General features: G+C 35.9%; 4 protein-coding genes and 1 non-coding gene across 7 annotated transcripts; 3 read left to right on the top strand and 2 right to left on the bottom strand.

Annotated features, from left to right (window-relative positions):
* Positions 1-1,714: 1,714 nt before the first annotated feature.
* On the bottom strand, positions 1,715-29,079 carry LOC140141986 (uncharacterized). Of its 3 annotated transcripts, XM_072163884.1 has the most exons (19): positions 28,891-29,079; positions 21,755-21,943; positions 21,230-21,304; positions 18,676-18,787; positions 17,989-18,232; positions 16,734-16,926; positions 15,796-15,869; positions 15,543-15,600; positions 15,134-15,235; positions 14,173-14,195; positions 13,503-13,619; positions 12,634-12,745; positions 12,176-12,202; positions 8,891-9,094; positions 8,097-8,275; positions 7,658-7,789; positions 6,330-6,431; positions 2,837-2,959; positions 1,716-2,043 (listed from the first exon to the last, which is right to left on the bottom strand). In XM_072163884.1, the coding sequence occupies exons 1-19, from the start codon at positions 28,940-28,942 to the stop codon at positions 2,002-2,004; spliced, it is 2,160 nt and encodes a 719-aa protein (XP_072019985.1). In that variant the 5' UTR covers positions 28,943-29,079; the 3' UTR covers positions 1,716-2,001. The 3 variants fall into 3 exon arrangements, with proteins under 3 accessions (XP_072019987.1, XP_072019985.1, XP_072019986.1); XM_072163886.1 differs by lacking the exon at positions 15,134-15,235 and having other exon boundaries at positions 1,715-2,043; XM_072163885.1 differs by lacking the exon at positions 12,176-12,202.
* A 1,730-nt stretch (positions 29,080-30,809) lies between these two features.
* Positions 30,810-37,842, top strand: LOC140141990 (glucose-6-phosphatase 2-like). Its single transcript, XM_072163890.1, has 4 exons — positions 30,810-31,167; positions 32,653-32,762; positions 34,596-34,832; positions 35,804-37,842. The coding sequence occupies exons 1-4, from the start codon at positions 30,950-30,952 to the stop codon at positions 36,292-36,294; spliced, it is 1,056 nt and encodes a 351-aa protein (XP_072019991.1). The 5' UTR covers positions 30,810-30,949; the 3' UTR covers positions 36,295-37,842.
* Positions 37,843-42,688: 4,846 nt separating this feature from the next.
* Positions 42,689-74,868, bottom strand: LOC140141984 (protein LMBR1L-like). The gene is made up of 11 exons (XM_072163882.1): positions 74,658-74,868; positions 61,267-61,360; positions 59,741-59,914; positions 57,358-57,461; positions 55,631-55,757; positions 54,987-55,055; positions 53,986-54,123; positions 53,338-53,639; positions 52,769-52,842; positions 51,560-51,717; positions 42,689-50,301 (listed from the first exon to the last, which is right to left on the bottom strand). Exons 1-11 carry the CDS (start codon positions 74,715-74,717, stop codon positions 50,054-50,056), a joined length of 1,548 nt encoding a protein of 515 aa, XP_072019983.1. The 5' UTR covers positions 74,718-74,868; the 3' UTR covers positions 42,689-50,053.
* A 1,729-nt stretch (positions 74,869-76,597) lies between these two features.
* On the top strand, positions 76,598-76,671 carry Trnai-aau (transfer RNA isoleucine (anticodon AAU)). The gene has a single exon. It is a non-coding gene; the product is annotated as a tRNA-Ile (tRNA).
* A 3,638-nt stretch (positions 76,672-80,309) lies between these two features.
* On the top strand, positions 80,310-94,489 carry LOC140141983 (uncharacterized). Its single transcript, XM_072163881.1, has 4 exons — positions 80,310-80,460; positions 90,667-90,890; positions 93,002-93,148; positions 93,776-94,489. Exons 1-4 carry the CDS (start codon positions 80,442-80,444, stop codon positions 93,953-93,955), a joined length of 570 nt encoding a protein of 189 aa, XP_072019982.1. The 5' UTR covers positions 80,310-80,441; the 3' UTR covers positions 93,956-94,489.
* Positions 94,490-105,109: the final 10,620 nt, after the last annotated feature.

Here is a 105,109-nt window from a genome sequence, read left to right as displayed (position 1 = left end):
TTTCTGTCAATATAAGTCCCACAAATAATTATGTTGCCTGAAATCCTGTTTTTAAATATTAAGCTGAAATCAGTAAAAATTGAAAAGAAATTTATTGTTGGTTTTTAAGGATGTGAAAATATTTTTCTTTCATGACACTTTAAAGAACAGAATTAAACCTTCAACAGTTCAGTCCTTTCCGAGACTCTCCTACACAAACTAAGAAATTCTATGATGTACAAGGAAAACATTATCGTCACGATTTAAACCAATTCTGAAGTACGGAAGTAAATATTTGCATAGCTTTATTAACTTTGTTCAAGTTCCAAGATGTACCAGGAATAACATTATCATTATGATTTATACCAACTATGGACGGAAGTAACAAATTACATAGCTTTATTAACTTTGTGAGCATAAAAAATATTTTACTTTTGTTCACATAATTGTCAATCCTATATGTGTTCAGGCATTAAAATATTGAAGACATAAACTTTCTGACAGGCCAGTTGTTTTTAGGGACACCCTGTACACTAAGAAATTCCAAGATGTACCAGAAATAACATTTAAATCAATTCTGAAGGACGGAAGTAAAAATTTGCATTGCTTTATTAACTTTGTAAGCATAAAATGTGTAACTTTTGTTCACATAACTGTTAGTCCTATTTGGTCCAGATATTAAAAATTGAAGAATTAATTTTTCCGACAGGTCAGTTGTTTTAGGGACACCCTGTACAAGGAATAAAATTATCATCAAGATTTAAACCAATTCTGAAGGACGAAAGTAAAAAAATTTGCATAGCTTTATCAACTTCATAAGTATAAAAACAAGTCACTTTTGTTCACATAATTGTCAATCCTATATGTGGTTCAGACATTAAAATATTGAATTAAACTTTCCGACAGGCCAGTAGTTTTAGGGACACCCTGTACACTAAAAAATTCCAAGATATATCAGCAATAACACCATCATCAAGATTTAAACCAATTCTGAAGGACGGAAGTAAAAAAATTGCATAGGTTTATTAACTTTGTAAGCATAAAAGCATGTCACTCTTGTTCACACAATTGTCAGTTCTGTTCTATCTGATTCAAACATTCAGTTGTTCTAGGGACACCCTGTAAACTTAAAGAAGATACAATTGAGTACTCCTATCTACAACCCATACAAATCAATAACCAACTCATTTAATACATCAAGCATTTTTTACTTATTATCGTAAGTAGATTAATTTTCCATTTGACATATTTGGTAAGAAGACTTCAACAAAACCTTGTATAAATTTGGCATCACTTTGGTTGGCCATACTTACTGTGCTTTTCATTTTAATGACAAAAAGTTCAAGAAACCTTGCATATTGGGGAAAAGGTCTACAGCAGCTATATAAAAGTCATTTCTGCAATGGAATTTACCTTATAATGGTAAATGGTAAGTAAAATATTAAAATTATCTTTTTACCCTGTTTTATCAGTACATATTACTGAAACACAAATATTAACATAATGGCAAGGTTAGCTTCATATACAGGTTTAAGTAAAGTACAATGATATTACCCACTGCAGGGCATTGTAATTTAGGCCTATGATTAGGCCAAAAAAAAAAGGTTTGTCTCAAAGCTCACAAGTGGTTTGAAAACATGCAAAATGCGATTTTTTTTTGTTGTTGTTGTATTTTTATGGTGTTTTGAGAAAAAAATCTGATTTTCGCCGAATTTTTCTGGAAATTTTTTTTTTTAAATGTTTGAAATAAAAAAATTCTGCATTTCTTTTTTGTTCAAATCGCACAATTTTACAAATGCATGCGCGAGCTTTGAGACAAACCCTTTTTTTTTTACCTTAACAAATAACATTGTGTTTGACTTGAAAACTTTGCATAGGCATGGATTTGAGCTCAACAGTCAATGACAAGTGTGTGGCCTATTATGTCTTTACAATGTAATGCTAAGTTCTAACATGATACGGCAAGTATTATATTGCATGTTTACAGCAGCTGCTGATGATTATCTCAGAAGCGATTCTCTCTTAATTTGTGACAGCCCATGGTGCACGAGGTCTGTATTCTTGCTGTAAGGTAACAAAAGAAACAAAGAAAACTATTAGATCATCAAATTTATTTTTAAACATGACTCATTTGATTTTCAAAGTAGAATGCTGTCTATTACAATACATCAAGAGATGCTGGGAAATGAATGAGGCATTACTGGAGCTGGAATAGATAATAGATTATTATACATTCCAGCTATGGTGACACCTTGTGATGTCACACTGGACAAATTCCATTCACTGTCAGAGGAGGTTTGTGTGTGTGAATGCAATGGATCAGTACAGCCTTGATTTGCTAGGAATTGAACAGGGCACCTGCACCTATCTCATCAAATGTGACATGATCAAGGGGAATGAGTCACATGTCGACCCTGGTCAAAAATGAGTTTTACACATGTTTTTAAAGAGGACATTTAAAGGTGAAACTGAAAACCCCATGTTGATACGACTTTTCTTTGCAAAGTTACGTCAATTTACCAATCGCTGAAAACAATATAAAACAAAAGAATTTTAACACTTTCTTTGCCAATATCTCAAAATCAATGTTAGCGACATCCGACTCATTTCCCTTGATCGTGTCACAAATACTCTAATACCTCTTTAAAGTGACAGGTGTCATCCAAGCTGGAACAGATAAAAGTAATGTTTCAAATTGTTGACTTGGTAGGAATTCCAAAATCTTCTAAACCAATGTGTGGTTTCAAATCATTATATATTTTGTGGGACCAGAATGAACTACAAAATAACACATTAGAAGAAGGGATGGGTAGGTTTTGTGGTCATGCCACACATATTTGGTCCATATTTCTCCTACCTTGGTTTGCCCTGGTTCTTGAAAACGATGATCAAGTGCTTTTGTTCTGTTCCACTGCGCTTTTTGAGGAACAGCAGATCCCGCATGAGGTTGTTTCCATGGTGGCTGGTCAAATCTATCAGTCTATTGGTTGTCATGGTGATGAGTGATGCATGATGGGAAGGATGAGTTGCATGCAAAGAGGAAGAGAAATGAGACACAATGAACATAGGTTGAGAATGTATGATTATGAATGATCTTGGGTCAATTTCACAATGAATTACACTGCATCATAAGTCCTTAACCAACCGTAAGTCCTAAACCTACTGTACCTCTTAATTTACTATAGGAATTATATATTCGAGTAATGATGGGTTTGTACCTACAGTGTGTTAAAGGATGCATGCTGCATCAATAAAGTCTGTGAAATCAACCCTGACTTAGATGAAGACTAAAGGAATTACTGACAACTAGATGGATTTTAAGGCGTTTATGCAAAAGGCGATGAAAAACAACAACATGTTCTTACGGACGGACTTGCAAACTGAGATTAGTATTACTAGTCACAGCTTGCAAAGAATGGTGAGGATGATAAATGACCCTAAAAATCACAGAAAACTTGACAAATCTGATTTCTTTTCTGCAAATATATTTTAAAAATTGAAAACATTTTCTTCAAAACATATTCAGCCAAAATCAAGCCCCTTTTTGGCCAAAATAAGCTGTTTTAATTGCATATAGCTAAAACACACCCCCCCCAAATGCCAAATCTGGGTCAGTCAGGCCATAGAACACAATTGTTTTGGTCGTCTAAAGCCTAAATACAAGTGTCTTTAATGATCATGTCCAATAGAATAATGTATAAGCGAATATTTTTGCGCAGATATTTCAATGGTTATACACAAAAATAAACCACTGTGAAATTTCAGCTTATACAGTACTGTATAAGTGGTAATTTTCGCGTACAGTTATTTTCGCGATTTGGAGTGAGAGACACATTTTTGCGAATGTTATTTTCGCGATTGGCCAGTTCTTCCATATACTTGCAATACCGTAAACGTTCGCCTAATGGCGCTTTTGGATTCTTAGAAATGTGAGAGCGCCATCCTTGTAAAATCTCAACAGCATTAAGGATACGTGTATGTTAAATTGAGCAACCTGGACATTATGCCTCAGAAAAAAAAATCGTGACATGACCCAATACTTTAAGTCACTAGGTTAGTTGCTAGAGCAGCAGATGTTTTGGGGTTTCTTCAGGTATTCTTTCTCAAAGTGCCATTTGACTTAATTTGTAAATCGATTCATATGCGTTATACCTAACTCATTTTGGTAAATCTTTTTATAACATTGTAATTTCTTCATATTTTTTAATATTCTTCAGTTGAAAATTACACCCTGCTATTGTCTGACCCGTTAGCTCAGTCGGTAGAGGGTGCGCCTTGAATGGTGAATGGTGCTTGTTCGAATCTTGATTTCTGCTCCCACTTTTATGTGAAGAAGGGTCAAGAAATGTTTTTGGATTTTGTCCCCATTTCACGAATGAATATTGTGAATTTTTTTTAATTTAATTTTAATTTTCTTATTTTTTTTAGATAAATAGGCACTGCGAACAAACGGCAACAAAAAACCGCTGACAAAATTTGCTCCACCTGCTACCTATCAATGCGTGATATATTCCACTACATTTAACAGTTAAATGACCTTTGAAAAATAGAACGGCCTCAATGTTTCAAATTGTGTAACTACATTACTTTATTCATTTATGCATTATAAATGATCAGCTATTTTTCTTTTATTAAAAGGATCGAACCCAAGTAGATCAGACAATTGATCATATAACTATCAGACCACGACACGAAGTAGTTACGTAACTCCGTGATGGTATCGGAACCAAGCACTGTTTGTATGGCGATCATTACGATCACGCTATTTTGGTATGCCTTTTTTGTGTACTGATTGTTTCGATCGTGGTTCATTACTTAAGCGGGTGATCCCGTTGACATAGTAACATTACGTAACTTCGATACCGGGCTTCGATACTGAATAGTTGTTGAGTGCACATAATATGGAAAGCCATTGGGGTATTGTGTGCCTTCCAAAGCGCCTTATAACATGTTCTCATTGTGTTGTGGAATCCTAGCCAATATTCAATGATAGCTATAGAGGCCTTGCGTTTATCGATTGGCTCCAAACAAAGGATTTGAACCGGTTTCTTCCCCGTAATCATGGCGCAGAGCAGTCCATTCAATCAAATGTTGTCATCAACCTATTTGATCGTAGTGCATTTTGTTATGTGTGTGAGACAAACTGTCGCGGTAGATGCAATCATGCTTTTGTTGAATGCATTTGAGTAGTCCGCCATATTTACGGGATGATACGTCATATGCACAGCCTCTATTCAGTTGGTCGTTGTATGATTTTGTTCGTTCACTCATTTAAAATTTTATTTATATCATTTGAAGACTGAGCCTATTATGATACATCCTCCGTGGAACAGTTTCAAACAAATATAGCTAGGGATTATTGGGGCAGAGGTTATCTCTTGAATCCTCTTAGAGGGCTATCATTTTTTTTTAGGAAGGGGGTCCCAAATTTACAAAAGTCTGCGTCAATAAAATTGCGCACCCCTATTTCGGCAACAAAAATTTTATGATCCCAAACCCCAAAATTGTATTGAAATCAGTCTTTTTGAATAAAATAACACACTTTCTGTGGTCATCGTGTGACTCCCTACATTTTAGTCATAAAACATTTTATGACCCTATTATTCTTTCCAAGACTTTATGACCCCCGTATATTTGGGACCCCCCCCCCCCTTCGAATAAAATGATACACCTCTTATGACCACTGATGCATAGGCAAGGACACTCATGCAATTGAAAGACTTGTCGCACCACGACAGTTCGTCTCACACACATAACAAATGATTATACAATCAAATAGGTTCATTACAACATTTGATTAAAATGAAACGATAAAAACAAAACATGAAAAAAGACACATACAAGATAAAATAATAAAATTATATAAACAATGTTAAAGATAAAATAGAGAATAAAATTTCCTCAAATCAGAAAAAAAAACATTGACAGGCATCATAATCTGTCAGAAATTACTGCATGAGATTCGAACCATCAAACTTCTCCACAAGTTCTCTTTATCCTCGCACTATAGTCTAATGCTCTGCTCACTGGGCCACAACGTATCAGGTGAATGATTACCGCATTATCATGAACAAGTTTGTTAGATCTTGTTCATAATTGTAAGTGTCGATAGGTTTCACCCTTTAACTACACGCACCCTTAATGATCAGTGATAATAGTCGGCTTTTACAGGGATGGCGCTCTCTCATTTCCATGCACTCCATAGCGCCATTAGGCGAACGTTTACGGTACATTATTCACATATTCGCGAGGTGTTATTTTCGTGGTAGGAGCTCTAATCGCAAAATTCGCGAAAATAAAACCGTTGCGAAAATTACCACTTATATAGTATGAGGTAAGTAGCAACTAACCTGTGCATGTTTTTCCATATCTAAGTCATGTCTTCTAACATTGGATTGATTAGGTGCACCATTGCCTGGTTTATTCCACAATGTGTCAAACTTTTGATAATGCTGAAAAAGATAACATAACAACAAACATGGGTTTCATAATATTGACATTATGTTTGAACGACTTAAGTCCACAAGATCACCAGGGGCATAGCCAGCTTTTTTTGGTCTGGGCAAAATTAACATTTTTTGGGCAAAGACGAAGATAATTTGCCAGTTGCATCATTTTGACCCTGTATTATCGGTGGGATATAATACATATACCATGTTTTTTTAGAAAGACTGTACATGTAAAGTCTTTGCGGTTCCAAAGCAGGGCTTTATTGGGATAATGTGCACACATAGCACACTCAAATTTGGGATTTACACTATTTTGGCCAATGATCGGGGTGAATTTTGGTGTGCAACAGTCTCCTTGCCCCTTACCTTTCCTTGGCCTTCCAAATTTTGTCTTTCAGTTTTGTCCAAAGGGGCACTTTTCTCTTTTATTTTTTGTCAGGGGCACTACTTCCCCCTGCTAGATATGCTAGTAGTTTGAACAGGTGTTCATGTATAGTATCATAAACAGAGAAAAAATTGTCCAGCAAGAGCCCTTTCAATTTTAGATCAATATTCATGCTCATTGCAGACATGCCAAGAACCTATTACATTTTTGCCCAGTACACGAATGATAACTAGGCACTAAGATCGCGCCCGAGCACCGATACATCAAGGGTTCATACCACTAAATCCATCTGTGATGCAGTTTCTGGCAAAAGTTTATCACGCCTATAGTCCCAACTTTGCATAAACATTGTGCAAAATTGGCACAATATTAACAATTTTAGTGTGATCTCTGCAAATTTGAAAAGAAAACGTGAAAATTTGAGTGATGTTTACAATTATATGCGTATGAACACACTAGGTCAGAACGAGTTAGCAGTCGGATATAAACACATTCAAGTAAATCTGGTCTTTCTATATAGCACTAATTTTTTCAAAAGGTAGATGGAAAATGTGGAGTCATTTCCAGATATGTTATGCAGAATCCTGTTCTGATTAAGATGATATCAAATATATATTTCAAAGTTCAGGGTAACTCGCCTTATGATCTAAAACATGACCCCTATTTTGCACTTAAAGTCTATGGAAAGCTATTTTATGGTCTGTAGTTTCAACACCAAAGTTAGACATAAAATATACAAAATATATAGACAGGCTACTCTCAGGCAGGACAGGTAACTTTTTGGAGTAGCCTGTCCTGGAGACAAGTTACTTTTTTGTTGAATTTTACACACTGAAATAATTACCTGTTGTGCTAAGTCTCTTGAATGGGATTTATCTAGCTGAAGTTTTTCATGTCTCTCATGTGCTTGCCTCGATAGATCTGTGTGATATTCAGCTGGGTCTAGAAACTCTGTAGGTCTGCGGATATCCATGCGCTATACAATAACATAAAAACATAATCATGAAATGAATGTTAATGTTCTTCAATTGTAGGCACAATGTAATTACGGAAATACTGATTTTACACATTTTCATGGAAAAACAAATTCTACAACTACATGGTTTGTAAAAATATAGGCTTTTGCCAACTTTGCAGATAATTTTATGGATGGATTTTGCACCCTGAAATTCACTCTGCCCCTCCCCGGTACTGCTTGTACTTTCAGGAACAGGGCAGTAAAAATTTTTTTTTTAAACCATTTGTCAGCCTGTTGTGTAAAGAAACCGATTATTAGTGCTCACCTGTTGTGTGACATCAGATGTATGTTTATGATGTACAGGGAGTACAGCACCACTATTAGGATCACGTTTAGGATAGCCAATCTCCTTCTCCCTAATCCAAGATGCAACCTCCACACCTGGGGTTTTGTACTCATTCTCTGCATGATGCCTCAGATTTTTTTGATCATCGATTTCTTTCTCTATAAAAGGAAATGATATGATAGTGATAAATTGATAAATGGAGAGGTTTTTGTGATAAACTAAGCTTTTTCCATTCTTGATGAATAAATCTTTAGATATTAAGCATATTGTTACTGGTACTGATAAAGATAACGAAAATGTTCAGCTATTATATATAATCAGCGAAATATTGTTCAGACCATTTGGAAAGTGAAACATTCAAGAACTATTATGTGTGTGACTTTGCTGTAAACTATACTATACATTGGTTCGCTTCAAGTTCAGTAGTGACATCAATGCTTTTTTGCGGTTTGCGCCACAAGTGGACCAATAAACCGCCCTTGTACGCATGCGTATATGCTCAGAGCAATTAACTTCACATGCGCGATTCAAAACTGACCAATGAAATACGCACGTATGTCACTACCAAACTTATTAACCAAAGAATAGTGCATATTCTGATGTGTCTAATGGATCTTTGCACTGCATTGTGACAGGAACCTACGGTGAGTGTTCTCAAATATGTTTCAAATCTCACAGACAGCAGATTAAACATTTTTACAAGTTTAGGAGCAAACTATTTCAAAACCACCTGCCTCCCACTTAATAAAAAATCATTTAGTACTACAACTTACTTAATGTTGTTAGATACTGCTTCCTTGCATGCTGTTCCTCTGGTTTTAAACTATTAATACCAAGTTTGTCGTAGTAAGCTTTGCCAGTCTTCACCGTGACTTGTTTACCATCTGGATTCATAATGGGGGCTCCTGCACCAGGTCTACCCCACGGATCTGCTGGATCCCTGGGGCCATCACGAGGGCTGTCATACACTGCATGCTCTGTGAGGTTGAAAAAGGAATAACTTTGAAAAATGTCCTTGCAACTGAAACTGAAAGTGTCTTAGTTACCAGTCCAACTATCAGTGTGCACCTGGGTCTTGCAAACTGACCAACCAAATTGGCCAATGCTAAATTATTTTAAAATAAAGTTGTTGCAACAGTTTATTTGATTTGGAAGGGGGTCAAGTTTCTTAATGGAGGCATAATTAGCAACGAGTGAGTGAGTTGGATTCACTTCCATTTTATACGCATTACGCACACATGGACATTCATCACACAGTGTACCGTGGATAATCATCATAGTGCTGGCAACTATGTTCATTCAAATGAAATTTTTACTATAGCTAACAGTGTTGTAGCGACAATAAAAGAAAATGGGGTGACAGAAGGACGTAATGATTGTACTGTGCATCAACTGTGCATGTGATGATTTTAAGAAAATATAGTGACAATGAAACAAAAAGAGTTCAACCCACACCACAAGCTATGATGATAGTGTTTTCATTGTGCAGTCTAAAAATGTAACAGATTTATCACACTTTGATGTACATATAGAACTAAACCACCTTTAAAATAAATTTCTGTAATAAGGCAATGTTATCATGTTTTGCTAAAACATTTTTACTTGTAGTTCTCTCGTAGTATACGTACAACATCGGGCGTGTGTGTGCATTGGACTATGTGCAAAATAATATGTGCTGGATAGTTTATAGTACACTTAATTTGTAAAATGGATTTGCCAAAACAGTTTATGAGAATGCATTTTATTTAAATCAAAGAGATTATACTCAAAAGAATACCAACTCAAAATTGCCCCATGCATGTATAACACTATATGGTAAAACCACCATATTGGTTTGTTACTCATGGAGGGCAAATAGGGTACATCTGGCATTTTTTGGCAAGAGTCCGAAATCGAACTATCATTTATGTCTGCTTGTGCATTATAAAGGTTTTTCCCATTCAGTGCTTAGTGTGTGCATTTTTGGAACTACACATTACACACAGAATACAAAAAAGAACAGACTATGAATCAAGATTTGGCATGCGCAAAGCAAACACTATTTTGCCCTCCTTGAGCGACACACAAACATGGCGGAGTCGGTACTCTTTGATATTAACAGTCATTACATGCAGAATTACATTAGAATTTGATTTAGCTAGGCTACTTTCACACTGTGGTTGTGCTTTCAAACAAAGAAAATAAACAAACAGTCTTGGTATTAAAGAGGAAGCCCCGTCAGAGCAGTTCTTCTGGGGTGAACCAGACCTTCAGGGAATGAAATGTCCTTGATCATGTTAAGAAAATGTTGCCAAACAAATGACCCTGGCGTGGTATAAACAAAGGCATTAGCTAAGTCACTTGCCAATTGTCACTGATTAATTTGATAACCATGCAGGTTTGGTTCACCACAAAGAAATGCTCTGGCGGGGCTTCCTCTTTAAGATGATTATGATGGTGTTAAAATGGTTCACATTGATGTGACACATTTCATGTGCACTGTAAGTTGTAGAAAGTTGACTTTGGCTTACAATGATGTGACATGCCAGTGCATGATCAAAATATCACTTTTATAACACATGTACATTGATGTAAAAAATAAAAAAATTTGTCCACATAAGAGTATGCAGCAAAGAAGTTAGACTGAAAAAGACTGGCTACCAATTATTGGATTGTCCAGCATCTTTGTCAATGGGTCGCAACCAATTGATACTTGGCATCTTTCAGCATGAGCATTAGTTACAAAGAGTGTTTACCCTCTCTTGATATTTGGTGTGCCAAATGAAGCATTTCCCCAGATTGGCCAAATTTTGTCTCAAAAATTCTGCAAATTGACTAATTGTAATACAGAATTGCTAATTCTTGTGCGCTAAATCATGACATATGGCCCAGGTAAACAGTGGCACCTAGCATACACATCTGCACAACAAATTATACACTAGTACAAAATTAGCTGTGCATGTCAAAACACTGAGGAGTATATTTCTTTCCCCACCACAAGTGCCATGCAAACCCAGGCCCAGGCAATACGACATATAAACATGGCGGAGTTTGGGCTTTCTTTGTCTAACTTCTTTGGTATGCACACATTTATGTGATTGAAATGGAAGAAATTGACAGGAGCTATAAACAGTGGACTTCGGTTGTATATATAAATGCGCATATATAAATGCGCACGTGACCAGATGGCCAGTGCCATGTTCGTGTTACCTCACTGTCAATCACTGAAATTGCGACCACAGTTCCAGGTGGTGGCCGCATTGCATTCTCTAAATTCAGTAAATTTTCATCGTCAACCGTGTAATTGAATGGGATTATTTTGAAATTTTAAAACGCTTTGAAATATCACAAACAAATAGGCCTATGTTGATAAATAATACAAGCTAAAACCGTTGGGGTTCGATAATGAACCCCACAAAATTAACCGACTATATTGGAAAATGCCATACGGCCGGGCGGTTTCACAAGTTGCCGGCTCGATCATGTCATCCGCCGCCTGCACAGTTCTGACCTTAAAGCCAATCATGTCCCCTTTCATACTTTCATGCCGTTGCGACAAGAGGCATGACTTATCAGCCATTCACAAGTCTTGATTGTGTCTGTTTGTCTACAATGCGCGTGTGTCACGCCGCTCGCGACAAGCAGCATGATAGTATGAAACCAGCACTACGTCATAGATATGGCCAATTGGCACGCCCATTTAGCACGGAAATTATGAAATATAAGTTTGTAAATCAGCTATATCTAGCTTTTCCGTAGTTAATTTTTTTTTCCATGATGGAAAACGTTAATAAAGAGTTTATCTTTCGGGTCAAGTTATTTTACCCTTGGCAATCAATGCCACTATTTTGCAAAAGCAATTTTCCTTACGACCTGTCATTTTCCCTATACTTTTGCACGGGAGTTTATGTACATCCGGTACCTTATATCGTTTAATACGGTATGGCGACTTGTAGATGTCACGTGCGCATTTATATATGCGCATTTATATATACAACCGAAGTCCACTGATAAACTATAAACTATATAAAAAACAGAAAAACTATCATCACAGCAAGCAACACACCACCCTAGCATACCTGTATGTCTGGTAGCTCTACGAATACCTTTGTACAAGCAAAGCAAGAATTAAAGCAACTTAGGTTAGCTACTAACACTGATATAACACACAATATACTCTTCACAAAATCTGGAACAAATAACAAATACTTAAGCTTGAGGGGCTCCTTTCAATCAAATCAAATGTTATCATAAATTTCCCCCACAAATAAATGCAACTTTAACATTAATGTTCTAACCAAAACTTGCAGACTTATTTTCTGCATAAATCTGGTACAGACATATAAGGTTTTATTAAAGGATAGCCTACAATTAGGTACAATATAGGTTTTGCAACAAAACTTTTAAAACTCATCAGAAACATAAATCAACAAAGCTAGAATACATACATTTGTCAATATGGAAATGGAATTGTAAGCGCAATGATAGAAAAGAATCACTTTTTCAAAAGAGGGCAGAAAAATAGCATTTCACCTACCTCCAGCATTGGCATCGTGTACTAGTGTGGTCTTATACCTCGTTACTTTTTCACCTCTTTCATCCGCTTTATGACCTCCGCCCCCTGTGGGCTTGGTTTGTAATGTAGCACCCTGTATAGAATTAAACAATGGAAACAATTTTAGTTTTAATATAAAGCTAGAATATGTGAGCATTTATCCTTTTTCACTCAAATGATGGACTGATAGTGTGACTGATGTATTACATCATATTGTTCACAGATCATCAAATTGTGATGGTACTCATGGGATTCCCTCCAACACAATAAAGAGTGGTATGCTCTGAAGCCTTTGTGGCATTCCTGGTCCTTATTGAGATTGCTCTGTTCAGTCCTGATGTGAATCCCTTGTGAAATATAAGTACTGGTGAGTTTGCAAGTTTACATTCCATATTTGGTACAAAAACTAGGTAGCAATATCCGATTTAACTGTAAAATCCCAATGTTTTTAATGATTCTACTACCATTACAGACCGGACACCCTTGATATTGAGTTTTTTCATTAGGTTTCACTGCCTGAACAGATTTGATCATGTCTCACCTCCTTTTTCAACCAAATTGATGGTAATAACTCTATAGTGAAGTATCAACATTTAACCACGAATTGCCTCAAGCAAAACTCACTTGCTGGGAACTAAATACCACACAGGGTCAATTTTATGTAACTTATTGACCCATGTATGTTATATACTGCCTCTAGCTATAATGACATCCCCGGATGACATCCTTGTGATCTGGTCAAGTCATTGACAGATATTAACCTCAGGAGGGAATACAATTTTTTATTCTCTTCAGGTTGTGAAACGTAATGTAGAGAGGGCGATATTAATTAAGAGTGACATGATTCATACCTCAATAGTAGGATCAACAAATTCTGGCACATGGTTCCCATCTGTCCAATTGTAGCGTCTTACATTGCCAGCAGGATCACGCTCTGGTACACCTTGACCTTTGCCCCATGGATTGTACTGAAAAAGAAACAGGATTTATCTATTAAGTTTTTTTTAATGAATACAGTTTTCATCATCATCTTCATTATAATCACTATCATCATCTATCATCATCATCATTGTATCACCATAATCATCATTAATTTTGAACTAATGATGCAATTTGGTCTGCATCCCATCAAGTTCTCCAAAGAGGTACTGAATATGACACTGCAAGAACAAAGTGCATTGTTTTGCATGTGATATTGGGATATCCTTTAATTCATTACCCAACAGGTATATAAATGAACTAGGAATTTGAGTTAACAGATAGGACAGGTTTAGTGCAAGATGTGAAATGTCACTTATTTACATTTGTTGGTAGGATTCTATTTATAAACACTATGTGGTGTCACCAGAATTTGTCTGGGGAGGGTGCCCGACTTTTTGCCTAAACTTTTGACAATTTTGGCTTAAAACGTGGACCCCCTCATTTATTATGTTTACTGAAAGAAGGGAGCATTTGTCCCTGTCCTCTTGTGCTACCACGGACAGTGACTGGGTCAAATTGAAATTCAAATTGAATACTTACTACTTCTCCGGTCTGTGTCTCAGCTGTAATTTTAAAAATGGAAAGCAAATAATTGAATTACTTACAGAATTGCACTAGTGTTGGGTTTTTTTCCTACACACTAAAATATTATTTATATAAAATCTTCAGAATATTAAATTCGCAAGTTACAAAAAACAAGTAGTCGAAGAGCAGAGCATGAGCAAGAATAAGATATGCAAGTACATTGGTAGAGTTTGGCACAGGTCTAGAATCACTTTGGTGGATGGGTGTGGGAGCATGGCAGCAGAAGATTCACAAGAATCATGGGTGTGCCTTATGCTCAGATGTACTACCACAAGAACTCGTAGAGCACTTTTAAAACATGCAAACATGAAGAGCCCCATCCACAAAAGTGTAAAAGGTTTTGAGCAAATCGTTGGTAAAACGCTGGACTTTGGTACAATTTCATGTTTTCAAAAGCGCTCAATAATAAGCACAAATGCTAACTATCGAGTTTTTACAGTATGAACAGTTTATCAGGTGGGTTAGAGATGTCAAAGCAAACATCAAAATGAAGAATACTTAATGACCATAGTGTTTGCTGGAATTGAATCTACAGCCATTGACAATGGTTTGTTTTCTGATGGAGGAATCAAGATAATGAGGTAGAAAATGTTCAGGGTGGAAATAATAATGAAGATAAAATTGCAAAGATGTACATGTAACAAATTTGGGCTATTCCAGTTGAACTCCATACACCCGATTATGGAATACATGATATTAATCTTCCACATAGGGAGGGTAAATTTTAAAAGGTGTTACCTGACTGGGTGACTCCATTTGAAATCTACACCCCCTGCATGAGAGATTAAAGTCATGTCTTCCATATGGGGTGTTTGGATTTCAACTGGAATAGCCTAATTAATGTCACCTAACAGAGGAGTAAAATTCAAGTTGAGAAAGATCCTTAATGGATATGATGAGAGAGGTTTAGACCTACCAAGACTGGTCCGTCGAGACCTGACTAAATCCTTCTGTTCAACTTCCCGCATTTCTACATGGTGTTTCACCAGAGTACGATTTCTTCCTGTTTTCAAATTGCCTGTTTTATTAATGAGATGAAAATGAGTGGAATTAGGATTGACGATATGATGATGGACTGATAACTTAGGGATGCAAATGTTAGACAGTGTGAAATTTAAAAGGAACAGCTCAGATTTGGCTAGAATAAACTACATGTATGATTTGGAAAGATGTATTATAATATAAAACCTATACTCCAAGCCCCATGCAGTCCTATATATCCATGGATAAGCATGATTGTGAGAAATTGTGCAAAATAGGGGGTGATTCCTGATGTAGTGACACCATTCATGAAACACACAAAAAAGGGCAAATAATAAATTTACCTGAGTCTGTTTTTAATGGAGCTCCTGCGCCTTGTTTGCCAAATGGATCATGCCGCATCTAAAATTTAAAAAGTGTCAAAATATAAAATCACAAGTTATTTAAACGTGTATGCATATACAATGATACAGACACACACACACCCACATTAAAATAAACCCCTTTTTGTATACAGACTATGTGCTTATGTGCATACAATGAATACTGTTTTCAGATCTTAAAGAAATACAACGGCATGTATGAATGATGACTTACTGCATATAACTCCTGTTCCAAGTCTACAGCCTTTTCTTGTTCTTTCTGATGTTGTTTTTCTTTAGCCATGTGACCTGTACAGATTAGGATCAGCAATATTACAATGACTAAAAAAGTAAACACAGACTTTTTGTGTGAATAAGAGGCAGTTGAATGAAATTACATGGTTCATAATCAAAGTGGTCCCCACAACAAAGGTTTGTAAATAACAAAGACTTGTAAATACAAAGAATATGCAAATTAATTCAATGTGCAAATAACATGGCACAAACTATTATACAGTACCAGAGGTGATCATACTCTATCACCCTGGATTAATAGCATTTCTGAGGCAAAATATGCAAATGACCTCATTAATATTGACAATTATGCAAATCACATGACACACAATTATTATAATAATACAGCAAATGAGGTCACCATTATCACCCTACCAAAGGTGAAGTTGATCAATTATTGTGTTTAAGCCAAATTTTAAATTGAATGTACCAATTCCATGGTCATATCCACTGTGATACTATGACTAACCGCAAAAGGATCAAAAGAAATAGTGCTGTTCCATTTCTAACATCCAAATAATATGTATATTCTTCATTTTGACAGCAACTGAGCACACAGTAAAGAAATGAGCTTTCTGTAAAACCTATAGATGAGGTGAATTCTGACGTCAATGCCTGGCAGTATGCGCACGCATCATCCCAATTTCCATTGTTTTTTGCATGGCAGTATGCGTGCACATCATATTATGCTCATGGCTTGTGTTTTTAAAACTCCTGCCACATCACAATAAGGCTATTGAACAGTGTAGTGGTTACATGGGGTTCACTCAATCATATCGCGATATACCAGTCCCTTGCCTTTGTTGATAAACATTGAGGTCACCTCATCTATATGGTAAGGTTTTCAAGCCATTTTGATTAATGTGCCTTGATTATTACCTAATTCATTGATATATTTCTCTCCTTCCACTCTAGGTTTTGCATATCTCATTGACATTGATGCATGCTCTTTCATTCCCTTCGTTGTTAAGAATCGAATATCGTGATTGGCTCGGACATTGGTGATGAGGTTACCAGAACTGGTGCGTAGAGGAGCGCCATTACCAGGCTTACCAAATCCTGGGTAATAGGACTGAAAAAAAAAATTCAAAAGTGATTAAATCCTTGAATTAGCATTATATAATATCTTTGACAGGACCTGTGTTCTGGGACAATGCCTGCTCTGTGGCACAGGTTACACCTGTATCAACATCATAGGTTAGCACTATGACTGGGGGTGCACAGTCAGGTGTTCATATACCTTCTGAAATTCTGAGAACTTTGAAGTATTTATATGTAATCTTAAAACTAACTATTCAACATGTACTTAATCAAGTTTATGTAATTCTATCATTTTTCTTTGCTACGTTTTGTTTTTCTTCTTTGAAAGCGCTTTAAAACTTTGGTCAAAATGTGCTGTATAAACTATTGTTGTTGTTGCTGATGTGGTTCACTGTAAGATGGCATCCTCAATGTTACATATGCCCTGCAGCCTAATATGAGAGTGGAATTGTAAAACTCTGTAAAACTCCACAGCCTCATCCCCTACTTTTGAAATTTTTATACCACTGGAAACCTCTGGCTACATAATAATTATGTGCAAAAACTTTCTTGCAGATTAATTCGTTTTGCAAAAATATCGTCTAATCTGATTTAATACATGGGTGTTCTGGGAGCAATACATCTGAAATTTTGGGAACAAGCTTTTTTCATGGACATCTACTGAAAAATGGTATCAAAGAGGATGCTAGAATCACAAAATACTTCTTTAAAAATTGGTAAATTTGTGACTATTTTTGCATTTTTCTCAAAAACTAATAACACACTGGTAAAAGTTATGTATATTATTGGGGCAAGGAATCCAATTACTACATAGAAATGTCAGTGACTCAAGACAAGCGGTTCAGTATATATGATAAGAAATAAGGTACCGCTAGGATGTACCTCATTTCCTATCATATATACTGAACCGCTTGTCTTGAGTCACTGAAATTTCAGTGTAGTACATGGATTCCTTGCCCCAATAATATACATAACTTTTGATTTCAGTGTGTTATTATTTTTAAGAAAAATGCAAAAATAGTCACAAATTTACTACAGGGTGTAGTACCCCTTAAGAGGAACTACCAACAAGTTAACAATCAAATAAACTTACAGTGTACTCTCCTTCACCCAGTTTTTCAGGCTGCATAGACTTTGTCCTTTTATTATGTTGCAAATCTTTAGGTGGTGCACCACCCCCAGCTTTTCCCCAGGGTTTGTAATTCTTTAACATTTCTAAATCTTTTCTTTTCTCTTCTTTTGATTTGTGATCTAAGTGTTGTTTGTCTTGTTTGGCCCTTGCTAGGTCCCACTCAGCATCTCTTGTCTGACGTTGTCTCTTTACTTTTTCAGCCGACCTGGAAAGTATAAATGTTGAATAGAAATTTATTTTTTTATTAACATCACATATAAGTAGGGTTTTATACTATGTGAATTTGACAGTGCACAGGTTTTCCACTTCTTCAGTTTTTATCAATATGATAACAAACAATAAATATGAAACAATCAAAGTCAGGCTCAGACATAACTGGGTTGGTTAGGCCATTGAATTTTAACAGAATGAACTACATGAGAAATTGTATGACAGAAAGCACAAGATATTGTATTTTGATAAAATTTAAATATCCTGCCTATTTTTAAAACAACCATGGAGAAGTCTTTGCAGAACAAGCTATAATGCATGATTTCCATAAAATTTTAATTTTGTAATTCTGTACTCATAATGCTGAAATAATATTAATAATAACTGACAGGAAATATTTCTGTCCATTTTAAGATGAAAATCACAAAAACATCTTACGTTCTATCCTCCATAAAGAACAATGTTTTCTTTGGTGTTGCTATGGTCCTGGGTGGTGGCAGCCCATCAGATCCATATTGGATTCCATCTCTATGCATCTCTACTGGCCGACCTACAGGTAATAACAAAAATATGACACACAAATTTAACATTGGTGTTAAAACAAGAATCATTTAGGCCAAACTTCCTCTTATTTTTCTGATCCTGGATCCTATTTACAGTTTTAGCTCAATAAATATACATTCAGTGCTTTAAATAAGACAGGCCCTCAGACCAAATGACTCTGGAAATAACTGCGGCCTGCCAATTCGCTACCCAGCAGGCCAACAAAGATCATCAAAATTAATGTTGTCACCAAAGTCAGCAGATGGACTCAATGCTGACTGAGTTATGAATTGGAAGTCTTATAACCTCAAAGTGTCTGCAAAATGTGGACCACAGTAACATAGAATTTGAGTTTGGGTCCATAAAAGTTGATGAGGGCACATAGATTTCAAACCCAAGATTTTATGATATTTCAAGCACTGAATGCAATTTATTTGTTATTTTGTTTCTTTGTCAATTTGTTTTTCTTGTTGTTGTTGTCCTAGTCGAAGCATTATATCATAGTCAAACAGTGAAGAATATTCATAGATTTTAATGAAATAAGTGCATGCATTCCCAATGTCATGCATCATCAGCATCAATGTCATGCATCATCAGCATCAATGTTAAGCAACATACATAAATTGTGATGCGATCAAGCAAAATCAGTCGGAACTCGAAATACTGATTTTAAGATATAGCCAAACAAAGGAAATATTTCCTTTTATTGCCTGTTGTTTTGAAAACTCTTTAATTGCTCATATCTTTGGAACTGGTTGTTCAATTTCAATGGGATTTTCTGCATAAAAATCCAGCTTTGTAAATGCTTTTTATTATCCTATATGAAACTGAAAAATTAATATTTCAGAGTTCCGACTGATTTTGCTTGATTGCATCACATATATGTGAAGTGATAAAGGTAAATTGATTATAAGCACTGACACAGGATGTAGAGAGAAGTAACACATAACATGATAACAGACAAGACAGAGTTGATAGGAATTGGAGAAAATTATTAGAGTGTAAGTTACAATGTTGGAATACATGCTGATGCCCACACCAGGATTTCCACAATTTTGACATTTTTACCAAAAGCAAGATGTCTTTTACTCCTTCAAATGGACTTAATAACATATTCAAAACAAAAAAGAAAACCAAATGAAATTTCTTTTACTAGTTTTTAGTGTATTTTATGGACCAATCAATATACATTTATAATGGGAGTTGAATAGGGAATTTAGGAAAATATTCTTTTTTAATTCAAACAATTTTGGGAAAAAAGAGGAACACAAATTCCTTGAGCGAACATGGCTGGGAACAGATTGCAAATAACTTGGATATACAAACATGGACATTTGCCCAAGATCTCTTCAATTTCACCTGGGAAGGGAAGAAAAAAATTTTTTCCCCCTTCCTGAAATTCACTTTGCCCCCCTGGTGCTGCCACTGGAAGCTGGAAGAGTGTATCTCACCTCAGCTAGGGGCCTTCACATAATGTATGATCACATGAAGATAGCAACCAATGCAACACATGACTATACTACAATCTTGGAAAAAAGTACTTGGAACAATTTGTCGAAATTGCGTGCAGAATTTGCGTGCAGAATATGATCATGGAAATAACATATATTGTGTTTGGTAACAAACATGGCATTTACAACAATGATTTATCCTTCTCTTCTCCCCATCAATCGATGTTGGAACACATTGAGAAACATTGGCATTTCTCAACATTGCACGGGAGAGGTGTAACAGTTTTTATACAAAAGTGTTCCAAGACTTTTTTCCAAGATTGTAGCAGAAATAAGATGAAAATACACAACAGAGGTTACGCGTAGACTAAAGAGAATAGTTAATGGACCCTTTTTAGTCCATTTTGGTATGAAAATGGGTAATTGCTCACATTTTTTGGAAACAAAACACCCCAATTTCGTAACTGGAGCTCAAATTTCGAATTTCTGTAAAAATTTCACAACATCATGTTAAATTTGGCCAAAAATCTGCCTCAAGTATAACAATGGGTCAAATTTTTCTTGGAAATTGGTATAAATAGAGATCCATTTTCAGATTCCCAGAGGCACATTCATGCCCAAACCAAACTTGAGTCCTCCTATTGGGATCATAACTCTCTCCACGCATGTGTCAACTGCAGACAACAAATTTCAAATAAAAAAAAAAAGAAGAAATTTCAGAATTGTAAATTTTCATGACCATATTTGGAATCAGCATGAAAAATGCATTAAAATGAGTACAAACAAGCCTAGTAATTGGTTCAGTGGAAAATAGTGCTCAATATCTCAAAATTTTATGTTGCAGCCTATGGCTATAGCATGCAGAGTATAAATCAAGGCAATTTGAATGATAAAAGTGCATGAAAAACTAAAATGAACAAAGAGACAACCAGATTAGTGATGAAATGAAATGTGATGGTGAGTGAAAGAATCAAATATTGATATTTTTATTGACATACTATCATTTTGTTGATCATAAAATTGGTCATCTCTTGCAGCAGCCACAACTGGCCGCTTCTTTCCAGGGGGTACACCTAATACAGGGAATATAAACAAAAACATCGATATGGTGGTATACATGGTATATCTTACGCAAATATATGTTATCCATGGTATTGGCTTCCCAGATGATGTGAATAAAATCAGAACAAATCATAAAATTAGTATTGATATAAATGTTGCATATATATCACATTCTTATTTCTACTTTTCGGGAAACTGTTAACTACCCCCCCCTTTTTTTTTTTTTTTTTTAGGCTACATGAAAAAGATCCTCAAAAGTACAAACATAAAATCATATAATTTCACATGGCAATGCACAAAAGCATCAAAAGAAACCACTTCCAATGATAACTAGGCACTTTCAATGATCCAGAAGCGAATTGGATATCAACACAGTTTAATCATGGCAAAGTTTAGGTGATCTTTTAAATTCAATTGAAGAGAAAAATACAAAATGAAAATAATTGCATTCTCTTTTTTACCTTTAACAAAGTGTTGTGCTCTCTTGAAACTCTTATCAGGTCCATCCCATTCCACTAGTCCTAAGATTGGTCTGCGACTCTCAGAAAAACCATGATCTGGGAATCCTTGGAATCGATGGCTATCATCGGCATTTTTTCGTGAGCTGAGGTCCATTTCTACTTGTATTCTAGCTGGGTCAATTGGTGTAACTGTACATGTAGAACAGGAAAAAATGGTGGAATACAACATTGTAAGATCATTTCATATTAGATATACCCTATAAATACATATGGCTCAAAAGAAGCAGTTAACACCTACAAGCAGCAATCAAATCAATGGACAGAGGCTTCTTTTCTGAAGAAAATGTATAAAATAGCCCCATAAAAATATCAATGCTATATATATTCTATTCTTCACCCAGCCACAAGTGTATTTATGTATTACTTCTAATAAAAAGAGTGTAATCTGGTTCAAACATTGAGGTTACAACATTTCAAACTTATTCATTTTAAACCTTCGCTCTATCTTAACCTCCTTTTTCACAATCAAACCTTCCTCAAATATACTGGGGTTTTTTTTTTTTTTTTTTTCATCTCTTTCCCTATCTTTATTCCACTTTAATTTTTCTGTTTGTTTCTTTTTCATAAACCTTTCTTATCTTCAAGCTCTTCCACTTTTTTCTCATAAACTTCCTTTCTTAAAGTCCTTTCTTTCTTTCTTCTTCCTTAAAACTTTCATTCTTTCCCGTATTTTTTTTTTGCTCTGGCATTTACTACAATGTCATTTTTTCTTTTCAAATTCTATGATTACACTAATCTGAATACAAAAACAGCTTTGTCCACTTTCCCAAAGTAAAATCCTATACTTAAAGCAATTAAACAAAATAATCAGTCCATACAAATTACATGACTTTTCATTTTCAAACCATGAAAGCAATTAAAATTGGCAATATCAATTTCTGACTAGACTACACCATAAGACATTACCAATATATACTTTTGGAAACAACAGCTAGGCTGGGCAGCTAGGGAACACATCGTTGTTACTATGCTAGCCCAACAGATAAAAACTAAGACTATTCTTAGTAAGATATTGATTAGATTGGAGTTATCACCCTCAAGCGAAAGCGGAACATAATATCATATCTATTTTCTTTTATCCCAGACAAGGTAAAGAAAATCAACAGCATATTTTAATGAACAAATCAATCTCAGTATTGATTCTTTGTCTTCATAAGACAAGCTCTATTATGTAGTTGAAAATAAATTGTATAATTTACTAAGTGGATATTATACTACAGACAGTGTAAAAAGGTACAAAGATTTGATAGTTTTATAGGACCGAATATTGTAAAAGTATTAAATTTAATATTCTTAATTTGTGTAGACATTCTGGGTGGACATTATTCTGGCTGGTATCATTATGGATTTCTTATGTAGCATTGAAATCATGAAATGATAACTAACACCCAGGGGGGCACTCCCACTTTGGAGGTGATAAGACCCTCTTTTTCAGCATCACTGTCACCCAAAGACCCCATTCTGTTATGAGCACATGCTCTATCACCCAAAGACCCCTTATTTTTCCTTTCGATCTGTTACCTAAACAAAGACCCTTATATTTTTCCATTTTAACAGGGTCAAATATCACTGATTTTGTAACTTCTTTTGAATTAACAAAGAACTAGAAATTCAATTTTCAAGGCTTATTTTGGCTTTCACCCAAAGACCAAACTTTTAAAAAAAGGTCATTTCGCCCAGTGCCCCTAGTTTAGATCCAAACAGTCCGTCTCTCATCCAATATTTTGTACATATTACTCTCGCGAAATGCCAAAAATCATGCTCTCACCAAATGACACCATATTTTTATATTTTGTTCTAACCGAATGCCCCTTAGTGCCCTTACTGTGAAAGTACCAGCCCTACACCTATCCATTTCATATTAAAGTGTCCCCCTGGGCCCTAACACCAGTAAACACCACAAAATACAACAAGGATAACCACTGGACATTCATGAATCCCACCTGATGCCATATGCCATGACACAATCCCCCCACCCCACGGAATCACCCCAAGTGCTATATGTGACATGATCAAGGGGAATGAGTCACATGTCGGCAATTTTCAATTATAAGTTTTTACACCATTTTCTGGCAGTTTATGAATTATGCTACATTTTGATGCAAACCCCATCAAAATCAGACATCTGGTTACCGAGTTATGAGCAATTTTTCAATGGCTCAAAACAATACAAAACAAAAGAATTTGAACACTGTTTTTGCCAATATCTCAAAAACAATATTAGCGACATCCGACTCATTCCCCTTGATCATGTCACATATGCCCACAGAATTGCTGGCTGGGCCCCCAAAACTAATGTATAGCTACTGGTTAGTAATTGTGTGGGGTCTGAGGTTCGAATCCCTGGGTACCAAGTGACTTCTTTGTTCATCCTCTTTCCTTTTATTGTTTCGTTTTTAACTTCTGATAGCAAAAAGCAATATTCAGTATAGGGTTTAAAAGGCAATCTTCAGGAATTCAACCTTCAATTTATAAATACATTGTACATTTAAGCCGCACAATCATGTGTACAGTATATATACACAACCATTACACCCCAAATGAAGTCTGCAAAATAAAATTAGTGCATAGAGGTACAGAACCAACTATGAAAATTACTATTGTGAAAAATAAAACCATACTTGCACACCACCTGAACTTACGGAAATGAAAGCAATTATCTCCATAACTGGATTCTACTCAAGGTGTTCTGACATCTTTGAAGTCAATGATTGAATGTAGCAGGAAATTTTGCAGTTTCCTTTCTTCATAATAGAGTGAATATCTAGAGTCATTTGTTGCCATATAAACATTATTTATACCCATAGCTGGATCCCAAAACCCATGGGCCACTCAAAATGTACACATCAGAGAAAAATGCAAATTGCACGACTCCTGTTTAGGGGTCAAAATGCCTGTTTTCAAGAAAAAGGATTATATTTTACTTCTAGTTGGTGCGTTTAGGGGTCATTTTTTCTGCTATTTCACAAAGCGTGTTTCTGTGGCAGGCCAAAACCTTGTACATGTACACAAACCAGGTACTGACAAATCAAAGACTTGAGGTGTGCATCACCCAAACATAAATATTAGAAAATTATAAACAAAAACATGTACTTGGGTTTATTTTATCAAAAACCTGTTAATAGGGTGGTACCTTTAAGATAAAATCTTGCTAAGGGGTATCTTTGAGGAACAATCCTGTTTAGGGGGTAAAATTTGTTGCAAAACCGCACTAAATTCCTGTTTATAAGGGGTGTATTTTGCCCAAAAGGGCAAAATTCTGTTTTGGATACGTTTTGAAAATCTCTGTGGTTACGAATGTGTACACTGTGAAACTTGAGAGGCCCCCTGGGTCCCAAAATAAGATCAAGGCCTTCTCGATCATGATCTTTAAATAAGAAATGAATCAATGATTGAACCTGGATATTTTGCATCTGGCATTTCCTCTCTTCAGAATAGAGTATTGATTACACCAATGCTACATAATAATCAAAAGTGATGGACAACCTCATTAGAGTAATTTGTTGCCATAACATTAATACAGATTTGGTAAATGAGATAACAAGCTAGAAGAGTCTGTTGCATGGAGATAACAAACTAAACTAACATACCCTGCAAAAATGAAGAATATAGAGTTGTAGTTTTGTCAAAATCCAAGATTTTTTAATCAAAGGCCTGAACAAGATGTATAAGTCGAATGCATGCGCGATGTTCATAACACAGTACATGATATGTACAAGTCATGTTCAATGGAATGGCTAGCATTGACAATTAACATATGCGCTGGTAGTTGCTGGTATTAAACAGCAATTTTTATCATTCAGAAAAAATAATCAATTTCACCAAATTTTACCAAAAACAGGATTTTAGTAAATGTTGAATGTCATTTGTAGGAAAAACAAAACATTTTTTAATTTAAAAAAATGAAAAAATGTCACATAAAAACCCAAACTTCCAGAAACCATTTGAAACAATAAAATATGAGAATTTTTGTTTTGTTATCTACTATTGTGTCATACAGGTTAAAACTGAACATGTTCAATAACCTGCCTATCTGCTTTTCAGTCTTGGAAGTTTTTTTTTAGTATAAATATAATAAAACTTTTTCAAAGTTATGTAGCTTCTTTATGTCTCATGCTAGTTTGTCATATGTTTCCGTCTCTAGTTATGCAGTGTATTACAACATTTTTGTCAAAGAAGAACGGCAGTTGTTTACATTTTGAGAGTGTGCTGAGCGTAAACACGGAAGTGGTGTTCTGATTGGCTGAATATTGCAATCGTCTGACAATCATAGTAACAGACCGATAATCTGATTGGCCAAAACATTGCTCGGCGCAGATCAGTGCCCTCAAAGGGAACACAAAGCTCTGTATAAGTCGCTCATTAATGGGGCGGGTGCGTCAATGTGAGCAAGGGACTGCCGTTCTTCTCTGAAACCCAGTGTAATCGTTGTCTTGCCATACCCTAAAATAATGGGGTCGCAACTGTTACAGTACCGAACTAAAATAATACAAACAACAGAGAAGTGTCCCCAAGATGTACGTTGCAGGACTTAGACTGGCAAACCCTTATCACCATGAGAAAAAACATCAGATCATGGGTTCGTACCACTAAATCCGCCTGTGAAGCAGTTTCCGGCAAAAGTTTATCACGCCTATAGTCCCAACTTTTCATAAAAATTGTGCAAAATCGGTACAATATTAACAATTTTAATGTTGAAAATCGTGTTTTGCTAGAACTTGTGAATGTGATCTCTACTAAATTTGAACAGAAAACGTGAAAATTTGAGTGATGTTTACGATGATGAGCTCATGAACACACAAGGTCAAAACGCGGTCAGCAGTTGGATGCAAACACAGGAAAATCTGGCCTTTTTTATAACGCTATTTTTCTCAAAAAGTAGACCTAAAATGTTGCGTCATTTTCAGATATGTTATGCATAATTTTGTTCTGATTAAGATGATATCAAATATATATTTCAAAGTAAGACGTAACTCGACTTATGGCCTATGCACGTAAAGTCTATGGAAAGCTATTTTGTGTTATGTAGGCCTACCCTCATCTGTGTTCCAGAAAGCCTGCCTGGGTCACCTCACCGGTACATACATCAAATGTATGGAGCCGGTATATAAGGCCGTCCCAATGTCAACAGCAGAAACTCACACATTCAATGGATGTACCTCGCCATCCTGGTCGAAAGCCTACTGCCCCTGTAACTCTTCCTACCAGACAGTCTCACAGCAGATCAGTTACTATAAATAGCACACACACACATTCCGGTTCTTTCCCCACCAGGATTGCTCAGTGATTTGAATGGTATTATCCACATCAAATCCTGCCACTAGCTGACTACCTTATGACATCGTGTCCTGAGATCAATGTGACGACTGAAGGAGTAGCCAAGCTTCTACAGGGCTTAAAGGAGAACAAGGCTTCAGGCCCAGACAATCTTCCAGGTAAAATCCTGAAATTGGCTGCAAGTGAACTTGCCCCTGCGCTGACTCTTATTTTTAACCAATCCATTATCACCGGATGCTTACCTGACGACTGGCTGACTGCGAACATTACTCCCATTTATAAAAAAGGCGACAGGACCACCCCAACCACCTACAGATGACATTCAATACAGACAAATGCTACACCTTGAAAATATCCCGTGCAAGACAACGTAAACAACATAAATACACACTGGGCAATGCAACATTTCAAGAAACATCTTCACATAATTACTTGGGTATTGACAATTGAGATCTCTAGTGACCTCAGGTTGTCGAATCACATCAACAAGATCACTGCTAGAGCTACATGTAGTAGGGTCCTTGGATTTGTGAGGAGAAATCTCCATTCTTGCCCACGTGACCTTAGAGCCACAGCTTTCAAGACCCTGGTACGCCCACACGTGGAGTACTGCTCCACGGTGTGGGATCCCTAAACTAAGAATCTGGTAGACCAAATTGAATCCATCCAACGAAGAGGGGCACGCTTTGTTTTCAAAGATTTACAGGTGGACAAGCAATGGGTACCACTCAAGGAGAGACAGGAAACATCTAGACTCACCATGCTACATAAAATCAACAGCAATCAGGTGGCCATTCCAGCGCGAACATTCTTGCAGTCGGTCCAGACGCGCAGCTCATCCCGACTCAACCATAATAAATCATTAAAGAAACTAAGTGGTAGAACCAACTTAATTTTCATTCTTCCCAAAACACCATAAACAATTGGAACAGTCTACCAGAGCACATAGTAAACATAATGTCATAAAGGATACAAATATATTCAAGGAAACCCTGCATGGCTAGCTACATCAGCCAGCGAAAAGACGTGGACTAATTATATTCCTGCGCACACCAACCATATCTTCTCGGTTGGCTTCGAATGAGAAGCGTTGAGAATATTCTTCAGATTCAGACATTGTATATTATCCATTAACCACTGGCCTTTTGACCTATCTGCCGAAGACTTAGAAATATAGGGTTGGTGGTTCTCGGGAACAGTCAGAGAGGCATCAACACCATTTAAATTAATTAACTTCAGGGCATTCACCACACTGTTTATTCCTAGTGATCACCACTCTCATTTGAAGATTTGAAGATCTCATGACGTTTTTGCAACTTGAAGCTGTTTCCTCTTAGACTTACTGTTCTTATCTTTGAGCTGGTCATCTTGCATGCTTGAAAAGAGCTTCCACGTTCTCCACTCCAACAGATGTTTCATCTGGGATGAGTTTGTTTTACTTCTGAATTTCCATTGCTTTTACTGATTGCGACACAATTTGAGATGGCTATTTTAAAATGGGTAAAAGAGTTTTTTTTTTCTTAAATGTAAACTTCCAAAAGTGCCCATTACATTTTTTCCCATATGGCAAAAAGTAGGGGATAATTATCAAGTAATTCAAGTTTATAGTCCCCTAAAGAAACTATCACGTGGTCGTGGTCTTTTTTGATGTCTAAACTTTTAACATAAACATGTTTATAATGTAAGCATTAATAACAAATACCGAGTTTACAAGTTCTTTAGCCATGTTAGCACCACCAGTAAAAGGCAAAGCAATAAGCTTACAAGTTTACAAGCTTAAAAATAAAAAGTAAACTCACCATCGTGTTCTAGTTTTAGTGGCCCTCCTTCAATGCTTCCTCTCCCTGCCATGCTTCTGAATGTAATTTCTCCTTTCCGTGGACCGTCTGTGTATATTTTATTTAGCCATGCTGAGTTTACATATTAATCAATCAAGATAAAAGAAGTTTATTGTTATTGTGGGGCATGTAACCATCAACCCGGAAGCGTTGCTATGCACAGAGTGACAGTGTTTACCATGCGCCACTTTCCAGGGCACTCATGTGTTATAGCGCCATCATCTGTTGACTTTGGTTAAAATATAGGGTGTATCCGATTTTATATAAAAAATTTAAACCTTCCAAGTTTCTAAATACAGTACTCGACAAAAAGTCAAGTAAAATGAAAATGTTGTCTATGTAAAGCAGGGTCCTAGCTTGAAATTGAGGTTTGCCCGTCATTTAAATGAAAATGCCTGTCTTAATTTGACCTTTAAAACATTTTACCTCTACAGCCCATTCATTGGGGTTCAAAGAGTTCAAATATGTCTTGCTTATGGCCTTGTTTTGCAAAGCTAGTCTACTAAAAAGGTCAACAGCCTTTGTCTAATAGGCCTACCTACAATTATAATGCAGCATCTGTCAAAGGCATAATTTTGCCCGTCCCCACTTCCCGTCTAAAATGATGGCCAGATGGGTGGCTAGCTAAAGACACTGATGTTAAAAGGAAAATTATTTTGAGAAACGACCAAAACAATTACGTGTTCAATTTCTACCACAATATCCCAGATCAACTTTTCAAAAGGCCCAAGGAGAGGGCACTTTAATAATGGATAGGATCTTGAAGTGTGTATAACCTATAATTAAATAAGGGCTGTGCAATAATTATGAGCCCCCTGGATGGGGCACACCGACATCGCCTGGCTAATAATTACTTTGTCAGCAGAGATACTAAAATAAATACCCAGGATCGATACACATGAATTTGCTATGCACAAGTTTGACATGAGAAGAAAACCTTTGGATACCGGGGTAGAAAATGATGAATATCTCCCGTAAATGATTTCGTATAAAGAAACCAGATGTGGTTCCTTGCACTTGAATATATATTTTGAACAGATATGATAGTCGTTAGCTTGCGTCTTGAGAGAGTATAGCTTGCGTCTTGAGTCAAAAACTGACTATAATTCTGATTCATATGTGCCGAATTATATAGCGCAGTGTATAGGCCAATCGTGAAGGTAGTCTAAAGGCATATGACCTATGGCGTCAATGCTCGACTCACACACTAGCCCCGACACTAGCAAGGTCAGTCACCGAGCTAATCGGGGCTTTTGTCAGTAGCCTTAGTCAGATGTCCTTCGGCCCATTATGCGACTCAAAACTATTAAACAGGTCGATACAAAATGGCCATGCATGGCGGTGGATTCAACCTACCATGGCGATTTCTGCCATGAAGATATCGCGGGGGCGATGACACTGTGTGGGGTGGTAAAATTTCCAAACAGCTCGCCAAAATTTGCTTGCCCCCCCCCCTTTCTCGGCCCACCAAAAATCGCCCCCCCCCCCCTCTTGGCCTGCCAAAAATTCTTTGCCCACCCCCCTTGTGCATGCGCATGCCAATTTTTTGGGATCCCAATTTACATATAGGCCTACATGTTGCAAGCGCAGCGAGCCAGCGAGCAGGAAAATTTGCATATTTAAGCGTTTCCGTACTATTTTCCTAAGCATTTTAGAGCTTTTATTTAAAAGTATGTACAATTTTAAGTAAAAAAAGAGACAATTCTTTATTATTATTTTTTTATTAAAGTTTTGATGAATAAAATAATGTATGTTTCTTATTATAGTGAAAGTTCAGATCACCCTGTATAAAAGTTCTTCCCACAAGCTTTCTCTAGCTGGTCTTGTACACAGTCTTTGTTTTTTCGTGTGATTTCTTTAGTCTTCAAAAGAGACTAACACAAGAAGACAGCTGCCGATAGTCAAGTACACGTCCGCTTAATTTTGATTCTGTGAAAAAATTAGGTTGATAAATTCCTCTAAATTACTCAAATTCGCCAATCAATTGTATCCAAATTATCCTAAGTTATTAGTTGGAAGTATGGATGCTTTTCAGGCGGCAGAGCTTGGTGTGTTGCAGCATTTACAAGTGTCATTTTATCACTGGGATAAAGTGATGTTGTTCCTGTCTCGTGCCAGCGATCCACGCAATTCTTTTCTGTGGTATTTCCCCGTAGCTTTCTGTTTAAGTCGCGCTGTGGGATTGAAAGTGATATGGGTAGCCATTGCAGCAGAATGGTGTAATGCAATAATGAAATGGTAGGTCATAGAAAATAGAATACCTGGGTTGGGCCGCTTGTTGAAATCCTTTTTTACTGTGTCTGTGAAACTAGTTTTTAGTAGTTTTACAGAGGGGACTTGTATTATGTAGGTATGAAAGGCAGGCAGGCATTCCTTTACTTTAGGGTTTTTTATTTTTACATGTAATAGCTGCCTTCTGCACTGGTTAGGGTTCGGGTTAGGGTTATAACACTGTACTTCCACAAGGCAGCTAAATAACATGTAAGAATAAAAAACCCTAAAAAAGTAAAGAAACACTGAAAGGTAGTACAAGGAACTTATACGATGTCCTCATTCACAAACTGATACTATCTGTCCATCGTATAAGCCTCTTACCGTACGATAATGTGGTGAAGGAATATTACACAGTCAAGAATAGGCTCCATCATCTTTTGGTTCTGATCCTCCCAGTCTCCCAAAACATCAAAACATCAAAATCATTGTACATTTACTTACTTAAGACTGTCCTTTTTCATATAAGCGCCAGACAAAGTAGGGCCAAGCTAAATGGAAATGGTCAAATTTTGGCAAAATATCTCTGTGTAATCCTATGTAAGTCCCATATCACATCGTTATCGGCGATCGAGGTTTTTTTTTTTTCTGAAGTTTGGTTGGTACCCACCAGCGTCATGCATGTGACGTGACACAGCGAAAATAAGCGACCGGGAATCAGGGATCGTAGAAAGCAGTAAACTTATTGGCGAGCGGTCCGAATTTTGAGCCATAAGTTTACGTGGTGAACTAACTGAAAGGCAAACCTTTAATAGTTAACACAATTTGCTAGTCAGTCATATTGGCCTAAACACAATACATTTTTTACATAGAAAATCAAAAGAAAAGATTTTTCAAGGAAACCTACATAAATATGTTGTCTATACTTCACTTGACCCAAATATATGATTTATTTTTGTGATAAGATAATCGCACATGGAATTTTAGAGGGATTTTGACCTGTATTTTGATAGCAGTTCCTCATAGAAAAGCTGCTCTGTCATGAGACTGCTGTTTTGTTTTTTTATTTGATGCATTAAATGTTGGCTGAATAATGTTTTTGATGAAAGTCAACCTTTAATAAGATGTAACTTTGCTACAGAAAGTGCTATGACAAAACGGTTTTTAGTTTTGGCCTTTACTCAAGGGCTTTAATTTGATATATAAAATGATGCGGTTTGATGGTAAATTTGAATTCACCTTTCATACCTATATTATGAGGTGATACCCACTAACTTTGTTACTTTCATATTCGGCGGTTCTGTTTACAAACCAAACAGAGAGGTAGACAAAAGACCTGTCAAAACAGTTTCATTTCCAATGAAAAACTACATTTTACATAACTGGCTCCATTCTTTTTCTACAGTATATTTTGAAAACTGCTATCTCAAAAGGCCAAGATTGGACATTCATTTATGCCGTAAACTTAACATTTTTGAAATTCCATAATTTGCCTCTTGATATTTTGTACAGGTTGCTTCATGGTGATCGTCCATACTGGTGGGTTCATGAGACAAAGTTCTATACAGCTGAAGATAGACCTGAGGTTGACCAATTTGAACTCACATGTGAAACAGGACCAGGTAAATTGAAGGCACTGGTGACTCCCAGGGCTATGAGATACTTTTTACTTTGCACTCAATTTCATTATTTTTGTGCCTCAAATAAATTTACATCCACATGAATTACAGTGGTGACCAATTCAGAGCCAATTTGATGGATCAGTGCAAAAATGTTGAACTAATATTTTGTTTAAAGGGGTTTAATTTGCCAGGGGTGTAGTATACCCTTAAATTGAGTTATTAATGAAAAATACAGGTTAAAGCACACATTTTGAGCTATTTCACCAATCTGAAAAGCAATTTAAAGGCCCTTTCAGTGATTTCACAGGAACATTAAAAAAAAATGGAAATTTGTCAGAGTTGCTTAGAAATAAAGAATAAGTCTACAGAATTTCATTAAACCACTTTTCCCCTGAATACATCGACAAATTAGTCAAAAACAGAAGTTTTAGAAAGGTTTTCTACTTCAACTCAGATCGACTTCGAGAAAATCGAGATTTTTTTAGTACAGTCTTTCCAATCGACTGGAAAAACTTCCTAGTCCAGTGTTTCTAACACGGGGAAGTAGAGTCTAAATTGATTTAAAACAGACGCTTAATTTTGTAGTAGAAAACAAAATAAGCAATTAAAGGTCACCGAGGCAAACTAACGGTCAATTCAAATATGAAAAACAGTTAAAATTGTGTATTTTGTTTAAAATAGTAGCTACTGATGTAATAAGTAGTAGAAACAATACATAGCAGCGTGTTAGTGCGTGGAGAGTGAGCTTCTTTCGATCTCGAGTCGGACTTTTTGTACTGTCAGTATCAAAAGTCCAGAATCATGCAAATGCTTTACTTTGTCTAAAATACACGACTTTCGACAGAACCACTAGCAGGCTATGTTAGCACATCTATGCCAATTACAAAGGTACCAAAATCTGAATTTTGATGATTTTTTATGATCGTCCGGATGAGCAAATCACTGAATGGGCGAATGGGCCTTTAAGTCCCATTCAGTGAAAATGACAAAAATGCAATGTTCTTGCACTAACCTCACAATTAAAATTCGCTTTAAATTTGTATCAATAAAAGTATGGTCTTGTACAAAAATTGAGTTTTACATTTTTGGATTTGATCCATATTATTATGGCAAGGATTATTTAATTAAAGAGTCCAAAATGGAAGAACTTGTTCATGGTCAGACATCACTGTAATGGGTTTATTCTTTGTTTTAAGAGGAACAGAATTTGTTGTGAACTTTATCCTGTGATCTTTTATTTAAATTGTCTTAAACTAAGGTAGGATACACTGACCTCACATGCTTCCCTCCGACTCACCTTAAATATGTACAAATGTTGCTACTATCTATACTGCGCCAAAAGAGTATCCTTACACCTGAAAGAAAAATCCTAGTTTTAAAACTAAACCATATTACATTTATTTGATAGATGCACTATCTTATCCAGCACATTATGACACCCCATTGAATCCAATGTGATTTCAAGAGGTAAAGTTACAAGCATTTGATCGGACGAAGGTCCAGTTTTAAAACTGACAACATGCAAAGTGAATGCCTGCAGCAGGTGTTGTTACTTTTGTATTTTGCAAGTGATTCAAGTAAACATCATTATATAGCTAGTGAATATTTTCTCAAACTCACAAGTTGATAGACTAAAGACCAAGACCGTAGCAATATTCTTATTTGCATGTCTTGTAAGGTCAAATTTAGGACAAACAATTTTATACAAATAATTGCAAATCAATCTCTATCTAAGCCACCCACTCTAATTCAGAGTGATTCATAATGCATTTTCAAATGTTTGAATCAATCATCGGCAAATACTATTAAACTTTGTGTAATTTTCAATTACAGGTAGTCCGTCTGGACATGCCATGGTCACTACTGCCGTCTTCTTTGTTATGATGTCAGAGTTGGCTAGTCATATCCAGTTACGTAACCACAGTCAAGCCAATGATATTCGGGACAGAGAGAGGTTCATTGGACGGTTACCATGGTTACTCCTTGTTTTCATGACAACAGGAGTATGTATTTCTAGAGTATATATTGCTACTCATTTCCCTCATCAGGTCGTTCTTGGAGCTGCCACAGGTGAGTATACTTTGAAACAATTATTTAACACACTTGTGTACAAAATATAATGACCACCATTTTAAAGGGACTTTGAGAGATCCATTAATGGTCAACAACAAAAATGCCAACAAATTTAAAGGCATATGGTGCGGGAGGTTGCAGGTTCAAACTCATATGATGTGGTCATATCATAAACATAGCAAGTGACAGTACAATAGGTTTTTGAAGTGTGCTGGATTGGTAATGTTCAGTTATGCACATATTTAAATCTTCACCATTTTCTCCGCTTGTGTATTTTGACGTACTGCCCACTCAAAAATTTGTGAAGCAAAAATGTTGAATTTATTCAGAGGATTTTTACACAAGAGTGGCACAGAGGATTTTAAGAGTGGCACTTAATGAGGGGAGGGCGAGTTAGCGCAGCAGTAATTCCCTCGCTTTGCACCACTGAGGTCCCGGGTTCAAGCCCCGGTGCGGCCCAAGGACTCATGTGCACTTGGTTTATCCCGATTCCATGCTCGCTCTCGCAGGTTTTCTCCTGGATCTCCGGTTTCCTCCTGTATTGCAAAAATCGGTGATTAGTTGTTTGGTTATCAAAAACTTCCTTCACCCAATGGAATTTGGGGAGCTGCACAGATAATTGGTGGATGTTACAATCTAAATGCGGATAGGTGTGCGCTGCTCGGCAGCAACCTAGTTGATGCGATCTGATTGTGATGATTCACCATTGCAGCGAAATTACAGCGCTTTGAGTCCTCTAAGAACTGGAGAAAGGCGCTTTATAAATCCAAAATTTATTTATTATTATTTATAATGATTCTAAATTTAAGACTGATGCAGTGTTGCCAGTCTTCAGGAAATCATGATCCTGTACAAATGTATAGGAAAAGTACATTGTTCAGGAAATGTTTTGACATATATGCAACACTGACTGGCATCTCTGCTAATGAGACTCACTCACTACTTATTTTTACTCTTATATCTTACAGGTATAGTCTTGGGTGAAATCTTTGTCCGTCTCCGTCTGGAATCGCTCTCGTTTGGAAGATACATTTTCTTCTCCGCTTTCTTCTTTCTGAGCATCTACGGTCAGTACGCATTCCTATGTGGATTGAACTTTGATCCCATGTGGTCATTAAAGTTAGCCATGCAATGGTGTGCTGAAAAAACATGGCTGAATCTGGACACGATGTTGTTCTACGCTGTAGCTCGGGACGTGGGGGCACTAGCTTTCATAGGTTTGGCAGAGGCTCTACCTTTGACTGTTCAAGACCGAGTTGGACAATACCCACTAAAGCTTGCTACTGCTGTTCTGTGTTTGGTGTATGCACAGGGCATTGAAAGCATTGCTTTGCCACGCGACAACCTCTATGTATTTTATGTTCTAGGAGCATGCAAGTATGGCCTTGTGTCTCTTGGAGTTGTTATAATCAAGTTTGTGTTGTTCAAGATTTTTTCACCAAAAGTTAAGAATGGGTAAAACTCACAGATCACAATAGATGATACAAGGCTCTTGGGTAAAACTTCTTTATTAAGGGAACAAAACATACAATCAATGAAACCCTATAAACTTGACTAGTTCTGTTTCAAGGCTGATCCTTCCTTCCCAGGAAGTTGGCCAAAATAATATTTATATTTTTTTAGAGCGTTGCAGACAAATATTGAAATTTTAACCCCCCTTCCTTTCGTTCATAGGGCTTCATTGGTCTTTGGTGCATTCCCTATTACATCAGGGTTTCATAACTTGATGCAACATTCCAAGGTTCATAGACTATTGGTGGAAATTGTTTTATATATTTTTTATGAATTGTGTATATTCTTGGGCTAGCACTTCATAGCCAGTGGCAGTGCCAGGCATTTTTTTAGGGGGGGGATGGGGGCCAAAGTGAATTTCAGGACCATGACCCACCTATCCTGAAAATCTGAAGTCAATCCGCCCATCCATGCCCAAGATACAGCATCCGGACGTAAGCTCGGAAGCTCAGATATTGCAAAAACAGTGTGCCTCGTGGTGGAGGCATAAATACAAAAACATAAAAGCATTATAATTATGCTGAAATATTTTATTGTATAGAGCAAAAAGGTTAATATTGACAAACTTTATAATCATTTATTCTAAGTTTATCATATTTATAAATATTTTGACATTGCACAATGCTGATATCAATCAACATGTATTTAATGTTTACTTTTGAATTTAAAAAAAAATTAATTGCAATTGTTTCACATGCAAAGTGAAACTTTAAAGCCACAGGGTTCCAGTGAAAATAATGGCTATTTCTGTGGTTTTATTACTTTCCTATTTTGCTATATTATTATTGTTTTCATAATTTAAAGGAAGTGTATGGCAATCACAACATTATGTCTTATATGTTAGAAAAATAATTATCAAGCACGAATCAGATAAAAACAAATAAAAACAGCCATCTCTCAACATGCGATATTCAAAACTCCCTCGCCGAAATTGTATAGAGCAATGACATCCCAATAATTCAATGAAGCCTGACTGCCTGATGACAAATGACCACAAATAACCATGATGTCAATGCTGTAGAATATTTCGGTGGTGGAATTTTGAATATCGCTTGTTGAGAGATGGCTGTTTTTATTGGTTAATATGAGTTTGTTTTAAATAAAACCATGTGATTCGAGCTTGATAATTATTTTTCTAACATATAAGACATAATGTTCTGATTGTCGCACACTTCCTTTAAGCTTGATTTATCATATTTCTGATATAGAGCCGACTGACTGCAGACAGATTTGGCATGTTTTGCACACTGTTCTTGATCATGTTGTGTGTCCTCCTTCAGTCAGCTGGATTGCCTGTATATTGCTTTGAGATATGCTTTGTAAAGCGCTTTATAAAGTGTTATTATTATTATTATTATTTCTGGATAAGGAAAAAGTATAAATTGTATAAATTGGGTAAAATGTGTAGTTGAGGTAGAGAGGAAACAAAACACAACCACTGATAAAATCAGGGGTTGGTTATCAAAACGTTTAAGGAAAGAAAGTCTTTCATATGAATTTAGGCCAAAAGAAATAATTGTTTGGTTGTACTCAACCACCTTGTGGAAGATAGGGTCAGTTTGTTGGAATTCTCTTCAACTAACCCTTAGACCTCAGATATCGACATTAGACGTCACGCCGATGTGCTCATCATTTAGTGAATATCTGTACTGCACATTTCAAAGCCACGAAGTGTGCAGTAACGATGTCACAAATCTACCCGCAAAGGCTTATGGGATTTACCGAAAAGGTCAATTTTGATTGAATTGTTTTATTTCTCATCATGAAATCAATAGGAATTACTCAAAAATTAATATATATGATCTGCACAATATCTTTCCATCTGTCTGATTGATGAAGAAAAATGTGTCAGGGTTACTTAGCCATTATAAAGTATGTCACAAGAACATTTTGGTATATGCCCTAAAATGTTGTGTTCAATTTATTTAGCAAGGTAAAAGTAAAAAAAAATTAAAAAATTGGGGTCAGCTGGAGAACTAGGGATGAAGCACAATCAAACAATTTATTATTACTTGGGTCTTATGTTGCTGGTAGATGTGTTCAGTGTGTGATACATTCCCTCCTTTACTGTGACCATCTGAGATGGACCAATATTTAAAGTTCTTGTGTATTTTTGAAACCAGCATTTGTATCAAAATAATATGTGGTGCATAAAGAAATAAAATACCTCATATACAGAAATAGCCTATAGGTGTTATTTGTTTATACTTTGATCAGCTCGTAATTGGTGGGCCATATAACATTGCAGATTAATATCAATATATTTTATTTTGAGAATTGTCTTGTGACATCTTGCCAGAAGCATCACAAATTATTAATTCAAGTCCTATAATTTGTCTACTTTCTTTAACTCTCAAAATATAGAGCAGACAGGTCAACTATAGCACTCCTGATGTGGGTCTACTTTTCGGCGTATTGGTAAAAAGTCTGATCACAGTATAGTTTGCAATTTAGTATAAATTACCTTTCTTTGGCTACAAGGGGTGATTGATTGTGACCCAAGATAGATTACACATTGAATAGGTTAAACTTGGCTGCACAGAATATCCGTCACAACTGTATAGCTCATTTTCTACCTTAGGCCGCTAACATATCAATCACCCTTCGTACAGCGTCATCATATGCATATTTCGTACAGTATTCTGTGCAGCGCAGACAATTGAAGTATGAGGAAGCTAAAGCCTGGGAAACCGGTTCAGAATTGGACTACTACATTGATTAAAAATTCACCCATGCCCTGTGGAGGATTTCAATTCCAGTTGCACCTTATGAACAATCCAGCTGGAAATTTTTAGCTAGTTTTATGTTCAAGGTAAATATTGATAATATCCAGTTGAATTTGACCTAGACAATTTTATGGATAAATTTAAACTTCTGAATTTGGCTGGAATTCCAAAATATTCCTCAACTTGGCAACTTGTGTGAGCATATTGAAACATTCAGAGGTAACAAACACTGTATTTTCGGTTTATCCTAATAGGATTAGAGTTAGGGTTAGGGTTAAGATTAGGGTTAGGAATTAGGGTAAGGGTTAGGCTTAGAGTTGGGATTTCTTTGGTATTCTCTTGCACAAATGATACACCGTATTTTCCATTCTTGTGGTGCAAGTTTCTGCTCAAATGATTAGCTTTGATGACAGGTTTTTATGTTCCAGATATTCTTGCTACAGCAAGTGTTACCGCAATTATGTCAGATTATGTTTTACCACAATTATGCCAGATGATGTCAGATTTGCTGTTGCATTTCTCATAACAGAAAACTGCACACAAAAATATCTAACTATACACTGGCCAGTGTCGACAACTGCGGTCATCAACATCATCTCCTCAGAACCCGTAGTATGTCATTCACAGACAGATCTTTTTCATGCTTTGGACCAAAAGAGTGGAACAAACTCCCCATCCATATTAAGAATGCTCAGACTGTTGGCATTTTCAAAAAGCTGCTAAAATGCCATCTGTTCCAACAAGCCTATCAGACTTGATTTCTTGTGTCTGCCTTTCAGCGCCTTTGAACAATTGACTTTTTGTATATTGGCGCTTTATAAATTTTTGTTGTTGTTGTCTAGTTAGACAACATAGAAGGGTAAAAATGGCAAGAAATTAGTAACATACTTTTTCGTATTCTCTATACCAAGTCTTTGAACCAGTCCGCTGTCAGATAAGTTTATCAACTTTGTCCCAAAGCAACCTGTTGAAATCCTCAATATGTAAACAATAAATCACACCATAACTCTTCTTTAGTGAACATGTTATGCATAAGTTTTATTATATTATATAGGAACAATATATTCATAGCTTACAAATGATTAAAGGGAAAACTTGAGATTATAAAAACACTATGATATATTAATGAGCACACATATACAAACAGAAACAAGTTTTTGGTTTCAGAGGTTCAAAGGATCAAAAAAATAGGTGGACAAAAATCAAACATTTCATAATACATTGTATTCCCTTTTAAAGGGAAGAATACACAATATGAGCTGTATGCAGCTGTCAAACTTCTAGGTTATGCATACGAATCAAATTTATTAAAGGTTGTGACACTAGTCCTTTATAACCTATACGCTGGCGAAGGTACGTAATAAATCGGATTAACTACTATAGCAATAGGTGAAAACAATTTTGAACATATCGCACTGCACTACAAGCAGGTTGAACTAATCACCTGTGTATATCTGCAACATAGATTGAATACAATTCGCTACTTGCACGGTTCCGCCATTATGCACTATGTGCGGGGAGAGCCTCGAACTGGCAGCATACATGAAAGGAAGAATTATATAACCTTACACAGAACGTTATGACTAGTTCAATTCCCATTCATGTATGCTGCCAGTTCGAGGCTCTCCCCGCACATAGTGCATAATGGCGGAACCGTGCAAGTAGCGAATACTGGTCTTTTCAAAGATACTAATCTTACAGGTGCAAGTGATCAGCATGATATGGTTCAATGCAGAGGTACCGTGTCAGTGCAGTGCGGTGTACTCAAAAATTGTTTTCACCTATTGCTATGGTACTTCGCCAGCGTATTTTAATTCTTAAAACATCTAATTTTTAAGGTGTGTTATGATAGGTTTAGGACTTGTTGGGCTATTCCAGTTGAAATCCTTACACCCTTATGGAAGACATGACCTTATTCTCCCACACAGGGGGTGTAGATTTCAAATGGATTCACCCACTCAGGTAACCCCATTTGAAATCTACACCCCCTGTGTAGGAGATTAAGGTCATATCTTCCATAGGGTATGGAATTCACATGGAATAGCCGACTCTTTGTGAAATCAATCCATGGGGTTCAATTCATGAAGCTTTAAACCTATATCTAAAGACCCATGCAAGTACTTTTCTTTGACAACTATACCAAGAAGTATAAAAATATGGAATAGTGAGCGCCAAATCATAACCTATATGAAGGAATCTAGCTATGATACAGAACTGTCAGAGAATTCCTTGACTTGTTATAAATGGATTTTTTTTAAGTAGATAGATGTAGTGTGTAAGCAACATGCTTGGAACACCTGCTTCAAATTTTACATTTGGATTACATTGTAAACCCAATCATCTTGAGCATGGCCAAGATGTTATAATAGATTCAGAGAATGTATACAGGAAGACTTAGTAAACCTACAAAGTAGTTCAATGGGATAGCTTGTCACACATAAGACCCAAAATGGTGTGCATGTCACATTTTTGGTAAAGGTAAATAAACGAGATATGGTATTTTACTATTTAGGTATATTTATGAAAATCATTTTACCCAGATTGAAAGAACTTTTTTTTTCTGCTCAAAGGTCTAAAATTGGGGAGTATGAAATGGACTATGCCAGTTGCAATCTATAGACCCCTATGGAAGGCATAATCTTGATCTCCCACACAGGGAGTGTGAATTTTCAATGGGCTTACCTAAATAGGTGACTCCATTTGAAACTTACACCCCCTGTGTGGGAGATTAAGGTCATGCCTTCCAAAGGGGTGGAAGCCATCTGGAATAGCCCAATAGTGAAGATTCAAACTGGCCAGTAGCGGCATTAATTGTCAACTTAATGCTCTAGAATCTAAACCAATTTTTTCCGCACTTGAGGAAAACTCCGACAAGCTCAAGCATAATGAATACAAAACAATATAACAAACAACACAAAAAAAGTCTTTAAAAAATTAAGAAGCAATACTGTTTGAAAATTAGTTGTCTCAAGTAACACTTGGCAATTGATTATTTACAGAGCCAACTGATACTTGCAACAACAACAAAAACATTATAAATGCTGTACCTTAAAACAATTAAATGGTAATTTGCCATAAATTATGTCAGCTAACAAAATCAAACAAGAAATGTGACCTGACCTGATACATGCAGTTTATTGTTGCAATTTTTGAAACATTATAAAATAAGGCGACTCAAATTTTCAAAATATCATGAGGAATATTATCACAAAGTTATGATACACTTTCGGATGTTTCAAGGGTTTTTACTACTTTTACTACCTTATTTTAAAAATAATATAATACACTGGAAACTGACCCCAGACAGTGCTTTACAGACTATAATTTTGTCTTTTATCTCGACACTTCATGGGGGGGGGGGTTGCATTGACCAACTGAATCAGATCAGGTCACAATTATATCACTGAAATAAGTGTTTGAGCTTCTGTCATACCACTTTTCCATTTCTTATTTTCACATACATAAACATAATGCTGTCTGACTTATAGTTGATAGCAAAAAAGAACTAGTTTGTTTTCAATAGGCCGCAAGCATTTCAAAATTGGGAACAATTTTACCCCATTTCTTATTTTTATATGAGACAAAAACATAAATGACCAAATTTTTCAGCAGAATTTTTCCTATAATTTCTTGTAACTTATCACTTTCATATCTAACCTAACCTTGTGATCAAACAAAATCAGTCTGAAGTCGGACATATTCAATTTTCAGTTTCTTATAGGATTGTAAACAGCATTTGCAAAGCTACATTTTGCAGAAAACACCATTGAATTTGGACAACCAGTTCAGAAGCAGTTAGAGAGTTTCCAAAACATTAGGAAACAAATGGAAATACTTTCTTTGTTTGGCTATATCTCAAAATTAATATTTCTGACTTCCAACTGATTTTGATTGATCACATCACATTTGTGATATCAGGCATATGTTACCATACATCTTGGCTCAAAAAAAAATTAAATCAAAAACAAAAAACATTTTGTATTTTGGTTTTCAGGACACTTATGGTAAACAAACTACAGTATATGTTCCAGCTACGCTGACACCTTGTGATGTTACGCTTGACAAATTCCATTCACTGTCACAGGAGGTTTGTATGTTTGAATGCAATGGAGCAAATCAATCTGCAATCTAAGAATTGAACAGGACACCTGTCTCATCAAATCACTACCACCTCTTCAAAAGTGACACAGAGATGTCATCAAAACTGGAACAGACAATAGCATTTGACTCTCATATAAAGTTCTATTTAACTTAGTACGTCATTGGTAAATGGGTATGCTATTGAACAAATTAAGACTGTAATGTAACCAAAACCATTATGATATTCAAATGGTTACCATGGTAAGTAAATGTGTAAGCAACAAGGAATGTGACCGTTAATATGTACACAATCATCATTTTGATTATATGCCCCATTATGGTCACATTTTTATGAATTACTATTTTTTTATCTGCAATGGTGATGGAACATTTTTGACAAAGGAATGCCTGTTGATAAATTTCTCAACTGCCAACAGTCAACACTCTACATGAATACAATACAAATCATTTGAAACATTACACATATTACCATACAAGTTTGCATTTTAAACATCCACATTATTGCATTACATACATAAGCTCATCATATACCCACTCCTATAACCTCCTCTTTCCCCACTCCTTTGAGGGCTGGTAATTTACAATCTAATTCACACCATAAGTTACATCATACTGGTGATAATCTGCACCATACACTTTATTCATCTAAATAAGCATCTTTCTTTCTAATGGCACACACTTGTAATTAAATATCAGCCAAAAGTCGTAAAAAGGAGATAAGATAGGGTTAATTGGCAACAGGTTTAACTAATAGTGGCACTTGTACAGAATTTACAGGTTATACATAAATAGGAGATAAAATATGGGAAACTTATAACAGCTTTAAGTGGCTCTTTTACAGAATTTACAGGTCACTGAGGTCAGGGTTGCCAAACCTGCAATTTTGATAGCCAAATTCTGCAACTTTGAACTTTTGCCTTGAAACTTTCATAGCTTGCACAAAAACATTACTTTTGGCACTTTTTGGTTATAACTTTTTGAAGGCAATTGCTTCACATACAATTTCAGACCAACTTTGGCATTAGATTGATTTCTGACAAGATACGTTTTGGGTGGATTTTGATTGATTTGTGCAACATTTTTAAGTGTTAGCAACCCTGGTCATACTGGTTTCATAAGCATCGAAGTACAAGACATTTACTTTTGCGAAAGTATACGCCACTATCAGGGCTCTTATTTTCAATTATACTATGGCTTCTCAGAAACTGGTGCACATTTCGAAAGTTGCAGCATCCGAAAAGTGAATATTTATTCATCAATCTGCCAAAAATACATGACTCAGTCATTAGGTTGGAACCCCAATTTGTACTGACAGCACAAAGTTAAGAGTTGTAGTTTTTATTTCAAACTTTCTATCATGTTCAGTACTAAGTCAGCATCTTCAAGGGCTATTTTGGCTGTTAAATTGCAATCTAAGGGCCCTTATTAATTTTCAAGGCCCTGAACTCAAAATTTGTGACATTTTGGACAACTTCAGCCTTGCAGAGATTTTCATCAGCTTTTAGACCGAGTGCCTGCCTTGTTTCCTGTAGGTTACACTAAGTTACTAACAACTTAGAAATGTACACAGTAAGAGCCATGATGATATCATATTTCTACAAAAACTAAAGAATACATAATGAATTATTAGAACAAGTATACCACTGAATAAAGGTGTTTTTTTTGTGTGGCTTATCATAGACCACTACATTTAGGCTCCCTAATTATACACCAGCTATATTTACCACTAAACTTACTATTTAGTACTCTTAGATGCTCTCAAACTCTAACGATATCAAGAAAGTTGAGGCATATAGAAATACACATGCACATTTTACATTGGTTAAGATTAACTATAGAATTACATGTTGTGGGGGGTTAGGGCGTACCCCTTAGGGGCATAAATGAGGGTATGAATTGGGCTATTCCAAATGTGACTCTATTTTATATATAGGATTGTAAGTTATTGGCTTATTAGAGTTGCGAGGGTAGGGGAGAATCAATTCGAATGGAATAGCCTGTTACTTCATATACTTTTCTTCAATCAAATATTCTTTTCATCAGACATTAACAACTCACATGGCAAGTACATCCTCACATTCATGCAAACACAAACATATAGGCTACACACAAACATTTGTAAACATATGATGTGAAATTTCAGTTAAACTTTGGTATCGGAACATAAAATATATAATACAGTATACAAGTTTGTTTGAACAAATTCAGTTACTTTGAATAGGTCATTATATACATATATTGTAAATCAACATTATTTTTACTCTATAACTTGGTATTCACTATTCTGGACCACCTTTAACAAGTTTCAAAATGTTAAGTCCTTTTGGCCCTAGCTAACATATCAGATACATGTGTGAATTGACCATTTTTGTTTGATCATTAAAAAAAAAAGCATTTGGAAAGCTTGCACGAGTATTTCAAGATTGAGGTTATGATATTGATTAACTACTGTCAATTGCTTTGTAGGCAACAAATTTAACATCAACATAAAAAACAAATCCTTCAATGGCATTTAATATAACAACAAAACGGAACATCTGATCGCTAAGAAAATTTGTTAAAAACATTTCCTAATTCTTCTCGACCACATAGAAGTGGCAAAGTCTATGCTACTGCCCCTTCTACACGCTTGATGGCTGTCGTGACTGTCGATCAGCCAATCAGCAGTATTGTTTATCACTTCTGCGATCAAGCTCGTAAACAGCCGATGCATGGCACAAAACTCAAAACAATTAGGAAATAAAGTGTAATTAACCATAATAAACATGAGCAGGAAGTTTAACTTGACAAATACAGAATACAAACACACACAGTGTAATATTTACAAATTCACCTTTTCTTTAATCCCAGAATCCTTTGCAAAGAACTTGAGCCTATGTCAGATTATTACTCCCCGCCTCACAGCATCATCATCCCTATATCTTTGTGTCAGAAATTGCCATGATAGTAGGGCAAATTCACTAGTTGTTCAACAGCACGGCATGGTGATTTTGTTCCGCGATAAAGGCAGAGCACTCAAGGCAAAGTATAACACACTAACTATACCTGTACGAACACCACCTGTACGATAGATACATAATGTTTCTTTTCCACTATGCATATACGCATGTTCCGCTGCAGAAATTATGATCTGCGCATGCTCATTACCCTCTTCAACTCAAGAAAATCAAAATAATTTTGTCGATTTTTTTTTTCAAATAGCAAAAATAACGAAATATATGCAAGGATTTGAGATTTTCATATCAATAGTAAATACACCAGCATAGGCCTATGTAGCTAGGAAGTGGTCGGGTCACACAATTTATATCAATTCTTGGTTTCATTTGCAAAGAATTTTGGGATATACCAAAAAGAGAATTGCTATCAGCATTGTATTGAATCTAGAAACACTGCATGAGAGCAAGCCTCAAACAGAACACCATTCATACAACTTCAAGAAACATAACCAGCACCACTGGAAGCATGCTTGATCAAGAAACCTGATAATGGTGTTGAAGTACAGAGATTCCAAGAAGTACAGATTTATTTTAAGAACCAAACAGCTCAAATCTGGACTTCAATCTACAGATCAACTGCTTGTATAATGACATACATGTAGCACAGATTCTAGGTTGATGGCATCTTAGTTGAAAGCAACAATATATTCATTACAATGCTGATTGCTATTGCGATTATATTGCTTTTTTTTTCCATCCAAAAAGTAAGAGACAAGCTCTTCATATCACACAAATAAATTGGGTTTTTCCTTCGAAATGGCAAATAGCAGATTACTACAAATCGTCCCCCTCACTATGGACCACAATGTCCTCATCCCAATGGTATAGTTCAATAATCTCAATTAAACAATCATAGTGCAAAATTTGACCTCAAGGTGCAGAGTATGAGTTTTTGTACTCAAATTTTCAGAGGTCATTCAATGAATGTACAAATGTATTGGGGTTAAAGAACTGTGCCCTGATAGATGGGCATGTTGTGGATCCTACAGTTTGTCCACTCTGAAGTACAAAGTGACAACGCACACATATACAGTGCGTAGTGTTGCGTCTCTGTTGCAGGTATGCGTGCCTTCAAAGTCAGCACATTGTGTGCGTCCGCGTCTGTACTTTGTACTTCAGAGTAGACTGACTGTAGTGCATGTAACATGTGAAGTGCCTCAAACAATGCACATATATCCAAGTCCATGTGAAAATAATGATCAATTATGATGCCCTCATCTGTCCATAAACACCACAGAGGAGTTACGATTTAATTTAAATCTGGTCAACCAGACATACCTATTTTTGACGGACGAACCGACGTTGCGACTGAAACCTTCTGTCCGGTATAGATGACAATTTGCATCACAACCCAACTGAAGACTGAAGGTTTTAGTCGCAATGTCAATTCGTCTGTCAAAACTAGGTATGTCTGGTTGTTGACCAGATTTAAATTAAATCTTAATTTCAACATACCCAGATGAATGAGAGTCTACACAGTTTCATAGAGGAGTTGTTTATAGTAATCTGCAGTTTGTCACCAATAACAATATCATAATATTAAGTTCATTTAAATAGTCATTCAACACAAAAAATGAAATTGAGATAATCAAATTAAATCCCGTAATTTTAATTTTTTGTGTTGAGTGACTTTTTAAATCTACTTACAGCTTTATTTACTAACACATATTAACATTCGTTTGAATATCATAATACACTGAAATCCACTTTTAGTGCTTGTTGGGCACATTTAACTGAGCAAGTCAAAAGTTTGATGCAGAAGAAAAATGACAAATTTAGCATAACTGTAAAATGCATATTAGCATACATAATAATATTACATTGTGTCCAATACAAAATAATCTTCAATTTTGTAGATACATCTTGTGAGGATATAAAAAATAAATTATAACCTCTAATAATTTTTGTACCTTGTTTTAAAATTTCCTCAGCCCCAAAGAAGAGCATCTTAACAACCTCATAGGCTTGTAATACATCATATAATTTGCATGTCATAAAATATAATACTTTCTCCACAAACTTTAGGTAAATATGTTGAATATAGGCTTATATTAGTTCTGATATTTCAACTACAATTTGGATACAGATATCAGACCATTCTAACAAAAAATTTTGAGTATAAACCTCAAATATTTCTAGTTGTACTTTTGTATTTTAATTTAAACATGTGGTAAACTAAATACTATGGACAGTTTCAAACTGCTGAAATCAGCTTGTTTGGTACCTATAAACACACACAGAATGTATGATGTGGGTTACTGGTTACAGCGTTCGAAATAGGGCCGGTCAGCCGGCCATTGGCCTGTAACTTTTTGGCCTGGCCGGTAACTTTTCTGACTGGCATCTAGTTGCCGGCCTGGCTGGCCGGTAAATTTTTAAGGTCAAGCCCGGCTGGCCTGTAACTTTTTGAGGCATATTTCGAACACTGACTGGTTATATGATTAAGGTAGACATAAACGCTATACTTGAGTTGCAATAATCAATGCGTTATATACATATATCAATCACATCTCGGTGTTTTACTCTGATTGTGTTTTGTTTTGTTTAAAATGTTATACAAGAGATACTGCTTGTTACATCTGTGATAGGAACTAATGCAGGCTAACAGGTTTAACTTAGCAAGGTCAGATATAATAAAGAATAAAAAAAGTAACATTGACCTAATCATAAACACTTTTTTGGACGATATAGTTTAATGCTAATTGCATGGACGTTCGTGTTTACAAAAATAACCAATTAATTCTGTCATTTACATTAGAAGTAGTGGCAATTAAATCTGGTCTCCCGGATTTTTGTTTTTCGATGGTGAATGTCAAACCTCGTTAAAGGTATGATATGAAGGTGTATTGTTCGTTCTAAAATGTGTGGATACAAGTTTTTTTGTTTTGTAAAGCAGACACACAAATTGATAATCAGGTGGTTGACCTTGAATTTGCATAACCTTTTAAAATCACTGAGGTTATTCAGAGCAAACAATCTTGTAACTAGATTCTGTTGTACGATTGCAGCATATAATATAACTTTATGAAGTAATATAGTTTTATGAAGTCAAAATACACAGATATTCAAAATATACAGATATTTTGGTCTCCAAAATACCACAGCTATTTCCCAGCTGGCTTATATTTCAATTCATAACACCAGACCTGGGCCTAAATAATAATGGAAATTTGTTATAGTTCTCTACTAATGCCCATCAAATCCATTGCAAATACTACAAGTAACACAAGTTGTTAAGCTAGGTTGCTTTGTAGATCTTCATGAATTTGGCCCTTACATGTAGGTTGGTCAACTTCAGGCTAATCCATTTCAAGTCCACACTACCCCTGTGTCTGGAGGGTTTTGGAAATATCTTCCACAGGGTGAGTATGAATATCAAATGTAATTTGTAAAGAACACATTAGGCAGCTCCATATTAATTTAATACACCCTCTTAGAAAATGTCAACCTGAGTTTGCTACAGAGGGAGAGTGAGCTTCAGATAGAGTTGGTTAATGTGTTAATTCCATTTGAAATTTATACTGCCCCATGGAAGATATTTCCTAATTCTTCCACAGGGGAGTGTGGACTTCAAACAGATTAGCCCAAATTTCAAAGCATCTTAAAATAAGCTACTTCAGATTTTTATTTCAGATACTAATATTTCAACAAATAATTATTGGATCAACATCAGCAACATACACCCATGCAAAATGGGTCGGGAAAACAAGTATCTCCTCACTACAAGGTATTGTGCAACATCATCAACAATATCTTGGTAACATCAGTGTTTCTATTATCAAACACTTGGCAGTTATAATACTTACATGAAAGTGAACACACACATTAAGGTTATAACACATTTTGATTCGGAACATGGATGACCCAACTTTTGTTTCACCAATCAGCTCGGTCCATTCACTCTCTCCCGGTGCCATGACAACGGCCGTGATATGTGGCTTTGTTTCCGTACTTTGTCCAGCTGATCAGTTACACGCTCCATGATCTTCTGTCTCACCATCGATGTAAATTTATTGAGTAGACACGAAGATGTGAGGGCACCAAACAGGATGTTATAGCCGAAGATAAGGTAAAAATTCTCTAACCAGTCAAGCTGGCCAAATTCCCCCATCAGGTCATAGTTGGTCACACCTGCAGCAACAGATAAATCACAACATCAAAATTAATTTCTATCCTTATATTAAAGGTCCATGACCAGATTGTGGTCCAATAGTCAGGGTCTTAGCTAGGAGTTAAGAAGTGCTCATCATTTTCACCAAAATTGCCTGTCCAAAATCTGTCCCTGAAAACATGACCTTAGCCCCTTCTGGGGGTCAGTCAGTTCAAATAGCTATTGCCATAGTCTTGATTTGTTTGTCTGGTCTTGTTTTGACTTCACAGAACTTATTCATGCATTATTCTTAGAATTCATCATATGTGACAGGCATTAATTTTGCCTGTCCCAGGAGCAAACTGCCTGTCCTAAATGACAGGTGGCTAGCTAACACCCTGCTAATAGTACAACATTCTGTTATCCAAATCACATTGAGACCCATTACCAAAAATGTATATCCTAGTGGCTCATCTGGGGTGGTAACTATCAGACTACCTTGTTTTTGATCATATATACCACCTAAAATAAACATATTCCATATACCCAAATATGCATTTTCATGTGGTAAAGTGGGAAGATGAGGCTGTCACCAAAACAACCTTTTGAGTTTCGCGTTAAATAATTGCTCAAGTGGTTTGAATAAAATACTGTGTCTCGTCTCAAGTTGAGAGTAATACCATGTTGGATTTTCTAATGGCAGACTCGAATCAGCGCATTTATGTGGTGGTGCGTTGCCAGCATACAGACAAATCCCCCTTCTACGCGTGTGTATATGCTCCGCAGGATTAGGTTAGCACACACTTTTCTGCCACTAAGTAACTACTCCAATATCAAGGTGTTACTCTTAACTTGAGATGAGACAGAGTATAGAAGCAAAAGTATGTCACAATGACCCATAGAACAGTGTGGGTGGTATACCACTATGGAGGATGAAGCGGTCAAGTTTTTGATTATACCATCCATCTATTAGGTCTTTAAAACGAGTTTATCCTTTTATAGTTGCCAAATCTCCATTTTGATGAAAATGGAGTGATGCTGCTGACATTTGGGTCATCCACCTTTAAAGGGAAATATGATGACTGGTTTACCTCAAGTTCGGTAGTGACGTCAATGCTCGCGCGTGCCGACAAACCGCCCCTGTACACATGCGTATACACTCAGCGCATTTAACTTTACGCGCATTCGATACTGCAGCAATCGAAATACGAATGTACGTCACTACCGAACTTAAGGTGAACCAAATTATACAATATAAGTGTTGTAGCAAGTTTGATTGACATTTAACCATACACTTACCTAATATTCTAGATAGTACTGGTAGTGCAGAGCTTAGGATAAGTAAGACAAGACAGTTAACAATAACTTTGGTCATGGATGTGTCCTGCCAATGGGGTATCATGCGACCAACGAATGGTACACCGTATAATCCTACCACGGATGCTAGCATGAAATATCTGTCAAGAATGGCTGGTTAAGAAACATAATGCTGTACAACATTCTTCAAGTACTTTTATTAAGCCACTGCAGAACCATAGCGTAGCGAAACCAGAGGAGCAAATGCAGTGGGTATGTCCCCTCGTCAGGATCTTTTCCATAAAATCAGAGATAAAACTAATTGGGATATGACAGCTCATTATAAAAGTAATAAAAGTATGGAAGCTGCCATTACCCTGCCATCGCGTAGGCCTGGAACACTACCACGTGTTCGTGTGTTAAATCGACATACGTAAAAAAAAGGAGGGATCAGCAAAATTTACTGTCAGCCCTCTGATAAAATCATGCCTGCAATACTATGCAGATTGATCAGCGAATGAGATGCTAATGTGATGACGTGATTCAATTAGACAATCAGAACCCGACTTGATGTTCCCGCCATAAAATGTGTCAAATCGGGCAATGTGAAAGGTGTGGCAGTTTTAAGAACATCTATAGATGAGAGTACTGTGTTTCTTAACATAGATTAGGAACTGGTCTATTGACATGCTTTAGGTAACAGCATATGGCCACTTCATTATTCAATAGCTTTATTTCCTTATATCTGATTTGGCTTAAGATTTTAAAGTATATGGGTCCTCAACAAAACATGATTCACATATGGAACCATGGTCATTCCAAACACCCTGGTTGGTCAAGATGTCACATGTTATCTCAAGGAACACATACAAAGTTTGTTGACGTCCTATAAACGAAGGTCCTTTTGTTACGGTGGGGGTTAAAAAGTCTGATTACACATGTAAAAAAACTTGTCAAACCATCAGTCAAATTTGACCTGGGTTGGAATCTTCAATATTTCACACTTGTGTTACAGGGACGGAGGAGGTCAGCTTCTTAACCAATGTACTTTCATTAATATGGTGTCATCACTTTTGGGTTGTTCCCTTGTCTATAGAGAATGTCCATATTTTTGCTCCCCCACCCACCTAGCCACTTAAGTTTTTTAAACAGCACTTAAATTTTCAGGAAGCATCATTAGCACAAATAAAATAAAATGTAATGTAAGGATACAATATCAGCATTGTTTCAATGAGAGCGCCAAACCAACCCAACATGGACAGAGATACTTTGCCAAGACCTTCTTCCTGTAAGGAAAACAAAGTAACAATATCATTAGATTTCATTTCCTGTATTCTTGTTCTCTCCTATTTCATGTGGCCTTTCCAATTACATTTCTTTGCATTCATCATTTCCAGTGCTAGAACTAAGCCACAATTTTCAAGAGCCATTCCAGCCTGAACTCATTTGTTAAATTGACTCCTATAGCCATCTTAATTCTGTCTTTGTGATCTACCCATTTAGTGTCATGCAATCTTGAGTAAAATGCACTTGACCACCTTCCAAAACTGGTTGGAAAGAGAGAGTACGGTCTCTATAAAGATTGGATACGGAAAATCTATTAATTGTGCACAATCATCAGCTATTGAAACAGACTGATTTACGATAGTCCCAACTGGAAGTGGGCTAATGGGTGGCCAGCTAAGATGGGTGTCTTGTTAACCCTGACAGGTACTATATCAGATTGCCACTTCCAAATACAATGTTATACAAATCTAAAGAACTAAACTTACTAAACCTACCTTGATACTGACTGGTAAGTAGCCAACCCCAAACAACATCCTTAACACATTCCACCCCACAATAAATAAACACAATACTGTGAGTAAAAACATCAAAATCCACAACAGAGGATAGCCGACATTACGCTGCCAAGACGACGCTTTCCGCCTCCTGTCCAACACCTGCCGCTCTCTCTGAACCTCTGCTAAACGTTGTCGAAGTTCTGATCCACCATTAAGGTGCGTGTTTGGTGGTGTGCTTGTGTGTCCATTTCGGAGGTGAACCCGTGGTGGTGTGCCGTTTTCTTTCTTTTTATTTTTATCTGATATTAACAAAGAAAACAAAGTGATACATTTTAACTATGATTGCTTGCATATCCAGGAGTGACAAAATATCAAATTATTAGGAGCTGTGAGACTGTAATTATTACCCCAAAATAGGCTGATGTAAGTTGCATGACTTTTTAGATTTAAAAGGAGAAAAGACGAGCTTCCCCTGGATCGGTAACACATTCAATTTTATCAGCTTTTACTGAGTCCATGTTTGATGCAATTACAATGATCTCAGTTATTAAGCTGATGTTATATGACAGGAACTGTTAACATGCTTTTGATTCAATTCCCTCTGTGAATGCAACGATTGCAATCAGCCCTATTAATTCTGCATACCTTCCAGCTTCCTCTTGAGATCTTCCTCTTCAAACCGTGCTGAGTGGAAATCCTCCTCAATGTTTTCCATAAATTGTGGTTTGACCACCAGTTTACCGATCACAGAAAACATCCTAGTGAACCCTAGGGGTGTCGAAACTGCAGCAAGGAAAATGATACAAAAATGATTTAGACTCATCATCAGTATATAAGGATGATGTCACTAGTTGCAGTTGTGATTTTATAGGAGCAAATGTGTCAAAATCTATAGGTCGATTTTGTGATGCTGCAACATGAACTTTATTTTATATTGAAACCCATATAAACTGGCCTCAAAAAGAAACTTGGTCCCGGAAGCTGTTCTGTGTCAGTGCATTTTACTGTTGTGTCAGTTGGACAACTGCTTGGTTACTGACATGTGTTTAGAGTAGAGTATTCAAGTAATCCTGTGTGTAAGTTTTGTTCATGTACAGGCGAATAATTGGAACCCAGCAAAAGAAATCTGTTGGGCTGTGAATGTGGTCCAGGAAGGTGTTCCACGTCAGTGCATTTTGCTGTTGTGTCAGTTGGACAACTGTTTGGTTACTGACCAGTGTTTCGAGTAGAGTATTGAAGTAATCCTGTGTGCAATTTTTGTTCATTTTTATGGACAGGATTTTAAGATATGACCTTGTGAAAAATTATAAGTTTCTTTTTGAAGCCAGTTTAGTTTACTAGAAATTTTAAAAGAAGATCATCTGATTCCATCATATACCATTTCCACTTTGGTTGAATTAATAATAGCTAAAATTCCGACCTCACATTGCAGAGAAACCCCATTCCGGTTCACCATTTTCTATTTCTATTTGACTGAATGGTGATAGGCTATGGCTCAGGACAAAAAAGTATAGCCTGGTGTTGTGATTTATAATCTCAGTGGGCTACAGTGGACCTGAAAAAAGGCCTGTAGCCTGCTTATTTTCACTCTTGATTCTAAAAATATCTCGATTCAGTTTCAAATGTTAATTCTATTTGGTACTTACTGAGTAAGAGTAAAACACCCAACAGTGACATATAAGAATACAAATATGGCAAATATGATGTGCCTGCCTCTGTAATGAAAAATAACAATATTACATTATATACAAATTAAGAATGCCAACAGGTTACTTGAACAGGCAACCATCAACCTTTTGTCAGAAGCAGCTCTGACTTCTAGCCCACTGATTTTTAGAAGTAGATTGCAAGGAGCTAAGAACTATGACAAATAAGCATGTTGCTACCAGACTTGCAGGTAGTCTACTAAAGTACTAAAGTGTGTTGGGCTTATATAAGGTGAAAATTATTTTGACTTTTGCTACTGTACACGTAAATTCACATACACATACCTCAGTCACGCATTACGCAATGCACAACTGGCATAAGGACTGCGCCCAACTGCCTGCATGTTATTCTATATCAATACACAGTGTTATGAGTCTTATTTTTTCACAAGCCAACCAACTTCAGTTTGTGATCATTTTCTCACCCCTTGTATACTTAGTTCAAGTATTTATAGCAATATGTTTAAGTGTTCACTGGTAGAAGAAGGTAGGTCCTCTGGAATTTTGATCTGAATTTGCAAATCAATATTTTTATAGCAGAATATGATTTCAGCTCCTTTTTAGCATTCAGTCTGAATACTTACTGACGAGTGCCTCTCTGCTAGATTGGTCATTGTCAAGGAATGCTGATAACACCCAAACTAATCCAAACACTAATAGAGCTAACATGAGCAGTACCACAAATGTCTCGTACACTCGAGCCTTGATACCCTGCAACGTAGGAATGAAGAGAACAATAAAACAATTGAAGTACAGACAATCCTAAAATTAGGAGGGAGTCAAGAATAATTAAGAGAGCTATACGAAAACATACTTTGTAGTATAAAAGAGAAAGTCATTTCAATTTAGTTAATGTGTACATCTATAAAAACTTGACATTTAAGCATATATGAATTCATAAAATCATGCACCTGTCACTCAATGTGTAAAGTGCACTACTCCCCATTCCAGAAAAATACAGCAATTTTTTTTTGGATTACAAAAGTATTATCCTGTTTTGTCAAATGAAACATAGCTGAATCTGAACCCTTTAGTTAATTTTAACTGGCAATAACAGTCAAATTTGAATCGTTGTACAATTTTAGGGGAAATGGGCCAAAAACATGTTTTTTGCATGATTTTTGACAATTTTAGTCACAAAATGCAAAGACTTGGTACAATTCTAAGCATTCAAAATTTGCAGTATATGGTATGAGTTTGCTTATAAATTTAATATTTTTTGTTAATGTTGATAATCGGTTATAAAAGATATCAAAAAATGTATTTTCAAAAATTAGAATGCATTACCTGAAAGTGTTCTTAGTCAAGTCTTTGGGCTTGATTGTCACAGCATATGAAACACACCCTAAAAATGTGTGTTTTTGGCCCTTATTTCAAAAATTTGGCCAAATATTGAAATATGCCTTTTATCACCTGTTAGAACTAGGATTAGGACTTGTTTCATTTGCCAAAACAGGATAATTTTAATTTAAATTCCTCCCTGACCCCTACAGAAATAAATTAACTCACTGGTCAGTGCTTATCTATTAAAAAGAGCTAAATCATGTAAATAGATATATGCACTCACATATCAAGCATTTAAAAATGGTTTGTAATGTCTGGAAATTGTCACTGCAAAAGTGAACTATTTTAATCTACAGAAAGGATATTTAAATAATTTGACCTTATTTTCATGACCTTGATCCTGTGTTCAGTGTCAATTCAACAAGTTCACTGCACTGTCAAGTTCCATAACTTCTAGTTCTACAATGCAGGTCAACACACACAGGCAGATTTGAATTATGAAATTACTTTCAACTTTAGCTTACTCTATAAGTGGTAATTTTCGCGTACAGTTATTTTCGTGAATTGGAGTGAGAGACATTTTTGCGATTGTTATTTTCACGATTGCCTAGTCTTGCCCTATACTTGCAATACATTATAGGCCTACATATATTCGCGAGGTGTTAATTTCGCGGATGACACTCCATTCGCGAAATCCGCGAAATTAAAACCCTTACAAAAATTACCATTTGTACAGTAATTGGAAAGGTTATAAGCCAGCTCAAGTAGTGTACTTTGATATAAATAAATTAATATTGAGCTGTTATTATATCATCAAATTGTAAACAACCAGGCACATATTTTGTGAAAATCCTTATATCCATAGCATACTTGCTTGTCAAGTTTAATATGCAGTTGTATACAATTTTCTTTTCCTTGTTTTTTACCCCCCCCCATTTGCCCCTACCTCTGATTCACAATAGTGCTGTCTTAAATGGTGTCACATCTACATTGAGCACCATACTAAGTAAGTACCAAGTAACATTACCTTCTTAGATCCTGCAAATCCCTCTGATTCAGTCAGGAAATAAGCAAAGGGCATCAGAACAAATAATGACAGGTTGGAGAACAAGAAAATCTGGTTCCAGAGACCTGGGGGAAAAGAAATCAAATACTTTTTTTAACTATCACATGATACAAACACTCTCTTCCTCTTTTTGATAACAAGCAACTTCATTACAACTAGAGCATGTGAAGATATTCCAAGAACCTCTAAATACTTAGAACACATGGGTAACGTTCTTTCCTTTTCTCCACAAAAGTCCATGTTGTACTTAATCCCTCCTGAACTTGTACTTTTAAGTACAAGTTACAAGAAGTTAAGTACAAGAATTAAAATTCCTCCCAACTGCTGCAATCACTTAATTGCGGTTTATTTTTTTAAAATTGGGAAAAACCACCAAAATATTACAATTTTGTATCCAAAAGGGGCAGATTTGTAACATGTGTGTTCACTTCAGAATCTATAAAAGATATAGAAACATATTAATTATACAAAACCAATGCATTTTTAGATTTTTAATAGATTAATTATGCAGTGAACACAAGTTACAAATCTGCCAATTTTGAATACAAACTTGTAATTTTTTTTCCAATTTTTTTTAATCAATCATGAACGATTGTAGCACTTGCCAGATCCGCAAAATAAAATCGCAAAAAAATATGAAAAAAAATCCTAACATCAATATACTATGTACATGTAAAACAAAAGACCCATAATACAAGTTATTACTGGGTTCAGCATCATTGTAAATAGCATGCTAGGATTTTGGGTGCCTTTTTCTGGTATTGGAAATTGGGCTGACTTTTAGCACTGCTCGCTACACTGTTGTGGCAAGCCTGTATGCAATATAAATTTACTTCAGAATTGACACTTAATCAATTATATTAACTGTGTGCTTTTTGTGTCAGTATACAAAGCAATTTAAAAAAATCTTATAACGCAAAGAGTTTTGAGAATCAACTGAAGAAAATTTGGTGCTGTAACATTTTATTTTTGCACACTTTCCTAGCAGCTACCACAAAAATAATGCGAGAATGTGTATAGGTCATTGTAAGGAAGCTTACAAATACAAATTTAAAAGCAAGTATAGAGTTCAACATTGACAACATGTGAGCAATTAATCACACATGTCCACTTAGACTGTATACAACTACAGGAAACTAGCCGGCAAACAGGAAATCAATTTATGGCTTTTTTCAGGAAACTATTGAAATCAAACAACTGTCAACTGCATGAATGAATGACCTATGGTAATGCTCAAGTTACACATAACTGACAACTTCTGAATTTGTACATGTACACTGTCCTTCAAGCATTTTCATTTTATAAGCATTGTAGATTTGCCCATTTCTTGAGGTTTGATTTGAAAGGCTAATTACTATGAAATGTTTTGTTACTGACAGGCTTATATTTATCTTCTTAGTAAAGTGGCTGGGGGTTAGCTTGTTAGCACTTGATTTCATTTGTTCCTGCATGCGGTCTATCACATGGTAGACTGCAATGTCTGCATCAGTAGAACACGCTTGTAGAGGTGCGAACTAGCTGCATAGTGATATTGGACCTGCCTGTCATCATCACACAGTAGAGAATAGCAAAAACAAAAATTCATATTGTTTATTCTCCAAGTATTCTATGGTTGCATTTTATAGGTAGCACTAGCTCGATGCTGTCTCATAGCTATGATATACTCCAACTCTGAGGCTAGTATACCTGATAACTAGTCTTAGCTCCAACAAGCTTGGTTGTATGCACTCAATGCCTGCATCTTTTGTCTTGATCACAATTTACATATATTGTTGTACAAAGGAAATTGGAGGTGCAGTTTCAGGAAACATCAAGATAAATATTATGACACTAACCAGACCTCTGAATGCTATTATTAAACATGGTTGCCCTTTATCAAGGGCAAGTTATTATGTGCAGCATGCGTACACAAAACTACACATTCATGGACAAGGTTTTACTTGCCATTTACAATTGTTCTCTTATGATTTTGACGTAATGAAGAATCAAATTGAGCAGAATCTGTGCCGGAAACCGATGGACAATATTAAAGTGTTTGCCCTAATGTTGAGTTGATCAGCTTTGGTATCTGACAGTCTGCATCTCCATTTGTGGACAATGTCTCACGATAGTATGTCTTGTCTCAAGTTAAGTGTAATACCATGCTGGATTTTGCAGTGGCTGATTTGAATCAGTGCATTTACACAGTTGCGTCGCCAGAGTATGGACAATCACCCTTCTATGCAAATGTATACCCCAGCGGGATTACGTTAGAGCACAAGATTTGAATCTGCCATTGCGAAATCCAAGATGGCGTTACTCTCAACTTGAGAGGAGACAGACTATACACTTATTGTTTACTTACCATGAATCAGTGACCCATTGAGCCATTGTAACAAATAGCTATTGGGATACCACAATAAGATCTCATTACTCAAGATCGATATCGGTAATAGTAATACCGCCCCCATTGACACGGCAAGAGTAAATGTAGATATCCAGAGCGCTATGCGATATACCATGGCATCTTCTTCATTCTCTGTATAGAGGGATGAAGAGAGAAGGAGAGTAAGCGAGATGATTAACTATTATCAGTAAGGACAGAGAACAAACAAATTAGAACTTTTGTTCATACATTGCATTTTCTACATTAAATGCAACCAGGATTCAAAATACACAGCTGGATTAAAGCTGGTCTGCCCCCATGTTTCACAAAATAGTTCCGGTGAAAAATATTTGTTGATGGCAAATACTACATGTGGGCTAGCTTTCATAGAAAATGTTCAAAATAGCCTTGGAAATCAAAAAACATTTTGAGTCCTGATTTTACATGCATAGAATCAACTTGAGCAGTGGGTTTCCTCATATATTTTCTACACATCCAGAGTTATCAGTTTCTATCCGATGTAAGAAGTGCTCAAAATAAGCCAAAAAAAGAGCAGTGATTTATAGTGTGCTACACACAGGCACAATGCTACACACAGGGGTCAATGCCAACACACTTTAAATATTCTCACTGACCACTACGGCCCACATCATTCCATAAACCATTTAACAACAAATCAGGGATTTTGCTGCTTCAAGAGCACACCCGAGTTTCGTATGGGTTACAACAAGACAAATTAACAGTGAGTTCCTTGTCCAGGGGAATTTCTAGCTTACTCAATTTTTCTACGAGAGCGTACTAGGCACCGCCAGGGTTCGAACCCGCATCCTCTCGCACCATAGTCGAACGCCTTATCGATTGAGCTAACTTGACTGCCAAAATCTTCACAGACCATTCCGCCCTGTCACTACGTTTGAATCTACAGCAGGCCCTCATTAATTTTTGTGAGCCTGAACTAAACTTTTAATGTTACCCTGGTCTACATATGTGACACTTAGTCAGACCTACAACCAAACACAGGTAATGCCAGGCAGGTATCACAATTTCATGGGTCTGTATTTGGCTGGAGGGCCCGCCTGATGTCGAGCACTGGTTGTGTTGATGTCAAGTGTAGTATCATAGGCTAGTCAGTCAGTCAGTCAGTCAGTCAGTCAGTCAGACAGTCAATCAGTTAGTCAAATCATAGTTTCTGTACTCTGGAAATTTTAACTGTAACACTAACAGAGGGAAACACAAATATTAGAGAGACTGCGATCTCCAAATGTAGCATCGAACATTGAACAAAATCCCATCACAGGAGTGTGATTTTGAATAGATACGTTCGATACCTTTGTTTGGAAATCACAATTTCTCTACTGCTTTTGCTTAGAAAATCCCGACCTACCTACCCTAATTTTTTTATGTTACGCAAAACAAACAATTTTTTTAGGCCTTATGTGTGTCAAGCACATATACGTTTGAATCTTTGAATAAGTACAATATGTCATTACTTCATGTACACTTACCGATATAGTAGTCATCCTTGTGTGGCTGTTTCTTGAAGTAGTTGATAATTGCATAGGATGCAGCATATAGGATACCAAAGAAGATTAGAGCAATCTGCAGAGAAATGAAAAAAAAAAAGTTTTTGGTAAATACACATAGAAATCCTACATTGTATGAGAGGTGTTCTTTTGTTGCATAATGGAATAGCATTGATCTGGGACCATTTGTATACCTCCATTCTCCATAATGTGATGTGACCAAGCAAAATCAGTTGGAAGTCGGAAATATTGATTTTGATAGCCAAATAAAGGATGTATTTCCTTTTATTTTGTTTCTTTAACTGCTGGTATCTTTTGAACTGGTTGTCCAAATTCAATGGAGTTTTCTGCAAAATGTAGCTTTGTAAATTTATGTTGTTTACAATCCTGAAAATTGAATATCCCACTTCAAACTGATTTTGCTTGATCACACCACATATAGGTACACATGTTTCCAAAAGAAGTGTTTTTAAAAGCAAAACAAACAACAACAAAAACACACGCAAATATTTTAACATAAAACCTTCAACAAAGTCTATTTTTCTCAACCCCCTGGTCTACATGTATAGTGACATTATAATATCTCTTGAAGCAATCTCTGCAATGTATACATTGTAGCCCCGGGATTGTAGCGCTGCAAATGAAAAATAAATTGCTCTTTTTGGTTTCCTGTGCATAACAAGAGAGAGATAGCAATAGAATGGTCATGATAAGCCATTATTGTATGAGGGTCATTCAAAACGTTCTGCCTCAACTGTTGCAACTTCAGTTCTGAATACAGTGTGTGAGCATTAAGATGCAGGATTGTAACTCTCTAAATTATCCTGACAAATATCTAATTAGCTTAAAAGCTACTAAGATATTAGATACCGGTATTTAAGATATTTGGATATTAAAAAAGGATAATTTAGATAATAGTTCCGCCTATTGATATTTTAGATATTTGGATATTTTAGATAATTTGGATATTATCAAGACTATAATAATGGATATTTCTATAGTTCAGATATGTGGATATTTTAGATAATTTGGATATTATTATGCCTAATTAGAATAATTTCAATATTATTATGGGTATTTTAGAAGCAGTGGTTTTCATTGAAGGAAAGAAGCTTTTTTGGACAGTCAAATGATTTTTGGTTATGTTCAAATTATTTCAAACCATCTTAGTTGACTTTAATGATATTGTACATGTAGGTCACTTCAATTAAATCTACTAATGCCTTCTTCAGTTAGATTACTGTACAGATTTTCTCCGTTTCTGATCCACTAAATATGAATTTCCTTTTTACGATACCTACAACAAAATGAAAAAATTGAACAAATCCCCCAACAAATAAAGAAAAGGTATTAAAACCAAATTAGCTCACATGTTAGATATATAAAACCCCAGTTGATAATCGTGGAAAATATTAAAGAGCTATCCTTTCCAGGCTCTTTGCAGAGGCAGAGATAAGTTTGAAGGATGAGGCTGAACTTTTTGGATGACCCTAGTGTAACTTTAATTTGCTTCCATGCTTGAACTAGTCTCTCTCTGTAGACAATCTATAGCTTGCTCAGCATGTAATAAAACACAGCCACAAGGACAAGTTAATTTGCAGAAAGCAGGAACCTGCCAGAATAATAAATGATGTCAATTTATCTCTGAGCAGTAATGTGCACAGCGCAAGGAATGCATGTATGTCTAATGCTTAAAATGTAAGTAATATACAAAGGTTCCATGGTGTAGAGTACATCATGGGTCATTATTAGTGTCTTTCATTGTCATGTACCTTCAGTTTTCAACTAGGGCTCAATTTCAACCATTGATGTTCATTGGATGAATATAATTGATACATTTCATCAATAAAAAAATAATTGAATATGCTGTTCGAACTGTAGATCATAAAGATCTGATGTAAACATGGTCACATGGTGAACACAATTTTTTTTAATTTATTTATTTCTTATTTATTTATAACATTCGGCAAAATGCCAAGCAAAGCCCCATTATTGACTAACAATGAATTGAAGGGATGCATAGGCCCTACATGAATAACACCAGGTTGATCAATTGACTCATAACTCCATTAAACTTTCAAAATTCTCAGGACCATGCCAAACAATTACAATGATACTGGTGCACCATACCTCAAGAACAATTTCATTAGAAACTCCAAGTGCTCATACCCATCGTACTAGATCTAGTAATTTTAATTTCTTTGTGCCCGCCGCTGCCCGGAGTCAAAGGCATTGCCTACAAGTCTTACTATTTAGATTGGAATGACTTGCCACCTCAAATTCAGTCCATTAGCAGAAGGATGGCATTCAAAAAGGCTGTCAAAAACAACTGGCTGATAGTGCTCTAAAGCAGGAATCTGCTGAATTTATACGTACATTGTAGGCTTATGTCCAAATGTCTCCTTTTCTGTTTTCCTCCACGTCCACAGCCATCTTTTGTTTTGGCACCCACTGGAAATAAGACTGCATAGTGCATACGTACATTGTACTACGTAGCCGAGCTTTTATGGGCTATCCTTGCCTTGCTACTTTTGGTGTTGTGGCGTGTATGCCATTCCAATCTGGGATGGCATTTGGTGGTTGGTTCACATTTTTGTACGTTAAATTTTGATGCTTTATACTTGTTTTATCATTATTCTGTATTTACTAAACTAAATAAATCCCCACAAACCAGTGATCTCTTTATTCAAACATCATTGTTTTCCCATAATACATTGTCCAAATCAGCTGTGACGTTGTCATTGATTACATACCCAAATGTTTGTGGGTGTCACTATTGTGTCACACATCCATAACAGCTGTTCATATAAACAATAATAAACCCACCAAGTATGTATGGCTTGTATGCATATACATGCACTATGTAGCTGCAAGCAATTTTCAAAGAAATGATAAAAATATTTCAAATCAGTAGCATCTGTTCACAGGTTCATGAAAGTGGGGGGGCCATGAGATGAGTCTCATTGATTCCCCTAACTTTTTGCCGTGGATATATTTCTTGCTTTCTAGCAAGTAGCAAACACAGGGAGTATGTTCACTGTAAAGATCAGATGTGGATAATCTATCAATTGTGCACAAATTAATACAAATCAAGGGCTACATGTATATATATATACCAGCAATAGCTAGAGAATGCATGATGGGCAAATGGACTTCGGAGAAGTCTTTTTAAAAGTAAATTTTTGTATTGTTGAACCCTAATTGTTTGCCATTAGGGCATTCAAGAATCAAGTGAGGAAGAGTGAAGACCAACAAAATATAAAATTCTTCACAATTTATTTTTCAATCTTTTATTGTCATTACCACTTGTTATGCATCACACCAGCAATGCACATTTTACGACACATTGTAATTTTCCAAAGAGCACAACTAACTGACCAAAAATGGGGGGGGGCATGGCCCACGGCTCTCCCTTTGTGCATGCTAGTGTTTCACATGGTAACTTGTTACATGATGAGAGTTACACATTATGTACTCTCCATGCAAGTGCAATCAAATGTCAATAAAATGTACCAACATTTTAATACAATGCTAACATCACAGACATTGAATTGAATAACATGTACATCACATCACATTTTTATTTTTATTCATTTCAACATTGATCATTTTAATGCAACTTACATGTATTTTTTAGATTTTTATAATCAATACAAAGTACTGCTACATTGTATATCCATTTAACTTCAGAGAAATTACTAACATTAATTACTTAGCCTACCATCATATTTGCTGATGCGAAAAATGAATTAACATACAAATTAAATTAAATTAAAATTTGAAACTCGTAACATGAAAGCTTGCCAAAGCAAAAAAGGAATGAACAGAATAATTATGAGTTAAAGAAATGATACATGTTTAAGATTTAGAAATAAATCTAATCCAAAAAGACACTCTATGTTCAATGTTTGAAAAATGTAACTTTTTTCTGTACATTGCTTAGAACTCATGTATTAAACTGCAATCATGACATTACCCAAAACAGAGAGGAAAAACAAGTATCGTCAAATCTCAAGATCCAACGTCGACAAGTTGTCGATAAAGCAATACGTCAATAAAGTCAAAATATCAAGTTCAGAGACCATATTATACATTGTTTATTTACCATGTACATCAAAATATTACTTTACGTATCATCAGAATACTGGGATTGTAATGGAAAGATAATCTACACCACTTGCGAATAAAATAGAAAACGATGCAGAGGTAAAACTGGTTTCAAGGTAAAAAAATGGTGATGTTAAGTTTATGTAAGCTAATAGTTTTAATGACAAGTGTTTTGCCGACAATTGGTCAATGCTTGTCGACAATCGAGAAAATTGTTTTGTTGACAATACTAGAAGTATATATGTAACATGTAGTCACAGTCAACCTCATGGTGAAAGATCATGATCATGAGATAATCAGCTGTGTTTGTATTTAATGTCAAGGGAGCAGCATACAGACAGATTCTCATAATCAGTCAATGATAAGTTATTCTTTTTTTTAGTAAAAATGTCATGTACAAACATTTTCAATGATTCACCATGCCCTGGAGTTGATCAATGATCACCTAGCACTTGTTCAGTGCATAGGGGACCATGACAGCACAGATATTGGAACATTGTGATGACAGGCCCTCTCTGACATTACAAAATCCACCAGTCCTAGCCTCACGCAAGTGCACTCCAATGCCGCCTCCCTGTGTACCCCACTCAGTGTTTGAAATAAGCACTTATCCTCTTGTCCAAAAATCACTGGAGACAACCATATTGAGATACATGTATGTACAAAATTTATCCTCTGGACAACCACTATATTTTACCTCTTAAAAATGACACATTTTGGGGACAACTAAAATGTTTTGAGGACAAGCAGAATTTATGCTTGAGTTGTGAAGGGAAACAACAAATATCATACAACCTACATGTACAACTGTAATTGCCTTTCCCTAATAAGCAGATTACAGGACCTTTTAAGTCACAGAGTCCCCTTGTACAGCTGAAGATCAAAGTTTGTATCGCACCATCAGGACGTTTTTCTGCTCGAGGATGACTTCAAGTTTGATTTGAGTGCCCTCCCTCCTGGATGGAAGAGCTCTAATCATTTTTTAAACAGATAAATTCAAATTGAGTAGAGCAAAGCAAAGTTATCACACTTATCAAAATGTGTTAGATTTTGACGTTCCACTCGGCATGTTTTTCAACTCCTCCATGAAATCTGTGCTGATTCCGCATGATTGGAAAGATATCACCCTCTCTTCAAAAAAGGACCTCGTTTGAGCCCTAACAATTCTTTAACCAGCCAAGTACACTGTACTACAAGTAGTCAAACTTTTGGAGCGTATCATATAATTATGATCAGATGGATTATATTCAGAACAATGGCCTGATCTCTTGTCATCAGCATGGTTTTCAAAAGCGTTGTTTGTGTGTCTCTCAATTAATATTGGAGTGCCTATTTGACTGGACAAAAGTGTATGACGATGATATTGGAGTTGATGCTATATATTTAGACTTTTGAAAAGCTAACACCCATAAATACCACAATGAAAATCACCATGCACATAATTTCGCTAAATAGTAAGATGTATCAAGCACTTTATCAGCATTTACTGTAATCATAATGGGGGATTCCCTTGCTTGCTGAATTCAATGCTGAATTTGATTAGAAAATTAAACTTTAATTCAGCATATTATGTGCATTGAAAGGCTCCGTCAGTTTCGATCCAAATGTCGCCAAATTCATACGGGAGATTGAGGAATATAAATGCAATGGACTATATTTGATATAAAATTGGATGGATTGAGCATGATACACAAAGATATTGGTCGAGCTGTGAGTTTTAAAAGATATTGTGCGAGGCAATATAGCCGAGCATGATATCTTTTAAACTCACAGCGAGATCAATATCTTTGTGTATCGTGCGAAAGGATCCATTCGATTTTATCATTATTATGCTTTGAGAATCTGATTTTTGGTCAAAATGTGATTTTGGTCAAAATGTGATTTTTGGTCAAAATGTGATTTTGGTCAAAATGTGATTTTTGGTCAAAATGTGATTTTGGTCAGGGTGTAGTATCCATATCAAAAGCGATGCACTTTTACATAATAGTTAGAATAAATACAGATTCATCCCAAGTGGAGGTCACCTCAAATCATACCGAAGTCACTTGATTTAGGAATACAGAGAACATATTCCTAAACCATGTGAGCTGGGGATGATTTGAAGTGACGTCTACTTGAGATGAGTCTGGTATTTATTCCTAGCTATTATGTAAAATGAGACACATGTAGCAGCCGACAAGTGCATCGTTTTGATATGGATGTACACAAATGTGATTTTTGGTCAAAAATGAGATTTTGGGTCAAAATTATAATTTTCTCGATTACATTCTGTAACCGCTTAAAAGTGGGGTCGCTAAACGGTGTTTTATTAGTTATTAATACACAGATTGGAATTTTCCATGCCTGTGCCCTCTAAGCGTACTCGAATTTAGCTGAGGCCAGTACAGCGTACAGACCTGGCAACATCACTTATCTTACGCGAGAAGTTTCTTTTGTGTACGCCGTGCTGTTTGCGCTTATTTTGAGTTTGCTCACGCCACCTGACTTAGCGTCGATCCCCTGAGGCAACATGCCATGTTTCCGCGGTATGGGTGTTACGATATCTATACGCTACATGTATGGTGATCGTGGACTGCAAGCTGATGCAGAGACCTCCGTGTTCAGGCGAAATTGGTCGCCAATATCCAGAATAATTAAATTGGTTTTTAAAAATGTGTATAAAGTATAGGATGGAAGATTCTCAAAGCATAATAACATTGGTTGAAATCGGTCAAGAATTGGCTGCAAAAATAGCACTTGAAAATATGGTTAAAACAGGTTTTGTGTTATGAAAATTGGTTACCAATCAAACGCGTCATCGCAACTGGCATTATACACATATTTGTACATATTTTGAATCATTTGAAAAAATTTCAACAGGTTTTTCTGATTCAAAGTGATTGATATTTATGCTAAAATAATGAAATGTCACAAATGTTTCCCTCATAAGTTCAATTAGATTGCAATTGCATGTTAACGTAATGTAACATCCGAAACACTCTGAAGTTGGGAAGACGTAAAAGAAAGCCTGATTATGCTTGTAAAAAAGGTTTTTTGGTTTTCAGTTGGGGAAGAATCTGGGGACGGGTGTGACACAGCGCGGTAGGGTGAGGGAATAATTTCAATTTTCTGGAAGAATAGACACCCCTGTGCTAAAGTATACCTAGGTACATTGTAGGATATAAATTGGATGGTAAATAAGCCAAATAATATTGCAAGAAATCTACTCACTAGAATCCTAGCGAGCCCGCAAAAAAATGACTGTCCATGCGTATGTAATATTGAAAACGTAAAATCCCTACTAGGAATTCCCCCCATAACGTATTTCACGAACTCCCTACTAATTGTACTATTAGATTTAGAGGACACAAATATACTCAAGGAAACCCTGGCTAGCTACATCAGTCAGCTTAAAAGATAGCTTAAAACATCATGGCCCTGTTCCTTCCTCACTAGGGCCATGAGTATATCAGGTTGGACACATCACACTACTGCAGATGTGTCCAGTTCATCACCGAACTTGCATATAAGATGGAGAGCTTAGCATAACGGCCTGCCTATTTACGCTTCCTGAAAACACTCTTGCACATAACATACAAAACCACAAATTCACTAACTTCAACTTGCACTACCGACACCATGAAAAATATTTTAATTATTACCGATCCTTCAGAATACTTGCAAATATTGGCAGTTTCATAAAATCCTGCTGCTGAAAATCGTAAATTCCACAATCTTCTGTCAGATCCAGGTCAGTAATCACAGGTGGGCGAATCTACCAGCGTGACAAGACCAGAGATAATAAAAAGGATGAGAGGCCACGCCGCACAAATAGCTAGCCTGATTGATTGGCAAGCGCCGCTGGCCAGATCTTCTACGGTCGGGTATGATGAGTAGAGACCATAGAGCCCTATATAGGGCTCTGTGGAAGAAACGGTTCCTAATTTTGAAGCCATGGATAATATATTCATTTATACGAGAACCATATTTTTGTACCAATCACAGAACAGAATTTCACTTACTCACAGCTGTCAATCATTCTTGTGAAACGTAAGCTCCGCCTAGTATCAAGGTCTTCTTCTGCGCATTGGTTGTGCGCATTAACTAGCCTCCAGCACAAATCCTGTGCACACGATCAGGTTGGATGGGCGGTTTACGCCTGGTTTACACAACAGGAACTGCGATGCATCCTAAACTGGATCGCTTCCGTGTATTCGCATTGCATGGTGGGTAATCGCCTGCCAATTTATGTAGCTCCAATGCTCACAACAGTTTAAAATCAACACAGGTAAATCCATATAAAAATTAACATGGACACAAAATTGACATAGCTTATGTAATTCAAATAATAAAATAATAAAATGTAATATTATCATGATAGATGCACGCTTTATTAAAACTTGAAAAGATTATTAAGTCCAATAATTTGTTTGTGTTAGTTTGCACGAGTCACAAAATGGCGACCCATCACGCATTTTCTGCATGTGCCGACATTAGTAACTCATAGTGACTGTCCTCAAACTAGCGACAGTGTGTCTCAGGCCTGATAACGACCCCAGGTAATTTTATGCAGAAAGTTTTTTTGCGAACAGCTGCAGGTGACAATTAAACAATGAACACGGCTTGTTTATGTACATGCGTGGGGAGGCTTGTACGTCAGCTGAAGTGTTTTGGACATGTTCCGGCGTAAAAAAGTGTCGTTTTTCTTCATGAAAAATACCAGCGATGACCAGTTTTTTGTGGGCTATTTGATTTACAGGTATGTCGGTTCGTCATAGGGTAGAAATGATAGCTGTACAATTTGTATAACATACAGTTTAACATAGGCCTAAACATTTATGGGCACAAATCGACCTTCCGTATTATGCACAAGTATGTGGAAGTGGCAGGCATAGGCCATGAGTGCCATATGTACGTAAAAACGGGGCACCGTGAAGTCACATCGCGGTGATGACGTCACACTGACGGCATCTATTTATAGGAAGAATTCAAAACACGGTGACGATAATCGATAATTGTCACAAGTCTGGTCTTTTACATCCTCAAATGTGCTCAAAATTTACAAACATGCACCAAATATGTTTTGTTTAAGTCTCATCTTCATCATGTACGGAATGGTAGGAAGTGGTATTTGGCCGTGCGTTTTGAGCTGAGCCCACATATAGGTGGTATTGTTTCATGTGTGCAACAAACATGGAAATTGACAAGGGTGTATAATTTTAAATTCATGTGCTACATAGTCAAATTTGGTACCAAATTGAAGGGAATATATATGTCAGCTACTTAAAAGTCACAAAAATGCCCATTGTTATCTTGTTTTTGAGTAATTGCTAATTAATTAACCCCAAATAGCCATTTTTGCACGGTGGTAGATGAGGGGGAGCAGGATGAGGGGGAGCAGGAAATATGGGAACATTATAAGAGTAAGCTATATAGATCACAATACCCAAGAAATATTATTTTATTGAATCATTGAGTTATTCCTTATTTATAAACCAAGGTTTTATTCTTAGATGGTACTTAATTAGATTAATTAATTAATTAAATTTAATTAATCATGAAAGCAATGTCATTGAAATTCTAAAAGTTGCGCGCAAGATCGTGCTGGAAAATATGGAGTGAAATGTTTGTGTCCACTACGAATTTTTAAATATTAAAATATGCTCTGAGTAAAATTAAATAAAGTGCAAGCCAGTAAACATGTATAAAATGTAGGCTTAATTACAAGATCAAAGCCATAGTTTTAATGAGAAAATGGGGGGGTAGCAGAACGTCCAGCCAGACCGATGAAGGTTAAAAATCGCTATTTTATCTCTACGGCATCAGATGAGGGGTTTTTTTATGGCTACAAATGAATCCTCACTAATTAGATTTGTATTTAATCTAGAGGTGGTGTACATGTATCTATAAATGCATCAGAATCAGCCAAAGAGTCCGTTCAACACTGTCATAGCCTCCACTGTAAAAGTAAAGTCCTTTAAAAAGAGAAACATGCGATTTGTTTTCACATTGTGAGCTCTAATTTTCATTTATACACTGATACACTCTTGGCAATTTAGCATTGTCAGTTCTCTCACATTCACCTTTCCATCACACCCTGTTGAACGGTTTTGTATACTTATCCATTTGTTGTCTTTTAACATTTTTCTCAACATAAAAAAATCACCTCTGTGACAGTTCTACACTTGGGCTTATTTCTCGTGCGATTAGATATGTTTCTGCAAATTGAAACAATTCTTGAACATTACGGGTACATTATGCTCCTTTATGGACTCATTTTTTCTTCTGCATGTCATATCAGAGAATGTACATACATGTACATAACATATGTATGACTTGAAGCCACCGCATCACAATATGGCCACACATATTTGGCTGGCACAAAGGTGCTTTAACTTTAAGGACATTTTATTAGTTTTCAAAGGACTACCAGAGGACACCTTTCTTAAAAGGACACAAAAACTGTCAAAGCAATTTTTTGTTCCTCAGGAGTGTATTCAACCCAGTACCAATAACTGTTAAGTTGCAAGTTCTTCAGAATGTAGATCATGAGGACATATTGGGGTATAATTTCATCCAATTTTTATGTTCTTCTGCTGCTATTAAGATGAGTCTAAACTGTATTCATCAGTAACTGTTGTTTTTGTGTTATAGCTTTAAAGTTGTAAATATTGTTTAAATTCATGAAATTGTCCCAAACTATGTTCGCAAAGTTTTTTGGTTGGCTGGTAATTTAAGCCATGATACGATACCCACCAGCACTTCAGTGAGAGTCGGTGCATTTCATTTTTTTAAAGCAATGTAACTGATTTTATGCATTTATTAGTGTCACTTATTTGCAAATATAAAGTAGTTTGAATATGTTATAAAGCAATTTACTATTCAATTTTTGAGATTATATAATATACATCAAAAATCGCTGGAAATTTGCAACTCAAATTTTATCTGAAAAAATGATCGCACAAAATTATTTTACCAAACATAACACCTAACAAGTTATATATCACTGGAAAGGTCTAACTGAGGAGAATTGAAAAATACAGGTTAAATTTCAATAGGGTGTATGGTTGTTTCTTTACTGAAAATTTTAAAATATAACGTTTTTTCTAATTTTTTCAAGATATTTTGATCTCTAACTCTTTATGACTACACCCTATGCTTTTTTTAATTGTATTTTTGAACTCCTGAGACAATTTCCTGTTGAAAAATGTATACTTTTATGGGTGTAGGATGTCAAACATTAAAAATATACTTCATTGAACCGAAAACGGCACAATTTTTGGAAAAACAGTCGGTGAAACAGAAATGGGCCCACCTCAAAACGCATGGCCATTTATGAGAAAAAGTGGTATTTTATGTGTACCCTGGACCAGATATGCTCAGGAGTCTCAGACTTTCGTCAGTGGAAATCGTAGTGACGGAGGTGTGTAGTACGAGGAACCCATACCGTAGTAGCTCTGCACAACGGTATGGGATGAAGTGTATACAAAAAGCTAGTGCAACGTTGCACTAAAAAATACAAGGCTCCTGTACTGTAGCTTAAATAGTTGCATGTGTGTCATAATATTAATTACATAGGTATACTAGGTGAATTCAAATTTGCCATCAAATTGCATCATTTTATATATCAAATTAAAGCCCTTGAGTAAACTAAGCCAAAACTGAAAACCTTTTTTTCATAGCACTTTCCGGAGCAAAGTTACATCTTGTCAAAGATTGACTTTCATCAAAAAGATTCAGCTAGCAAAATTCCCCAAAACGGCATAACGGGGGTGTTTCTAGATCTTAGTCTCATGGCGATAGCAGCTTTTTTTAATGGAACTGCTATCAAAATCCTCTAAAATTCCATGTGCGACTTGATTATCACCATAAAAATCATATATTTGGGTCAAATGAAGTATAGAAAACATATTTATGTAGGTTTCCTTCACCCACCTATTCTCGAAAAAAATTCAAATTTCTATGTAAATATGCATTGTGTTAGGGGCCCCGGTCTCAAGCGAATTCGCTGACTAGTAAATGCGTTAACTAAGGTTTGCCTAGGTTACCTTAGGGCTGCTAAGAATACGCAATTGCGTTATTTGCGCCGCAATTTGCGTATTTTGGCTCCAATTGCGTTTTTTGACATTTTTGAAAAATCTATAAAAAAAAAAAAAAAATTTTTTTTTATGATTTTAAATTTTTTTTCATGGATTTGGAGAGTCCCTGGATCTAATATCAAGTGCTACCATCATTAAAAAAAAAAATGAAAAAAAAAAAATTGGAAAAAAGGTTACCAAAAAATTACAAGTTTGTATCCAAATGGGACCAATTTGTAACTTGTGTTCACTTCAAAATCTATCTAAGATATAGACTTGTGTACAAGACCAATGCATTTTTATATCTTCAATAGACTATGCAGTGAACACAAGTTACAAATCGGTCCCATTTGGATACAAACTTGTAATTTTTTGTATCTTTTTCCAATTTTTTTAATCAACCACAAATGATTGCAGTACCTCACTCTAGGTCAAGGGACTCTCTAAATCCATAAAATATTTTTTAAAAAACGCAATTTTTTATTTTTTTATTTTCTTAATTTTTTTTTTTTTTTAATTTTTTCCAGAATTTTTTCCAATGATGGTAGCACTTGATGTTAGGCCCAGGGACTCTCCAAATCCGCGAAAAAAAAATTAAAATCGCAAAAAAAAAAAAAAATTTTTTTTTTTTTAGATTTTGCGTTTTTGGCGGAAATCGCGGATTTTTGCGTTTTTGGAAAATCGGGTGCGTTTTTTGGCCTCCAAAATCGCGTATTCTTAGCAGGCCTAGGTTACCTAAATTACACAGCTTCTTGTACTTCCTATGCTTGAAATTGTAATTAATTACTCCATTATTTATCCAGAATAAATAAAATTCATTAACAAATGATCCACATCGGCGCACCAAAACTGAGATGGCACTTCAGTGCAAACTTAGATAGGGCAGCACCAATACGAAAATGTCATACCGATAAACGGTCGATGTGTCTGTTTTGCCCGTTTTTTAAGTTTGTGTTGCAAACTAGGAGGTGTGAGTACCTCGGGCTAGCGAAAAGACGTGGACTTATTATATTCTTGTGCATACCATATCTTCTCGGTTGGCTTCGAATGAGAAGCGCACGGTTGAGAATATTCTTCAGATTCAGACATGCACACAAACACCCACCCACACAAAACCACAACCAAAACATTGCCATTGTATCGGAACACTAACAGCTGAACATGCTGAAAGTGTGATCCCATCATCATACGTGTACTAATAAAACTTACCAAGTATTCACGAACTGTATCGTGGAATTCCTGCTCTCTTGTATCCCACTGTTGCTCCATTTTGTTGTCTTCACCTTACAGAGCTCAAACCCATAATTGCACAAATATCCAATCACATTTTCACCTATTTATTGTTGCCTAATAATGTTCCGGCGATATCGTTGTCTTCGGTCTTCCTTGCGCAACGGATCAGCGATTTGTGTCAGGGTTGCCAGTCGGTTTATGATGTAAATAACTATCAAAATTGAAAACTTCAAAATCCCTCTCTTTATAGTTTTCCCCCAGATTTTGTGAACCCTAATTTCGGAACCTTAAATTTTACATAAATATTTGAATTTTAAGGTATTGAAACGGAGCCGCCCAAAATATCTGTGCCTAAAATCGTCCAACTCTTTCGACCTGACCCCCTCCCCAAAAAAAAAAATCACCCCAGCCCCCCCCCCCTTTTGGCCTGTCAAAAATTCTTTGCCCCAGTCTGAATTCAATCCCAACCCAGAAATATAATCATTGCACAATGCACCGTGGCCACCCCTCAGTGCAGGATTTTTGCAGGGGGTGCAAAATTGTCAAAAATCGCTTACATCCACAAAAAAAGTGGAATTTTATACGGGACTTTTCACTTTAAAATTTAAACCCCTTCAGCTTTTGGAGAAATTGAACAGTTTTGAAATGGAAAACGACACGGTTCCTTTTTAATCTTTCTTTGAATTAATTTCCTTTGGAACATTGGCCTGGGGTTGGCCTAGGCCTACATATTTTTACTATTTCCCAAAAACAATACCCCTAACTTGAAGAAAGTGCCGTTTGCAATGTGTTATAAATGATAACCGGAACTTCGTATAAACATGTCTTTTCATCACAAAAATTTTAGAAAGAAAGTAAGGGAGCAAAAGAAAAATAACAAAAATATTTGAAAATCTATGTTATTTGACTTGGCCTTTATATAAAAATATACATAAAAAAACATGAACCACAATTATAGAGCATGCCTGAGGAGATGAGGTCACGCCTGAGTCTAATGCGCCCTGCGTCGATGGCCTCTCACTCGCAAAAACACTGGCGGCTAAAAATGGTCTAGATATTAAAATTTGCATATAACAGGCCTAACGTTTACTGTTTTCCTAAGGGGTGGTGCAATAATTATGTGTACCCCTGGGGTGGTGAATCATAGGGGGGGCAAAGATTTTTGGCGGGCCAAAAGGGGAGGCAGCATTTTTGGCAGGTCGAAAAGGGGGGGGAAGCGTTAGGAACACATTCAAATATGCAAAATTTCCTGCTCGCTGCGCTCGCATTTATATGATAAGACATTTGGGTTCCCCAAAATCTTGCATGTGTAAGGGCGGGGGGGGGGCAAATATTTGTTGGCACAGCAAAAGGGGGGGGAAGCAATTTTTGACAGACCATTTTGAGAATTGGCACCCCGGGGTACACATAATTATTGCACAACCCCTAAGCCCTTTAGAGCATTTTATTTAAATAAATGAATGTGTGCCAGAAATCCCCCCTCCCCCTTCGGCTGGCCATAAAAAATTTGCCCTCCCAATATTTTACCCTCCCTACTAAGGGCTCATAATTAATATTGCACGGTCCCTTAGCAATCATTAAAATAACTATTTTTTACTCAATATGGCATCACCAATAAACTGTTTACATTAATATTCTCAACCCCACAACTATCCTATTCAATGCGTCACCATGTATTAGGCATAATACTAATTCTGTAGCGTTGCCAAACTGACAAAGAGGTGTGCAAGGAAAATTATAAATCTATCATTTTTCACCAAAGGAAATTATCAATTTCTGTATCTAACATTTTCTATTCCTTTTTAAACTTGATTTAATATTTTTGAAGTTACATTTCTTCTTTAATTCCAATTTTATTAATGTTGTTTACCTGTATTTTAGTATAAAGTGTTGTAGTTTCCACAGAGAGCGCAACTGGCCGATTAGCTCAGTTGGTTAGAGCGTCGTGCTAATAACGCGAATGTCATGGGTTCGAGCCCCATATTGGCCAAATCTTTTGATGCTTCAATGACGGTGATCCCTTTTATTTTTTTTTTATCTGAAAAAGAAACAAGTATTCCTCCTATTTTATGTTGGATTTTTTTTTCTGATTTCATCTTAAATTCAATATTCACCAGGTGCTTTCTCTCAAAGGTCATTTTTATAGGCTATATAGGGCCTACCGGTACCGTAAAATGGGGTATAAACTTTGTGCCACTTTTCATAGTTTTTAAACCACCACTGCTTCCAAACAAAACCAATTATATTTCTAATTAACTCTTTTTTATGACATTAGGGTTCCCTTCTATACCTTGAAGTTGAAAAAGATTTTTCAATAATTTTGTAAGAGCTTGTAAGGGTGCCCTAGGGGTTAAAAATAGCCTGCCCAAAGTTTCCCCGCATTTGGGGCAACTTTGGTCAGAGTATTACATTCCATGAAGAAAAAAATCAAAAAATTGATCTTTTGTGACATTTGACCCTTGCAAAATTAATCAAGCACACATCCTTGCTCACAAATATCGATTTTATTTTTTCTGAAAAAATGCTCATTTTTGGTCAAAATCAAAATTTTTAGTAAATTTCGAAGAAATTGGACATGAGCGACTGTTATTTCTTCCAAGTATATTTCTTAACAAATTGACAACAAATATGACTAAAAACAATATTGCTGTACGGAAATATGACCATTTCAAAAAATATATTTGACAGATCAAAGTTACCCCGCTGACCGAAGTTACCCCATTTTATGGTAATATATTGCTCGGACAGCATCATATCATTGGCAAGCTATTAAGGCCCTTCAAAATATTGATTCTTAGTTTCCTGTTTCATGGTTAACGTTGAAAATAAGGGATGAGGTGACTTTTAATTATTAATTATTAATTATCTATTATTTTCTTTATTTTAAAACAAGTGGTCGGAACCTACATCAACCCGTTTTGACAAGGAACATGCAATTAATTATTTTACAACTATGTTTGATTTATGTCTGGACGTCGATACCAATTGGTCCTGTCCAGTATTTCTTTAGATGTAGATGTATGTTCTTTGTTTATTCATCATTATAGTTGATATGATCAAAGTCAGAAAGTAGCAAATGGGAGTCATTAAAAGTTATTTTAAAAGAGAAAATCCAAAATATAAATAAAATAATTAAATATTTTGCAATTCTCTACTTTGGATGCGAAACAGGAAACTAAGAATCAATTGTAAAGGGCCTAATATTATGAGGACAATGAAAATGACTTCTTTTTTGAGAAAATAAGACGTTTAAATTGATATTCAGCAAAAAACAACTTAAGCGGTGAGTTCCTTCGAACAAGACAGATTTGACCTAGAAGTTGACTCAATGAAGACTAAATGAGATGTGCCTGCTTCATGCTTTGCACAGAACGGAACGTAGGCCTATACTGTTGTTGTTCTCAGAAAAAACCCACTCTGAATCAAGTAGGCCTCCCCGGGTAGACCTATTACAAATGGTTTTTAAACATGGATAAAATCAGCCGCTTCTTTTTTATATAATTGTGATATTACAATTCATTATCAACAACATGAGAAATATTTGGACTAAAAAATATTTTAAAAAATTGAGCTTAGAATTTCAGCGTGATCAATCTGAGATTAGTAGGCCCTATACTATCTCTCAGTGATCAATATTGTATTTATTATGCTAATAAACAATTTCAATGAGACGGTACCGGATATGGCTAACGCGCATTTTACATGAATCATAGATCATCTAGATGATCTCAGTGCATAAATGAACATAAAAAGAGCTCTTTGAGCTCATGTGTTATCGTGATCAATCATAGCTATATATATAGTGTCCGCTTCATTTAGCTTCATTTACTTACGTCATCAGCCCGCTGCCTTGAAAATTAATTTCGCTTCGAACGGGGAAGGACTCGTACGAGTCCGAACTTTACCAACACAATTTCTCCTTTTTCAGGAGAAATACGCATAAAAAAATTTCAACGAGTGTCAACTTTTAATGTAATAATTCTCTTCGAATGGAGTTTAACTTGTTTTTGCAATAGATATGCCCTTTAAAGTAGGCCTAGGCCTAAATGTAGCCTACACCGAGTCCGAGTGGAAAGAGTGAAATAAAAAAAAGAGTGAGAGAGTGAAAAGGAAGATAACCGCCCCTGCCCTGGGAACAACACCTTCTTGAGTGGAAACATTGTATTCTAAAAGGATTGAAAGACAAAAGTATGGGGGGTCTTCTCTGAAAAGAGTGAATATTGTCTAAAGAAAATGTACTTTCTTTAATTTAAGAGTGTTTTCCACTCAAAAACGGGTTGTCCTTCGTTCAACTCCTTGAACTTTAGTGGAAATTCACTCTTTTACATTTAGAGAGTAAATTGCCCGATCGAATATTCAATCAAAAAGTTTCAATCTTTAACCGTAACCATCCTGAACTGGACAAATCGTTTTTCGACTCATTATGTACATTCGATTCATGATTTGAATTTTCATTTTTTTTAATCAATCAAAGGAATGATCTTTTAGCGATTAAAGTCGTGAGCAAATAATTTTCGATTTAATTTTCAGTACAAAGGATTAATTTCCATTGTTTTTCAGTGTTTTGAATGCTCATATTAGGGACAAATTCTTTCCAATAATTATTGAAAAAAGATTGAAAATATTCACTCTGTTAAAAAAAATCTTTTTTTTTCAATTGGAAAGGATTTCAAAAGATTGAATATCAATCCTTTCTACTGAGTGAAAATTAGATTGAAAAGAATAATGCTCCTAATTTTAATCTGTAAAAGATTGAGAATCACTCCTTTTGATTGCCAAAAAAGAGTAGGCCTAAGAGTCAGACCCGTAACCAGGTGGGAGGGGGCTGGTGGTGTCCAAATTTTGAAGAGGAAAAAAACTGTTTCAAAATCAGCCCCCCCCCCAAAAAATAAAATAAAATAAATCCTGCTAACGGGTCTGGTAGGCCATGGTAGGTATTGTGAGCAGATGTTGGCTAAGTTTTATCATTTTCTCAGTGGTAACCTTGATAACAGCAAATATTGTGATTTTTCTTGACTTTAGTCAATGGTAAGAGTCAATTCAAAAATCCATGTCACTGATACTATAATTGTTCAATTTGTTTAGATTGATTCCTATAAAATTGTGGTCTTTGTAAAAATCATTTTAGATGGTCCATGAATGACCTTGGCTTATATTTTATGTAGGCCTACAATTCGGGCCTACAACTCCAAACGAGGTTCAAGCCGGGAGTTCAAGTTATAAACTTATGCATTTTTGTAGCTTTTTGTAATGTTCATGTTCAGTCATAAAGAAGAAACATTTAAACGAACATTTGCATTTAAACAAACAGTTGCACATCAAAAACAAAAAAATCTGTACATGATTGACATGGCCTAATATGTGGGTGTGTGGGTACCGTGACGTGAGTAATCATCATGATCATGTGGCAGTGAAAGTCTGGAAAATCCCAAAATATAAGCTAAATATATAAAAAGTGGCATCATTTCCGCAGTTCTCCTTACTGAAAACGGGAAATAGGTAAGATCACGTTGCACGCTGGCTCCCGTTATTTTTTGTGTTTATAGCTAGCTGCCGCTGAAGGAACCACTTCAATAACGGGTATTTTATACATTGACGTAAATAAATAACTGGTGAATGACCGTGAATCAATACCACATTCAAGATCAACATAACGTAGGGAAAAGTTGTTTTATTGACAATACTTTGGTACAAAAGACAAACGCATCGTTCTTCAAGAAGGATCTGATTGATTGTTTTTAACTACAGCTTCAGAATCAGATGGAGGACACCAAGAAAGGTTGGTACGAGGCATGATGAAACATTATAATTTAAGCTTACCAAAAAATACCATCATTCATGATCATCACATGATGATGATACTGTTGATACATGATCATGCAGATGAGTGGCATGCCTTGAGCATGATGAATCTTGATACAAAAGTATCTTGAAATATTAAATAAAACCTGTCAAGAAGAGTTTTTGTCCTTTTTAAAAATAAAATAGAAATAACAAGGACAGGTAAAATCAATTCAAGGCCAAGCCCAAGTAAATTACATTTAAAGGCCAAGGAAAGTCGATTTTGAGTTTCCCGTCAGCTGCCCTCACTTCATTTTCTGACCCTCACTTGAATTCATTATTGTGATTTTCCAAAAATACCAATAAAAACTGGTTATATTTGCAAAAAAAATTATGAATATCCCTTTATTTTTTGTGGAAAAATCAAAATCAAAACATACATTTTGCTGTCAACCTTGCAGACTCTTTGTAATAATACTTTTGAATCTCATTTGGGCTAAACATCCATCTTCAAGTGAGTGAGCGACAAATAACAACACATTTTACATGCGTGTTGGTCATATAATGAACATGATGAAAGGCAGACAAATAATGAATAATGAAAAAGTTACCTCACTTGTTTTCAGAAATTTATGTGATGGGAAACTCAAAATTGACTGTTAGGGGCCTTAGGCTAATGGAACTCGATTGTTAGTTTCCTATTGACCTCCCGCATCACTTTTTCAATTTGACCAAAACTTTCATTATTTTCATAAAAAGTCAATGATCTGAAAATTGAAATGGAAATAATCAAAATTGAAACTCTCAAAATGTTCGACATCCCCTGCTGATCATAATCAGCAGTTTTTCTTAGTTGTAGGGTAGAGGATGTAGTAAATAATGGAAATTTAAGGATTACCTCATCATGTTTCTAATGATTACAAAAATTGCAAATTTCTTTTCATTTTAATGAAAATAAATTCAAATCTTTTCTCAATCTGTTGCAAAATGTCTGTAAAGATGATCTAATTCTAAGCATTAATACCGGTTTTGAGATGGTCTTTCATCAACAATATATACTTTGGTACTGGTGGGGAACCTAAATTTGGATAAAGCTGTTCATAAAATCATTGATTTTGTTGACATAATGGATAATGAAAAGAGACCGAATAATGAATAATGAAATAGCGACCTCGTCCTTTTTTTCAAACATCCAATCGGAAACTAATAATCGAGTTCCATTGGCCTTACATGTAGTCATTATACCGGTACTTTACCATACATGTACATGTAATTGTCCGGACTTTCTCCAAATTTGGCGAGGGAGGCCCTTATTATTTATTAGGTCGCATGTCACAAGTTGGTACCTCAATAAAGGTGGAGGTGTTACAATTTTCCGAATGTAGGCGAATGAAAAATGTCATATTGAACAGGATTCACAGTTTGCTCTCAAATAACCGGGTCCACTTTTTTATGCTGGACCCATTCAGATCCCATTTAGTTGAAATTTGCGAGTCCCAAATTGATTTTTGTAGGTCCAATTTGTACTTATGTACGAAACTTCTGAAACACCCGGAAATGTATTTTCAGTGGGGCCTACTGGCGCAAACGATAAATATGAAAGTATGCCGAATTTGGCACCCAAAACTTACCAAAGTCGAGTCAAATTACTGGGTAAAAAGAGACTTTCCGCGATCGGCCGACTTTCTCATAAAGAACTACAATTACCGTAACCACTCGGGTATAAGCCCACCCCCCTAGATAGCAGATTTCACTTCAAAATGGGGGTGGGCTTATACCCGGGGAGGGGCTAGTACTTGAATTTAGAAATAAGAAAAATCGTCCCGGGAATCATCCCCATTTGTATGCCCAATGTACCAGTAATTTCTATCATCTATGTCAATTTCTTAACATTCTAAGTGTGGAATGTTAATTATCAGCTGATATATTTTTTTATTTGTTCTTAAATGTGAGAGAAAAGCATTGATTTGATTTAAGAACTTGGCCAAAATTTAGTACTGGGCTTATAGCCGAGTGCACCCTTGTTCCTAGAATGTTTTGAAAAATAGGGGGTGGGCTTATACCTGAAGGTGGGCTTATACCCGGGTGGTTACGGTACTACCTAATAACATGCACTACTTTAATCATCTAATTATTTGGTTATTTTGTTATATATTTGCTCGGTTGAAATATAATACAACTACTGCAAAAACATGTTTTCGCGATGTCACCAGGAATTGACCCTGTTTTGTTGACAGTATTATTGTAACATAATATTTGCACGATCCGAAAAAATATCGCAAGTCAACCTCTTCCACAGTTCCCCTCGTATCACTGATCAAATATCTGTGCATGAAATAGCGATGAGGTGTGTATCATGGTTGTAGCCAAGGTCTTAGCCAGCCATGCGTCCACCTGTCTTTAAGATGGGCTGATCTAATTTTAGACGGGTGGATTTAATGAATTTTACAGATATGTGATAGCTCTAAAACAGATGATTTTAAGGTTATATGAACTTGAGGCTAATTCAGAGTGACATGTAAAGGCCAAATCAGGACATATTTGACCCCAGTGACCCTTCCATGGGTATAGACAAGTTGTTTTAGATTTGAGGGTCAAATTTTGGTATCTGCTTGGACGGGTGGTTTCTGATTTCTGGCTAAGACTCTGGTTGCAGCGATATTTGTAATTGTACATGTATGTAATTTATGAATGAAAAGTTGTTTAAAAATGTGCTGTGAGCCGATTGAGAGCTGGGTTATCGCACAATGACGATCTATGATGACATTTTCTATTTCTTGGATGGGATTTTTTCCGGGTCCAAGCACAGCCTGCTGGACCCATTCAGGTTACATAATCTTACTTTTTCCGGGTCCAGTGTGTTCAAAAAGCGTCCTGGACGCGAAAACGCGATAAACTGTGAACCCTGATATTGAACCAACCCCTTGTGCTATTGAGCTACTTTGGGTCTCATTTTAGAGCTAAAGAATAGGGCTAAAACTGTGTAAACTAGTACTGAAAAGTGAGTCAAACTAAATAAATGGCATCAGCTGGAATTGAAAATTGATGGGGTGGAGGAGCACGTGGATCAGGAGTACTATTAGTAGGGATGACCAATGAACCATCAACTTGATTAGAACACTCCCATAGACATGCAGGGAGCTCAACTGTGCACTGCTTGCACAGACATTTCTAAATTGAGCTCATTCTTTTATTTTTCATAATTTTTCTGTAAAAATTGAGGATGTTAATGCCAATTATGTTTTGTAACTATCTTGCAAATTACACCAACATAACTTATTTCATTTTCCTGTAAGTGCGAGTCAAAATTGGTCCATCGCCACAGTGCGCTTAATTGCCAGTGGCTGAGTTCAGCACTGCTCAAGAATGGCACAAAATATTCATGTCAATAAGATCAGGTGAACAACGTGGCCTACTGAGCTGTAATTTGGCAGAGTTGCCAGTAATACCTCTATCATACCCTCTGTAAAAAGGTTACAAAATTGAACAAGTAGATCTCGAGTTACAAATTAAATCACCAGCTACCCTTTGGAATTTCCATACTCCTTTCGAATCATGCTAAGAAGACACCTTTCTGAACATAAATGTGAAGTTTCGTGCTCATTCGATGTATTGTTCACCTGATTTCAACCCTTAACGTTTTCTTATATTTAGGCCTATACCATCTACAACTTGCTGCTGGCTATACCTTGTTTAGAACTTTCAAAAGAAGTACCTGAATGTGCAACCATAACTGTTTCAAAATAGCCCGTGAAAGTAGTGCTGTAATCGATTGTCGTAAGTATCGATAGTCGGAAAATACATAGACTTCCGACATGTCGAAACACTCAATGTCAGTATCGATACACAAACGACATGGCACACATTGCCAAAGTCATGTAAAATTGCGGATTTGCAATACCACTTTCGTTTGTTTGATGCATGATCCATGTAGTTTTAGCTGTTAGGCTTCAATACACTTGTTGTTAACTTGTTTCTGGAACTTACTGATAATAAAATTGGTAAACTCAAATCCGTGTTTCAAACTGCGTGAGTATCGATAATAGTATCGACATGTCGGATGTTTGCCTCCCGACATATCGATACCCAGAAAGCTTATCGATTACAGCACTACGTGAAAGTCATGCAGCTAATTTCGAGGTCATGCATTGAATTGTATTGAATAAGGAATACTACGGGAACCAGCACCTTTTGTTAGAAGTCACACATGAGCATGATGAGTGAAGTGGATAACCTCTATTGTTGTGAATGAGTCAATGACCTTCAATGACACTTAAGATTTTCTTTGCATACACCTACTAATTGGTCATATTAAACCCAATAACATTGACATTTTTGGTTGTGAAAAAAAGTTCACCTGTACTTAGTGCAATTTTGATTTTGTGCCATATCGGCCATCTTGGATGATTTTTGCCAAATGTTCGCTAAATGCATGATTTCAATGCCTCGGTTTGAAAAAATAATTTATGCCATTGACTAGTAAAGTGCCATTTCATAAGAAACCCCTTTGATACTTTCACAATATTGTAACGAAAATGGATTTTCGCTCATTCTCTAAAATTGGTTATTTGAGCTCGTGTGAGGCTTATGGTCTTATTTTTGTATTGTTACACGTACCTATCTCTCTTGGACTAGTTATCATGATTTTTATAACCAAATTTTATCAATTTTGATTCGTCCTCGATTTCGATGTTCTGGTCATGCATTTTTATAAGCTTACTGAATGAAGAGTATTTGTATTACTCACCAGTCACTGATTTTGTCGCCAGATTTTCATGATCCAAATTCTTTTATTGTGCAAATTAATAAAAGTTTATAGCAAAGCACAGGTGGAAATACTATCAAAATGACTTTTATTGAAATCTGAAATGAATTTCAGCTCAAATTAATTGATTTAAAATGATGTGTTTCGTGCATATTTTCGATCTGGGAAAGTTTTGGATTTGTTTACATGTTGCCAGTTCTTTGTCGATTTGGGCGTAATTCTCTGAATCTATTAAAGATTCTGTCAAATTTGCGGCCCTGGCAACTCGCTTTTCATTCTGGAGATCGACCCCGTCTGGGGATGTCTATGGTCAGATTCTCGCTTGTCTGGGTTTGCGCCGCGTTTGTTTTTCATGTTTTTCAGTCAATCAGAAACCTTTTTCGGTGAGTGAGTTCTCGTGAGCAGAATGTGCTGTTTTCTTGCTCACGAGAAAGTACGATAAATTGCTCGCGAGCAAGGAAAGTGATTTTTTTGCTCACTCAACTCTCGTTTTGTGCGTGTTTTCGCGATAAATTGCTCACTATAAAAGCGGCTGCTCGCCAAAATTGCTCACTTTTTGGTTTGACGCTGCCAGGGGCAGTCACGCCCTGGTCAGCTCTGTCACAGCAGATTTGAAATGAGACTCATCGGGCATTGGAAGTGATTGCCACTCACTGCCGTAGCCTCGCTTTCCTTGACATTGGTTCACTAAATTTCAGCTTCGATGTGGAAGACATTTAATGCAATTTATGGGAACTTTCAGCCAAAATGATGGTCAAAATGTAGCAGACGACATGCAGCCATGTCAGCAGTGTAAAGTGGGTTGTCATCTTCGAGCCTTTTTCAAGGCTAGCCTAGCTTTCTCCACTTCGTAGTTTAATAATTTTTGGTTCCCATGAATGCTTAATTGTCTCCCTCGAAGATAGGCCTATAGAACTGCACCATTTTTAGCATCTTTACAGTCACAAATCGTCATAAATCGGTAAGCTTAGGTGGCCTAGGCTGCTGCCTTGCGACTTTTAGCGCCTGTAGGTGGCCTGGAAAGTTTAAGCTTACTTAGGCTCTTGGGCCTTCTGCTTCTCTTGGACATCTTGGTTCATCGTGACTGATAAAACAATGGTTTAATCATCTTAATTTAATTACGATAGAATATAAAAGGGAAGTTCTAGTCTTCAAGAAAGGCTAAGCTTAGCCTTGCATTATGATGTGCATGCATGCCATGCAGATGGTAGCTCTGAATTTAGGTGTTATGGATTAAAGGCACACTGTGCGTTTTATGAATTAAAAGGAACTTCCTGTTTATTCTATCAATTGTGCAGTTCTATCTTAAGAACTTCAAGGAAAGTACGTGGAAAATCTGCCAGTGACTTCAAAATTAATTAAATAGGCTGAAGCCTAGTATTATTTTCTGAATTTATTTATGGATTTTTATATCACAAAGAAATTTGACTTCTGATTGGCCTAAATTGCTCAATTGCCAAACTGATAGACAAGCTGGCATCGGCCTAAAGCTCCGCCATGAGTAATATTTTTAAGAACCAGTGAAATTCGCTCAATAAGAATAGTTCACCATTTTAGATGGCATTTCGTACAGTTTGTCTTTTTGTCCAGTCGTTCCAGGTTCCGGATTCTCAGTATTCACCACCGCGGCCCAGCCGCGTTACAATATGTTGTTTCATGTTTGCATTATATATTGTTAAAATAAGGAAATATATAAAGGTAAATATATGCTTATGCCAATTTTGCTCCCAATTGCTATTTTTGGACCTTGTCATTTCATTTTGTTCCAATGACCGGTCAGAATGGGAAACTTTGAAAATTCATAATTCAAAAAGTTTTTGACCGATTTTGACCATTTAACCACCAAAATACTTCTATTGATGAGTTCTATCCAGAAAACGATCTTTTGTAGCAATAGGGGCAACATGAAATTTTGATGGTTATCCCTACTATTAGCATAGTAAGATTTCCATAGTGTTGGTTTGAATAAATTATTGTATCTTCATAACCCCTTGTCATATTGAGCTTTTCAGTGTCTCATTTTAGAGCCAATTACTCAAAGAAACAAGATTGACTTCAAAATTGATCAATTTCATATTCTACATTAGTTTCTCATTACATTTTGTACCACGGGTTGCCTCTAAATGCACAGAAGTCAATGCAATCACGTGCAAAAATGGCAAAGGTCCATATCTCCTTTAATATTCACTGTATCATGATAAATGTATGTATTTTCTGAAAGGAAATTGCACAAGGAAACTAATTTTTGCATTTTGAAAATGCTAGGAAGTAGTGTTGGGAAAATGTGAGTGATTAATTAAATTTTAATTAAAAAATATCAACTTTTTTTTGGCGCACCCTGTATATCGTGAACGCAATTACATAAATTTTTAGGGTGAGACTGATGCATCACTATGTTGTGAACTTATCCTACATTGTAGCACATTGGACAAAATCCAACTTCAGACATTTGTTGTGGGGTATTTTATGTGAATAAGGTCCAATTGGAAAAAACGCATTTGAAAATTTTGATTTACATTATGCCTATGGGCTAACTAGTTATTAATTAGGCAATTACGCCAAAACGATAAACATTTTTGAGGTAAAAATGGTATGAGATGTTGTAGTTTTACAATATCTATAACATATTTAAAAAAAAAATTTTTGACCATTTTGACCATGTAACACAAAATGGACCACCTCATGACATGCGACCATTAATTTGTTACCAATTTACTTTTCATTTTTATGTAAAATTGCAGCAATTGCAAAAGCTTTGTCAACACATCATAAATCATAATGAGGCCCCTAAATTTTTTGTTATTTCCCCAAGGCAGCCCTAGCTTGAAAGTGTTTGCAGTGTGTTTTTAAATGATAACCAAGAATGGTTTTTTTTTTCATCACTTGCAGTTTTATAGTAGAAACAAAAAAGTAAGGGAGTAAATAAGAAAATTAACAAGAAGAAAATCTCCAAACATCGGTGAGGGCGCTACATGGATCGAATCCATGGGTTCCTACAGTCACCCATGGAAAACAGGGTACTGAAAACCAGTACACCATGTTCATAGGGGCCATTTTGTTTACATTGCAGTAATTCCCTCAGAATAGTCAATACAGATTCCAAACAGACAAAACTTACCTCAAATCAGTTTTAGTTGCCCTTAATAGCTCCAAATTTTATTTGCTCAATTTCATACCAAAATCAAGGAAAACATGGTTTTGTTATTGCAAAATTACATGGAAATCACACAGGGTCATACCTGGTTACTACAGTAGGCCACTTGAGGTAATCAATACCACAGACTCCGAGTATTACTACGTACAATATTGTATGTAACATATCAATGTTATTTAATCTATTGCCATTATATTTCCAGTAATGTTTAAGGTGGCTGTGTACTCTCAGACATGCATGTAGTAAAAGTGCAATAACTTTGTAATTATTCGTGCAAAACATATAAAAGTATACATTTTTATGAAGGCAAGACATCAATAAATCTTAATATAAATACAGATTTGGGGTAAAAACAACAATTTTGAAGAAAATCACAAAAAGGTGAGTTTTTGGCAATATTTGTTAGGTACATCATAACAAAAAACACTCTTTCCAAAATATTTTATTTTGTTTTTAGCTCAATCTTGAGGCTCCATTCCAAAAAGCGGTTTTTTACTTTTTTGATATTGGCCTTATTTTTGAGATATTGACCATATAAGGCATCAAAATGAACTTTTTAAAATTCAAAACGCCTATTTGCCCAAAATGATGCCCAAAATCGGAAATAGACCAAAATATAAAAAAATGAGAAAACCGTTTCTTGAGTTGATCATACTTTTTACGATGATCATATTTGCTTACCTATAGATGCTGTATTTATTGAGTTATCGTAGTACCTAAATCGTCATTTTACCGAGAAAATGAACATTGAAATAATGGCCGTTGAAGTTTAAAGTGGTCACATTTTGCACTTTCATCGAATCTCACAGGAGAATGCGACAGTTTTCGTTTTTGTAACTTATATTGCGTGAACATCGGGTAAATCCACAGCCCCTTGAGAAGTTTGAGCGAAATCCATTCATAACTTGATATTTAAATCGGGGAAAGAACTTGAAAAAACCCACATTTTATCAGCTAAAACGGAGCCATTTGACCACTAGGTTTTTGTGAAATCATTGCTTCCGTGGTGTTTCCATAAGATGCGCTTGCAGCGTGCAGATAAGCGTCAGCGTATTTGTGCGTTAACAAATTGCGCGATCACGCAACGCGATGAGTTGTTCTTGTGCGTGTACCTTGCTGGTCAACAAAGATTTTCTTTCCTTTTCAATTTCAAACACGAGTGGAATAGTGAAATAAAATCCTTAAAATATTGCAGTTGGAGTTTACAAATCTGGATTTTCATTCCTTGTATTTATAAAAAACATAACAAGGTACAAACATATCATAAAACCTCAATTTTGAGAAAGAAACAATGGCTAGAGTACACAGCCGCGTTAAGTTCTAACGAATGTTTGATGACGAAAAATCGATAATATGTTACATATAATATCTAGTAGAAATATATTATCAATTTAACGTCATCAAACATTCGTTAGAACTTCAACATTACTGGAAATAGAATGGAAATAGATTAAACAACGTAGATACATTGTATGTTACATACAATATTTTACGTACAATAAAAAGTCTGAATACTGCTTGACTTTCTGCTCATTGTAAGACTCATAGTGTTGTAAACTTTATTGCATAACATTAAAATTGCCAACTGATATCCTTTGTATTTGAGTTGTCAGTTGATGGCATTAGAACTGTCATGGATGTAAACATTTATAAAAATGTCAACAAAACATGCTACTGCAGAACAGTGTACATGTATGTGTGTGTCTGAAGGCTTATGACCAGGCCGATGACACATATTCGATGGGTGTAATCCTAATGATGTTTATAGATGTCTAGATGTATGACCAGCTTGGGTTCAATTTACTTTGAAAAATGTGTGTACGGTAGCAATTTTTAGGGAAAACTTATTTAAGTACATTTGTAATGTTCTTATGATATTTATAGCATATACGTGTTTACATTGTAAAAATTGCTATAAACTTAAATTTGTGTAGTAGTATGTTGTCCGAGTATGTTGTCCGAGCATTTTGCTCTGCTGGTGATAACACCAGGTAAATCAAAATTCTGTACGTATGACTATATAGTTTTTACTTTTCCCCCACATCTAGTTGGCATACATGTACCTACCCATATGGTACCTTGTTCTTTTGTTTCAATAAAGGATTAGAGTTAAAAGATATTTCATCTTGCAAAACAATAAGATTTTTTTAAATCCAAAAATTCAATAAATAAAATATTTAGGTGTATTTTTCTCGGGGTTTTTGAATCTCAGAACATAGTTAGTGCCAGAGTTGATTTTCTTTTTCCCTTGTTTCTAACTCTTTAACATTTTTATTACATTACAGAAGAAGCATACCCTAGAGCTCCTGCTCAGGATCCAGCCTACCCTGGACCTCCCCCACCAGAGTATCCCACTCAGGAGGGTTATCCCACTCAGCAAGGTTATCCCCCTCAGCAAGGTTATCCCCCTCAGCAAGCTTATCCTCAGCAGCAAGGCTACCCACCACAGCAGGGTTATGCTGCTGGTCAACCACCTCCGTACCCTGGTCCTGGACAACCACAGTATGCTGTAAGTACACTGTCAAGATTAATGAAGAAGTACATTTTTTTAAATAGATGCAATGAACATCAGAAAGTTCTACATTTTTGTCAGACAGAATTGTTAGGAACATTCACAAATTGTATATTATATGTCAGAGTTTAGGAAATAAATCTAAAATCTAATCTAAGGCCAAAAAAAAAAGTCTGATTGCCCTTTGAGCTCAAAATTTTTTTGGGTCGGTAGGTCGATTTTTTTTTTAGATTGGAAAATCCCACTGGAACATACTGAATTTGTGAAAATTGAAATTTTGTTATTGCTAATAAAATAAAAGAGAATCCTTTCAAAGAATTTTGGACATTTCAAACAAAATTCCTTCTTCTGGGTAAGAATTATTTTGCTACAGCTTTTTTCTTGCAGGTTAGAAATTTGAATCCTAAACATGCTAAATATAGGTCCGATTTTTAGGTGAAATTAATTTTATCTCTAATTTCCCTTTGAGGGTTAGTGCAAGGGTTTTAGGTTACAAAAAATGTAGTTGGGCTTGGGTGGGTTTGTACAGTTATACTAAGGTTTGGGAGATGGGTTAGTGTTGTATAAGGCCATGAAAAACTTAAAAACAAATTACATTTCATTTTGAAATCAGACAACTGACCTGCTGGACTGGTCACATGATAGTCCCATGCATGAGATAAGTTCATGCATGGGACCGGCAGTCAGTGCCGTGGCGGGGGTAGTTGGGGGCATGTGCCCTGGGCGTCACCCGGGGGGCGGGCGGAATTGACCGATTCAGCATTGATTCTGCGCTCCTCCAAGCAATGAAACTCAAAATTTTCGCACACTTCACACACATTTAAGCACAAAATCATTTGAAAGATTTTAAGACCGATATTCAAAACAAAATTAATAAGCAATTGTTTCAAGAATGAGGGTGGGGGCATCATTACATCAGGGGCGTAGCAAGAGCATCAGGGGCCCATGGACAAGGAGCAGTACGGGCCCTTTTAACCAGGGCGGGATTTACCTTATGGGGGCCCTGGGCCAGGCCAAAATTTGGAGGCCTCGAACTCACGTGCCGAGGAAGTCATTGGTCAAGTTTTGATTTACGTAATATAGAGGGGGGGGATAACATATTTTGCTCCGATGTTACTTGGACATTTGGACTATTTTAGCTTCAGATCAACATGAAATTTGCTATTTGAATGCAGCTGAAGCCTGAAAATTTTAACTTTGCCCTATTTTGGCCAAAAACATGCTGTTATTGGGATTAAAAGAAAGATGCATAGGGCAATTTTGGGGCCCCCAAATTTTGGTCGCCCTGGACCGATCCCATCTGGCCCAATGGTAAATCCGGCCCTGCTCTCCATTATCAGCCCTTATTTAATTTTCGCTTTTGTGCTCGGGGCCCCCTGAACCCTCGGGGCCCATGGACTTCGTCCACCCTGTCCCCCCGCTTGTTACGCGCCTGCATTACATGTATGTATCCTTAGCCCTGCGCGCCACAAGACCTAGCTACGCCACTGGGGACTGGGCTATCAAAATGATACCTAACCATCTATCATGTGACCATTCTGGTGGGTCGGTTGCCTGCAAAGTTGTAAAAGTAGTTTCAGTATTACATTTATTTCCAAAACTCTGTTGAAAACTACTGGACGACTAAGAACATTCACTCATTTGTATATTATTTGTGTTTCATTATTTTTATTGTACAATGTATATAATTTAGATTCTAATGATTATCTTTGTATATTAATATTATTGGGGGTTCCAGGGAGACCAGTACAATTGTATTCATGGAATGTTACCTCCAACAATGTGACCCATTCATATAGTAGCCTCCAAAAATGGACTTTGCTATAGTGTTAGAAACAAAAAACCCACAACAACTACCCATTGTAAGTAACATTCAAATGTGATAAAAAAAAACCCCAACCCATCCACATGCAGAGAGAAAAAACACCCATTGTTATAATAAGAGGTACAATTGTGATCCATACCAGCGGCATATATGTAGAGTCTACCCTTTTCTTCAGAGTACCCTCCCCACCCTGGAGAAAATGATCTTGGAAACAAAGGTTTCAGTTACCAAGTGTAGATTTGACCCTATTTCACACTGTTATTATATTGTTTTATTTTTATAGGGCCAGCCAGGTCAGGCACCAGGCCAAGTAGTGATTGTAAGAACCGTACAAGGAGCACCACCACAAGACCATATGATATTTGCAATTTTTGTTACATTGTGTTGCTGCTTGCCCTGTGGAATAGTGGCTATTGTCAAATCATCTGAGGTAAGGATAGAACAGTGAATAATAATAATTTACACACACTCCCACACCCTGTTTGTAAATACCTGCAAACCAGGACCTCATTCTGCATTTAATGCTATCTTTGAGGACACCCACACACCCAATTTCAATCGACACACTGTGCACCTACCCTACACACACCCGACAATATACTATCCAACTGTGTCCCGACCAAACCACCAATCAATAATGGAGCTAGGATAAGTCGCACTCAGCCATTTCGAGATACGGCGAGTCAAAGTTAGGAAAGGGGTGAAAAAACCTTGCAGATTTCGTTTTTTTACATATCTGGAAGTGGATTATGATATTTCATCATAAAAAGAGCAAAAAAAAAGTTTTTGTAGGGGGCTGATACCCTTATAGCCCATTCCCTGATCCCTAGCGTTTACTAAAAAGATAGTGCTCTGATCAAGCGTTCGGCTTACTCGCTTCACTCTTATCGTTTCAGGGTGTTTTTTTCAACAGCTACTTACATCTCTGAATCACATGTGTACATTACTTAAACTTGTGCAGTTGTTTTTATCTGCATTAAGCTAACAACAAAGTAGATGTCATTACAAATTTCTAATTTTTCAATTTTATTATACCGTCCTTCTCTCCATGTTACAGGTTCGTAGCCGATTTGCAGCTGGTGATAATCCCGGAGCAGAAGAGTCCGCTCAATCTGCTAAGAAATGGGCTATGGCCGGGCTGATTGGTGGTATTGTCACAGATGTCGTTGTAGGAATCATAATAGTGATATATTATGTGGTGATATTGGCTTCGATATCTGGTAGCGGTTATAAATAACGGATGTGAAACCCTATTGGATGGGCATAATGTGCCTTAACAACAACAAAATATCCCCATAAATATGCTAGAAACCAGCCTTCATTACTTGATATATTACTCCAAGAATTGACCAATAAATTTAAACCCTTTTCAAGAATTTTGACTGATTTTAAACAAAAATATCATGTTGATGCAAACTAGGCAAGTGCTAATTCTAAAATGATTAGCAAAACTTTTTGGTCTTGCCAATGCATATTGCAATTGTCCCATTTAAAAATGGCAGCGATATGCATGGCTATTATCCTGAATCAGGTAATACAATTAAGATAATTTATGGCCTGAATAATTACTCAATTATGGAGTCAGTGGGCATTGCTGTAAGTAAATTCCTGTACTTGATTGAATGTACATGTCCCATATGATATAGATTGGATAAGTTTCACATTTGTGTTAGGACCTTCAAGTCAACTAGGATATGACATATCATATACTTTTATAAAGAGTTTCGTAAACTGTCTCCAGAACCTATTTTAATATGTGTATATATATATATATATAAATAAATATACAGATGGATCAGTTCATTAAATTTTATTCATATCCTACAAACTTGTTTCAAGAAGACTGCTGTATATATATATATATATATATATACTTTATCCCTGCATCTGGAAAATACTGATCAATTTCATGTTCTTTGTAGGATTAGATTTATGTCCCTACATGCAGTGCTTATCTAAATGTGACCAATCAGAAAGCTTGATTCAAATCAGATATTCAAATTGATGTAACTGGGACCAATCAGCAAGCTTGAATCAAATCAAATATTCATATTGATGTAACTGGGACCAATCAGCAAGCTTGATTCAAATCAAATATTCAAATTGATGTTACTGTGACCAATCAGGTGGCTTGAACAAGTGCTGTTTATATAGAGGGACAAACATCTAATCCTCAATTGTGTACATGTGCATGTAGAGCATTCGACAGGTACACACTCGACTTGTATTTGTTGGGGGTAACATATTTATACTTTGTTTTTGATTGATGCACCTTAAAAAGTTCATCCAAATTGTGATGAATATGTAAATATCCTATTTGTTGTCACAACTCTGGGATGTCTTTTAATCTATAGGTGGAATACTAGGGGTTAAAATTGTGAAAATAACTGTTTTGCTGTATGCTTAATTGCCAACATCTCTGCTGTATATATCATTACCAACATGTTTGCTGTATACATGCTTGATTACCGACATGTTTGCTGTATTACTAACATGAAATGGGCCCCTGATGTGAAGTCAATGTGGTCGGTGTCAAAAAAATTAATTGTTTGGTTACGGTTCTCCGACTGACCGTAATCGGACTCCTGGACCTAAAATATTTTGAGGCCCCTGGGAGTAGATTCTATAGTCAGTAGAGATACTATTAATTGGTGCAGATATTCCGAAAATCTAAAAAATCTATAAAACTGCAATTTTGCAGCAAACTCCACCTCCGCATTTTTGTTGGTTGCAGGCTGCAGCCATTTTCCCGGAAGTAACTTGAGAGTATGGGGTTTCGGTAAGTGGGCACAATATATAGGTGGATGGAAAAATAATTAAATTATAGCAATTGACCAACTATACTTTTTGAGCAGAGGGGAACTCTAACTGAACAATTACTTTGCCACGGCCTCATTTGTGATTTACTTGTATCCAACTATTTATCACCTTGTTACTGAAAAGCAATAGTCTTCTATACTCTTTCCAAATTTATTCTTTACTATCAGGGTTTGATCTTTTTGAAAGGCTTGGTTTGATTGAAGACACCTTGGCATGCAAGTGCAGGGGGTAGAATTATGTTTTTATTTTGGGAGAATTCTCATGGATTCTGGCAACAACATTTTTACGAGAATCTTCTTTTAGATTGTCCCCTAGGCTCAAAAAATCTGTGAGAATCTCTTTCGATTTGTGCAAATCAGTTTAAGAGAATCTCTGCGAGAATAGATTCTCACAGAATTTTTGAGCCTGAAGTATAGATATCATGATATCCAAAGACATGTTATAGAACTTATTCAGGGTTTGATCTTTTTATTTATTATTTATACTTTCTTTAAGCAGGGTAATCCCATCAATGAAAGGCATGATTTAATTGAAGCCACACCAGTATAAAAGTGTAGATATCATGATATTTAAAGACATGTTATAGAACACTTCTTTAATACCAGGGTTTGATTAGAGAGCATACCGTCAGCCTGCTACACTAATTGCCTAAGTCATTTTTTAAAAATTTGAGAACAAAGTACAAAATATGGTTCAAGCAAATGATAACGATACAAATGAAATGAAATAATCCGAAATAATTAGGATAATTACGTAACTGATGCATGCTTGAACCACATTATGTTTCTTTGTTCTCAAAATTACAAAAAATGACTTAGGCAATTAGCGTAGCAGGCTGACGATATGTGCCATTGATGTATATGCCCTTGCATATATTTATTTACAATTTCACTGAACACTTGCCAAATATGAGAAGACTGCCTACGTTGAAAGTGTGCTGCCAAAAAGAGAAAGTATTCAACTATAATACTATGTTTCATCTTGGCATGTCAGTGATGTCAACCCATTAAGGCAGCTGTTTTGCACACCATTCTATGTGGCTTCTTTGAAAGAGTGCTTGTGTACGTCAGCACTTTGAACAAACATGATTTAAAGCTATGCCCAATGAAATGCACACTGATGTCACTGACTTACCAAGGTGATAGATAGGATAGAAGAAGAGGATTTTATGGGCATTAAGATATCAATAGAATAATATAATCAGACAAAATCGGTCCTTGTGACTTTTCATTTAATGTTCTTGTTCTTGTGACAGGCTACAATACACTGAATAATCCAAAGGAATTGGATTTTCGGTTAATAAATAATAAACAATTTTTGGTTAATAAAATACTTAACCATGTTGTAGATGGCAATGAAACAAAGGAAGCTGACTCAAAACTTCTTTCAACTCCATCTCAAAATTGATGTTAGTGAAAACAGGTTATCTTGATTGTTAGTTTAATACACCGTATTGTATGTAATAAATGCCCCGATTCATTGCATTTTTCCAAAAAGGGGCATTTATTAGAAGTGAATTTTCAGTGAGAAAAATGTCAAAATCTGATTTAAATTCCTGATGGTGCTCCTGTAGAGCGATTTAGCAATCGTCACTGACATGACTAATGCATGTTTTAAAATTGAAATTGAATTTGGGGTGGGAAAGATTTATTAGAGAGGGAGTGTTTATTACAGACAATACGGTACATGTATAACACATATAATGGGTACCCAGTGTTCCCTTTAATGGTATAAAGTATGGACAAATGTAGCTATTATTTCTCCTTTAAAATAGAAATGGTAACATGAATTCTTTTGCTTTTAATTTGTTTGTTTTTTCTTGTTTCAATTCTTGAACAATTTCCTCTCTCTATCTCTCTCTCTTTATCTCTCTTCTTTCTGTCTCTGTCTGTCTCTCTCTCACGTGCGCGCTCTCGCTCTCTCTCACGCACAATTCTGTTTCATTTCATAATGATATTATTGTTATAATTATGATGCTAGTACACATATGTATAACTTTGTATATACAATAATATAAGATAACACTTGTTTATAGTAAGCTGTAGTAATTTTATCGTGAATTATATATTGTATAAAATTCCTTCATTTTTTCCATGGTGATTAATGATACATTCTTTTCTATCACAAAAGAAGTGATAAATTGTTAGTGACCAAATCTATTCCATAAGAATTTTGGATCAAAATTAGAAATTAGAAATACAATGTCATATTAGGCTAAAAAAATTTTCTTGCCCTTTAGGTACCAACACCTGGGTCAGTCAGTCAATATTTATATATATTTTTTAATTAATGGTTTTTTTTTTGCAATTTCTGCAAAATACGATGAGATGCCTAATACTTTGAATAGAGAATTTCAGAGAAATATAGACCAAGAGTATGCGCTTTACGAATGTACTCATTTTCAGCCGCATATTTATCGAAAAATACTATGAAAAATGTGATTCAAATCAATGAAAGAAACGCGACGGATCACAATTTACATCCCCACATTTCCCTGTTAAAGTTAGAGTGTATGTTTACTCTGCCAAAATTAACAAAACAAATGCAGAAATTGAGTCTGAATTTGTGAGTAATTGACGATTTTATACATTTATACAGCAGTTTACCATATATAAAAACATATTTTGAATAGTATAAACCAAAATATGACATTCCCTTGTAGTCAAATTAGAAAACAAACAAACATTGTAGTCAAATTTAAAAAAGAAACCAACAGTGACCGTGTTTTTTCAGACTTTTGGGTCGGTCGATAAGGGCAAGTCAACTTTTTTTTAAGCCTTATGTTAGCATGGTGAAATAATAGATTATTAAGAAGAATTATGTGTGGGCGATTTCCCCAAATGAAGTATGTACCTTATTCATTCCTTAACCCTATAAGCACTCATCCGGTGACTTTTCATCTTGCAAAACAAGACATTACTAAGTGCCCATCCAAGTAAAGTTATGGTCATACAGTATGACATAAACTCTCCACTAAATACCCATAATAATGATGATGTAGAGTGGGTATTCCATTTATAAATATGGATCTTTATTAGAAATATTGATAAATTATCACATCAAAATGCAAATTTCATAATGATTTTTACCTCCACAGCATGTTTCTTCATGCTGTTTTAGGCCATATCTCATGCTGTTTTTGCCAAAAATGAATGGAATGAATACGGTACTATAATGAAAGACAAAGATAAAGAGAACTTATCGCGCCTGACGTCATCTGTCAATCAAACTCGAGCACGGTTTGTTTACAAGTGTCGTGATGATGACTTGCAGAACGCGGATTTATAACCGGGCGCCTTATTGTTAATTTTGTACCTTTCGACATGCAAACCATCTCAAAAGTTAAGTCTTTATAGTAGGAAACTTTCTTAACCGAAGGCACCATGTCCACAATGCCTAGAAAAGCTGCTTTTTGCCTTGTAAAAGTACGTAATTTTTCGCCATTTGCTGCTAGATTCCTTTTCTCCGATCAGCACCAGATAGATCGGTCTTCCTTTTACACGCTGATTAACCTGTGTTAATCAATCAAGGATCATAATTGACAGTGACATCAGACGCGATAAATTCTTTTTATCTCGGTCTTTAATTATACTATACTTTGTTTCATCTCAAGTTTAGTGTTGACATAGGTGCGTATTGATGGTTGCAGCATTGAATCACTCTTGCTAACCTAATCACATGCTTTAAGGCATTTATGCTGCCTGCTTGTGGCACTAACATGGAAAACCACTGACATACTTCAAAACTCGATATGAAACAAAGTATATTAGTACAAACATTGTATGAATTGATTGGAACTGAGGCTGAGCATTGTGAACAAGTTTTGTTCTTCAAGATTTAAAAGGAACTGAGGCTGAGAATAATGAACAACATTGGGTTCTACTTATAAGCCATAATGTACGATCTTATAATATGAAATTGCTTTATTTTATGGCATGTTTGTAATATTTACACATGTCCCAACTTTCAACTAAATGGAATCAACCAAATTTGCTGTGTTTGTATGACGTGGTAATTTTGATGTTAATATTCAATTCATCTGGTTAATCTGGTTAAGAAGAACAAAATTAAATTTTGACAGAAATTGAGCATTATGGCTTTAAGTTGTGGTATTTATAAAAAAAAAACTCTTTTAGTACTATACACATTTACTGTGTAATAATACTATTCTGTGTTTTGTAGTTTTAATATTGTAAATCTTTGTACTTTTCAAAAAACTAAATACAAATGAGTATATTTAACTTTGTATTATAGTAACTGTAAAGGGACACTTTATTTTTTGAAAATATTTTATTTCGTGTAAATTAGATAAATGTTATATATATAATTTATATCAATGTTTAGTTGCTACAGGGATTAGCCAGTTGGTGTACTGCAGGGTTATGGGCATGCATCGTTTTGTATATATAACATGCATAATTATGTGTCCCATCATTTTCCCTCATTCTCTGGGTGGGGAGGGCCCCTTATTCTCTGGGTGGGGAGGGCCCCTTATTCTCTGGGTGGGGAGGGCCCCTCATTCTCTGGGAGGGGAGGGGAGGGGGAGTACTTGAATAGTTCATAACACTGTTACAAGCAAGTTATTTTATTCCATGTTAAACTCACAACTCACCTGTCTTGTATAATAAAATGAAGCTAAAACTGAAAATAAGAAATATGTGTAAGTTGCCATTGCATTTCCATTGCATCTCATTTTTTCTTCAACAATTTAAATAAAGTCTGCACAAAAAGAAACTCAGCTGTTATAAACACGACTATAGCTTCAAAACTAATAATTGTTTTCACAATATTTCAACATAGAGGGAAGGATGAATTATTTACACACATTTTGAGACCACATTTGTCAAATGTTGTTCAATATTAACAACACAGTAGTGTTTTTAAAGAAAAATACCCGAATTTAAAAGTTGCAGTTTACAGCGATCAATGGTTATTATGCCAGCACGGTAGCACGTAAAGCCCGTCATTATCTTCACGCTTACTTCAAAATCAATACAAAATAGCTGCAACTTTTAAATTCAGCTATTTTTCTTCCAAAACACTGCTGTATTGTTAATATTGAACAAAATTGGACAAATTGGGTATCAAAATGCACGTAATTAAACCATCCTTCTTTTTATGTTGAAATAATGTGAAAACAATTATTATTTCTGAAGCTATAGGCGTGTTTGTAACAGCTGAGTTTCTTTTTGTGCAGACTTTAGAAATGAAATCTGAGGAAGTAATTTAAACAGTATAAAAAGATATAAATAAAACAGGAAGTAATCATGTTCTAAAGACAGGTTGATTACCTAGGTGTCTTTACTAATTTAGACTTGCTGAATCCAAAAAAAGAAATGAACCCATAGGGTTATACAGGGCTCAAAAATTAAACATGCACCAATTGCACTCATTAGCATATCCAATTACGTCCAAAATAGTATAGATACCTAGGTTATCAGCTTTTACTAACAAAATTTATGCCTTACAAAATATGAGTTATTTGAATTTTGTGTAGTCTAGTAGAAAACATCTGGTATTTATAGTCTTCGATCTTCAACACAATTTCACCCAACTAGTAGGTCATCATCTTCTACTCGGTATGGTCATCGCTCATTTTCTATTACTGCCACTGAACTCTGGAACAGTTTACCATTACATGTGAAAAACTCTCAGACTGTTCATTTAAAAACATCTCTGAAAACTTATTTATTTAAAATTGTATGCTAATGTTTTGTTGTTATGTTTTTGCATCTTTGTTTATGCGCTTAGGGACTTCGGTGTAAAGCGCTATACAGTGCAACCTCTTTTATGCGGCCATGATGGGACAAAGCTTTGTCCGGATAAGTGAATTATATGTAATTCTGCATTGACTGTCCCAAGTACTGAAGTTGTGACAACAAAAGATTGTTTTAACATGGGGTAATAAACACTAAAAGATGGCATTAGAGAGCACTTAATGCAATATAGATATGTCATTCTAAGCATTCAGAGCATGCAGTGGCATAGCGTGGGTCATCACATTGGGGGGGCACCGCCATGATTGGGTGGCACCGGGTCAGATTGGGCACAAGCGGTTTTTTGGCAATTTTCCTATGAGATTTTTAAATGTGCCCCCGTGCCCATATGATGCTACGCCACTGTTCCTGTGAAGATTTCACAGCTGGATAACAGAGAGATCCATATAAAAGAGGTGGATAAGAGAGGTTGGACTGTATAAGCATGGGTTATTATTATTTTATTATTATTATTATTTTAAATAAAATTTAAGGCAATAGTCTTGAATGATAAAATCAGCTCATAACTCTAAAACAATTTTGGCAACATTTTCCTCATTTTGCTAACAATGAAGAAATTGACCATTACAAAATGGGGTATTCCAGTCGAAATCTATACAGCCCCTATAATGGAAGGCAAGACTTGTCACATATTTTTGTGGGACTTGAGAGCACATCAGACATGTTGAATTGCATTTTGAATAAGAGGAACAAATTTTATGGCAAATGAATAAAAATTGATATTTTTGAAATTTAACAGTCCACAAAGTAAATTGTATAAATCTAATGATATGAACTTAAAGTGTATGTAGCTGGGATGAAATCCGGCCATCTTATGAAAATTTTGACCTTACGTATCGAGATAAAGATTTTTTCCCAAAACACCAAACAATTTAGGGTTTTGGGGGAGAAAAATGTATAATGTATATCTTCAACATGAAAGGTCAAAATTTTCAATTGATGGTCGGCTTGTCATCCCAGCCACATACACTTTAAGTACATATCATTAGATTTATAAAGTTTACTTAGAGGACTGTTAAATATCAAATATTTAAAAAATGTTAAATTTTAATAATTTGTCATAAAATTTGTATTATATCGCGAATTAAAAAAATATCAAAATTATTTGATATCAGAAGAACATTGCTCGTATTGAGAATGTAATTTGATATGTATGATGTGCTTCCATGTCCCACAAAAAGTACTTTACAAACGTTGGTATCCATAACCCAAATCATCATATTAATTTATGTCAATTAGTGGTTGACCATCCAGGAGTTGGACTAAGAACCTGCAGAATTCAAGGCTGATATACAATTCATTCGAACAGGTCACCTGAGTTTAATATCTGAATCCAAATGTACTTACAAAAGATGGGTCTTATGGGTTTAAATATTAGATTATATTTGATAAAAATTATAATGTTAATAAATAAATGTGTATCATTAGACAAAATAAATGGAGTTGTGTTTTGATTGTGATTGTCAAAGAATATAGGCTTTTATATACTGCATTACAAACACTTTGAACTTATAGTAGGCATATCACCCCAAAAATAAGCGCAGCAGAAACACATTATTTAATGTTTCTACATGAATGAGCTTTATTAAAGTATCAAAAATCAAAAAACGGAATTGAAATCGGTCAATGCATTGTGATGTAGTGTCAATTTTAAGATGCTCATAAATGGAAGTAAAACCTGCCACAAATGGCTATAATGACAAAATTAGCACATTTCGAGATTTTGAAGGTTTATTTGGACCCTTGCTTGAAAAAGCAGCATTAATTTAAGTATCACAGGTTAAATGCCTATCTTTCCGTACTTCGTTAAAGAAAACAAAATTTTAAAATCTATCATTGAATAATTATAATAAATTAACCAAATATACTATTTAAGCTATTTCAGCCAATCTGCAGACAAATTAAAGGTGAAAAAATTACCAAGTTCAGCTAATTAATATGCAAAATTGATGCCAATAGAAAACCGTACATGATATCAGGGTGCGGGTTTTTTTGCACACATATGTATACAAAGTTATTTCAATTGATAACAAAAAATACACAAAAAGTAATTAATTATGCAAATTAGCTAATTACAGCTAATTATGTATTCATGATATTATTATGTAAATTAGGCATGAGTAATTTTGGGTTTTTCAATATTTAATGAAAGTCTATTCATTCACCATAAATTTGTCAAGTATGAACCTGTTATGATGTTGAATAAAGAAACTGCAGTTAATTACTTAAATATAATACAAAAAATACAAAGTTTGACATTTTGACGATGTCTGGAATAGAATTTTCATTTTTTCTGTAAACATGGTATGTGTCACCATTGCTCAAAGTTAAATCCGAAAAGTAAAAATAAAATTAATTTGCAATGAGACTTTAAATTAACATTTTTTTATCTGGATTAACATGGGAAGACAAATGGTAAAAGGAACATCCATTCTACTGTATCGCGTATACAAAAATAGTATGGCCTTGGACACACACAATGGCTTAGAGCTATTGTGGTTTGGAAAATTACTCCCTAAAATTTCTTTGATAATGTTTTGTTTTTAATTAGTTTTACTCAAGGCAAGGCAAGTGTTTCATTCGTTGTCGACGGAAATAATTTACATGCTAAGAAAGATTAATATTTCAGCTAAATGGTGGTAGGTCCCTTTATTTCAATAGGCCTATATTTACTGATTTATGAGCGATCTTCAAAAATCCATAAAAACAGGCAGTAGCTCTTAAACAAAACAATATTTAATTTTTGCGGACCCGATGGTAGCCTCGGAAAGTCTTCACACACCATATATTAAAAATTCAAACAATTTGGATAAATGAAGCATATGAGGAAATTCATTTTTGACATAGATGTTTTCTAAAATTGGTCAACTTTGAAGCGCGCGCTTTTCAATTCACTGTTATGCTTGCGTGCACAGTGTGGCAGAATTATTGTGCAGCCACTGTGACATACCTACTTATAGGTCTGTGTCTAAGCTAGCCACCTGTCCTGGACAAAGCTCAATTCCTAGCATGTTTTGATGAATCCAAGTGTGTGAAAATATGGGACTACGTCTCGTCCCCTATTTTAACACTCATACCTCGATCCCAATCGATCCAATTTTATATCAAAGACATTAATTTTGTTGCAGGGTGAAATCAATGGCAAGAATAGCCCCAAATTACACTGATTTTGAATGTTTGAGGCATCGCTTGCCCCCCCCGGCCCGCCAAAAATCGCTTGCCCCCCACCCCCACCTTGCGCATGCCAAATTTTTGGGATCCCAATTTACAAACCTTAAAATCTATATACATGTTGCAAGCGCAGCAAGCAGGGAAATGTGCATATTAAAGCGTTTCCGTAATGTTTTCTTCAAGCCTTTCTAGAGAGCGTTTTATTTAAAATTATTTAAAATGTGCCCCATGAATGTGTGCCAAAATCGCTTGCCCCCCCTTCTCGGCTTGCCTAAAATTGCTTGCTTCCCCTTTCGGCTCGCCAAATATCCCCCCCCCCAATTATACCCTACCCCAGGGCTCATAATTATTGCACAGCCCCTTAAAGTCCTCCATAGAACTCTTACGATTAAACTGCCAAAATACCATGGGGTTTCTTTCACTTTTTTACCTTTTTATTTGGTCCAAAATGGTCAAAATTGGCCAAAAAGTACAAAAATAAGGCATGAAAATGTTATTTTGAATATCAGGCAGGGTGGCCAGCATGGGGGAGGGAGGGGGCACAATTTCTTACGGTCATGAACATAAATTGGAGTCGTGCATTCATGTAAATTTAACTTTGAGTTAGGGGTGGTGTAATAATT

Source organism: Amphiura filiformis, chromosome 20 (genome assembly GCF_039555335.1).
Source record: "Amphiura filiformis chromosome 20, Afil_fr2py, whole genome shotgun sequence".
NCBI classification, from domain to species: Eukaryota; Metazoa; Echinodermata; class Ophiuroidea; order Amphilepidida; family Amphiuridae; genus Amphiura; species Amphiura filiformis.
This window is presented reverse-complemented; position numbering and strand designations above follow the sequence as displayed.

Excerpts from the sequence above, each read along its gene's own strand:
- LOC140141986 (XM_072163884.1), bottom strand. The coding sequence starts at position 28,942 with ATGGCAGGGAGAGGAAGCATTGAAGGAGGGCCACTAAAACTAGAACAC. Across the intron at positions 15,601-15,795 it reads TGGAACAGGAGTTATATGCA|ATGCGGCATGATCCATTTGG; the intron begins GTAAGTCATCAT and ends TTTAAATTTTAG. Across the intron at positions 8,276-8,890 it reads GCAGTATCTAACAACATTAA|AGAAAGAAATCGATGATCAA; the intron begins GTAAGTTGTAGT and ends TTCCTTTTATAG.
- LOC140141990 (XM_072163890.1), top strand. The coding sequence starts at position 30,950 with ATGGATGCTTTTCAGGCGGCAGAGCTTGGTGTGTTGCAGCATTTACAA. Across the intron at positions 31,168-32,652 it reads TGTAATGCAATAATGAAATG|GTTGCTTCATGGTGATCGTC; the intron begins GTAGGTCATAGA and ends TATTTTGTACAG. Across the intron at positions 34,833-35,803 it reads CGTTCTTGGAGCTGCCACAG|GTATAGTCTTGGGTGAAATC; the intron begins GTGAGTATACTT and ends TATATCTTACAG.
- LOC140141984 (XM_072163882.1), bottom strand. The coding sequence starts at position 74,717 with ATGGAGCAACAGTGGGATACAAGAGAGCAGGAATTCCACGATACAGTT. Across the intron at positions 57,462-59,740 it reads CAATGGGTCACTGATTCATG|GTCTCTGGAACCAGATTTTC; the intron begins GTAAGTAAACAA and ends CTTTTCCCCCAG. Across the intron at positions 50,302-51,559 it reads AGTACTATCTAGAATATTAG|GTGTGACCAACTATGACCTG; the intron begins GTAAGTGTATGG and ends CTGTTGCTGCAG.
- LOC140141983 (XM_072163881.1), top strand. Across the intron at positions 90,891-93,001 it reads CTGGACAACCACAGTATGCT|GGCCAGCCAGGTCAGGCACC; the intron begins GTAAGTACACTG and ends TTATTTTTATAG. Across the intron at positions 93,149-93,775 it reads CTATTGTCAAATCATCTGAG|GTTCGTAGCCGATTTGCAGC; the intron begins GTAAGGATAGAA and ends TCCATGTTACAG.